We start from the raw sequence: 144,179 nt of genomic DNA, 5'->3' as shown, positions 1-144,179 counted from the left end.
GGAATGAAAGAAGGACAAAAATAGAGCTTTTTGATCTAAACTCCACTTGTTTGGAGGAAGAAGAAGGATGAGCGCAACCCCAGGAACACCATCCCAAATGTGAAGCATGGAGATGGAAACATAATTCTTTGGAGATCCTTCTCTGCAAAAGGGGAACTGCACTGTATTGAGGGGAGGATGGATGGGGCCGTGTATCGCAAGATCTTGGCAACCTCCTTCTCTCAGTAAGAGCCTTGAAGATGGGTCGTGGCTGAGTACTTCCAGCATGAAAACAACCCGAAAAACACAGCCAGGGCAATTCAGCAGTGGCTCTGTAAGAAGCATCTCAAGGTTCTGGAGTGGCCGAGCCAATCTCCCAACCTGAATCCAATAGAAAATATTTAGAGGGAGCTGAAAGTTCATATTGCCCAGCAACTGCCCTGAAACCTGAAATATCTGGAGAAGATCTCTATCAGGTTACCTTGTCTATACAAGACGTAGTCTACCTCCACTCTTATAAGTTACCCTATGTTCATGTCTTTTCTGGAAAAAAGTGTTCACTTCAGCCATTTCCATCCTTTTTGCAAGGTCTACCATCATATGTCCCTCTGCGTTCTTATCCTGGATATTAAATCTGCCCGACACTTCTTCATCACCTCTATCTCTTGCAACAACTTGTCCATTGAAGTCTGGGCCAATTACCACTCTCGCATCACTGGGGATATTCTGCATTACTTCATCTAGCTCATTCCATAACTTCTCCTTCTCCTCTAACTCACATCCCACCTGTGTGGCATAGCCATCACCAACATTGAGCATCACACCTTCAATTTCCAGTTTCAGACTTGTAAGTCTATTTGACATTCTTTTCACCTCCAGAACATTCCCAACAAACTCCTCCTTCAAGACTCCTACCCCATTTCTCTTCCTGCTAGTAACATGATAGTACAATTTAAAACCTGCTCCTAAGCTTTTAGCCTTACTACCTTTCCACCTGGTCTTTCCACCTTCCTTCTCTGCATCATGTCAACCAACTCTTTACCTTTTCTTGTCATAGTCCCAATATTCAAAGTCCCTTCTCTCAGTCCCATACTCTTGCCTCTCCTCTTGTCTCTGCTTCCGAACACCTCCTCTCCTTCATCGACCCATAGAAGCCCAATTTTCACTGGTACCCTGTAAGTCATCGTCACCAATAGAGGTTGTTGTTAACCCGGGTTAATGCGTTAACCGATCTAGTATGAGAGTCTCAGGTTTGATTTGTATATTTAGTTTTGGCACAAGTTTTAGGCTGGATGCCCTTCATGATGCAACCCTCTGCATTTATTCAGGCTTGGTACGGGCTCAGGGAGACAGTGGCCCGTACCCCCCTGAGGCTGGCTCAGGGAGAAACTGGCCTGTTCTGTCCTGAGGCTGCATTGTTTGCTTTCATCACATCAGTTTCAGATAATCATAGCAATATCATAGTTGTATGTGACACCAAAGCCCTTTTGTGAGTTAAAAACAAACAAACAAAAAAAAATCTCAGCTGGGAGAGCTATAAATGTTCTTATTCCAAACTATATGGAATTGGCCATTATGAGCAGAAATTACCATTAACACATTTTTGTTTACCAGCCATAGGGGTGCCATTGCTTAGGGCAGAGTAGCCATCCTTAGAACCAAACATTCCCGTTTTGATTTATGTGCTTATTTATTTTATTGAAGTTAAATGTAATGGTCAAATTTTACTGATATTGTGCTGTATGAATGACTTTCCATATCATCAGTAGCCAGAGTTTCTGTGCACAGGAAGTGCAAAAAGAAAAAAGTTTTTTCATGAACTGAATTTCAAGGAGATGGATGTGAAAATACATTGCCAAAACTCTAGGTGTTGTCTATTGTGTATTACTTTTAGAGTCCTTTAAGTTATTTACCACTCAGCTGTGATTCATAGGTAAATTTTTGAACTTGGAAATCGATAACAACTTGTGGTGGGAGGAGTTCCAGAATTATTGCGTAAACTGCTCTTCCTTGTGTCACAGATTCTTTTTTTTTTTTTTTTAATAACAGGGAAAAAGAGAATTAAACCATATTTTTGCTCTGGACTCTGCACTTGCTCTAGACCAGAGTATTTTACTTACAGAGATTATTCAACCCCCTCACTGTATACCATGCCAATATGGATACATTGGCACCTACTCAAATACACTCCATGTTCCCATTTTTGTTACACACCACTGTCCAGAATACATTAGTTTGATTAATTACACCAAGTCCACATTGAATTTGAACGACCTCCAAAAGAATGTACTGAGCTTTACTCATGTAACTTCCTGCACATTTCTATGTAGCATGATAATGAGGGTTATTGGCATACACATGAAGACAGAGGGTCCTCTAAAAAGGGGCATGGGTCCCCTATCCTTCATTCTGTAACTTTCTCGACAGTTTTAATTCCTCACATGAACCTGCAGCTTGAAAAGAGGATGGTGATAAATGCAAAAAGCTTTAGGCATAGAGGAGTGCACAAGGACAGCCATTAAGGGAAATTTAGTGTGACCAGTTATTTCATCATAAATGCTCTAGCACGCTAACACCATAATCTTTGAGGTAATTTGACCCCCATATACTGCCTAACATCCCCTTAATAAATGACTGACATATTTTTTGCCACATATTTGATGACTTTTTCTAATTTAACAAGACAACTGGGTAAACATATAATTAACGTGATGATATGTTTTCAGTGATCTACATTTTATACTCATTAGAGTTGTTTGCATTCACTTTGAACCCAGGCAATTAGAGGTGCATATAATGCTACAAAAACATTCAGTGATTTAAGCACATTCCTTGAGGTAGATACTAAGGTCATAATGGTTTGCAGCTTTAAAACCACCCGCCGGGCCTTGGCCGAACATAAAGAACCCTGTAGTAGCTTGACAACTGCTGACTGTTCACACAAGATGGGAGAGAAAACCATGACTTACTTGTGACTTTTTAAAGGTAATTTCTGTTTTATAGCACAGACAAACAAACAAATGAACAAGTCAGGGCAAGGCCACCACACAGCACAAAAGAATGAACAAGAATGACAGGTAGGTTTTGTTTTCATTCTTCCTGTAAAATTCAGAACCTCATATTTGTTGAGGAATGGCTGCATATCATGGATGTTTTATATTCCAGATAATGCATACTAACCTTAAAGGAATATGTGACATTTACTTCAAATAGACCTCTAATATGACAAGAATAACTTCCTGACAGCACCAATTGTTCATTTTTTCTGTATTAAATTAAAGCCATCAAAATCTCTCTCACCCATTTTGGACAAAGACTGACATCAATGGTAATTTGCAATTGTCTATAATCACGTATCATACATTTTGAATGTACTAGTAGAAGAAAAATTGGTAGAGAAAGAATTGTTGGAGTCTAGGTCTGGTTCTTGTTTGTGAGACAAGAAGTGTCTAATACTCATGCAAATATAAGGAGTCAACTGGAAGAGACATGGTTATTTATTACAGCAGGTATTACAGCAGATCGAACCGCAGGAAAAGATACTGGCGGAGCTTCTCCAGTGAAGTTCAATGTCTTTCTTAATCAGAATGGACGGTGGGTGTCATGAAAGCTGGAGCATCAACCATCTACCATTACTGCTTTGATCTCTACCTGCTATCTCAAGGAAATTTAAACCTTGTTTCCCCACAAAATCACTTTGAATTCAAGAATGAAGTTCAAATTGCTGTTCGCAAAAAATATTGAACACACTGAATATTTAGACTCATGATTAAAATTTCCTCTCTTACAAGAACATTATGGATGCAGTGTATTATATTGCTGTATTAATCAATATACAGAATGTAATGTTATGCTCTATTTTGCCAATATCTCTGCTGAGTATTCCCACAAATCCAGTATTGAGATATACTTACCTAGAAATGGTGGGTGGGGCATAAATTTGAATGACAACTAGTCATGCCTCTCAAGTTATTATATAACCAACTAATTTTATGCCCGCATTCACTGGCCAGCTCACTTTAATTAAAAGAGGTTATATCTCTTGAGTTATCAGATGTGCTCTCAGTGTTGCAAATATTATGTTACTATGAATGATGTCATGCTCAATTTGTTACTAATACTTGATTACAAATAAATCAGTATTTTTCTCTGTCAGCGGGTAGGTGAGGTTTGTGGAGTGACTAAAGACCACCTGGAGGCCTCTTCACAAATCAATAGCAGCCTCACGGTGGACGTTATCTCCTAAGGAGGGGAGTTAAGATTGATTGTCGTTAAGCACTTTACAGGATGGAGAGAGGATGAGAAAGGATCATAAAACGCCCACACACCACCTACCCATCCCTCTCAGCTGCAACAGAGTGCAGCCAATCGATAGAAGCAGGATCAGCAGAAATAAATAAATAAATAAAAGTGGTAATATCAAAGTAAACAAGTCTAAGTAGCAAAAAGAGAGAGAGTGGGAGATGCTGCCAAAAGAATGTTTGCAATCTATGATAGGGCGATGGGAAATAATGTACTTATGTTGTCAATTCTGCCATTTTTATTTTAATGGTTGAGGTCTGATTAGTTAGGACCGAGTTTTTCGTCGGGAGAAGAGGCGGTGATCAGTGATGTTGGAAGGAGAGGACTCAAGAGTACTTTATGAAAGACATAGAAAATGTACGAATAACATCCATTCATTCAGTACTTGTACCTATAAATACAGTACACCTATAAATATGCATATCTTGTACATGAAATTGGAGGGGGAATTGTTCCACCTCCAGTTGACATTTGGCAACAAGCAGAAGGCATTTGGAGGCAGTAGCTGTTGAAATGCACCACAATCCATTGCCTTATTTACACCCATGTACCTTTTAAGTCTGTGGAGGTTCTCAGCCATCCAGGTCATGGTGAATTCTTGTCGAAATCTTGTTGTCTTGGCAACTGGACTTGAGTTTCTCTACATGAAGATGTTTCACCCCTCCTCTAAAGCTTCTTCACTTCTAATGACCCATGGGGAGTTTCCAAATATAACTGCCAGGGTTTTGGGCAAGTCTAGGTCATGGTGGCTTGTTGTGTAATAGGAAGAGTTGATTTGCAGAAACTAGGTGTTAGGGGGTTATTGCTACGGGGGTGTCATTCGTTGGAACAAAAGAGCAACTTGTTGGGGTTACCTGGATTGGAGTGTAAATGGATAAAGCTAATCAAAGGAGTGAAACCTGTTGGATCACATGAACTGAGGCTCATGTGGATGTTATGGGGGCTGGTTCTGGTGGTGGGTCTTTCCTGGTTGTTTGGAGGGGGTAAATGGGCCTGGTCCGTGTGTGCAAATCTGTCTTGGTATTGATCCCAGTACGGCATGAAAGGTTGTGTCCAAGGCCCCCCACCTTTGTTCAGAGATGGTTTATCTATTTTGACAAAGATGGCTTCTTTGACTCCTCTCTCAAACCATGTGTCTTCTCTGGCCAGAAAACGAACATTGCTTTATTAAAAATAATGGCCCCTGTCCTTCAGGTGTAGATGGAGTTCAGACTCCTGTTCTAGAGTGGTGGCTCTCCTGTGTTGGGCCATCCATTCGTGCAGTGGTTGTTTGGTCCCTCCATTGCAGACATCATCACAATCCTCAGTGCAAGTGGCATCATACACCACATCTCTATCTCATGCTTTGGTATTTTGTCCTTGGGGTGCACCAGTTTTTGCCTCAGGGTGTTGTGGGGTTTGAAATGTACCGGTATATCATGTTTGTTGAACACCCGTCTGAGTTTCTCTGAAACACCAGCAAGATACAGTATGACGATATTCTTTCATACGTTATTGTCTTCCTCCCATTCTATGTTCCTGCGTCTGGTGGTCTCTGATTTAGCGAAGGCCTAATTAGGGTAGCCCCAGGATCTCAAGGCTTTCCTAATGTGTTGTACCTTGGTCTTACTTCGGCGGTTGATGGGATGGTTTTGGTCCCGTAGTGTAGAGTTCTGATTATCCCCAGTTTGTGCTCATGGGCTCAAGGAGATCCTTTTGTGCCATTAGATGACACTTGCGTCAAGATCAAGAGTTATGTAGTTGTCCATAGAGGACCTGGTGTGGGAGGTGATACCCAGCCATGCAAATACTGTGGCCAACCCAAAGTATATGTCTATTGGCCAGAGCTGCTTCCATGCTGATGGTGCTAGTTGCAGTCAAAATGTCAGTATTGGGCATTCGGTCTTCCCAGGTTAAGAATTTTTTGGAGACATCAAATGTGGAACATTTCCAAGTTGTTTATATGGCGTCCTTATGGAGTCCATGTTTCAGCCCCAGCCCCATACAAGTAGGGTGGAGACACAGTCTGTGTCGTAAACTGCCACGTTGGTGCTGATTTTCAAGTTGTTGTCAAAAACTTTTTTTCGGAAGTGTCCAAAAGCTGATGAGGCTTTGTTGATCTGGTGGTGTATTTCACTGTCAAGAGAACAGTCTGTGGAGAGTGTGGAGCCCAGGTAGATGAACTGGTGGACAAGATTAAGTGGATTCACATTGATATGGAAGCTTCTGTGTGAGGGGGATTTGATGCAGAGTTGAGCCATGCCCTCAGTTTTCTTGGTGTTGACTTGGAGACCGAAAGATTAGCATAGCGCTGAGATTGTGTCCAGAGCATGCTACATAGATTCTGGGCTGTGAGCCAGGACAGCACAGTCATCTGCATACTGGAGTTCATGAATCTGACAGATTGATGCCTTTGTGTGAGCCTGGAGCTGTTGATGTTGAAGAGGCTATTGTTGAGGTAGTTTTCCAGGTCTACGCCTTCTTTGCGCTGTAGGGAGCGGTGGAGCAGTCAGGTGATTGCTGTGAGGAGGAGGTTGACGAGCACTGGTACCAGGACACAACCATGTTTCACAACGTTGACTTCAAAAGGCTCTGACTGGAGCCCTCCCATGACAAATCTGTCTTGCATTCAAGTGTTGTTGAGAAAAAAAGAATATTTAAGTAGTTTTGGTAATTCTAGAAATGTCACCATTATATTCAATAACAGCTATTAACATCACAGATATAACCATGTATCTTCACATCCCTGAAGTCATCTGTTCTTCTCTTGCACCACAGCCCTCCTCCAAGCTGATACTACCCTTTACCCCGCCTTTGGGTCATCCATCTGACACTCCTTTTCCTGTGTGGAGTTTACATCTTTTCCCATGACCTCTGTTTTTTTTTAGTTTGTTTCTCAAGTCTAAAAATAATGCAGAGGGCTGATTGACAACTCTGTATGTGGATGATGATGTGAGAGTAAATTAATGTATGTCTATACGTAACGTTTTTGAACAACGAGGATGTAGGTTTCTTCTCACCAATGCAGGATGGGATTCGGTGTGTGAGTGGAGAAAATCAGTAGAAAATCATTGAACTGATGAGTAAAATCACTGCATCAAACTAACAAGGGTTGCCAAAGGGGGACACACTCTAAACTTGCTATTTTGGTTCACAAAGCTTCTTGATAAATTATCTGTAATTGTTTAGACATTACACATTCCATTAATTTGTGACAAAGGCTACATTACAATATCAATTAGAAATAACCTTCTTTGTTGTCAAACAAATGTAGATATATACATGTGACTCATGCTTTAATGCTGTACTTTGGGAAAGAGGGAACCAGTAAATATGTATTAAATTCCATAATTCTTTACCTTAAGTTAAGTCAAGTCAATTATATTTATATAGTGCCCAATAACAGTTGTCCTGTGACACTTTTACTTTTAAAGAAGGGCTGGGCAACATTCTCTTAAATTATTTTCAGAGGAAGGTCAAGAACAAAAAGATGTTTGTTTTGAATTTTAGGAGAGTCCTACTTTCAATGATTTATGGTGTTGAGGCAAGCCAACTGAATAAAACTCCAATTATCAAATTTATAGTGAATTACACTCTTAGATATCCATCTCTAAGTGGTGATATCAGTCAGAAAAAGGTATTATTTTCAGACGTATTTTGTCTTTATATGTTACAGTTATTCATACAATCTGATATTAAACTACAAGTTTCAAGGACAACAAATAAATGATGAAACATACTTTTACAGGTGTGCTATCATTAAAAAGACGTCAAAGGTCACTCTCATTCACTCACTCTTTTTAGTTTAATTTTTTCTTCAAATGATTAAGTAAAAAGCTGTAAACAATCAAGGCTACCCGAGAGACAAAAATCAAAGAGGATGACTAGTGCGGGGAAGCTTTTTGTGAATGTTTTTTAAACGGAGAAACAGTGAAGTAGCTTTGAAGAGTAAAACAAATATGTCGAAAAAACTGAATTCACAACAAGTCATTCAAGACAGTTTACAGTCAGACAGCCTTTATGCTGACACGAGTGACAAACAGTACAAATGTACAGAAATATACATATTACACAAACAGCCCCACACACGCGTATGTACACATTTACCTATAGAAATATATGTGTGCGTGTGTGTGTGTGTGAACCAGTGTACTCAGAGTGAATTCACACTGCGTAAAACAAACTGTGCTCCACATCTGTCTACATCTGTTCATGATATCGGTCAGGAAGGTGACAACTTTCTGCTCTGCAAGCCAGACGAGACTCACAGGTAATGTTTCAGGTATAAATGGTGCCATGCACTGTTGAAAGACCAAAGACTTGTTTGCACATTCCCCTCATCCATCATATTTGAGAGTGTATGTTAGTCTATGAGGGTAAGGAGTGAAGGAGGATGCTCTCTAGCTGAGCCCAGCAGATAACGTGAAAAGAGGATGACAGATGACAGATGAGGTGCCGTCATGGGTTCCTAAGAGCTCAGTAAGACCTGTCTTCTCATGGCATGTCTAAATTATTACTGGCTTTCCAGGCATTGTAGCACTGACACTAGTCTTGTATTTCCAGAGGAAGGCTGCAGACCTTTTTGTTTATATAAGTTCATGAATGTTATCATTTATCTTCTATGAGCAATATGACAATCTCCCATTAACTACTGCCCTAACTGCTTCAATTTTAAATATTATTCAAATAAATGCTGACCATAGCCATGGTAATTTTAGTTAAAATGAGTAGCTTAGATGGTCATGCTTTTCCCATCTACATTTACAACAGTGAGTTGCAATAAAATCACATGTCTATTTTTATTCTCAGTGCCTGGTCTTGCTGCAGAAAATATGTTAGGATGTGTTTTACAAATCAACATTTGTCACTGAAGAAATATTACTGTCGAAGTGTGCATGTTCTCATAACAGCTGGTTTGAAGAAATTATTTCTATGATATAATATTTGATAAAATCACAAAGTTTCAAGTTTAAATTAGAAATAATTAAGATATAAGAATAAATGAATAAAAATAGATGAAAAAATAAATAAATAAAAAAATTAAAATTAAATTATTTGTATGTGGTATGATTTGCTCCCTGCAAGTGACTATGGTGTTGTGAGCTACCATAACAAGCCCTCTGTTGAATCTAGCCCTGGAAAGCATAAGTGGCAGATAAGCCTATAGATATGTGAATGAGACACATGTCTCTGCCACATACTGTAGGCTGGAGCTGAGTGGGTGCTTCAGCATTCCAAGTTAGTGCGGAGGAAAGTAGGGCAAACAACGCAATCCAACATACAAAGTGGACAATTTTATTTGGAGCTGAAACAGCACAAGCATAAACTGTGTAAAAGATTTGCATACATTTGCAACAGAAATTAGGTCTTTTGCCTGAACAGATAAGAGGAATTTTTAGTGTGTATAAACAATACATTTTCAATATATTAATTAGATTAGATTATTATACATATATATATATATATATACAAAAATTATGTATTGTATATTACTTTTTAATAAATTTGTTAATTACTTTATTGTAATCTGAAAAAAAAGTTTCCTGAGAATTTTGTTTTTTTATTTTTGAAAATAATGAGTGTTTAAGCAAGTGCAGCTTTTCTTCTGTTCTACCATGTCTTTGTAGCTCTGCAAACCACAGATAACTGAAAGCAATTTTAAATTGCATTACAGACTAGCAAATTTCAGCCAGCATTTGTATTGTTTTATTCTGATTTTGTGGGCCTCTGTTGTAAGGGTAATGTGTCATAATTAACTACAAAATGTCCTTTTCAAGAAGAATGAGAAAGTACATTAAAGTCTTCTGGACAACTACAAATTAAATATATATGTATATGTATATATATATATGATGGTGCCAATTTTTAAGAATAAGGGGGATGTGCAGAATTGCGCCAACATCGTATGCCCTTTGTTTTGCCTTTGCTACCTCCATCTTTACCTTACGTTGTATCTTTCTGTACTATCCCACTTCTTCTTTGCTAACCGCTTTCTCTGTATATACTCCTGAACTTACTCGTTCAACCACCAAGTCTCCTTATATTTATAAAGTATATATACTTTCCTCTGAGGTGACACACAAAGAAAGAAACACCTGTGACACGTCTGAGGTCATTGTGGAAGATAGCGGCACAGCCTCCGGCCATCTAGTGGTTCGATCAACCATGGTGAGCAGGGTTAAACCCTGCGATGGAGGTAGAAGGACCACCATGTCAACAAGGACATGGTCAAAGCGCCTTGCCAGAATCAGAAAAGGTTCGAGGGGCGCCCTAAAGTGCTTGTTGATCTGGCAAGCTACATAACAGCTGCCCACTCCTTGACAGGAACTCAAAAGTCCAAATGGGGTCATCATTGCCATCTTGGCCCCGTCCTCCTCTTGCATGGGCACCTGGTGATAAACACATAACAGGTCCACCTTGGAAAAGATGGTAGTGCCCAACGGCCGTACTGAAAAGTCCTGGGGTATTGGTCATTAATAGTGACATTGCTCAAGAGGCAAAAGTTGGCATAAGGACACCTTGACCCATCGGCCTTTAGCACCATGTGGAGCAAGGAGGCCCACGGCTGTTGGACTGCCTCACAATCCCCCGATGTGCCATGGTGGCGAACTGCTCCTCCTGAGCCATTGCTAGCTTGCCCATGTCAAAGTCCAGAGCTCGCCAGAAACAGGTAGTCCCACTGTGGGAATTAAGTTCTCCACACTGTGTTTAGTAGAAGCGGTGGAAAATGTGGGTGCCATTAGCGAAGGAAAATCCACCAGCAGACGCTAGTACACATCCCCTGATGCAAAAAAATTAGTATGCTTTTGCGACCCCACTCCCCCTGTCTCACACAGATAGGTGGCAAAAGACAGTGCGTCAACAGCCTGGTTCATGAGATCCACAAGCAGGCCATTTGCGCACCAAAAGTCTGCGCTGATGATGAAGATGGTGATGGAGGTGATCACAAAATCTCACTCAAAATGGCAGCCGCAGAAAAAATCAGGCACAGACCTTGAGCTGAAAGTTGCAATATAGGATAGTTAACAACGCTCAGTGGCAAGCTGCTACCTGTGGCCCGAATGTTTACTTGCGACGGGGGTAGCTCATTAGTTACTTCCATAACTAATAGTAGCTCATCTACAAGCCAGAGTCCAGCAGAAACAGTAATCCATGCCTCGAGTCTCTGATAAACAGCAGCTGGGTGTGTCCACCGGCATCCACAGCTGCCACTTCAGCGCCAGCTCTGGATCTCTTTGGCATCTTGAAGGTCGCCCAACCACTGGTCGCGCGTCATCACCCCAGCCACCATGACTGAATCCACTTCCCCTGGCACCACCTGCGGGGGGCTCGGATACCATGCTCCGGATGGCTAGCCGCCTGGTAGCAAGCAGGACACGGTCAGCCTCCTCTGCCAGACCCTGGCAGTCAACGGCTGCAAGACACTGGGAGTTAGCCAAGGAGGCGGAAAGCACTGTAGGTGGGAGCTGGCACAGGAAGACATTTGGGAAAAGGAAACCACCTTTGTCCGGTTCACGCAACGTCCATAAGGTCCACAACCAAACCGTTGCCCAAACTGGACAGCTCCGCGGCAGACAGACTGTACTTCTGGAGCAGAACCTCTTTGTGGGGGTTTTTGCTATATTGCGGTGGGTTATGCAATGGCTGCAAAAGTTCCCCTTGTGGACCGTTGGTTCAGGGCAATTACAACAAGGCTGTACCTGGAGTTGTCCGAGACAATTCCACGCAGATGTAAAAGCGCCTCACCTTGCTGGAACCAGGAGGCCAGATCGCTCTGCCAGAACTCTGGGGGTGTCAATGCCGCTGCAAGACGGCCGGCTGTGGGATCCAGACATGTTCAGAGCGGGGTCAATAATGTGGTGTGAGAAGGAAGGATTGCATAGACAAAGGTGAGTTCTAACATTATTCCTTTAACAGCAACCTCAAACTGACAGTGAACCTTCACAATCCCACAATTCCCCTTGACCTTAACCACCCCCCCAGCTCCTAGTCCTGTGGGGTGAGAGGCCACGCCCCTTTGTGTCCACCAACGTATATCATTATATATGCTATTTCTGGATTATAATCACTGCTATTAATATTTGATTATAGGCTTTGATATTTCAGAATATTATATATATGTGTGTGTGTGTGTGTGTGTGTGTGTGTGTGTGTGTGTGTGTGTGTGTGTGTGTGTGTGTGTGTGTGTGTGTGTGAGTGTGTATTAAAAAGAAAAAAATCTTTGTACTCGAGCAGAGGGTGGACAGCTCTAAGCTAATTTTTTTCAAAGTGCATCCAAGTGGGAAAACAAGTGAACTGTTGCCCAGTTCATATACAGTTGTTACCCAAAATCTTCCTGTATCCTTATTGGAAGGGAAGATATGTAGCTGAGAGCCAGAATCTATTTTGTTACAAAATCTTCCATTATATTAAAAGGATCCAGCTGGAGGGGCACCAAAGCCAGGGTCAGTGAATGGTGAATATCTGTAGTAGTGCCTTGGAGTTATTCTTAGTAATAAGACTAAGAACAGGGACAGTTCACATAAGAGCTGGGGCTTATTTGATCTGTCTCTTTAACAAGGACAGCAGGGGATGCTGCCAATAATAAAAGAAGTGTTGTGGCCACATGCTAATCCTGTCAAACATATTGCTGTCATGTTCACTAGTTCAATGTTTCCCGGACACTTAAGCCTGAGTTCTAATCAGAATTGCAGTGCTGCATTTGTCAAAGGCTGTGAATGCAGAGGCAATCATAGTGGAGATTTTTGTGCAATTGCCTCTACCTTTTTCATCGGGAGAAAACAACATCCATCCTGCGGATGCCAAATTAACATTATTAGCCTTACTTTTATATAATGTGTGATACAACTACACTTGACGCACCTTTCATTTAACAGATATATGGAAGTAACTAATGAGCAAGCCTTCCAAAATTACACTGGATGTCTCTACTCATGTTATGTATGAAATGCGTGTTGGGAATGCACAGAATTGAACTATGACTGGGGCGAAATGCAGCAGCAGCTGCAAAGGCACTCTGCCTGCCTCTTGAAACAGGAACATGTGCCAAGAAGGAACTAAGTCCCTTGCAAATCCATTCACAGGGAATGGTTGTCATCCCTCCAATCCTTTCACATTTGATTTGACAAGAAGTATTTTGCATAACAGAACCTTGAACTCTAATTGGAGAAGGTAATGAGGAGGAGGAGAGTGATGCACTTTGCCTGGGAGGCCCAGGAAAAGGATTCCCAGTGTACATATGATATACTTAAACACATTTTATACTTCATTTAGAAGTGCCAGTTTATTAATCGTGGACTTGGCCAAAGAATTGAGTTCATTATTCACTGTGCAGTAAAAATGTAGGGTTTCTTTGTGTGGATTTTTTTTTTCTTCGTCTATGAGTGACTACACAGATACCTAATGATTGGCTGTGAATGGCTGCCCATGTGGTTGATATTTTTTTTTACTGCCTACTTGCCTGTCTTGCAGCAAATCTTTGTGCTAAAGGATAAGTTAGTCAAAAGTTTTGTCAAAGGTAATATGTCAAAGGTTGACACACTGCCAGTTTCGGTTATCAGTGCTGTGTTTGTACAAAGACAAAAACAGACAAACAAATAAAAAAAAGACCAAACAGTGCTCTCCTTTGTTAATTATTTCAATAGAACTAAGATAATAATATTATTGTTGATGCATACATTTTGTTTTTTTATAATCAGGGATGCTTAAAAGTGCACAAATGTATGAAATAATAATCAGAATAAAACCAAAATATATTCTTTTTGGGTAGCCTTCTCAAACCATATTAATGAAGTAATTAAGGGACTCACAATGAGTACTTTAAAGGATGGATTGCCTTGGCACAGTTATCATGTATTCAGCGGGAGGTTCCTGGACATGTCTGGATTTATCAGAAGCACATTAAAATATTCCAAATATTCTAGGCACTGAGCTTTAGATCATCTAAATAGGGCCAAATTTACCACTTTGTTAAAATGTAAATGCCAATGTTGTTAAAAGTATTCATTTTTATTGAACATTAATACTTTCTTTTCTGGCTCTCAGTGAAGGCAGACACTTCTCTCTCTCCCTCCCTGCCCTTTTCTGCCCTGCTTGCTGCCCTTTGTCTCGTGCTGTCTCTGTCTGAACTATCGGAAACTCTTTGCATTTTGTCCAAAACCCAAAATGGAATTGATCAACTGGTCTCAAAATGCAATTGACCAAATTTTCTTGAGAAGACAGGGTAAAGGTGAGCCCTCAAGCCCCGACAGAACGCTTATAGACGGATATTCAATGAACTTGTGGAGGAAGTGGAGGATCGTGTGCCTGTAGATCCTTTCTGTGGATGACGCAAAGACATCCTACATAATCGGAATAATGATAACAGATATGCTTCTGTTTGGAGCTAGTGGTTTCCTGATTTAATGCAAAATTTCAAGGGAATGCGCAGGGCTGTCAACACTCAGACTCAAATCATAGGTGAGCACTGTCGTTGACAGGATGGATGTTTTTCAAGGATAGATGCCAACTTGGAGAAGTTAACAGATCAACTTGATCGAAATTGGCCACCTAATTCGGACGATTGGATCCACTGGGAGAACAAAAAAGACTTAAGGCAGACAGAAAATTACAATGTCGGCCTAAACCCAAAACAGTTGTTATCTTCATTGGCTCCCCCCTGGATGTTGTGCAGACAAGATGCTCCCTTCCCCCATCCCCCTCCACCTGTGAACTTGGTCTCTGTATCAGAACTCTCTGAGGTTGTCTCCACAGCAACGGCCGTGTCTTCGTCATCACTATCAAGCGGCAAAGACAATTGGGAGGGACTGAATGGAGATTGAAGTACGCAGGCTCAGATATACACACACACAAAGACACATAACGCACACACCTTTAACTCAACACCTTCTAGGCTCCCATCCCCTTTCCTTCCCCTCCTCATAGAGCAGCATACAGGAGGCCAGTGTGAGCACCTCTGTTGGGCAGCATGCATGACCTCCAGTGTCTGTGTTGTGGCACTTGGCCATCCCCACCCCAACACCCTCCCCCGATCCCACATGTGCAAGTCCTGAGCACTGTTGTAATGTCAGATTGTAATGTCTTATGTTGCTTATGTGCTGGGGTGTTTTTTTCCGAATTCCACACCGTGCCCCCCTACAGAAGCCTAGTTTGGGAATAGCGTATTTCCCCCTCTCCTTCCCCCTTGTCCTCCCTCTTTCCTCACACAACATGGCGCTCTCCGTGGCAGGCCTGTTTACTACCTCCGCGGTTGCATGCCAGCCAAATGCATGACAGACAGCAAAGTAAGAATTTAATTGTAAATACATTTCCACACTGTACATAAGACAATAAATGCTTTGAATCTTTGAATATGGCACCTGTACTCATTAGTGCAGACTTCAGTGTGCATGTTGGTGCAGGCAATAGAGGGGATGATGAAGTGATGGGCAAATTTGGTAAACAGGATAGGAACGCAGAGGGACAGATGGTGGTAGGTTTTGCAAAAAGGATGGAAATGGCTGTAGTGAAAACTTTTTCCAGAAAAGACAAGAACATAGGATGACTTATAAGAGTGGAGGTATAAGCACGTAGGTAGACTACATCAAACTACAGCCAGTGTTATCAGGGAGACAGGTAAGAGAGTACTTGGTGTGTCATCTGGAAGGAAAGTAGATAAGGAGACTTGGTGGTGGAATGAGGAAGTGCAGGAGTATATATAGAGAAAGCGGTTAGCACAGAAGTGGGACACTGAGAGGACTGAAGAAAACAGACAGGAATACAGGGATATATAACGTAAGGTAAAGATGGAGGTAGCAAAGGCAAACCAAAGGGCGTGTGATGACTTGTATGCTCTATGGCGAAACAGAGAGATAAAGATGGAAAGGATGTACAACAGGTCTGCCAGATTATGGATAGAGAGGGAAATGTATTGATAGACACTAGAAAAGTGATGGGAAGATGGAAAGAGTACTTTGACAAGCTAATGAATGTGGAAAATGAAAGAGAGGCAAGGGTAAAATGTGAGTAGCTCTCGAGGATGACCAAAGAGAAGATTCATGGACGTAGTGAGAGAGGACATGAAGGTAGTTGGAGTGAGAGAGGAGGATACAGAGAATTAGGTTAGAGGAAGAAGAAGAAGAAGAAGAAGAAGATAGAAAATTCTACCTCACTTTCTTTTCAAAGTTGATGAATCACTCTTAATCCTTAAAGAGCAAGGATTATAACAAATGGCTGATTAAAACACTGTAAGACCTGATATAACTGCTTACTGAGCATGCTGATAAGTGCATCAGTGTTATAAGTTATCTAAATTATTGAGAATATTTTTTTTCTTCCTTAAATGTAAAATAAATTTAATAGAATGGCTATTAAGGTTGAAGAATGACCAACTGCTTTTTTGCAATGATTCTCCTCAAACAGACATTGAAACATTTTCACAATTTCTTTTCCAAACCCATTTTTATCCCACTTTACAAGGGGTAAATATCAGTTCCCAAATTTGTCATAATCACAGACACAAATTAAAAAAATATCATACAATTTGGGTAATTTTGGAAGGTAATTATATGAAATGGCATAATAGATAAATACGGGCACACAAAATAAAGACACACACACACACACACACACACACACACACACACACACACACACATACACAAACACTATGTAGGAGCAGCCAACACTAATGCAACAACCATAATCTTGCACAATTGAAATCTTACTTGACTTATGTGTTATGTGGGTTGATGGCAATAGACCATTAAGAAGAAGGCTACCTGAATTAATAAACTTTTAATTAGTGTAGACAGTTTATGTTATGACCTTATGTTGTTTTAGAAAAATAGCATATTATAAAAATGACTGTCTATATGCCCTGCAACATGGCCTTCTAAATAAAAAATAAATAAATAAAGACAACGAAAACAAACAAAAAAAAACCAAATGCATCCCATTAAAAGACATGTTAAATGTTTGTATATGTCATACGGACATTTTTGAGTACATTGTGAATACATTTACAGTGAATCTGAAGATATACACAATATGGTCAAAAGTATTCGCTTACCTGCCTCTCCCTTCATTTGAGCTTAAGTGACATCTCATTCCTAATCCATAGGGGTCAATACGACGTCGGTTCACCCTTTGCAGCTATAACATGTTCTGGGAAGGCTACAAGGTTCAAGAGTGTGTTTATAGGAATTTTTGAACATTCTTCCAGAAGTGCATTTGTGAGGTCACACAAGATGTTGATGTTAAAAAAGAAAGCCTGGCTCTCAGTCCCTGCTCTAATTCAGTCCAAAGGTTTTCTATCAGGTTGAGGTCAGGACTCTGCAGGCTAGTGTGGTTCATCCACACCAGACTCTGCCATTCATGTCTTTATGGACCTTGCTTTTGTGCACTGGTACAATACACAGTCATGTTGGAAAAGGAAGGGGAAAGCTCCAAACTCTTCCCGCAGCATGGAATTGTCCAAAGTGTCTTGGTATGCTGAAACTTTCAGAGTTCCTTTCACTTGAATTCAGGGGCCCAGCCCAGCTCCTGAATAAAACCCCACACCATGATACCCCCTCCACCAAACTTCATACTTGGCACAGTGCAGTTAGAAAAATACCGTTCTTCTGGCAACCACCAACCCCAGACTGGTCCATCAGATTGCCAGATGGAGAAGCACAATTCGTCACTCCAGGTAACGTGTCTCCACTGCTCTAGAGTCCAGCGGCGTCGTGCTTTACACCACTGCATCTGATGCTTTATATTGCATTTGTTTATGTGTGGCTTGGATGCAGCTGCTCGGTCGTGGAAACCCATTCTATGAAGCTCTCTGCGCACTGTTTTTGAGCTGATCTGAAGGCCACATGAACTTTGGAGGTCTGTAGCGATAGCCTCTGCAGAAAATTGGTGAGCTCTTCGCACTACAGCATTCGCTGACCTTGCTCTATCAACTTACGTGGCCTACCACTTCATGGCTGAGTTGCTGTCGTTCCCAAACACTTATAATACAGCTGACAGTTGACTTCGGAATATTTAGGAGCAAGCAAATTTCACAACCTGATTTCTTGCACAGGTGGGATCCTATTACAGTTTCACGCTGGAATTCACTAAGCTCCTGAGAGCAAGCCATTCTTTCACAAATGTTTGTAAAAACAGTCTGCGTGCCTAGGTGCTTGATTTTATACACCTGTGGTCATGGAAGTCATTGGAACATCTGATTCTGATTATTTGAACATATATATATATATATCATTCTCAGGTTTGAGATACATTTGACATAGCTGCTACAGAAGTTTTTCACCTCAAAAACATATGAAGGGTTTTCATAAGGCTTTCAATGAAGCTCTTAACAAAAATCCAAACTTTTAATGAGTGAAATGCCTTTCATTCACTCACTTATCTGCTTCAGGGTTGTTTTAGTTGGGTTACAAATAATTATTTTTGTGGCAAGAAAAATTCAGTACTGCATATTGCAGTACAGTTAACTTTAGCAAATGATTTAAGAACTATTCTGAATATATGCGTCATCTGTTTAATGCATCCATTCCTTCTCTAATGTTGTGGATGTTTCTTTAAATGTTAGAAATGTCTCATCTGTAATTAAAAGGCTAATATGGGCATATATTTGAACAAAAAGTATTCTCAATTCAGTATTTTGTAAATGTTCTTTGGTCTATCGATCCGTCTGAGGATCTCTTGAGAGCTCTTGCAGGAAAAGCCACAAAGAAGGGTATCAAAGCTAAAGTCAAAACTATATTCTCAAAGCTCAAAGTGGAAATAAATTCCACGGCCTCAGTTTTCCATCCAGTGCAAAATGATTAAAAGGAACAGCCCAGGTGCTAGTCTGTGAACAGATTGACTTTCTCAACTAGCTAGCCAAATAGTTTGTGAGGTGACAAACAGATTTGTGCCCATATGCCAGTTGAATTTAATTGTCTAAAGAAGGACAGCGTAGAGAGGCAAACCTATCTTGTTACACTGCACAGCTTTTCAGACACTGAATAACATAAGTTCAAAGGCAAAGCCACCATTTTCCTAGTATTTTTTCAAATATGAAAACATGTTGATGTAAATTATTGCTGTGCTAACTTCACACCACATTCACAACAGGGAACTTCAATGGTTTTGAAGGGCTGAAAAAAATGAACAAACAAATCTAATTCTTGTCATCATGTACAACAGACCAATTTGGTTTGGGGTAGAGAGCTTACTGAACTCTCTTGTGGTTCTAGGCCATTTAACAAACTAACAAAAATGTAATCAAATGTAACACACTAATTATGTAGATGGGGAAAAAAAGAAATAAATAAAAAAACAACAAAAAAATACATATTTCAAAAATACTCATGTATCTATTATACACTGCATGCACAATTACAAGGCAAGTTGTATTTTTGAGGATTCATTATGTTATGGTACGACTACAGTGCTCTTGGTCAATCCAAAATGTTAACAAACACTCAAACCTGAACATTTAAGCAGTAAAAATGAAGTTTTGGCTTTCTCTAGCGAATACCTATATGTGCAACATTATTAGGCATCTATTAGTGTTCAGAATTATAATGCAACTATTTACAACATTACATTTCATTACATTTCTGAAATAAAAAAAAAAACAAAAAAAACTAAAGTGCCCCATCACCAGATGCAGGGCCACCAATCTCCTATTGAAAACTCTGCACTGATGTTCACTGTCCCTGCAGTTTACGGCTAAAGAACACAAGAAGCTGCCAGGCATTTGCCACCCACTGTTCAACCATAGCCCTCTCTGCAACCTCAGACGCGTCAGTCGTCAACGCTATCGGCGCACCATACAATAATACCACATAAAGAACCGATAATAATAAAAATGGCAACAAAGAGACTGGAGACTTGGAAGGTGACTGCAAGTAGCACCGCAGCAGTGTATGTACTACTATCATCAATTTGACACTGACCGCAGTCCAGCAGCCTTAAGGGCTACAAGGGCACAGACATATGTTGGATCCCAGCCTCAGGAATATCAGGTTAAGGACGTGACTCACTTTAATTTGATTCAGAGCAGTAAATAAATATGTTAGCTAGAGCGCTGGACAAACTTGGCATTAAACTTGAAATAATCAGTGTTGTATCAAATACCCTCATTATTTCTGCAGCGGCATCATTCCTAACTTGGTCTTACAGAGAGAAAAAAAAAAACAAAAGGTATATGACTGTCTCTGAAAACCTCAACAATTTCTTTGAGAAAACCTGTGTAATCTGCAGGGTCCATAACTGTTCAGATCAGAGAATATGAGGCGGGATGGGGATCCAAATGTAGCAAGTAGGAAGTTAAGGAACTGAAGTTTGCAGGAGATGAAAGCAAAAAGTTTAAACTAAAATTGGAATAAACCGAGACAGAAATGGAACCAGGCAGCCACAGAGAACTGTTTTCAGATTCTAGGGAACAAAATGCATGAACCTGGAAAGGTAATAAGTAAATAAAGGTGGGAAAATATTCAAGAGAAAAACCAGAAAAGTGAAGTAAAAAACCATAACAACACATGAATTGACAAGTAAACTACGGATTTTAGAATAAATAGATAAAAAAGCAAGGGAGACAAACAAAAACAATAGACTAAAGAAGCAGGAGATGCTTTACAAAGTTAATCTGTATCATCCAAACACCTAAAATCATTCTCAATAGTTTTAGGAGTTTTAGGTTTTATGTGAAACTAAAATTGTATATAACACCAAATATCCAAATAGAATTATAATATTGGGTGTACACTTCCCAGAGAACAGCACGTACAGTGCAGATGTAACACCCCAAAATTTATGTTTCCAATATTTCTGAGGTGGCATTGATATCAACTCAATAGAATGTTCTTTGGTTAATAAAAACCTATCTGAAGGAGGAAAAACAATATGCTAAAAAGCAACCTGGGACAGCGGCATTTATGGCCTGGCAAAGACTCTCAATTTGCTGGACTATGATTAATTAATGAGTATGTGTTCCATTACTTTTGAGGTTATGGAAATGAGTGACTTTATTGAAATGGCTGTGGCTATTAAATGGTTAATGGAATACTCTGGGGTACTGCTTGAACTGCAAGGTTAAAGACTGAACAGTAACTGAATCTTTGTTGCTTCATTTAAAATCCATTGCGCAGGTATAGCGGTGACATGACAAATAAATGCGCAACAGTCTCATCGCTTATGTACCTACAGCATATACCACGAAGAAGGGTTTGGTGGTGTCATTTTATGAAAAACAATGTGAGAAGAGTGATTAAATAAAGGAATGATAAATAAACAAAGACTTAGATACAATCTGGCTTTTTTTGCAAGAGTTGCTTAGGAGTATATCTGACCTCGGCTTGTAAAAGAAAATGCCAGAAACTTTAGTTTATTTTCGGACATTTTAAAAGGAATAACACAAAACACTGTAGGTAGTTTTTACCAACCAAATGCATGCATATTGAGTTTGGAGAGATTATTGTATTTGGGCATGTAAATGGAGGTTCTCCGTGGAAATGGATAGAGGTTCTTTGCATCTCTATCAGCAAAGTCTGTGCAGGCAAGAAAACAAAGTGAGGTCTGGGTGAAAGGATTAAGAGAAGAAGCAAGCCCAGAGCAAAGGGCTGCTGCTGGTCTGATAAGCATGCTTAAGAGGCTGATTCACATTGGAATTTGCCAGATGTAAAACTAACACTGCTTGCATAGGACATAAGCAAAAATGAGAAGACATCTTTCTTTTTCTTCCCCAAAATGTAGCTTGAAATCTGTCGCACCCATGACTGTGGCGAGAACTACTTTGTTTGCATAACCACAATTTAGATCAACTGCAGTTACTTAAATCAATTTATATGGCTTATTAAACTTATTTTGCTTTCAATCTGGAATGGATTATTTGGCACGCTGCTCTTTAAATTGAACTTGATAGGTTTGCTCAGCACTGCCAACTTAAGCCAGCAGCAGTATTTTCCCCTTAGGTCCTCATTTGGCTTTGTTCAGTGGTAAACACAAAGGGTATTCTACAAAAATCCTCCCCAAAACATACTTCTTTGTTATTGTGTAATTGATTAGTAGTCAGTGAATGTATGCCCAATTAATTTGTACTTGGAGAATGTTTTCAATATATATGAATTTGTTTTAAGCAACATTGGATATGGCTTAACTCAGCCAATCAACAGTTTGTCTGAGAGTAAAAACTGCACATCGCTCTTTTAAGAAGCCAACAGGGCCAACAATAGAAAGTCACATCTAAATCCTCCTGTAATACTTGTTTTATGAAATTCATTTGTAGATTTTTACGATTACTAAAAAGGATTACACAGGCTAATGACATTTAAAACCTTCTCAACTCAAGTGACATTAGATTAAACATGGTTTACAATAAAAACACAAAAGCACCGTGATTATGTTAAACTGGTCAGGGGCACAGAGCAGTCTTCTAGCTTGGCTGTTTAAGAGTCAAGATTTTCAAGATTCAAGATTTTTATAGTCATATACGTTGTAAGAACATGTTGATTCGGGCAAAGCAATTAAATTTTTATCTTGTCAACTCCCTTCAAACAAGACGACAATAACACTAGACAATTCGACCACACACAGCAGTATGTGGGAGAGTTTACGGACATACTGAAAAAAAGTGCAAGCTGTAAGTTCCAATTAGATAGAAACATGATGAAACACTACTCAGGTACTGTGTAAAAACAGAACAATTGTCTTAAAAAGGAGTTAAAAACTAAATCTAATCAAGTCAAAGTTTATATTGTGAGACCTCATAGCAGGTGGATGGAATCTAATTCGATCACATCTAATGTAATTAAAATAAATAAACAAATAAAATTGAAATGAAGTAAAATAAAATCAGGCACTAGATATATCGTTATCCATGTAGAAGTTTATTTTCAAAACTTGACAGTTGCCCTTCAATCACATACTGTGGTTTCTAGCTGCCCCAGAACCACTTGTCACTGCCAAAAGGAAACTTTTTTTTTCTGTTCCTCTCCTGAATTACTTCTTTTAATCACTATAAAACAGTCAAATTCAGCAGTTTATATACATTAACCTCAATCTGGATCTTCTTCTCCTTTCAGCTTTTCCCTTCAGGGGTTGCCACAGCGAAGCGACCTTCCCAATATGACCCTATTCTCTGTATCCTCCTCTCTCACTACGTCCATAAATCTTCTCTTTGGTCTACTTCCCTGAATCCACTTTGTTATAATTTGATGATAATTACAGTAGTAACTAACTTTGCATCCTTTGCATGGTAACTCTTGATGTATATTCTTCATTTAAATATCATATTCTTCATTTAAATACCACCCATGTTGGTTTACTCTCTGTATCCGTTCTGTGACTCTCAGATTGAACTCTTTTATATAGGCAAACTGCCAGGAAGATACAATGTGTATCTGAGATATTCTGAGTCATTTGGTTGAGTGACTGTGTGCTGAGGGGCTGACAAGCATAAACTTACTGAACGAGTGTCTGAATGTCAATAATTTTAGAATATATCACCACTTGGACTGTCACAAGGCTTTTACTGAAGCTAAAAATCATAAACACATTTACACTTTAATCAATATCACGGGAAATATGGAGTAATGATCAGTGTTCCTTCTCTCTTGAGACTTTGCCGCCAAACACGTTAAAATAACTTGAAGAATAATTTATGGGTTGAGCGGCGCCACTATAATAGTTGAACTCAAATATACCCAACAGTCGATCGGAAAAGCTTAAAAATAACATTTTCTGTAGTTCTCACAAAAATAAGGTTGATAGTAAACACCATAACAGAGTGATAGGGGCTGTACTGATGAACAAGATCAGATAATACACTGTCTACTTCTAGACAGACCATTTTCTTCTTAACATATTGATTTTAAAATGCCCACTTTTCTCTTCAGTAAAATATTTTTGGAAACAAATGGCTATATGCCACAAGCATATCGGCAAATAGTTTTCTTCTTAATCTGCAAAACTGTACCTAAAAAGTATATAATTGAAAATAAATATTTCAACAAATGACTAAAACTATCAGCTTTAGTTTGTAACAACCACGGAAATCCAAAATAAAACGTTTTTTTTGAATAATTTTTGCATACAACGGTTTAAATTCAATCACTTTTTATTGATGGACTCAAAGGCAGGTAGTCACTGTCATCAATTTATATGCACAATAGGTTTAAGCCTGACATACATCCAGATCTTGATTCAATGCAGTCGAACCCGATTTGAACCTGGGATGTTGATTTGCTCACTAATGAGTTGCCCCACAGTGCTTTGTAGCCTGCCTCTCCGTGGTTCGGGGATCACAGACATTCAATCTCCTTCAGCTCTGAATCTGCTATTACCATCAAATTTGAAGCAGACCAGCGTGAAAGAACAATGATTACAATCTGCTGATAGGCTGATTGAACTCTACTGACCTCTCTGCAACAAGTGTGTCTTTGAAAAAAACACTGGACAGTGTCAAACTATTCCATTCTTCTCTGTTGGAGGAGCTGAAGGGTCCAGTCCACACTGCTTCATCTGGACAGCAATGTCGAACAGATAGTCATAGCATTCACACCTAAGATAAAGAAGCACATAACAAGATGCATGAAAATAATGAAAAAAGGGTCTTTTGTTGAAAGTACAGGAAGGTTATTGCTTACATTGTCTTGGCTTTTTCCCATGACTCGCCCCACACATAGACCCCGTGTCGTCGGACGAGAACAGCACAGGCGTCTGGGTATTCCTCCATGGCTCGAGCCATACGATCTTTCAAGTCCTTCTCTTGTGGAGTATTTTCAACAATAGGCACTACAAGGGTGTCATCATACCTGTGTTTGCAGCAAGATGAATCACAGATGTTCAGCAATCACTTAATAGTTTTAGACTGAGTTTCTATAAAAGAAAACAACACACATAGCACACTGATACCTGCATCAATATAGAAATGTATGTTCACCACATGAACTTGACTGACAAAAGTAAAGCCTGAAGTAAAGCCTTAGCTCTGCTGCGTTGAATAAAATGAGGATGTGGTGATGAATGACTAAATACTGGTTAAGATTTGAAAGAGCCGTATAGTGATTAAAGTAGTCCAACACTTCAGCATGCGTGGCAAACACGGACCCAAACTACTCAAATTTAACAAAATGTTTTATATAAAAAAAATAGCTATCTGTTGGAATATTGTTTTGACACTTGTTAACCAACAAGTGTATAACATTACCACTTGATTGGTTATTTTATAAGTCCTTATTCATGAGAAGAACAATTTCACATAATCTCTATCCTTTTAGATGGGTAATTGTTTTGGCTTGTTTGTTTTTTTCATCTTTTTTAGAAGGTAACTTCTTGCTCATTGCTCAATAACATTTTTATTGGTTTTACATATAAATTAACATTGTTCCATCTAAGTTTCTGCTAATCTTCAGGTTATTTCTCATCAATTTTTGTTTATTGATGTGATTTCCCATGATTTAAAAAAATAAATACATTTAATTTGTGGAAAAGAGAAATAAAAAATAAAATGTAAAAAATCATAAAGCCCTATTAATGGGAAATGACTTTTCGTTGAAGCCTGTATTAACATTTTGAAACATATGACTTGATGGACCCCTAGCTGCATTTCCTGATTGATAACATACAACTAAAAATGATGGACAGCAATCCTCATTATGAGGCATAATTAAATTAATCATCTATCAGGCACAGAGCTAGTGATGGATGGATGTAAGCACAGACTTCTTATCCAGATAACTGACAAGGCACTGGAGGACCAATGTGTTTCACAGGGCAAGGAAGCAGACAATTACTGCACAGCATATTATGTATCTGTCAGTTATTTATAATTAACTTGGATGGCAGCTTTATGATATTTTGTGCAAACATGACTGAACCTGTGAAAGTGTCTTGCAAACTTATTTGAACTCATCTGGCTAGAGGGTTATAGTTCAATCAACTAATGGATAACAAAGGTGGACATTTTAATTTTACCTTTACTATTTATGTATACACTATGTTGATGTTCTACACACACTGAATGCTGATTAAGTGGGTTTTTGTTGATACTGAAAAACCTCTCCATCAGATGGGCAATGGGTCAGGTTGTGACAAATCTCTGCCATCTCTCACTTATCAGTTGTGCTTGTCTTACAAAGAGGCACATTTTAAACAGTGGTCTGAGAACGTCAAAGAATAAGTAGACTGAAACTAATAAAAACATATATATTTTAAAAGCCATTCCTTCAAAAATGAATGTTAATGAATCACGTGACCTTGACAGAACAGGAAAGGCTTCCAAATAATAATAATAATAATAATAATCATAATTTATTCTTTATTAATCCCTCGTGGGGAAATTTGTTCTCTGCAATTAACCCATCATGGATGAACCATGAGCAGTAGGCTGCTGTCTACCAATGCCAGGGGAGCAATTAGGGGTTCAGTGTCATGGTCAACAACACTTCGACAAACTAGTATTCACACTGCACCTAACATACCCTGACAATTTAAAATTAAAGAGAGTAAAGAGTAAATTTGTAAATCATTAAAATAAATAACCCAATGGGTTAAATAAACCAATACATTCAAGACAACTAGGGCAAGTATCACTACATTATTATTTTGAAATATATGTGAACATTACACATACAACAGTTTAGACAACTGAGGTATAGAATATAACTGGGTGATCATTCTCCTCAAAAAATCCTCGGCTTATGAATCATCTGCTCGAGCATCAACTGGAGACGTCACATTTACGACAGCAAAAAATTACATCATACTGCAAAATTGTCTCATGGGATCCTGAGATATGTTGCAAAATATTAAAATAAAAACAATTATCTTCAGAACTAGACCTGAAATTAGAAATGGATGTAGTTGGAAAGTTTTCACCAATCCTGGCTACATTACATACTGAAAGTTGGTAGCTGAGGTGCCCTTACGAATCCCCTTGATCATTTCCTGGTGTGTTATCCTGAATTCTTTGCCAGGATACAGCAGTGTTGCCATGACAGCAGCCTTGGAGTGGGTGTGTATAACTGCTTGTGCGCCTGTATATTTGAAAAGGAAAAGCAGATTTAGATTTTTTTAGTGTTGTCTACTATCTTGCGCTTCCTCAAATTATAATTGCAGCAACTGGGAAGAGCAATTGCACCATTATTTGCAATAAATGATCAAAAACATGATGTACCACAGCAATGTAATTAAAGTGTTAGAATTAAATACAGACACAAAGCTCCACCGGTAAATTCTCCCTTCACCCTTTTGTAAGTTTTATAGATACAGACTTTACAAACCTATTTCTGAATAATTTCTGAAAGAGATTAGGGAATAGATGATGAGATCATTTATGGAATACAGCTACTCCTATAAATTCTTAAAATTCAATGACTAAACAAACTTTATGAAACCTACATTTTATTTTAACCAAGACATGTCAAATAGGAAACCATTTTGAGGAATGATGCCCCCGCACTGGTGCAATTGTACTTTATTTAAGTACACTCGATCTTGGAATTATTTGCCTAGCTTTTATATTTGTGTGCTTATTTTTATCCATTGATCCTAGAACAACATACAAGGGAGGCATCCTGACCCGATGCAGCGGCTCAACTCCAAGCTGTCTATATCCGTGATCTCATTGTTTTGGTTACTTCTCACAGCTCGTGACCATGGGTGAGGTGGGGAACAGTGATTAAGTGAAAAATCAAGGGCTTTTCCTCTTGTTTTAGCTCTTCCTTTACCACAACAGACTGGTCTGCCAGTCGATATCCCATTCCATTTTTCCACTCCTTAATCAGGACCACAAGGTACTTGAATTTTTTCACTTGGGGCGGGATATCATCCCTGACCAAGAGAGGGCACTCTCTATTTGCCAACAGAATACCAAGGGCTTGAACTTAGAGGTACTATTTCTCACCCAAGCTGCTTCTAATTTGGCCATGAATCACTTCAGTGAAAGCTGGAGATCATGGTTTGATGAAGCCAACAGTAGAACAACAACAAAAATAAAAAAAAAAAGCGGGCACCCCATCCTCCAGTCAAACAGCAGTTCCCTTCAATAAACTGGTTGCACCTAAACATTTTTTTCCATCAAGGTTATGAACAAACCACTGGTCGTACAGACACTGCCTCCTTATTGGAGGGCAATTAAATGGGATTGAGAAGATCTTAGAACCATTCCCTCCATCTACCCACAACATCCCAAGTCGAGGTAAGCAGCAATTCTCACCATACACAGTGTCGATGGTACACTGCTTCAACCCTCCTGAGCTGCTAGATGGTGGACCGGACTCAAAGCTGTCCTAGGTCACTCACTCTCAATGGCCTCACAAAGATCTTTCAGGCCTAAATTTTGCTTTGGCATAAACCTCACCCCACCCAAAGGTAGACAGAGGGTACCCTCACGTCCACCTGGTTAAATCCCATTATATAGGCACTGAGCCAGTAGGACATAAGTGTGCCCACACCTGCTCTGTGAGTCTTATGGGGGCAACTCCAGAGTGGAAAAAAGTCCAACCTCCTTCAAGGAGACTGGTTCCAAGCCGTGTGTTATAAGAAGCCCGATTGTATCTCCCAGATTATCTCTGCCTCACTCACCAGGCCAGGCTTCTTCCTTGCCAGAGAAGAGGAGTTTCACATCCCTTCAGCCATATCTCAGCCCTTCGACCTCTTGGCCCCTCCTGCAGCCAGTGAGCCAGTGTGAAGTGAGGGATCAAGGCCCAGGTACCATATGCTTGCCATCTAGCCACAATCCCGGGCCTGCCCGTAGGGGGGAGGGCGTGTGCTTATTCGTATTAAAACCTTCATGTGTTTCAAGTTAATTTCTTCTAAATTATGTGGCTATTGTTTGGGCTTTAAGTTTTGTTTTTTTCGGAGTGAAATGGAATGTGTACTGAGAAGCTCACCTCTCATAGTGTAGGCATTCATAAAGAGAGGGGTGCATTGACTTTTCTTTAGCTTCTTCCAGGCAGGTGGACTACAGATGTCCCTCTCTTCCACATCACACACAAACATGTCTTCTGGCTAGTTAACAGCAAAGTAATACAAAATTTAGACTTAGCATGGAAAAAAAATCTGAATGAGTTTGAAATGTAACAAAACAACCTACTCACCTGAATTCTCTCTTTCTGGACGCCCGACGGTGCAATGTAAATGTGGTCCCTGTAATTTACAAGACATAAAATAAAAAGATCTGTGTTAACCCTTGTGTGGTGTTCGGGTTCTGACTTGTTTTCACTTTTGTGTGTGTGTATGTGTGTGTGTGTGTATGTGTGTGCCCGCAGACCCGAACACCACACAGTGGTTAAGATTAAGCAAATAGCAAAAGTCCATTAATGAGACTGAAACGTGTATATGGAATTGGTGTTTGCGATATAAGGGAAACAACTTTTGCTTCATGATACTAAGAGTCACCAACCAGGGTTTTTTCATGTCAAAAAGATATATGGCATTCATAAACATGTAACAAATGATCTTACTGGTGTAAGAAACTGGAGCTTTATTTTGAAATAGAGAGAATCAATCAATAGAGAAGGTGACAAAACCAACAGGTATAGGGTTTTAACAGGGGTTTTAATAGATTTCCTCAATTGACCCTCTTAAAATTGTTAGAGGCTTCAACAAATCCCCAAAGACAATGCTGGGAATCTACTTTATCTGGAAGGAATGTCCATAAATGGAATAGCCTATTGATTTGAAGAATTGGTGAGGCTGCCTACATCTGTGAGTCACTTCTGAGTCAAAGCTACAGTGAGGGAATGTTTTAAAATTAAAATATCAACCCCCACATACAAACACAAATGCAGGCATGCAAAGCAAATGTGATGTAAAATATTAGATTTTTTTTGTTTTATATTCAGATCTTAGTTACTGACCTGCTCATTAATGCCAGTGACTACATCTGACGTATTCTGTTTGAGCAGACATTAAGCTGTCATTCAAAACAACAAAGTTCAAAGATTTTTGGAGTAACCTGTAACCTGTAGATGTTCATTTGTATCTTGTTGTGACTGTCATCAGCCTAGGATTTGAACCTTTCAATTCGTGGCATGAAAATGGGAAAACAGAACAGATAAATGTAATGTGACTCAGGCAACAAGTTTTTGAATGAAAGCTTTTCTCTGTTCTTACAATTTAGGTCTCTCACAATCACCTGAACATACATAAATAATACAAACCCTCTTCTCAAACTGATGCCTCCGCCCGTCCCTGTCACCCATCCCAGCTGGTAGAAGAGCCGACATAGTTCAGGAATAAGCACACGAGGATGCTCCTTGTCCTGGAACAAAAAAAATCACAATACTATAAGACCAACAAATGACATAGTTCAGGAATAAGCACACGAGGATGCTCCTTGTCCTGGAACAAAAAAAATCACAATACTATAAGACCAACAAATATAGCTCATGTTTACAGATAGCCAACCATTATTGAATGCATAGGAGTTTTAGTTAAGGGTTACTTGTGTGTGTACTCTACAAATTCAACATCCTCAATACACTATATTGCTGTGATATAACACAATTTGGGACAGTAACAGAAAACTCAAGTTATTGAGTAAATAGAAATAGTATGTTGTACTCAATTACTTTGCAGTCAGAGTTGGAAGGTTTAATTGAGAAACATGTACTGTTATTGCTCATCTTTGTGCCAACTTGTGGACAGAGTGAGAGAGGATATGAGGGTAGTTGGTGTGAGAGACGATACAGAGAATAGGGTTAGATGCAGGAGGTTGATTCGCTGTGGCAACCCCTGGAGGTAAAACCCAAAAGGAGAAAAAGAAGATGATGTATGCATACATACATTTATATAGTTGCTTTGTGACACAAAGTACAGCCAGTGTACCTCATCTCATATTCTTATGGCTATTAAAAAATAAAATTAACAAAAATACCTCAAAAAAATCATGCAACCATTCATTGAGCTCTTGAGTATTTTTCAGTACAATTTATGTAAATGCATATTAGGTGTGTTTCTTATGCTTAGGCTGCTTCGGGTAAAAGTTGCTTGTGGGAAGAAGAAAAGAAGCTGAAAACATTCACTGACAATTCATTTTGCAAAGAGACATGTTGTGAAAATGGCTGCTTCTACTTTGACATTGGATTCACAAGAGAGGCTTAATGTTCTTAAGTCAAAGCATTTCATCATTATTGCACATTACTTACTACAAGGTAGAGTCAGTTAGCACTGATTTATATTTCTCACAAATTTCCTTCCTACTCCTCCCACATGTTGGTTGGGGAGTAAAGTTTCTTAAAAGGTGGAGAGAGTGCAGTAGGAAAAAAGTCAGATTTCACTTGTGTTTTAACATTTTGATATGGTGGGTGTCATTCTAGTTCCGTGTAAGGTTAGGGACAGGTTCAGAGTTGTTTTCTGCCACACCCATTCAGAATCAAGATCCCTCTAATCCCCCAATATAGACGTGTTTCCGAGCCCATTGAACAAGAAACAGCCACTCCAGTTAGTTTTCCCATCTGCTCCTTTGCAAAACCAAACAAACAAGAAAAACACCCTAACCATTGGTAATTTTTCAGTGTTTTCCCAGAGTCATCTAGGCCAGACATAGCACCATTTTTTTTTTTTTGATGATTTTTCATGCTATTTCTTTAACAACTGTCCATCCAAGTTCATTTTCTTGAGTGTGAGGTTTTTCTTGCCTGAACTTGATTGGACTCATGACCTTCATCCTGGTCTCCATTGTTGGTTCCACAGAAAGATGACATGTTCTGTAAGATAAGCAGTGTCTATGGTTAATAAGTCGAAATGAAAAGATATGTTCCTTAAAACAGATTTTCTAGCTAAAACTCTTTTGTCAAATATTTTGCCCAAAAATATCTTCAATCATGCTGCACCAAATGTCAGACTACTTCACTTGGAAACATTTGGTGCCAAATATTGCACAATTATTACACTGAAAAACAGTGGCAGTCCATTATTTAACATAAAGACTGAAATCCTAATTATGCTGTGAGTTTAGTTTGAGGAAATGCAAACAGAAAATCTAGGTTATACTATTTCAAAATGACAAAGCCAGTTTTGATAAAAGGCATAAACCCTTAGGGACTAATGTGCCCCATTCAATTATAACACACCTTCAGATGACCTTCTGTAAGGTGGGCACACCTCAGCAGCGAAAAATATTTTGCGTCTATTTCTTCTAAAAAACATAAAATATTATACATTTTGGCCCCTTTGACATGTTTATGACGATGGATTTATTGATTTACCTGCCTGATGCCTGGTCTCGAAACCCCGGGGGTGTTATCAGACACTTGTGATTGATGTTAACCAGTTAAACAACTGACAGAAAGCTAAATGTATAGCTGAATTTGCCCTTTTTCTGGTATTATATATATGTTCTCTCTCCCTCTTTCTCTCTCTCTCTCTCTCTTTTTAGGAACAGAACAGGGTCTTTAGCTCTGAAAATTCCCATTAACGAACTTGTAGCATTTTTACTTCATCCACAATGTTTTAGAAGGTCTACAGGCATTATAAAGCATGATTTTCTCTTCACCTATTCAGATACCAAAGTATTTAAACATGAACTCTGCAGACCAAGAATCACTTTCAGACAAATAATTTCAACAAATTAATCATGGGTTTGGAAAAAGAGTCTATACTGAATTTATTTTCATATTGTTATTTTTCTCCAAGAAAAAAATCATCAAAATATTGAAAAAACATCTATTTCTAATCATGTCATGTTTTCACTTTATTTAGATTATTTTCTTTTTCTATAGCTTTCCAACTATTTGCCTTAAAAACAAAGAGGGTGTGGTGTGGGTGACCGAATAACTGAGCTGAAAAGTAGACAAATAAACCAATCAATTAATCATTAATTGACCTGAACCATCACAACCTTTGCCATTGACCAGTAGATTGTGATCACCGTAACAGGCACCCTTGAATAAGTAGACAATAGCATCACAATTCATCAGGAAAACTTTCTGCTGAAATATTCCGGAAAATTATGAAATTGCATGAAATCCCCTGCTATGCCCATTTCCTTATTTTGTTTTCAGGTAGAAACAGAATGAACAATGAGACTCAGAAACATTATTACTTCCTGGAGAGGACATGAAAAGAACATAAGACGCAGAGTACTTCAAGTCTAATACTCCAGTTATCACATGCTGTTCCTGTTTTCTTTCTCATTGAAGTGTTAGAAATGTGGGTAACTGCCTTTCTTGATGATTTATGTGATTGATGGCCCTCCAGTGATGTCAAACCTGGTCACCTGGATTAAACTGAAATAAATAAATATACAAAATTTACATATACATGTTATGAACACACAGTGTGCAGCGTTTCTGCATTGGATTTGGACTTGTTAGGCTTTTTATTCACTGTATTAAAAGACAAAACCACACTTCAGAATAATTCTTTCGGTTTCAAATTCATCATCTTAAACTGTAAAAATAATCAATGTGATTAACATTGTTCGAACGATAACACTTTCCTCATGGATTGTTTCGTTTTCTCCAGTGAATCACTGGTTCGCCATGGGAAACGGAGCACGAATGAATGAGGAAACGCGTGCAAAATTGGTGATTAATTTTTCTACCCGTGATCAAACATTATTTTATTGTATTCCCTTTATCATTAAAATGTATAATGACCTGATGGTCTTTTAGCCTCGTTGGTTTTTCACCTAGTTAGACGGCATTCGCGTTACACCTGAGGCTTTTCAAATAATACATTGAAAAAGGGTCAGAACTTGTTACCCCAGTTGCACGGTGGTATTGCTGTGCCAGTATCGTGATTTAAAATCCGGGGTCGGTCTCCCCTGACGTCAACAAAGTTATGGAACAAGGAGACTGTGATGACATCCAGGAAAGCCTTCACTGAGAAACAACGTGTCAAAAGTAAATAGGAATCCACACGCCTTGTGGTTTGGAAAGCGCATCTCTGACGTAATCAGAGCGCGACAGAGCATTCCCGACTGTCTGCTGAGTATGTTTTTTTTTCAATATTAAGTTGTTTATAATATAATATAATATAATATAATATAATATAATATAATATAATATAATATAATATAATATGAAAACGAGGAAACAGAATTCGAAATTATACACAGAGATTATGCTTATTGTAACTGTAATTTAATTTTTGAAAACCTGACTGTAGACCTTTGTATTTATCATAATGTACCTCATTTACCTAATCCGTGCACTGAATTATAAGGTAGAAATATACAGCTTACATCAATAATCAATCATGTTTTTATTTATTTATAGTTTGTCTTTAGTTGTTATTGGTTTATTGAATTATATGTGTTTATTCGTATTGTAGCGAGTCACGAATGTTGGGGTTTATGTTGATGAAAGTTTTCTGTTTGATTTTGGGGTTGCTGAGAATTATGTGGATGTGGTTTTGGGTGCAGTGAATTCTGTTTTTTTTTTTTTTCTTTTACCTGGAATTGAGAGGGAACAGTTAGCCATATTGCAGGCTCGTGCGGCCAACAACACCTATTTACACCGATTATCAGACATTTTACCATCACCCGGGTGTTTCCCTGCCTAAAACACTACAATATTTTCTTTTTTTTTTCTTTTTTTTTATACAACCTACCTCATTGTGTCTGGGCAGCAGCAGTGTTATTGCCCACCCACTATTGCACTAAGCTGATCAAACTCTTTTGCTCCAAACTTCTTCTGCATATAATATTCCGCTCTCTGGGAGAAATGTCGGTGTCATCAGTCTTTACTTTGATCCTCATCGCCAATGTAATATTTATGTGTTGTACTTATATGGTATGCTCAGAATGATGACATGAAGCTTTATGATATGCTGCTTTATTGCTGTGGGAAATTAATGAACTCCTCCTCAAGACATCACGTCTAGTACACACTGACACCAGTGTCATGACGCAAGCAGTACTTCCAAACATTAACATCACTTCAGACCTTTACTTTGGGGAAATGAGTCCAAATGGATCTTCGAGTGTTAAAGGTTGCCCGACCCCTTTACTAACACATTCAGCTGCCACTATGCCCAGCCTACTGTCAGAATCAGGGAAAAAAGGATGGTACCAAATCTAGTTGTACTGTAAATGCAGCCTCAGGGCGGCATGGGCCACTGTCTCCCTGAGCCAGCCTTGGGGAGTGCACAGGCCAGTGTCATCCTGAGCAGGTCCCAAGCCTTGATAAATGCAGAGAGTTACGTCAGGAAGGGCACCCGGCGTAAAACTTTTGCCAAAGCCAAACATGCGAATCAAACCTAATAACCAGATCATACCAGGCCCGGGTTAACAACGACCATTGGTAGTTGATGGCTAGTTGAATTGGGTTTGGCCATTCCGCAGTGCTGTGTGTTAAAAAAATAACAGGGTGACTTACCAATACTACTGCCTTGTGATTGCTAAAACCACAGCCTGCCATGATTTAATTTTTTGTGTAAATATATTGGCATGTTGCAATGCAGTTCACTAAAGGCACAATTTGAAACACTTAAAAACACCATTTAAATAATCATCATTCCCCCCTGACACAGTCACTTAATTCTCCTTGTGAAATGATCTAGGACTTAACACTGTGTAAACTGATAATTATACACTGAATATTGCAATGATATTGCAATAGTGAGTGCTCCATATGAAGTTTGTTTCCACATCTGCACTTTCCTTCCATACTGAACAGTCTGTTCACTCCCTTAGGATGATCCTTTGTATGCCACAAATGTAATTATAAATGTTGCACAAACATGAATTTTATAGCAATCTCTGCATCTGGCTTGGGCATGCTGTCTGATAGCTTTGGTGATCAATTGCCTGCAATTGGCCCATTTTACTCTTCCTCCTCACAGTTTGACTTTGTTTCCTTTTAATAAACTACAAGTCCCTCTTTATGTGAAAGAAATATTCGCACTTTGGCTCCGTCAGTCATCTGTTTGCTCTGATTGTGGACAATTTATTTCCACAAAAACACACTATAGGGCTTCAAAAATTGTTGTACAAATATGCCATAGATGTAGGGCATAATATACAAATGGAAAAGATAATGTTTTACCTAATTATGAATTATGTCATGTTTTTTCAAGTTTTTTTGACAGCTGACCTTTGTCTCACAGGGTTCATTTTTATTGCACCATCAGGTTACGAGTTGGGCATCATTAAAAATCTCATATAGCCGAAGTGAAATAACTGATGGGTTATAAAAACAAATACGGTACATATTGATATATAAGTTGATATCTGTTTTAGGACACATTGTAAGCAGAAACAGTACTTGTGCCAACAATATATTTCCTTCTAACGCTTGATACATTGGATAGCACTCCCCACCTCACAGCAAGAGGGTTCCTGGTTCAGTTCTAACTCAGACTTGTGTGGAGTTTCCATGTGGTAGCTGTGTCTGTATGGATTTATTTGGCATTCTCCACTTTCCTTCCACAATTTAAAGGTATACATTTGGCTAGAGTGCCACACACTAGAAAAGCCCAAACCCAAACCCTACCAACCCCTCAATTAATGATACTGTCATTCATAACCATTTGGATAGCATTCTCATGTGTGGCTGCAATTACTGATGCACTTCCGTGCTGAAAAGTTTTTCACTTTTTATGGAATATGCGGTGTTATAATGTTTTGGGCTTGTCAAATAACTAAGACATTTAATTTTTTATCAATAAAGTATTCTGATTTAGATTTTTTTGATCATATTGCAGAAATGTGTAAAATGAAACAGATCCGTGATCAATGAAATGAAATAACATTTTAAACAGTACCTCTTGATAATGTTTTGTTCAAACATATTTGCCACGCAGAGAGAAGTGCTCAGTGATGTTTCCATGACACATTCAGAAAATAAGCAGATGTGTTACAGTGGCCATTCATTTGCCTGAACCTGTTCTGCAGCACTGGCCATTAAGATCTCAAATTGTCTTGACTAGTATCTGTGTGCTCATATGATTTTACACACTCTTAGCTGGTGCCTTTTTGAATTTTTATACTTTTAAAGGGAAATTACTCAAAAAAATGAATTAAGTCGAGAAATAAATGTTAAATTTTTAAATTTTTAAATCTTTCTCAGCTGCTGTGTATTTATTCAGCAGTATTTGGGGCATTATTATCATCATCGTCATCATTATTATTATTAGCACTATTATCATCCTTATATTATCATTGTTATTGATGTTTCTACATTAAATGTAGAAAAATTATCACAGCATCATGTTTTTTTTTAAGTTGTATTTGTTTATTTACTTGTTTTTTAAGCAGGACTAAACAACTTCAGTTAAAAGAATACCTGTGGCAGCTCCATATTTCCAGTCTGTTAGATAAAAAGCTCACCTCAAACACAAAGAAGGGGTATCCATGGTTTTAGCCATAGACTAACAAATGATCAATAATGAGCTGATTGTGTGATGATTTGGGTTTATTTTAGGATTAAACATAATTATCAGTCCTTACAATTTCACCAGACTTGGTCAGTTTAAGAGAGTATATAGGCCACAAGCACAACAGCCGCTACAGTTTAAGAGGAAGAAGTTGTTTCTTGCTCACATGTTAAAATCAGCTTGTGGTTTGCCCATTCGAATCTACTTGTTCCCGTTCCCAAATCATACACTATTCACTGAACAATGCCAAACTAAACTGTTACTGACATTGAGCTTTTCTGGGTGTGGAGTACAAGATTGGACAAGTGCACACCCACACATGATGAGTAATTGATGACGAACTTCCCAAAATCAAAAGTGTGTCGGCTTGCCCAGGGCAACTCTTCTGACATTCCAACTTCCGTCAAATGCTACCGTGACAAAACGTTTAATTAACTGTATACTGTGTATGATGCCTCTGAGGAAATGTTTGTAAGCTAAATATTTAGCAAAAAAAAAATCTGCGGAAGTTTCGATGAGCACTGTAAAACACTGATTTGAAGAGATACAAGGAATTTACATTTGTAATTTTTTTTTCTTTAATTTGCTGTTTTATTTGTAGTTTGTAATCTGTAATGTATTTGTTTTATTGTTAATATGAAATTTTTTTACATATAAACTTGTTTACCTTTGTTGACTAGTTGCTTGATTTTCCTACCATTTCCATGGTTTACTTCTATAGGAGCATCTTGAAATGTATTGATATATCCCGTTTGATATGTGTGATATCATGAGTGCTTGAGTACTAAATGAAAATATTAAAACTCAGTGCTATTGAAACCATACCAATAAACCGGCTGTGTGTACCGGTCTGTTATTCAGTTTTACATTTAGTTGTCTTGGGTTAATTCTCATAGTTGTAAGCAATACAGCATACACATCAGACTTCACAGTAAACAGTACGTATCTCTTACGTGACAGAGAGTTATACCATGAATATGATTTAGTTTTACAATAAATTGGGGTTGAGTTTTTTTGGGAGTGGATGTTTCTTGTCAACTAAAAAAAAAGTTATAAAAATAAAAATGTGATTCATTATTTCTATTTCACTCCAAAAACAAGAAACCCTGCCATTGCTTCACGATGTTGAGCATTGAGATGGATTCAAGAAAAAGCGTTAAAAAGGCGTTAGGAGGAGGGTGTGTTCACAGATGTACCACACCTCCTGTGTGTGCTTGAATCTTGCCAGGCACAATTCACAAATACCTGCTGGAGAGTATAAAAGGCAAAGACGTGATTCATTGCTTTTACCTATCAGGTAAGATTAACTGCGAGTAGAAGTGACAGGAGCAAGTTTCACTTTATGGAATCATCGACATTTTCTGATATAAGGATGAAGCTCCTTCTTTTTGCCATTATTCTTGGGCATTTAAACACCATCCACACAACAGAAGTTTCAAGTAAGTCACTGTCCTTTTACCGTATTCAAATTAATATAACCTTCCCCCCATTATTCTGCCAGCTTTTGAAATTTGTCATGGGTGTTTTACCGTATAATTAAGATGTAAATCAATTTTTTTTCTTGTGTGTTTTCTGGCATCCTATAAGGTAAGCAATGAGCTTCAGTAGCAAAAAGAGGGCATTGTTCATCTTAAAATAAAGTTGTTCTTATTCTTATTCTTATTACCTGAGATACTAGTTGCATATTGTAAATGTGCTGAACAGACCTCTGTGATTTCAATGTTTCTCTTAGTGTCCTTTTTCTAACCCTGTGAGTCAGCACTTCTTATTCTGCCGCCTCAGATCTTCTTAATGTTTTATGTCCAGGTCTTCCTTTAAGAATAGTACTTCATTGTCAGTGTGTAGGTTTCACCTCTGGTCCCTGATTACACACAGAGGTCTTTGTAAAAATGTGCTGAGCTGCTATAGCAGGTGTATAAATGCAAATGCCTTGAATAAGGTGAAACCAAAGATCAGAAAGTAGCTGTTACACAAGTATGGGCAAATGGTAACTTTATATGGAGCTATGGAACCAAACGTGACTGGACAGAAATGGGAGAAGAGATTTGTTATTTGATTCTCAGGGTACTCTTTTTGACATTGTCCACTTACATTCTAATGGTCATTAATTTACAATGTAATTCTTCGAAATCATTAAGTGGAGCCAAGTAAATGCAAAAGATAGATTCTTGATTATTGGATGGAAAAATATTTGCCTTAATTCAACACATCCTCCCGGTTATCTTCCAAAGGTAACACCATATAATTCCCTCCCTGTAACCTGCTTGTGCTGTGTGCCAAAAGCATTGTATATAATTGCTTTGATCAGAATGCCTCTCTTTTGTAAACCCACTCACATGATTAGTCACTTGGGTTAATCATTGCTGTTTCTCACCACACCTGTTCAAAGACTCAAAGACTAAAACACAAGTTTATACAAGAAATTGGGGTGTTGCATGTAATTGTGTAATCTTACTTTAATCTGGGGCAAAAAAAAAGCACAAAAGAAACCTGTCTGGTTTGTAAACATTTGTGGTGACCTGGATTTTTCCACAACTTTTCCCATAGCTCTGCCCCAGATCTCCAGCCAGACTGAAAATGACATTCTCCAAGAGGTTGAGACGGATGGGTTCCTTGTTCAACAAATATTCCACTCTTTGCTCACGACTAAAACACCTGAAAAAACCACAACAGTTCAAGCTGCTGACAATCCCTCCCCTGACTTCAACCACTTTCTATCGGGAGACTTGACAGAGGGGAGTACGTCTGGTGACGTCGATGAAACGGACTCTCGAAAATTACATGGACATGATGCGTCCATACGGTCAAGCTTCACTGCAGTGTTGCAGACATATAACACTAACTCTACATCAGTTTCATCCGTTAACCTGATCCCTCAGCCTGAGTTGACCTCTACTTCAACAGCAAATGTATACAACAGAAGAATCTCCGCAGGTGATAATTCAGTCACCCAAAAAACTGACCACAAAAGCTTCATGTTTTCTGAGACGGGATCTCACAATACAGAGTCCTCAACTCAGAGCCAAACCACAGACACCAGTGGGGCTTCACAATCTATCAAAGAAACTCTAATTTCATCAGCAAATATGAACACCGCAGGCGCCATGGTGGATCCAAGTTCATCAAGAAATGGACACACCACACCAGGTTAGTTTGGAGAGATATATTTGATAATAAATTGGGTTTTTACATCATTTAAGTAACAGATTCATTTTCTAATTGTCTTATATCACCAGATTGGATCATCATCCTCGGCTTTATTGTTGGTGTAGCTGCTTTGATAATGCTCTGCGTTGCTATCGCTACCAGAGAAAAGTAAGACTTAAATATCATGGCAGAAAAATGCGAAACTTCATACATTATTAAAAGTATCGTTCTGACTTTTTTTTTTTTCTTACAGGTGGAATAGACCGAGGCAGGCACTCGAAAAACAGAAAAACACTGGTTCCACATACCAGCAGAGGGAGTTAGAGATGGAAACTCTCGTGCAACACCATTCACCCAAGGAAAATGGAAAGGCAGCAGAATACACAGTCATCTCCCTGGATGAGCTTCCAGACAAATACACACAGTGAAGTTCAGAAAGAAACTCTTGATATAATCTCATTATATTTTACATGTTTGATGAGAGGAACCTGATTTGGGCAAGAGTAGTGACAAGGGAGCATCAAAACAATTATCTGAGTTCTTTAGCTCAAGGATCGAGGACTTGTACAATATCCGTGTTCTCCAGCAATAATCCTTTTATTTATATCCATGATCGCTAATTTTGCCAGTAATGACATTTCTGCATCCATTCACCTCTAGTGCACAAGTGGCATTTCAATTGCAGTAAAAATGCTTTCCTGGCTTTTAATTGCATTTCCTATTTCTCATAGGTGGGTGAGGCTGGTTCTGATTAAACTCTCGTACATAATTTATTTGAAGCATCTGTGAAACTTGATTGATTTTGAATTTCATATCATAGTAACCCATTTGAAGTGTCTCTTAGATGCAGTTGAACTGTTGCAACCATCAACGGCTCATGCTGTGGCACTGTTTAATGTTGTTGATGGTGAAATTGGGATTTCAACCCAACAGCAAGTTTAAACAAAGATTGGAAAAATATTCTGATAGACTATTTATGCCAATGTTAGCTGATGACTTTGCGTTCTGCGTTTGCATTTTGCAAACATTAGTTTTTATATTCACCCATTGCTTGGCTTATGGTTGCTTCACAATTATAGTTGAATATTTATTTATTCAGTCTAAACATTTAAGCCATGCTGATAGACAATTTGAGCTAGCCAAAGTTTTGGTTTGATTACCATTAGACATTGCCAAACCCTGTATTACCCACACTATTAAACAGGGAAAAAAAAAACACAAAGATATCATTAAACAAATACACCAAGTACTTTGTACTTCAGAAATATGGGGTTTCCAATCAGATGCAAATGTTTATCTTATTGTAATGTCCATTTGTAGTGTAGTTTTTATAATGTTAGTAGCTACTATGTTTCTATTATTGATGGATGTGTTTTGTTGTGGATTGTAACTTAATATATTAAGGTGCAATGAGGATATTCCTGCCATGGCTATACAGCTCTAAAGACTGATTTCTTGGCTTTTCTTGATGCCCCTCATAGTGAACTTATTGTGTCTGTAGCCTGTATCACACACACCCTACTCTGAGAAATAAACACGGCAGCTCATCAATAAACATTTATTCATTTTCATTGATATTTACATATAAGTATTAAAACATTTATACAGTTTGAGCCCATTTTCCCAGCAAATATCTTTGGTTTTTAGTTGTTTATTTTGTATGACTGCATTTCTTATTGACAGATAGATAATGCCATTCATGATAATGACAGTCAGATGCAAGTGAAATTGGGAACATGGGACAAAAAAGAGACATACAAAATATAATTTTAATTGTCTAAAGATTGCACAGTATCACATCATGTTCTTTAAAAATGAAGAACAAAAGAAAAACAAAAACAAAAAACAAAAAAATCTAAGACCTTCAGTAACAAACTAAGAATACATTCTGATTAATGACCAATATCATGGGATATAATTCAATTGTGATGCAGTAAAGCTAGAGATCATGTGCCGTTAACTTTAGTTAGGTTATGATTATTACAGGAAGGCGGTGCGTGAACCAAACACTGGATGGCTTGCTTAGGTCTAACCACATGCAGACATACTGTAGCTGCCAACACCAATATTCTCATGCACACAAAACTGTATTAATGTGTTCATGACCCTTAAATATTACAACATTCATTCCTGAGTAAGAATTGAGATTTATCCCCGCAACAACCATTCTCCCCTCAGTAGTCTCTATGAAATCAGATTCATTATTTATTCAAGAAATAACACTAAATTCACATTCTGATAACTAGTGGTCAATTCATAGATAATCCACATTATCTAAAATTGGTCAATGTATATAGAAATTTTTAGCATAGTAAAAACATGTATGACAGTTTCACAAAAAATGTCAGCTCTATAAATATGTATATATGAGAATATGTACACAAAGTGCAAGGAGGCACTTTAAACATGAATATATAAATTGTTTATATCAAACAAGATAAATGATCACTTGAATTCTAAGCTAAGTTGGTTGAGAGTTGCTATGCAGATTTAAAATGAACATGTATGGATTCAAACAATGACTTTTTGTTAGTAATGCAAAATGAGTGAGTGCTTGCAGTGGAACTTTTTTTGCACTTGCTGAATTGACATGAAAATACTGATTTAAGACCATTTGCATTCTGAAGGTTGTTATTCACATTTAAATGTACGGTGCTCCAACTAATTCTATAAATCCAGTTACAGTTATGCGAGGAGGGCCCAGCCGTCCTCAGAGTAGAAAAGCTGGAGGTGGATGCAAATCATTCGTCCAAGTAAAAGTCCCAATGTTCAATCGCAATTAAACAACTTTTATCTAGAAAGGTGTTTGTAATCATGTTGACTGCACTCTGCAGTTGACATTATCAAGGCAAGGTTATCATAGAGCAAGGAAATAAACAGTTTGAAGCAAAACACAGAACAATGGAACGGGCTGTCTCTTCTTGTTTCCTCTGATTCACCCTTAAACTTTACTTTCTTGTTTATATTGCTCTCAAAAACATACATGAACATGCATAAAACCCAATATTCAGGCATGCATTTGACTGATGAATAAAGAATCTGTTTCACCCATATATAACTTGTACAAAATAGATGTCAATAAATTAATAAATAACTTGGAGAGAGCCTTTCACATGCAGTGATCTATACAATTCTGAACACATCTGCCTGTCTGCTGCCACATTTGGAAGCCACTCCCTCTCTCTTATGGTCTTAGTCCTAAGCTTGGCTACTTGGGCATGACTTTGTATATGTGTGAGTGACAGTGTTTAATCTCAAAAGTCAAAAAGTAATGCAGATATGGCATCCCACACAAACACTGATGCCTCCCCTAAATGCCTCTGTCCTATAAAGAAATTGGTTCAATACAAAAATGTGGGATGTTACAAAGGTTGGAAGAACCCCATCACTGACAAAACTGGAAGCTTGCAGCAGCACCAAATAAGGCCCTAAGTCTTGTCAACTAAGTGAAATATTCAGTGCAAAGTGCCTGAAACAGACAATGTCATTATGGTTATGTCTTGTGAGATTAAATATGCATTCTGGATGAGGTGAGTCGTATGCCGGCATACCCATGAGGTACCCAGATAGGTAACAAAGGTAACCAGCTGCAGTTGGTTTTTAGTGTTGTGCTAAAATATTTCTGTCCATCTGTCTGCCTCTCTCTCTCCTAAATGTTATTGTTTTGTTTTACAGTCTTGTCAGCAGGATAGTAAAACTCGTGGAACTCAGGGTAAGGCGCAGCAGCATCAGGATCTGCTTTACTTGCACTTCCATGGTTCCTCCTCAACAAGAGAGAAATCTGCAGTCTTGCCATTTTTGCCCATGGTGACCTGTAAGCAATTACCGACAATATCTATATGGGCTCAAGGCACAGTCCATGGTTGGGAGCAGAGAAGCCAATGCTTCTTTGTATTCAGGCCACTGACCCCAAGAGGAGGTTATTGTACCAATTCATAAACTCAAAATACATCTTTCATACACTGATAAAATGATACAGAGACGCTTGTACCATAGAACCAGAAACATTTTATAAGAATTTCAGATCTGGCCATGTATTTTATGGATTCTCTGCCCAACCGAATTACAATTGTAAATAGTTAACAAAATGATATCAGAATCCAAATGCAACTTTAAAATCAGATAAAGTTGCATTTTACAGGCATTAAAATAATACAAACAACAGCTTTTCCAGTTGAGGTTCATATGACAGAAATATCAGCTATTACTTTCTCGCCATTGAGGAAAATCTTTGATATCTATTCAATAGGATTGGATATTTTATGAATAATTTTGAATAAAACATTGTGAAACAGCAGTCTTTATGTATACCAAAAGCTTAAGTAACTGCTTAAAAAGCTTAAATAGTGCTCCTAAAATTGTAATTTGGTCAGGGCTCCCATAAATACATGTCCAATTAAAAGAATAATGTAAAAATAAATAAATAAAAAGAAGAAGAAGAAAAACACTTTCTCAATTAAAACCAAACATAACACATATCAGACATATGCAACTATGTACTGGATAATGCACAAGGACTGTTGCTGTCTGCAGAAAAAATCTTTCATTTTGGGGGAAAAAAAATCCAATAATTTTAGAAAACGAAAAGCAAAACAAAATGTTCTTTGGATTAGTCCGGTATCACAAAAACTGCTTTTTCATGAGTTCCAGGTGAATAAATTGATACAGAAATGTTTATTTAGCCACATTTCCATTCTGACATGAATCATTAACAAAGACACAAGTGCACAATTACTTAAAAAGACACTTAAAAAAGGAAAAGGAACACAGTCACTGAAAAGAAAGACAAACACAAACACGGTTGTGGGGGAAGGGTTCTCTACATACAGGTCTCTATATCTGTTAATGCAAAATGTACCTTGCAGTCGTCTATCAAGATTGAGTTGTGGTGTGCGTACACATTCTGGTTGGTGTTATTTTCAAAGAAGGATTGTGTTTTTGCCATTTCAAAGTCATCCAGCCTGGTCTGCTGGGCATCGAAGGAATCAAGCTCATCTTTGGACAGATGGTACACAATACCTGCTCCATAAGAGTCCCCAACCACATTGACGGAGGTACGGAAACGATCCCTGCATGGTGAAATGATGAGAAACACGAAGGCAAACTTTTAGATTTCATAAAAAGTAATATTACTAAACAACTTTAGCAGGGTCCCAATAAACCATATGTCACACATATTGCGATGTTAAATAAACCACTGGCCCTTGTATTGGAAGATACTGCTCAAGCTTGATTCAATCATGTGCTATAATTTTAGTAAGGTTAGCAAAAATCCATTCATTCATTGTTTATACCACTTTTTCTGCCTTCAGGGTCACTGTGTAGCTGAAGCCAGCCCAAGCTATCATTTGGCAGCCGGAGAGGTAAACCCTGGACTAGTCATCAGTAAACCACAGGGCCACAGACAGACAAATAAACTATTCTCTCTCATTCACATGTCTGGTTAAATAATAAGATATCAATAAGAGATGACATCATAATCAAACAAAAGCAGCAGTTCTTCTTAAGGAGTGTGAATAAACTAGAAAAAATGTATAAATAAGTCGGTAGACAATAACATTCATGATCAGCTCCTCTTTTCAAAAAATCTAAAAGTGATTATTTTATCAAAGGCTTCTGCATTTTTAGTTGTAATTAAATGGGGCCAGAGTAGAAACATTAAAATATATTTAACCACTGTAATATATAATGGAAATGAAGCTGAAGTATGATCAGCTACTTTAGAAAATAAATAAAATCAAATAGCTTGTTGAGCATCAAATAATTAAATAGACAAGGGACAATAGTCTAGAAGTCTGACATAAACTTGGATTATTGTCTAGTTCATTCAAGATATTTACAATATACACTATAGGGCCAAAAGTATTTGCTCACCCATCCAAGTAATCAGAATCAGGTGTTCCAATCACTTCCATGGCCACAGGTGTATAAAATCAAGCACCTGGGCACCCAGACTGTTTTTTTTTTTTTTTTTTCACAAACATTTGTGAAAGAATCGGTCGCTCTCAGGAGCTCAGTGAATTCTAGCGTGGACCTGTGATTGGATGCAACCCGTGCAACAAATCTAGTCATGAAATTTTCCTCAAACCTAAATATTTCACAGTCAACTGTATTATAAGATCATGGAAGTGTTTGGGAGCGACAGCCACACATCACCAAGTGGAATGCAAAGCGTCGGAAACAGTGGTGTAAAGCACGCTGCCACTGGACTCCGGAGCAGTGGAGATGCGTTCTCTGGCATGACGAATCATGCTTTTCCATCTGGCAATCTGATGGATGAGACTCAGTTGGGCGGTTTCCAGGAGAACGGTACTTGTCTGACTACATTGTCCCAAGTTTGAAGTTTGTTGGAGGGGGGATTATGGTGTGGGCTTGTTTTTCAGGAGCTGGACTTGGCCCCTAAGTTCCTGTGAAAGGAACTATGAAAGCTTTAGCATACCAAGATATTTTGGACAATTCCATCCTCCAAACTTTGTGGGAACACTTCGTACCAATGCACAAAGCAATGTCCATAAAGACATGGATGACAGAGTCTGGTGTAGATTAACTTGACTGGCCTGCACAGAGTCCTGACCTCAATCCGATAGAACACCTATGAGATGAATTAGATCGGCGACTGAGCCAGGCATTCTCATCCAACATCAGAGTGTGACCTCACAAATGCGCTTCTGGAAGAATGGTCAAATATTCCCATAAACATACTCCTGAACCTTGTACACAGTTTGATGGATCCAATTTCAAAAATTTGTTTAGATTTTGTGAATACATATGGTAGAGATAGATGCGGTCTATAACATGAATGCTGTTCTACACTGAAACCTGAAACCCTGCAGCAAAAACCTACACATTTCAATCAAAGTCAGGAGTCTCCCTTAAAGTGCAACTTCTCCCCCATGTTTCTGTTGTCCGTGACCTATTGCATAATTTTGAAAAAAAGGGCAGGGAGAGCCTGAGGAGTGGTGTGTGTGTGTGCGCACATGCGCTCATGCACGTATACAAGAGTTTATCGACCCTAGGTTAGTCAGACCGTAATGGAAAGTGACATGGAAGCACTGTTCACTAGTGGAGGACTTTCCATTCTAGCATCACATGAAGTAAATAATTCATGCTGATGATGTCCCTGGACCACATTTAGCCTTTCAGCCCTGCAAGGAAGATGTTTGACATGATGGCGAGAGCCACACAAAGCAGCAGTGACTTCTCTTGTCTTTCTGCATAGAGACACAATTCATTAGCAGCAACTCCCTTTGTATGTCTTGTGAAACTTTTATGGATCTCTTTGTCAGTTTAAAATATTTACATTAAGTTACTATTCGAAAGGAGAATGTCAATCATTATTCCACCTCTGGAAATTTGATAATGGTCATATAATTAAAACCAGCAAATTATGTCTTGATAAGAACACATTTGACACTTACTGCTTAAAGCGAGGTTGCCCACCTCTGATAGATTTCTTGAGAGATAGGTTTCTCATTTCAGAAACAATAAGGGGAATATTAGCAGTCTTTTAATAGGAAAGTGCTGGCATAGGAAGGAGATTCCCTTCATGGTTGAGTCATATTACATATATCGTATTATAAGTGTAACTAAGATGTGTTTTATTCTGTACTACCTTGCTTGTGTTGTTGCTTTGGCATTTGCAGAAGCTACAACATGGTGGTGGTGGTGGTGGTGGGGGGTGTTAAATTTTTGTCGTATTTATGGATTGGGTGATTAAAGACATCTCTAAAAACTGCAGAAACACTTTTGACAACACTTGGACAGCTTTGCATTACTTAAATATGAAAAAAGCTAAGGGATTTAAAGCATAGGTGTGGTTGTAATGATAATGTGGCACCTAATGAGGTACTGCATTGATTGAACTTCATGATACACAATATAGCCATTACCAAGGTAATGGCTATATTGTATAATAATGCATGTAGCTGTCAACGTAGACGATGAACTGCTGAAATATGTTGTGTGAACTTACAGTAGCCAGTCAACAGCCACCAGGAGGCTGATGTCTTGAGTGGGCAGCCCCACCGCTGTGAGGATTAGAAGCATGGTTACGAGTCCAGCACTAGGGATACTGGCAGCACCAACACTTGCAAGGGTGGCTGTCATACTACAAAAAAAAAATAGAGGAAAATGCACAAAATCAACTCTAGAAAACAAGACCAGTTATCACTTAGTGTTTTGTTAAATATGTTTCAGAATTTCAGGAATTACTGTTTATATTCTTTTGCCACATGCTCACCTGACTGTTATAATCTGGCCCCAGTCAAGTGATATTCCGTTCATCTGAGCGATGAAGATGGCAGCAACAGCCTCATAAAGAGCAGTGCCATCCATATTGATAGTGGCACCCACTGGGAGAACAAAACGCGTGACCCTCTTGTCAATGCCAAGGTTCTCCTCTAAGCACCGGAATGTGACTGGCAAGGTTCCAGCACTGTGATGAATTGATAAAATTTAAACAAGCTTTACTGTGACCGTCACATATACTCTTTAAATATAAAACAAGCAAAATAAAACATTTCTGAACAAATTATAGATTTTGCACAGTACAACTTTATGTACATAACAATTGTTTTAACAGTTTTTAAATTCATTCTGGTGTTTTTTTCCTGCTGAAATGCTTTGTTATTACTTGGTATATTACAGATGATGTATCATATTCCTCTTGTGGATTTGACATCATTAAAGAGTCAAGTGTTAATACTTTTTCGGGGGGCAGATCAAAGCATCAGTTTTGATCAGCAGCATTTATCCATATAATAAAAAGCACCTCACAGATGCTGGAGCAGAGAGAAAGCAAGGTATTAAAAGAACTGAGGACACATCAGTAATGGAAAGAGAGCTTCTCATGTTGTTTAAAAAGCTTGGTGAATTAAAGAGATTCCACATGGAGGAAATGTTACATTATGTTGCTAACAAGAATATGTCCTAGATAACCCTTGAAATAAAAAGAAAGATAACAGGGGGCACCAGAAAAGCATAGAACTTTTATCCTTTTTTGAGACAGAAAGCAAAGGCTGAAATACCTGGATGCTGTTCCAAGTGCTGTGACCCAAGCTTGAAATACTCCCATGAAGAATGTGAACGGGTTCTGTTTGACTATCACAAAGTATATTAGTGGAAGGAAGATGCCTCCATGGATGATAAGGCCAACTATCACGGTGATCATATACATCCCCAGCTGCCGGGCAACCACCTCCAAATCAGCAATGGATATGATCTTTCCACAGATGAGGGAGGCAATACCAACCGGTGAATACCTGAAGATAGAAGGAATGAGCTATATCTGGGATTTTTGAAACATTCAGATATGCATCAGATTTTGTAAGCAATAATTAATTTATTTTGTTTGATAGTAATAGCAACCTGAGATGTCCTTACAAAATATCAATGAAGATTGATAGGCCAAAGAGAAATAAATATATAAATAAATTATACATGCAGGCATATGGATATATGTATATAATATTTATTTGGGGGGGCAGAAAAGAGGACGACCTTCCCATTGTTTTAGAGCATGACTTAGCAAAATGTGGGATAACAAAAAAAAGAGTTCTTTGCTTTTATTGATACATATTATGTTGCTTTGCAGCATATTTGTTGTGTTGGCTATTGCTTTGGCTTTATGAAAAAGTTTTTTTTTTTAAATTTGCCCACATTTCTAAACCCAGATTGTTATCATCATTATGTCCTTTTTGTGAACCACTGAAGGCTATTGCATCTCATACTGTGAAAATGAAATTCCTAGAAAGATCTAAAGAAAAAGTATTTGAGCATGAAGAACTGTATGCAGAAGACTTACCACATAATTGCGCTCACAAGCCTCATAATAATCTCATTCAGGACATTGAAAAACTCCAACATCATCTTGGCCTTCTCCCCCATTTTCCCCATAATGACACCAAAAGCAACAAAGAAGCCGATCAAACCTGTAAAACAAAGTTACAAGAGTTAAATTGCTTTGGGTTCCTGGTAATTGTGCACTGAGAGATAGTCATTCTCGCTTTTGTTCTTTATCATTTGTGCCATTGCTGTGATCAGCTGTCTTTAAGACTTGCTAAATTACAAGTAACACAAGATAAAGCACCCAGCTTTGCTCTTCATACTGTTTGATGCAACGCAACTCACATGCGTAATCGACTGGCATGGATCAGTGTTGTGAGATGGCTAACTTAATTATATGTTTTCACAAAGTATCCCAAACTCAGATGGCAACAGTTCTATTTAACGAGATGTGCAACTGCTCAGACACTTATTGGCATTCTGATAGAGACTCTTGTGAAGCTAAAATCTCACACAATTTTTTTACATTGTTCATTTGAGATGTTGATGGTTTGTGTGTTTTTCTCACGACATTGCCCTTTAAACCTGTTTTTGGTCTAATTTAATGTAGTGATGTATGAGGCTGAGGAAGGAAATAATGATCCTTATTACTACAGCAATGATGGTTGGATTTCTTCATCTATTGATATTTGTGTGCGTGTGCGTGTGTGTGTGTGTGTGTGTGTGTGTGTGTGTGTGTGTGTGTGTGTGTGTGTGTGTGTGTGTGTGTGTGTGTGTGTGTGTGGTTTAACTGAGTACAAAAATTGTTTTTTTTGTGAAATGAGTCACAACTCAGGAAAATAATCGTTGCACACAATTGTTGGGGTTGTGCTATTATTTCCCCCAATTTTTTTTTTTTTTTGAGAAATTACCAGTTGTTAGTGTATTTGAATACATACATATATAATAAACATCAATAAATTGAAATCACTAACATCAAAAAACCTGTTAATATATGAGAAGTGTGAATTGGAAAAAAATGAATTCTTAAATTTCACAAAATGTCCTGAAAAACATCATGACAATATCTAAAAATGCTTATAAAGTTTCACATAAGCACACACAATTATAAATTTGACATAAAGTATGTATATATTTGTAAGTAAGAATCACATAACTGGCCAAACCACAGATAAGGTGAGAACTTTCCTAAAATATGCATACAATTGCCTAAAAATGAGCCTACACAACTAAATACAAATGAGAAATTAAAGGATCCCCCCCCTCACATGCACACACACACACACACACACACACACACACACACACACACACACATATCGTTGCCCACAAAGACCTGTGTCCAGCATGAGATGGTCCTCATGCTCCTGTTTTTGGCACAGTGGATGTACAGTCCAACGCTGATTTATTATCAATACATAGCTGGACCAACATCGTATACTCCTGCAACCCTGCTCTAAATCCTCCCTTCGTAAGGATTTTAATGCTCAATTTTTATTGATGTGTTTGAGAGCTGTTGATTTATATTGGTCATTGTACTGAACTGGGTGTTGTATGAGACATTTCACCTACCTAGGACATTCATTCCTCCCTTGAACTGAAGTGACTTCTTGATTGTGAACTGTGGATGTGCTTTGGTTCTGTTTGTGGGCACAGGAACCTTTGAGGAAACTGTTTGAATCTGGAAGAAAAGAATAGCAACTGTAGCTACTGAACAATAACCATATTACATTTAATGTTGATTGAAAATTCTCTGTGAGTCCCACCTGTTGGAAGCAGGCCTGCACTATGTTTTCCGGGAAAAGATTTCGTATAAGATCAAAGAAAGCATCCAAACTGGACACCTCGTCGTTCTTCTTTCCTTGTCCGAGATTAGCCCTGAGTTTAGGGTTCCCGGGATGGATAAGCAACACCAGGACCACTCCCAACACAGCCGCAATCACTGTAGTTGTCATATAATACACCATGGCTCTGGTGCCTAAGCGGCCACTCGATTTTGCATCCAAACCAGCCAGTCCTGTAAACATGCATTTTACATTTACATTACATTTATAAATAAATAGCTGAATAAATACATTCATAAATAAATGTTCATTCCATTGATTTTGAGTGCAAAGTCTCCACCAGCCTGGTCTTTGGCTGATTTAAAACTGTAGAAGTGGTTTCTCTAAACATTGCAGGATAGTAACTGGCCTCCCATCATTCTCTGACTATCAAGTATTAATGTGCCATGAGAGATAATGAAAAACTACCTATTAGAGGAAATTCCTTGCAGAATCACAATAAAAATTGTTTCAGAGAAAATAAACAACATACAAAACATGACAATGAAAGTATTGCTGGTAAGACTATAAATGATACATAACATAGGTCTGCTACACAGGCCTTATTGATTTTGCCTGACAGCTTCACAATGTATCATCGTGACAACATCCCTGTTCAAAAAATGTAACTAACCACAAAACTTGTTCTCTTTTTCCTGTCTTAAAAAAACATTTTAAACAGACGGCAGAACCAAGTAATGTTCCATCTCTGATGTGGCCAACGTGTTTCCTGATAGCGGTAAAGAAGACCTTCCTGGTAAATCTGTTGGTAAGTTTAGTCAATTGAGTTGAACCATAGCTTACCCACCTGTTACCAGACTTGAAACAACAAGTGGCAAAATTAGCATCTTCAGCATCCTCATTAGGATCTCGCCAGGGAAGCTTATGATCATAATAATATCTGGAGGGAGAGGTGATATGTGCCGCAACAGCATTCCAGCAATGGAACCCAGAAACACACCTGACGTGGAGAAAGATATAACATTAAAGATTAAGATAATTGTTCCACATAATTTAAATACTGATTATTTGTTATTATTCATAAAATATTCAATAGTAAATAATATTTCAATGTTTTTAAAAGTAAAATTTCAAGTATCAATACACCAAAGTACACCATATTGATAAGTATTACCCATGATAGTTTTCTTAATTTTTCTTTGCAGTTTGTGTGTGGACTGTTTCACTCACACTCACAATTTGGAAACTTTATTTCAGCCCATATGGTAGAGGACATTTACCCATTTAACCTCTGTACAACCTTAGACCAGTACATTACATGACATTGAACATACCAAGAATTGTGAGCGTGAGAACCATGTTCTTCATTATTTTATCACATAGGCTGCTACATAGACTCTCGCCCACAGCAGCATCCACAGTGGGCTCCAAATGGCTCTCATCCATTCTGACCTCTACTTGCTTCTGCATGTTATTGGCACTGCAACAGAAAACAGATGATCTTATATTATAGACTTACAAAACTGAGAGTACAAAAGTACAAAACTGAGAACTATACACACTTTGAGGGTACTGGTATATGCAATTGAATTAACAGCATGTTTGTGGGGTAAGTCGGTTCTTTTTATTAAATGGAGACTGTATTTACCGTGCTGTACGTATTTAGGAGAAAAAAAATGAACCTAGGACAATTGGTAATCGTTATAAACCTTATGGATATAATCCATCAACCTTATCGCAAATATGAAATGTCACACTGCCGCAAAATGTTCTATAGAACAAATTGAAGCATGAGTTTGGAAGAATTGTCTGGTTGCCAGGCTCTGCTCATTGCGCAGCGTCCTTTAAACAACTTAAACAACTACAAGCAGGACAAGGTGGGGCATATAAATTGATTCGCTACAATTAACAACTTGACTTGTATTTTGAGGGGAAGAGGGCTGAGTAAGGTCACTGGTAAAATCCCAGACAAATGTCAGCAGTGTCTAGGCCTGTGGTGAGCGAACTGTTAACTCTTTTTGTCCTTCATTATTACCATATGACATTGCCCAACTGTTGTCTCAGATCAGTTGCCACAGAATCAGTAATCAAGATGTGAGTAAACAAATCTCCCCAGTTTTACTTGTTGCATAAATGGATATCCTACCTGTGCACAATAGTTTCTGGTATACCATGACTATGTGTGATCAAAGAGAGAGGCAAGGAGCCCTCTATGTGAGCTTACAAATTATGCTTAACAATTATTGTTCAGTTATCCTTACAATTCGTACATATGTAATGCATACATACATGCAAACATACTCTTTTGTGGTCTGTGCTAGAATCAGATATTCAAGTGATATGAGGCGTTTTTGTTAGGAGAGTGTAATGTCAATCTTGGATCATCATCCTGTTCCAATATGAATTACCTATTTTTTATTTGTTTTCTTTTTCAAAGACATCGTCTCATCACTGAATCAACATGTATCCAAAGTTTGTTGTGGTGTGGTGTAAAGCCTCTTTGCTACAGATCAGCTCTCCCCTGTGCGGCCTTTAAATCCTATGTAGTGTACAGACGTGTGCATTTACGTAAGAATGGATGCCAATGTCACTGGGAAATTTGACCTTCGTGACTCAAACACCTGGAGTACCCCTGCAAGCAACAGCTATGGAAAAATATTGGTAGTTTTATTCAGCAAATGTAGCTGAGAACATTTTCAATAATAGTAATAAATAAATATATTTTTTTAACTTTCATCATGGGGATATACACAAAGCATAGAGGAGCTTGTAGCATAGAAATTGATGTCCTCTTTGCAAAATCAATCAGATATTTCGCCTCCTACTATTTCAGTTGAAAAATCTGCAACATGGAGAAAAGGGAACATTCAAGGTAAGAGACAAGAAACAGCCAAGTCCATCACACCTGTCTGATACACTGTTCTCAAGCACAAATGAGACTTAAGCCATTTAAAGAGGATAAAATTAGCACTTCTAGCACACAAGAGTTATGTAACAGAAAAGGGGCTTCCCAGGAAAAGTCAAGGTGTCACCATGACCTGCCTGAGTACCATTAAGCAAGAGATTACTACTTAGAAAAAAAAGAGATTTGCAAAAACTCAGCATTCCAATAATCATAAAATAAGCTTTTTACATTGTAACCATTGCAGAATGCATTTGATACAATATCAAGATCTTGTTGGAGCACGTGCAAACATGTTTTTCTAAGGGATAAAACAAAATGAATTACGTCATATATCATCAACTCATGAATCAGAAACACAATTAATGTAGGTGTAAGATGTAAGAGAGATAGTTTTCCCATTAGTCTAAACAGATCAGGAAGATTCATCCATCAGTGATGCTTTATTCAAAAACATAACCTGCCGAAATACACTTTTTCTGTAAAAATCTAGGTGAAAATATTTCAATGCCTAATCTCGCAAAGTTCTATCAAGCAATTGCTGCTGATTTTAATCTATCAATACTCACCAGTCGTTCCAAAAGTGCTTGGAAATACGAATTGTACACTTGGAGATCGACTACACAGCTATCTGAATCATTGGAGAAAATAAAGGCATGGCTCATGCATTGGTCAAATCCTGTAGAAAAATTAAGAAGATAAAAATATCCCCTCGGATAGGGCTCTTCAGTCTCTGGAAATCAAAATATCGCTTCTTGCTCTGCGTTCAAAGTATTTCCACAAACACAGGTGCCAGCTCATTCAACTTCAGACAGGTGAGCAAAAGGTAAACTGACTAACCTGGAGGTCTGACAGAAGCCACTCAGACAGGAAGGGTGGAGTCAATCTGCTAAGATTAGCAACCAACAAAATCCTGCTTGAAGTCCCACCCCCCCCAGCCCCTGTTCTATTCAGTTCTTTACAAATCCTGTAAATAATTTGTTCTTTGCAAAAAACAAATTATCTTAACATTTTATGCTTCCATGCAAGTGCTTCTATTTTCGGATAAAGGCATGATTATCATATGGTTTCTCTGCAAAAAGCTCCATTGGAGAGCACTTAGTCACATCAAATAAAAAAGAATAAATTAAAAACAGCAACACTTCAGGCTGTGAAAGCTGACTAAAACCAAGTAAGGATCAGGACCACAGGCATACCAGGTCATCCACTGAACTCAATTGAGGGGTATCAAATACCTATTCTATATACCCTGCTTTCTGTCGGAATTTTGGCAAACCCTGGACAATGCCTATCCATCCCCCTTCCTAAATCTATAAAAAAAATATTGTTTCAATTTCTAATCAATTTTCAACTCTTTATCTTGATATGCATGATTTTTATGTAATATATGTGTTTTTGTATTGATCTTAATTTTCTCACTGAAACATCAGTCATTCACATATTTTTTTCTAAATACAAATCAAATGTTCGATTGGTCTTCTGTTGTTGTTTGTGGCCTCTTTTTAACCATTTGTTTTCTGTCTTTCTGCCTGTCTATTCATTTTCTATTTAGTTTTGCTTTATTTTTTCTTCTTTTTCTCCTTAAATGCTATCACTGTATCCATTGCTGCAAAACCCAACCAAATATATATATTGATTTAGTTCCTCTATGAATAAATAATTAAAAATAAAACTTAAAAAAAATTGAGACAATTGAGAATGTTGACAATGTCCAATACACTTGCGGTGCAAAAGAGCAAATTATTTTAGCTCTATGGGCTATGCATATATTTTGTGACAACTTCAATATTGTTCTTAGGATTTATTTTGCTTAAGCCTTCCTCAACACAGGGGTTATGATCTGTGTACTGATGAAATGCACATCAGCTATTTTGTTTGTAATGACTTTACAGTACATTTGGTGTGTAAAATAATCTCATGTTTGAAAATTATTTGGACAGAGAAAAAAGTAAACCTACTTGAACACTTTTTACTCGCTTCTTTAAACCAATAATCCTTTTGTTTACATACTCTGATAAATGGGAATCATTCCTTGACTGGCAGTGTAATGCATTTTAAAACAATAATAACAAAAATGGTCTGCAAAACATTACTTTTTTGCTCTTACTGCCAAATACGCGAGGTGACAAGCCATGCTTTATTAATATGTAATCTAGTTAAAATTAAGGCTTGTGTATATATGCAATGACGGGTATGCATTTGACAACAGTAGTTTCCAAATTAATGCAAGTTCTCTGCACATTTTTAACATTACTTGTCATTTACTTATTAATTTATTTTCATTTGCCCTGCCTTGCAGAACATTCAATTATCGAAGAATGTTTTACAATGTGTGTTTTTCCTATTGCAGCCCATTCCATTTTTTTGTCATAGTAATGCGATGGGCGACTATTTATGTAGGCAAAAATACAGTTTTTTTTTCATTAAAACACCTCGATTTTATGAAAAGCTAAGAATTGTCCTTGAAAATATTTACATGAACTGATGAGTCAAATGTTCTTTTTTTTTTTTTTTTGCGGTTTGCAATTAACACACCAAGAAAGTGAATGTACCTACATGGGGTGTGCGTGTGATATGACCCATTAGTGAGGTGCTGTCAGGGCCAGGGCAGGGAGGAGAAGGACTTCCACAGAACACATGGCAAACCATTTGTCCGCGCAATTTCACACCTTGCTCCGCCTTTGCTGCCCCTCCACCCCAAACCCAACCTCATGCTGCAACACCTGACAACACACACCACGCTAAGACAGCAGGTGTCTATAATTAACTAATCTGTACTGATCCATCCTAATCCAGAACACATACACACAGCAATGGACCAGACACACTCAAAGAATAATTCCGAGTTGTCAATATCTTGAGGGATATTGCCTTCAATCATAAAACAAAGGTTGCTGTGACTGAAACTGAAGAATTTGTTTTCAATCAATGTTGTATTTAATTGTCGATTGCACTGAGAAACTGAAGGCTGCAATCAGTCCCAATGTGCATTTCATAAGACCCAGTGCATTTTAAATGTGTGTTTAGAAAGCTGTCCGCTTTGTTGCTTTTCGAATAGTTTAAGTATTTTAATTAATAGTAGTTTGGTTAATAGTTAATTAACTCAAAAATTGCAGAGCATACATGCAATCTTAACATGCCATCTCGATTTGTCTCTCATCTGACTTTATGACATGAAATAACTGGATCTTACTGGATCTCCTTGTTTCAATTGTCTATTTAGTGTATCAGCTCTTATTTAAAAAGGGAAAGCCTTCCTTTTAATGTTGAATCTGACTATAAGTTGGCATGTATACATATGTTGGCTTTATGTATTATAGCAAGTCACGAATGTTGGGGTTTATGTTGATGCTTGTTTTCTGTGTGATTTTAGGCTTGCTGGGAATTTTGTAGGTGAGGTTTGGGGTGTAAGGAATTCATTTTTTTTTTTTTTCTGGACTTGAGCGAGAACAGTTAGTTGTATTGCAGGCTTGTGTGGCGTGGCTGGGGCCAACAACAGCTATTGCTCATTAAATGGACGTTTTACCGTCAACCAGGTGTTTTCCCTGACTAAAACGCTTGTCTTTTCCACAAAGCATTTTAATGTGAAGTGTGATATAAATGAAACACATCTGAGTTCGAAATTTTGCTTCGAGTGTTTCATTGTCAAGTAATTAATTTCCTATGATTGATCATCCAGGGGTCTATTTACCCATATAAAAAGAGAATTTAATGATTTTTATGACCCAAAGCAATCCGTGCTGTACTGGATGAAAAATACATTATCATTGGCAATCGTACAAAGCAAAATCTATTAGAGATAAAAGAGACTGTTTTGCAGTAATGTAACTGCATCCTCCTGTTCCAAGAGGTGTGTCTTTATCTCTCGATTTCCGGGGAAATTTCCAAGTCAGCTGTGTGGACTGTTCGGACTATCAAAGTATCATATATGAAAGAGCCAATGAAAGATTAAGTGACGTTGACTTATATTGGCAAATTTCCAAAATGGATTAATAAAATAATGTTCAACACTAGACAGTGTCTAGATTTGTATAGGTAGTGATACAGAAGCAATCATTTTGGAGAGTATATTGGCCCAAAAATGTCTGATCTGCTGAAGGACAGAAGACTTATATGTGGAGTGACTGCCCAAAGATTTCAGATAAAATACAAGTATTGGTCTGTTGACTCCTAAGAAAAAATTAGTTGAGATTTCATATTTTCATATTTTTTTGAATGATTGAAAAGAAGGTATTACTTAAGTTTAACTTTAAAATGTCATGGTCTATGTAAAAAATCTATTCTAGCATCCTAATATTCTACGATTCTGTCCATCCAATTGGAAAATGGTGTCCCATTGGGCTGTACCTTGTCCAAAGAAGGCCAAAGGAAGGAAAATGTGTTGCCAGATCTTGCAAAAGTGTTTTGGAAAAAAAGAGACCTCAAGCTTATTACATCCTAGATAATTAAAAAAGTTAAGTCTCAAAAATTGTAAGAGGGAAAATTTTGGAAATGATGTAACCTTTAAAGGTTATTTACTCACTGTTTGGTTCAATCTGTACTTATATTCATGTTTTTAATATTGTGCAAGTTTAAGCATTTATTGTTTCTAATAAATAGGTATACATGAGGAAGGACCAGTTTAATAAATGCTGCGCTAAGGATGCAATGCAGTATGCTCTGGGCAACATGTAAACAGACCAATTATTAGCCTATTAAATATGTAAACTGTGACAAAAGTACATTTTTAGTGAGTTGGATTATTTTTTTAGGACAAAGCCTCAAGTATAAAAATGGGATTTAACCCTGTTTTTCCCAGAAGGACCAAGGCATGCGAACAGGTGAACCAAGGCTTATAAAAAAATAATAAATTCACAAAAAATAATAATAAAAACAAGAATAATAAAACAAGCTATATACAAACACGCACGCACGCACACACACACACACACACACACACACACACACAGACACACACAGACACACACAGACACACACACTGTACATATATACATACTGCTCAAAAAAATAAAGGGAACACTTGAACAACACTATGTAACTCCAAGGCAATCACACTTCTGTGAAATCATAGTGTCCACTCAGGAAGCAACACAGATTCATTTTGACTTGTTTTAAGGACATTACATCAAAGTTGGATCAGCCTGGAGTTTGTTTTTACACTTTAATTTTGAGTGTGATTCCTAATCTAGACCTCCATGGTTGATACAATTGATTTCCATTGATCATTTTTGTGTGATTTTGTTGTCAGCACATTCAACTTTGTAAAGAGCAAAGTATTTCATAAGAATATTTCATTCATTTAGATCTAGGATGTGTTTTTTAAGTGTTCCCTTTACTTTTTTGAGCAGTGTATATATATATATATATATATTTATATATGCATTCTTCTTCTGCTCCCTTCAGGGGTCGCCAGAGCGAATAAACCCCCTCCATCTAACTCTATTCTATGTATCCTCTCTCACACCAACTACCTTCATATCCTGTCTGACTACATTCATAAATCTTTTCTTTGGTATTCTTCTGGACCTTCTGGCACGCCACTCCTGGCTGCATCCGTCTATCAATATATTCACAATCCCTCCTCTGTACATGACCCAACCATCTTTGTCTCATTGCTGCCTTGGTTAGGCAAGTCAAATTTACAAACCCAGCGTGGCTCCAAACACCATGTTGATCAGTGGCAAATAGCAAGCACTCCCAGCAATAAAATTTGCAGTGTTCCTCAGAGCCTGTGAGCCAGGGGTACCGCTCATAGTTTGCAGACTGAAAGTTACAGACAAATCCTTTTCCTCACTGTCACAGCCCTGCTAGCTTTGGAACTACCAAACCTTTCTTTACGATGTCCGTCTTTTCTTGAAAAGTCCATCTTGAAAATGGCTTTGACAATAAATCTATGACCACATCAATTTCTTCTCGTCCTTCAGCCATCATGGGTGGACAAATAGCTATTATATCAACACAACAATATTTGTGTTTGTGCAGCCCACTACAGATGCAACCTGCTAGCTCTGACTAGTACACGCTCTGACTATCCAATCAAAAGGCGTGTGACAAGCTGACACTACCGTACCGTTCTGGAAGGCCTTGGTGTCACAACTCAAAGTCTGATTGGTTGAATCAACAGTTTCATTGACATTTATTTTTTGCTAGAGTGGGTGTGAAGCAGATTCTGAAGGCCTCCAGGCAGATTTCTTTGAGTCTGACCCTGCCTGGCAACATATAATGGCTGAAATGTGATTGGCTAATGCTTTAATATGAAAATACATGTCTGGAAGCAACACAGCCAGGGAAAAGGAAGCGGACAGACCATTTGGAATTATTTAATAAGTATTCATGGACAAAATATAATTATACTCAGTCTGTGATTCAGATATTTTTCAGGCCAGTAGAGAAAACCTTGCATGCCCTAATGGCCCACTACTTCTATATATATGTATCTACATACATAAGAAGGCATCAATAATAACAGTAATGACCTTCAAAATCTTTTCAGTTTTAGAAATTGTCATTTTAATAGCTTCACTCTTTGCACTACTGTTTTGGGGCCTCCAGCAATGCACTTCCCTGTTGAGGCTAATGTATATTCAGTACGTGTTGTTTATTCTTATTAGTAAACTTCTTATCAATTTCTGCCAACAATGGCAGAGCAGTCCCCCTAAATGAACTACTTGGGCGCAGAATTAAAGAAAACTGTATTATATCTTTAACATTTGATTATAATAAAAATAGGCTACTGACCAGTAAGGAAAAAAAGGATAAAATAATCTTCAAAAGGTGGTAATTTTTTCCCTCAAAAGCTAAAAGATGGAGAGGTGAAGGGGTGACTTAAAATCATGCAGACATACTTTTAAGGGTGCCAGATTGAAGGAGCAAGTCAAGATAAAATGAAATGACACAGAATGAGTCTTTTTAATTGGAAGATAATGTTAAGATTCCACTTCTGTACATTTTACCAGATCTAAGGAAACATGTATTGAATTCATAATGTTTTGTCTCTGTAATCTGTGAAAGGAAATTGACCTTCGATGCAGCATTTCGAAATAACAACAGGCCATGTTGAGGTCTCTCTTACTGAGAGCCAAGTGTCCGTTTGGAGGTTAATGATGTGCTTGTGGCTGCAATGAATGGACAATAAGGAATATGAGATAACTTATCCAGCATTTTAAAGGAATTGTTGATTTGCATTGGAAATCCAAGTGAGCCAGCGTTTACTGTTTGTAATGAATTTGATAAGGGCAAGAAATTCATGTGGTACTAATATTACCAGGGCTTTACTCTATGGCAACACATGGATGTATGGACATTATGTGAGAAAACATAGGCATGAATACACTCATAATATATTGGACTACTGTAAGTATGACAGTTGTTTTTTCATGACTTCGAATAACTCAAGTACTTTTTGTTACTTTAGCATATGCCAGGGATAATATATTACAGGGTCATATGTTACCGGATTCTGGACATTAACAGAACATCAGGAAAATGAATAGTACTTTGACACATAAGTCATTTTACAAGACAGCCTTTTTTAATTTAGAAAATGCATGTATCATAATATATCATATTAACCAATCCACACAGACTTGGCATTTAAATTAGAGTTTGTATAATAAATATAAAACACATCTACTGTCAAGTTATAAGCTTCGTGAACAAGATAACATTTCTATATGATCTTCAAATCTAAGCTCAATCTAATTTTATCTTAATCATTTATTTGATGATTTATTCAAAATTGTGTTAGATGTTGTGAGGAATTCCAGCAGCAATTCTGACATTAACTAAGCTATAGACTTTACACTGCCAGGCAAGAGCAAATCGTATGGAACAAACCAAATTGAATTAGTCATTCTAGTTTTATTTCTTTTCAGTGAAAATGTTTCAAAATTATGTTTGGACACATAAAGTTGACTTACTATTAAAGTCAGAGTGAATGTCTAGAATCATTCACTCGAAAATTATCCTCTGGTGTCATTATCTGGTTTTGAGTGTGATAACTGTCAAATTTATATATTGGCTGATGACTTACCCTTCTATAAAATGCTAGGCTGACTTCCTTTGCTCCGTTACATTTGCAGTTACTTGATGTTTGCAGGGTTTAGTCCAGAACCCAAGCCCCTCACAATGCTAGACATTTTGCCAGTTTCATGAATTGGCCTGCAATCAGTTCCTTACATAGGTGAAGGATAGGACGACAATCAAGTATAGCTGCCTGCACGCTAAATATTAAGCATTAGGTCATAACACTGACAACATAAACATTGGCTTCAAGACAGCCATGATCAACATTGTTATTAGAAATATATTTCAGTTCCGCTATGAGAAAATCAGTTTATTGATATCATTTTTGGACACAAAAGATTAAATTGAATGTGCTCACCTGTGGATGCCCTATCTTCTTCAAATATGGGGATATTTCTGTTTGAAATAAATTGAATTATTATAGTCAAATATTCCCTGAATGTCTGCCAAATCAAAATTTCATAAGCATATGCTGACTTTTGTTAAACATAAAATCATACAGGTGTAGCAGACGGTTCCTCTTCCTCTAAGATGAGTAGATATTCTTGCTCCTCCCCCCTGCAACCTGAACAAATACAGGAACTCTCCACGTGCAGTGTGTGCTCACTGATGTCCAGACAGAAGGGTGGAGACTGGAAACGTGAGGAAAGAACCTGGTGTTAGGTGTGGGAGGGGTGTTCCCTTGCTTTAAGAGTGGTAGATTAGGAGACTCTCACTCCATTTTAGCATTAGGACATCATGTAGTAGATGAAGAACTTTGCCAGTGGAAAACCTAATATACCCTGTCCATTAATGAACTTCACAATGCAATATATTTGCATATGATTACTAATACTCTTTCTTTTCCATACATTTGAATGAGTTAGTATGGTCATTAGTCTAACAGCAGAATGGCATTTAGTGCATTTTCTGGAGTTTAATTATTATCTTCAAAGAGTTTGTTGGATAAAAAACCATTATACCTTAAGTGGCAAATAAAATTATTGTATCTCTCATTTTGTTATTTGCAGTTATTGTCACACAAGTTTCTTATTGTGTAACTTCCCAGGTTGAAAGAGTATCCTCCACAAATCCTGCAAGGGAGAACTGGTGTCTGCATCTCAGGAGTAAGAGCTAAGCTTAGTAAATCCTCTCAGTGTGTTTGTCAATGACATGTTGGATAGTCTCAAGAGAATCTGACGAATGCTTAGTCGGAAATGGAAACTCCCTCCAGAAACACAAAAGCTACATATATGTACTACAGCAAATTAATATCCAAATGCTTTGATGATCCAAATGTACTGTATTATCATGCAAATGGAAGTGTATGACTTACATGCCAAACCTCACTTTGATATGTCCCATTGAGACGTCTGTCTGTGTGTGATAGATATGAATACATCATATTCATTTCTTTAAAATTGTTCATTTACAGCTCTGGACCTGCTTTGAGAATTACTCACATCCAGGAAGATCGGCAAATTAAGTGCCAAATATAGTGCAATGGGATGAACAGTCAACACTTGTGCACAGCCTTGTACTGATTGGACAGAACCTTAAACATTTATCATTTGTCATTATTTATCAAACTGTTGAGAGGAGGAGAACAGAAACTCACAGGGAAACAATAGAAAGTCAGAAAGTCAGTTCTCTGCATTGGTCAAACAAAGCCTGTACCTCAAGACGAAAGTTCCCAACTGATAGAATACATGAATATATTATGACAGGCTGGGATTTCGCAAAGCAACAATCGGCGTCCAGGGTAAATTGCTCTTTAGAAAATGGTTTTAATTTAACAGACCGCAAACAGCGGAAACCCAGGGGGTGTCTCTCTTAGCGTTAGCAGTTAGCCTGAGGTTGCACTCCCCCATTGTAACTGACGGTGCAGGTTAGTGTCACACATCGAATACAACATTTTACAGTCATTCAACCATTGAGTTTTTTAACATAGAACCAAGAGAAGCTCCCAACAGTCATCATCATCATCATTCGCAACAACATATTTCAATTGCTCATTCTGTGATACAAATCAAGCACTCATAATCAAGTTTCTTGTTTTGTATGTTTTATGTTTTTTTTTCTTTCTCTACACACCTGCAAAGTGTTATCCAGACACGATATGGGGTTGTTGCTTACTATGCTTATTGCTAGTAGTTTGAAGTTAATTTTGACTTTTTCAGTGTTGGAACACTAGCATATGAGGGACAATTAGGAGTCGCTACCTCTTGTGATATTTAAAAAACATAGTATGTGCTCATAGAAAAGAACCACTGAAATATTTTTGATCAAGTTGGAGATTGAGACTGAAGTCCCTAAATTGTTGAGACCACAGATATAGTGGTCCAATATCTACTTCATGTTGTCCTTTATCCAATTTTGAAAGTTGGCTATTTTTACCTGAACACTATGAGTCTTCTGGGGACAGTTTGTTTCCTTGTAGACAAAACTTTCCAAACCTAACAGCTGCCAGCCTGCTGTAGATGCCGGAAGAGTCTCCTCATGACCTGATGAGACACCACCAGTGGCAGGTTGTACAGCTAACACAGTTGTTATGCCTGGTATAAAACTGGAACAAAGGCCTTGTGGACTGGACATTTTACTAATGATGCACAGGCTGTTATCATTGATTGATGGGGTATGTGCTCCTTGTTTGGCAAATTGCCTTTCACAATGAGAAACATCACTCAACTCAACATTCTCCAGCGTGCTCAGGGGGATGTAGTCATCCATTTGCTTGTGATCATTTGATATCATCCACCGTGAAGTGTAAGCCTCTCGTGTGGTCACCTCTCCTCCTTGCAATTCTGGTAGACACACAGGCAGCACACGCTGACTTATTTTGGCCTTGTCCTTTAACTTCAACACAGCCACATTGAAGTCTGGAGCAGTAAAAAAGCTTGGGTGCACTAAAATGTTGGAAATCTTTTGAGAAAGACAGAGAAAAAAAGGGATTCATCTTTAATTGTATCTTTAAAAAAGAACTCCAAATGAGAAATTAATTTCTATCTGGTTATTACATAACCTTGACTTAAATTTTTTCCATGGATTTTCAAGTGTAAGGGGTTCTTTTTTTTCTCAGTCATTTATATATAGCACACCATATACAATGTGTCAAAGTACTATTTACGCCTTTTATAACAAATGAAGAATAGGTTGTACCCTGAGATGATGCTTTTTTTTTTGCCGGCCAACCACCACCCTCACATTGGCTGGGGGAATCAGCTCCTGCGTGTCCTTCTTCACCACACAGTGAGCTGCCAGCAGGACGCTACGCTGTGCGATTAGAGCTCCGCTGCAGGCGAGGTACCAGAATGTGGCCTCTTCTGAGGCCCCCTGTTGGTCAAACAAGGTCATTACAGGGGGCCTCGGGCTGCTGTCAGTGTGCACGGGAGGTGAACGGATATAGATGGCTGCGTGCCATGGCAACTGAGTGTATGTCAGGTTGAGTGTGCTGGATGTGTCGAGTTTTCCACACACTAGGGGGAAAAAAAAATGTATGTCAAAGAACAAAATCAGATAAAAAATGTACACGTGGTCAAATAATCTGCTTTTGCCAATTTTCAAATAATAGAGACTATTCTTAAACTGTAGAAATAGAAATATCTCAAATAAAAACAATTGGGATGCTTTGGACTATACTATAAATATATATAAGAAATATCATGGAAAATAGTTTCACTTCATGTATGTATGTATTTACTTATCTTAATTATGTATAAAATTGAGTGGTATGGTTTTTTGTTTATTTTTACATAGTACATGTTTTGCGAAGCTAAATTTATTCCTCAAAATGTGCTTGTACTATATATGAAACGTTTCATTGCTGAAGACATGGCATGCAAAATTGTTGCAATAGACTAGAAAAGTTAATGTTTTTCTTCACATGACCTGATTTTCTATCTGGCAGCTTTCAAATATTATATTGTAATTTTCATTCTTGCCAGCATTATCAGAAATGTAAAGAACCGTTCATGCTATTTGGACTTGCTGTGTTCTTCATACTTTGATTTTCAAAATTATACATTTTCTATTGAGAACAAGCTAAGAACAGTATCTGTAAATCATCTGCAGTTAGAATGAGTGAAAGTACTTTGAAACTCAGACCAATTTTGACTTTTCATGATTTTCTTACTTTCTACATTAACTTAACACTGTCTGACTACAACAGCAACACATTCTCTCCCAAGCCTGGGTCAGATACAGAATGGGTTCACAATGGAGTGCATTATAAACCATAATTAATTAGAAAATATTGGTAAAGCATGAATTTGCATTTGCATAAATATTGTCTGAACTTTAATTTCAGTAAATATCCATTTGTTGTTGCTCTCACCTGGTGAACAAGAGGCATGGCGCCCACTCCACCTGCCAGTTTTAAGACAGGTGCGTTGGGAGCTTCCGGTGTTGTGGTAGAGAGGCGAGCTACACTTGTATGTAATTCTTGTGAAGACTGAATGAAAGCCACGAGGAAGCTCTTCTAATGAAGCATCAACTGTATCTAACTTTCTATCTGTAGTTAGTGGAAAAAATCCCCCTGACAATATATCGTGTATGTCATATGTAGACGAGACAGGGAGTCTTGTGCCTGGATTCTCTCTGTGGAAAAAAAAAAAAAAACAGAAACAAGACTGATTTCTTGTGTGTGTCTATGCACCCAACAGCAGTTCAGACTCCCCACCCTTTTTGGGGTCCCTCGAGGAGGTACTTGAAAGCATCCCTGTCGGGGACTCCCTCCTCTTATCAAGGGTCTTATATGCTCAACTGGGCAGCGACAGTGACACAAGGAAAGGTGTGAGAGTGAGGAACGGTCCTTGACTTCTGTGCTTCTGTGTCATGGACTGTCCATAACAAACAGCCCGTTCAGACATACAGGTGTGCACATGTACACCTGGCACCAGAACCCTTTAAGCCGTAGTTCAATGATAGACTTTGTGGTTGTATCATCGGACTTAATGCTGCATGTTCCAAACACTGGGGTGAAGAGAGGGGCAGAGCTGTCAACTGATCACCAGCTGGTGGTGAGCAGGTTCTGATGGTGGGAAAGGACACCGGTCAGATCTGGCAGACCAAAACGCATTGTGAGGGTCTGTTGGGAATGTCTGGTAGAGTCCCCTGTCAGAAAGAATTTTAATTCCCACCTAAGGCAGAGCTTAAACCACATCCTGAGGAGCCAGGTGACATTAAGACTGAGTGGGCCATGTTCCGTGTCTCCATTGTCCCGGCGGCAGACCAGAGCTGTGGTTGGAAGGTGGTCGGTGCCTGTCGAGGGGGGGAGATGGAGAGCTGCTGACCTCCTCTCTGGACAATGTGGATCAGTGGCAGGAATACTTCCACTGATCTCCTCAATCCCGATGACACATCTTCCACCTACTGCTTCTGCAGTTTTGTGTGGAAGGTGGGAACTGTGCTGCTGGATTGGCCCTTAAAAAGGGGCATCGGAGGGTATGCGCCAACAACAGAAGATGGATGGATGGAATATATACTGTGCCAACAAAGGTTATCTTAAGGTAGCAAATTCACATATGACTGTATTGATTTCATACTGTGGTAGATTTCTTCAAGCTAAACTGCAATGAAACTACTTGGACTTAGACTGTGTCTTTCGGAGTGTTACTTTCACAAAAAAACAAATCTCTACACACTTACTTAGAAATGCACAAAGGCTATGTACACATACTATGAATAATGCAATGTTATACTTGATACCTTAAAAGATGGTGTGGCTTTATAACATGCTGTTGCACAAGGTCAGATACTTTGGGCACTCGGCAGGCTAAAAGAAGGAAAATAACAAGGAGAAAAATTAATGCTGTGAAATATTTCTCTAAACTTCATTGACTGAAACAGTACACTTGTAGAAACAGTATTAGCCGATAACCTTCTCATACAGTTATCTTGGTACTCTACTTTCATGGAAGGATATTTTGGAAACGTAGCATATAAAGAGTAGGAATTAACTTTGTACAGGTCTCACTTGCTGAAGTGAGTGAAACAGGCTTCTGTTTTTATAGATGTGTACAACAGCATGTGCTGAACTCTGGTGTATTTTTGAAAACAACTACCTCTCACACACTTGGGTGGCCTGCTACTCCATGTTCCATTAGAGATACAGGTGCTGTAGCGGTTTCCAGCGAGAATGTAGGAGTTTTTACAAAAAAACTCTACCATTTCTGCTCCTCCATCTGAGTGACTAGTGGTTCTGTAGAAGCCATTTAGAGGCTTGGGTGGGAGAGAACACTGGACTGTGCTCCCATGTGACGTGAGAGAAGAAATGAACAGCAGAAGACATGTAAAATGTAGTTTTTACACTCAAAAGCAAAAAGGTTAAAGTTATTGATGGAAACTACCTTTTACACATGTAGGTGTTTTGCCACTCCATGTACCATTGAATAGACAGGTTCTCTCCTGGGGGCCGATCAGTGTGAAATGTGGAAGGCACCGGTAGTTTACAGACACAAGCTTCTCCTCTAGGTCAAATAGAGGCAGCATATATCCATTAGCCAGCGTATCTGGTGGTGCACAGGTTGGATTCTTGGCTGAAAGTGTGGAGAAATGTTGGGGGCTGTGATATATGGAGTGCAAATATTCAGTCATTAAGAACAAATCTATATAAGAAACATTTCCAGTGTGGTGTTGTGACCTTCTGTTGAATTTTCAAAAATTAAAAACAATTAATGAAAGGGTTTGAAAACACACTATTTCAGCAGCTTTTTGAGACATCAAGTTCCTGTTGAAAGAAACTGCAGTTAAACATGCACCCTCCCCCCAAGTTCAGTAAAATCAGACAAAAAAAAAGCTGCATAATTCATAATTTTGCATCCCTGGTGGGATTTAACCAGTCATTTGATAAATAAGTATTGCATAATTTACGGATTACTGAATTGGGACCAACTTGCTTTGAATGCATAGGGAGTTTCTTCTGTAAAATATTAAATTGTGACCAAAAAAATACCAGATTGTAGATGTGCAAAGAGTTAATGTGTGTAACACCAATATGTAATCGTTTAATTGTTTAATTTCTAATTTTGAAAATGAAAATGATGCAGCTCAGCAAAATTGTTTTTAGTAGTTCCCATTGCACCACAGAATCACATTATCCTTGTATATGAAAGATTTATATAATGAAATGCAAGTAAAAAAAACAAAACAAAAAAACTTAAGTTGTTTTGATAAATAACAAATACATGAATTAATGAATACTTGGCCATCTATTTGCCTTGATCGACAACTGTGTCTTTCTGAAGATCTTTGGAATAATAGCCTATTTCATTATTTAATGCCCAAAAGGCAGCACTGTCTGCACCAAGACAGTTTTCTAGCTGGCATTAAAGGATGAATTCATAGAAGGAAGAATAATAGCCCTGGTATATTGAAATCTATGAGCACAGTATAGAAGGAGCTGAGTCCTTTTTAATTGCTACTGCACAAAATCCCATAGGTTTTTCTAACCTAATGGGGTTTTTATACGTGTTTTTTCATGACAGCATGAGCAGATTTATTAATTATTCCTAACAACATGATACAAGCAGGTATCTTTTATAATACTGCGGTTTCTGTTCTTAAACACAACTAAATAAATGAACAATAAGGACTTATCATTGAACATGTTTCACCTTTTGAAATCAAATTGTACATTTATTCTGCACACATGCACACAAATTGCCATAATACCTGCCTGGTCTCTCTTGAAACGTAAGAACAAAGCCATCGAAGTTGTTGTATCCATCTGAAGTGAACAGGATGTGAATACTGTTCCCGGAACTTTGAAGAGGTGGAGGTAGTTTGTCCCCACAAAAACGGCCAATGACAGGCGAGTTGAGATCACGGCCATCTCTCAATTCAATGTAGTCATAATGACACCTGTGGTCAAATTCCAGATTGAGCAATGAAAACCTGCAGCAAAACAAAAAAGTAAAGAGACCCAACAATTAGTTATAGTTGACACACAGCCAATCTTAGAGGACAATGTCCTTCCCTCCAACAATAATAAATAAATATTAAAAATTAAACGTAAATCATATTTTTCAAAAGTTTAAAGCAGACAGTATTTGTAGATTTTTTTATCCAGTTTTTTTTCACCCTCTGAGGTCTTAACTGTCTCTTGCTCTCATTCTAAATATGTTTCGTAAACTTTTGTACTGGTATAATTCTGTGTTTTTTGTTGATTGATGTTGTGTAAACTTGTTATTTTTGCTCATCTTGTCTAGGGCTATCCTGAAAGAGATTGCTAATCCCAGTCAGATTTTTCCGTGGTCCATAAAGGTGAAATATAAAAAAATATATCAAAAACATATATTATATAAATAAATAATTAAATACATCGACAAAAACTGTGTCATTGCTCTGATTTTACCAAACCCTAACTTAAACTAGTTTTAACACTGGTCCTTTCCATTTATTATACTTAAATAAAATATACATAAAAAAGTTATATGAAGTTTGATATTATAGCAAACTGTCACTTGAGACTAATTTTGTCTTTTTCGAGTGACACAGAAGAACAAGGTGATACAGCAGCAAGGCAAACAGAACAAAAACAAACCAAATCAGGTAAGCATGATTAAAGCAAAAATGATCAAAATAGTTAATTCATAAAATATGACGCTTCCCTGAGAAATGAGGGTATATAGTATGGAGGCCGAGGTATAGTTTGCTTTTTATTCCCTTTTGGTATTGAGAGAAGATGGAGCTGTTGACGCAATAGATAGGCTGTGGGATCATACATGAATTGAAGATCAGACGCAAAGGATATTACATGAGGTGAATTTTTGTAGTGAAACATTTACTATTACCATATTTTCAAACATGAAATAGAGGGGACCCACCTCAGTTCAATAATATTGCCCCTCTCCACTTGCACTCTCCATTCACAGCGGGCATTTGTTGGATAACTCTCCAGCGCTATGTGACCCTGAGTCCTCCGAATGATGCCTCCACAGACTAGACACACAAAATCTTTCACATTGCTATCACATTGTGGATTTGACACTTATATTGATTGTATGAGCATCATATGATCTGAACATATCAATGGTTGAGGGAGCGATTCATTCCTCAACATTTAAACATTGCTGATATTTGCCTGATGTGTGATAGCAACATACAACATTGTCCAATATTCAAGAGAGTTGAGAGGGTTCAGGGTTAAAGCTTTGGATTTAGTAGTGTCGGTTTTAAACATTTCAGACTTACCCATCATTCCAAAATTTTTGCATTCGTTGCAAATTAAACACCCAATTTAAATGCAGATGATCCAGAGAAGTTATGTGAGACAACAAAAGTGGGCCCCATTCCTGTCATTGTGTTTGTCAAACTGACAGTGCATGGCAGAATGACAACCAAGTAGCAATTTCCCTGGGGTCACGTCAAAAAAAAGATGGAAAAATACAAGAATTAATAAAATGATGGTAGGAGAGACCTATTTAATTGCTCTATTAATAAAATAATGTTTCATGAAGAGTCTCCCCATGCACATATTGGCCTAAAATTGATTAGTACTTGCACATTAGTACTTGCAAAAAACCCTGATTTCTATTGAAATGAGGCATCAACCTCAAAATTTCATTTTTTGAATTTCAATTACTGAGATGAAATTTAACAACAAAGCATTGTCACCACCAAGTGTCCTCCCAGTGTATTACATTGCTGACAACAATGGCATACATTGCCATGAATGATTCATACAAAGCCTTGCTTATTATAAAGTTTATTAACTAATAATAACTGAAATACCATTCAAATGACATAGCTTAAAGAATCTTTGTACATGTATAAAAATTACCTCCGGAATCAATAAAGTATTTTGGATTCCATGTTGATTAAATGTTAGATGTCATCCTTTCAAAGAGTCAGGTTTGAAAGTATTTGTCCGTTCCATAGATTTGTTGGAAACTACTATTTCACAGATCAAACTGCATGCATCAGCTTTAATCTTATTTTGTTGTATTGTTGTGCTGTGTCCTGCTTTTTAAGGCTGATTGTGTCAGTTTTTGACTCCAGTGAACCTGAGAGCTACTATCTCTAAATTCCGTTTCACTCTGTGTAATGTCAATAAAAGTCTTGAATCTTGAGGTAGCTGTGGTGACATACTGGTCCAATGTGAAGAAAGTGAAATTTCCTCAAAGTAGTTTCATTATTTTATTTTAGTAGTCTTTTTTAGCAATCAGCCTTCCCAGGACGAATAAACCTCCTCCAGCTAACCCAATTCTCTGTATCCACTTCTCTCTCACTAACTAACTGTGTCCTTTTTCCTTACATTCATTAATCTTCTGTTTTGTAATTTCCTCAAGGCCACCTGCCTGGCAGTTCCAACCCTAGCATTCTTCAACCAATTTATTCACTCTATGAAAAAGATGTTGAACTATCACTTGATTGATACCAATAAAGTGTCTCCAACCTGGCTGCCAAAACAACAAATTACAAATTCAGGCTGCGTATACTACTACTACTCCTAATCATCCTCATCATCATCATATTAATAATAAATGAGATATAATAATGATAAATGTAAATGAGAGGATCCCAGATGGAATGGTGAAGCTACAGGGAGTAGAGATGAAGTTGGAGGATTTCAAGTACTAAGGGTACAGTCCAGAGCAATGGAGAGTGTGGAAAAGAGGTGAAGAAACGTGTTCAAGCAGATTGGAACGGGTGGAGAAAAGTGTCAGGGGTGATGTGTGATAAAAGAGTATCAGCCAGAATGAAAGGAAAGGTGGGTAGGACAGTTGTGAGACCAGCGATACTGTATGGTTTGGAGTCAGTGGCACTGAAGTGAAGACAGGAAGCAGAGCTGGAGGTAGCAGAGATGAAAATGTTGCGGTTCTCTTGGAGAGTGACGAGGATGGATAGGATCAGGCTATGAGGGTATGTTTTGTATATGAGGTCAGAAAAACTGAACTGAGATGATTAGCTCATATATATATGAGGGATATTGAAGGATGCTGGTGTTTGAACTGCCAGACAGGAGGTCTAGAGTAAGAGCAAAGAGCAGATTTATGAATGTAGCAAAAGAGGATATGAAGTTAGTTGGTGTGAGAAGAGAGGTTACAGTGCCTTGGGTTAGCTGCAGAAAGTTGATTTACTGTGGCAACCTCTGAAGGGAAAAGCCAAAAGTAAAAGAAGACGACCCATTATCTACCACTTATTCTGCACTCAGGGTTGTGGGGATGCTGAAGCCTATCCCTGCTTTCATTGGGCGGGGGGCAGAGTACATCCTGGACCGGTTGCAACTCCATTACAAGGCCACTTATGGAGACAAACAACCATTCACTCTCTCATTTGCATATCTGGGCAATTTTTCCAGTTTATTTAGATTAACCCCATGCGTTTTTTTGGGCCGTGGGAGGAAACCAGGAGGAAACCCACCTAGACACAGGGAGTACATGCAAACTCCAGACAGAAAAGCCCCCCTGTGGAAATCGAACCAGGGTCCTTTGTGCTGTGAGGTGGAAGCGCTAACCAATCCACACTGGTCCCCTGTAATAACAATGGTAAAAACATTCCCAGTCACTCAATTAGTTTACTAGTTATACAACATAACTGCGATTTGCAAGTGAATTGTTTGCTCTACGTTAAAATAAATACAGTAAATAATGCTAAATTGCAACATCGTTGTTTTGTCTCTGTGTGGACCTGTGATTGACTGGTGACCAGTGTAGGGTGCACCCCACCTCTTGCTCACTGACAGCTGGGATAGGCTACAGCTTCCCCCCATCACCCTGAGTGTAGGATAAGAGGTAGATATAATGGATGGATGCAACATCTTTTTCTTAATATGGCGACCAAAAGATTTTGTAAGCATCTTGAACCAAGGGTAACAGAGCCTTTAACTTTCCCTCCCATTCTCTTCCCACTACTACCAGTACTACTATTCCTTTTACTTCATCATTTTGTTACTTTTGTTATAAAATGACTTTTCATTTCATCCAATTTTAATCTGCCATGAGAAAGGTTCTCGGTTACCCAGAACGCAACAGTGAGATAACTCACTTTTACAGTCGCCTCCACTCCAGCCTTGTCGACACTCTGTACAATACTTTCCATTTACAAAGAAGTCATCATTGGCTTTCCATGTTCCATTGTGGCAGGTTTTACAGTTCTCAAAGAGACTGCAGCCTGCCAAAAAGGGAAGATAAAAAAGAGGTGGATGAAACATGAAATAAATCCTTTGGAAAAGAAAAATACAAAAAAAACCTAATTGTTTGGGAGCTTTGGTATTTTGCGTACAGGAGATGCATTTCATGAGTTGTGATCTGTTTCGCAGACAGATATAAATTAATTTGTCAGACTGCAGCAGCTGCCCATTTGTTACAGTGTGAGACAGTTAACTTTTCAAGCATGGAAACTACAGACAATGCAGATAAAAAGAGATCAACAATAAGATGGTCCTACCTGGGTGAATGATACAGGGGTCACACTGATCCAAGGCATTCCGACAGCAAGGAACAGTGTAGCCCACTTTCGACCCTTTAGAGGGACACCGACACTGGATCAGATGGTACTCACAACAGGGACGGCACATGGTACTCCACTCAGAGCTTGGGCAGTTATCGGCCATAGGTGCTACTACAAAAAAAAAAAAAACAAAAAAAAAAAAAAGGATTTACCTGAACTTGACCTCTAAATTCTTACATTTGCATTGCTCAGCTTGAAAATGTTTTTGAAACTGGCAATTACCAATTGCCAATTGCTGTAACTGCCCCTTTTGGCCCCAATACAAACCCTAAGTATTACAGTTTTGTATTGGTGCAAAACAATGTAAAGTTAGCTTTTTAAATAGAATATTGTTCTAAGTTAGAACTTTGAGTTTATTGTGTTCAACACAAGATGATGTACCGGTACATTAACTTGTCAAAGTTGGGCAACATACTATTCCTTAAAAGAAACAGGTATGCTCATTCAAGATAGTGTAATTTATGTATACGAGTATATAAGTTCCAAAATTGTTCTAGTTTGCTATGTAAAGGTAGTAGCAATATACAAGTGGCATGGCAGCGCAGTGTTCAGCACTTTGGCCTCACAGCATGGAGTTTGCATATTCCCCCTGTGTCTGTGTGGATTTCCTCCGGGTTCTCCGGTTTTCTTCCAAAGTCAAAAAACATGTAGAGGGTTAACTGGAAAATTGCCTAGATGTGCGAATGAGAGAGTGAGTGGTTGTCTGTCTGTATATGTGGCTTTGTGATTGACAAGTGATCAGTCCAGGGTGCACCTTGCCTCTTGCCTGATGGCAGCTGGGATAGGCTCCAGCATTCCCCCTGACCCTCAGTGGGATAAGTGGTAGATAATGGATGGATGGATAGTAGCAATATACAATATAGATGTCGGTATAAAACCTCAATGCATTTGAATAGTTTTTGGAGGGAAATTTTTTTTTGGCCTTTGTTCTTTGTTTTATAGTTATACCTACTGACTTTTTATCTGCAGAAAAACTCAAGGAGGTATTCTATAAAATGTATACAAATTTTTGTGCAATAACGCTGCATTAAACAAAAAATGGTGTGGCTAATACATGATAACATGACAGCAGCTTTGTCTATGAAATCTTTTCCAGCTGTTGTTTTAGTTTAGAAATGACGCACACTTCAGAGAAAGAAAAAAAGCCCAGGGAAAATCTCCAAAGGCGAGACACTCAAAATATTAACCCTTAAAATTACTTCTCGGTTAATCCAAACAAAAATAAAGGCCATCTTACCATTGAACTATTACTCAGTATAAAACGTTATAATTGCTATAGAAAATATGATTTGAATGGATCCACTATACTTAACCTTTATTTTACATTAGCCAAAATTTATAGCCATCAAAAGTTTTAGTACAACTCAATTGGTATAAAGTACATTCCTCTTGTGGTGCTCACTTGTGAAAAAAAAATACAGCAGTGAGTCTTTCCAGAAATGGTCCAGTTGCTCAAACAGAGAGAAGTGACACTATCATACATTGCCACTTGATCCAAAAAGTTAGTTAAACATTATAAACCAAAATATAGATAGATTAAAAAAAAAAATACTGGGATGCCCAATGCATTTATTTCAATCCAGGTTATATCGGGATCATTGTAATTTGCTGGGTAAACAATGAGGTGTGACTACAGAATGAACAAAATAACAAAACAATAACTTGTTACAAAATAACTTCATCATTAGTCACATAGTCCACCGGCCCTTTAAAGGAGCACACAATCTGAATTTTCAGTCAGAAAATATCAACAAAGTTAAACAAACACTTTATACATACCATGAGGCAGAGATGTTGCACACAAGGGAAAAACGAGAAGGAAGAAGAAATGATTTGGGTTAGCCAGATGATAAGATCCCATGTTTGCATCCAAGACAGAGTCAAGGAGAACTAGCAAGTGTTGACTGCAGGTCTTCCTTGTTGGCTCAAGATGTGACGTAGCCAATGATTAATTTTCCCATCTCAGCCGAGAGCTGCTTAACTCTTTGTCTTCATAATGTTCAGAATGTTTTTCGTTTGTGAATCCTACCTTGACAATGTGCAAGTGCTGGATTAGTAAGAGAGAGAGAGAAAAAAATGTGTCTGTTGGCAACAGAAATGGATAGTGGATTTGAGGACAATAAATGCATACTAATGAGGAAAACAGTAAAAAAGGAGTGTGGAGGGGAAAATCTGTTACTTCATGTACAAGCAGTTTTAAAGGAAACTTAAAACAGTTGAGTTTTTCTCTTGAAGCAGCAGTGAAGTTTAAATTGAACTCCATCCTACAGTTTTATTGCAATGCGTGAATATTTATTGGCATAAAGCCAAACATTTGCTGATGTATCATCATACAAAAGTTGTCATGCTGAATATGACAGTCTAACAACCTTTTGAAAGAAAGATTACAGATGTCCTTTGTAATGACCCCATGAAATGTTTATGATTTCACTCAACAAAGATTTTTCCCCAAGGCAATGAGCCTGTCAATTCATTTCCATTTCATAGCCAAATCTTATTTTCCATTGCCCAAGCCTTTCCCATTGACATTCCTTCCATTTTCTTATCTGTTCTAATGTTCTCCATTACAGCCAGTTTGAAGGCAAGAGTTTAAGATTGATAATCCTTGAAGAATCGTAACAGCTGTTATTTTTATTGCATCTAATATCCAATAATATCAAATATACTGACAAAGATATGGAGATTCTTGAGCTCAATTAGGAATCCCAAATTAGCTTATAGAGCAGTGATTAAAGCAGAATTGTAATGTGGTTTACTAATTTTGAAAACACGCCTAGTAATTATCTTATGTAAAATCATGTACCTATCCAGTGGAAACCATCTATTCATATAGTCTAAGAATTCCATTTTTATGCAAATTTTAATTCGACATGTAGTAAGAAAGAAAAATAATAGATTCCAACAGCAAATGCAAAACGTTTCATTAACTTGTTTGATGTGCATTGATTTTTTTGTTGTAAATCTATGTTAAAATACTTTTAGAACTTTGGAGGGCAGTTGACCTGAGAATACTAGGATTTCAGGATTGTGATCCAGACCCATTCATTTGAACTGAGGGAATTGAATTAATGCCCTGACATCTTTTTCAAACATGTCACAATAAAGTTGACTTTTGGCCCTTCTGTTATCAAGTTTTATCATTTTTCCTTTAGGACAATGTGTGAAATTTGATTTCTGCAGTTACTGTTAAAACAAAGGTTTGGAGTTCAGTAGGCCTTGACCTTTACTCAATGATTAAAACAGATGTGTTTAACTTGATGTAATTAAATTTTCCTTAAGTCGTTCCAGAGATCATAACTGATGGTGGTGGAATGATGGAAAGGCTTTGGGGTCACAGTCATTTTAAAACTTTGAAACAGGGCTTTTTCTACATTAGCTGTGTGTTCCAACATCCTAAACAAAAAATTATTTAAAAAAAAAAGAACAATTTCTGCTACGTCAACATATATCTAAAAATGTATAAGTGACACAACATTGTCAATCTTCATAAGGTATTATGAATTAATGATGCAGTAATGGCTAACTGAGTCGATAAAAAATATCCTGCTTGTCTTACAGAAATTGCACTCGCTAAAAGTTCACAACATAATTGGTTCATTTGAATGAGTAATTAAAAAAATATTAAATACTGTCTTTATTTTGACATTCTGTGATGATGACCTTCATACAATTAAAGGCATATCTCAATAAAAAGGTATTAGACAGAAATATGAAAAAGGTTGTAAACCCTTAGGAGAGGGTTTTTTTTCTTTTCAGGGTGAAAAAGTAAAAGGCCAAGTAACTTACAACAATTGCAATGTTTCAAACATTGTGACTGATAATAGCCTTATAGCCTCTGAACTGTCATCAGTTCTGACGATATTGCCTTCCTGTCTATTACCTTTCTCAACCCGACATGAGAGATTTAAAAGTTTATGAATTATGATCTTTCTGACCGTATGACAGTTACAAAAATTTCATGCGGTCAGATTCATTGTTGATTTTTTTTTTTTTTTTTGACATCAGAGGCCAGTGCTGTTTGGCTTGCCTGATTACAGTGATCTTGTAGCTATATTTGGTCCTGAGTTGCTCAGAGCCATGTTCCATTTGGGGGTCAGTGACTGTCACTCGGCCCTACTGCAACATCAATTGGCCTCCTGAGTTTCCATCCAGTTCTGACATCAGAAGCCCCAAGGTCCCCTGTCTAATGGGAAGAGTGACACAAAGAAAGGGCAGGAGATTTCAGACCTTTCATATGGTCTTTGAGAATAAACTCTAGTAACTAGTATGTACATTAATAACAATTAACAGAGACTAAATTTTTGCCTTTTCTGCTTGAGCCAACAGTACTGAAATAATGTCAGAACTCAGCACCAATGTCTTTTTTAAATGTATTGCAGCAACAAGTCAGGTTCTATCATTAGAGCCGTGAATTACGAAGCAACATGGGTCCTTATGATGATAAAACAAAACCGGTAATCTGTACAGTTACAAAAATATATCAAAGCCAAATCCCGTGTCCCCTAATCCCCACAGCTATGTACCTAATCATATAACTTAATGTTATCTAAAATTGATTAAAACAAACACTTCAATTTACTACAGGAGTGCACAGCAACAGTAAAATGTTGTGAGCTGTTGCTTACAAAAGCTCATAACAGACACATAAATTATGTACGAGGTAATCAAACAACTTAATTTTAGCATGTGGTAGTGGTACACATCACTACAAATACAATACCTTACATACTTCTAATGCAATAAAAAGCAGAACAAAGGCAGGCTCTCAAACTGAATGATTACAAAAATTAAGCTCCATCCCTGGCATCCTTAATTAAGAGCACCATTTCCACATGAATTCTCTAAAGAATAGAATCATTGTGACTTTCTGAGCAAGAGTTACAAAAATATAACATTTGGCAAAAGGCACTGTCTCCAAGCCACATATAGACATTCACTCTCATTAACATCCACAGTCTGTTTAGTCTTCTAGTAAGTTGAGTTTTTTAAGTCTGAGGGGGAAAGCTAGAGAATCCAGATAAACCAACAGCCACAGGTGAACAAATGCACCACTCAGCCAAATACATCTTTTTTTCCCCACAAGAGTCCTAAAATGACCCGACAACATAATTAAAATAATTACATGACCAGTACGAAAGGGTTATCTCTTGTAGTTTTGGAAGTATGTGGAATATGGATCAAGGAAAATTATGTCAGAGATCCAATATTACTTCACTGCTGGATCTTTAATGACATGCATACAGTAAATTTTGGTGCAATATGTTTTAATATGAAAGTCTTACTAAAGGTAAAACATTCAAGGTGATGGAATTGACTAATATAAACGAGTTTGACCAAAATGCCATATCAAAGTTGCACTTAATACAAGATAGATAACATTTTCTGAAATGATTGAACCAGAAAATGAAAAATGATTTGAAAGTGTCTTAATTAGAATTCATGTTTAGTGTTATCTTCTCATTGTTTATGTTAACATCATTGCATCATTTGCTCTTTGCTTTCCTTACCTGGAAATGTTAGATAATTAAAGCTGTTGTGAAAAAAAAAAAAAAAACAATTGTATGAAGACCCACCACACGACCACCTCCACGCCTGTGGTTGTACTGTAAGCTGTAAATATACCACTGCATGGAAGTCTTATTTTCAAACATGTGAAATTTGATGCCTGGAGCAGAGTTCCCACAAAGCCTTCTCTCGGTTTCTCCCTATTGTATTTTTCTTTTAAAAAAAATGCCACTATCTTAAGAAAAGCCCTAACCCCCAACTGTCACAAAGTATCTTTCCCGTGGGTATATGTTTGACATTCACTGCATTGAATGTTTTTGATTCTTGGAAGTGTTTTTGCATCCAAAATTAGTCCTTTCTTCACAATATACTCATAAAAACTGCGATTTGAAGGGATAACCCAGCAAGTGAAGTATGAAACATTACAAAATTAAGAAGAAAATGATAGAAATTTAAAACTGTATAGGTACGCACAAACAATGGGGATGAACTGACATGTAAGATCACAAACTTGATTTTTTTTTTTTTACGTTATAGATTTTTAATGAAAGTTTGCTTCAAAACATAATAACCTGTAAAAAAATAGTTATTTGAATAGAGCATATTAAAAGACCTACCAGAACAAAAGTACTATATCCATTCATGAAAACAATAAATGTATCGCTCACCTTTTAAAGCTTCAAATGAAAAGTTCTTGTATCCCTATAAATAAAACTGTTTATTGGCAGACCCTTAAAGGCAGTTTGTCTTTTTAATACATTTTAAAAAGGTTCTAAATTAATTATAATAGTCACAAATAAAGGCATATCACTTCATAAATCCCGATGGACAGTACGCTGCAATTACTAACACCATGATTAAACATTATCAGCATCCAGTTGAAGAGGTTACACCCACCCCATGTTGCCTTTCTCCCCCTAGCAAAAGTCTTTCTTTAGCTGAATCCTGAGGGCCTCTTTTAGGAGTCTTCTTCATTTCTCTGCCCTTGACCCAAGTATAGGCTGAAGAGCCAAAAAGAACCAACATGTTACTAGTCCACCACAGCAGGCTTTTACTAGAGGAGTTATACATCACGGCAATGACAGTCTGAGCGCAGGCTTTTGCAGTTCCTGAGACATTGTGTGTCAGCGGACTTGTGTACTTGATCTGGAGGCCAGTGATGTAACCGATAGCAAAACCAAACAATCCACCGATTGTCATCATGCCCCAAAAGCCAAGGTCAGTGACGCGAGTGAAACTTGTGAGACGGCCCAGCTCTCCAAACACAAGAATCAGCGGGAGGAAGAGGACTGAGGCATTTATGTTATTGTAGTAGGAGAGCTTCCAGATATTTCCGTCCACTGCCGGCATAACCTTTTTGGTGTAGATGGCATTGAGTGACACACAGGCGCTGGCCAGCACCCCAAAGAAGACACCTGACCAGGAGAGGGACCCAGCCATGCCTTCCTGATCAACGCCAAGCCAGAATCCACCTGAGAATCAGCAACACATGGAGGATTTAATACAATATAAAGAACAATTAGATAGTAATTTCACTATTTTTAATGTGTTTTCCCCCCTCACCCAAACCAGAAAAGTTGAAATTAATTTGTTACTTCTTTTTAACCATAATAATGATAATAATATTAACAACAACAACAACAACAACAACAACAACTTTACTTTCAATATGTTTAATAACAATCTACTATTTTCAACCCATACCAAGTGACTCCCCTATAAAATTTGAAATCACTGGGCTAATGTATATAATATAAGTAGGTAGGTAAATACATACAATATTTTACTGCCATGGATCAATATTTATATTTGATATTAAACAAGTATTTCAAGATGCAACGGGTTCTGGTTTTCTGGTTTTTACTGCAAAACATAACATAACCTCGCAAATATCAAATGTGACTGGACAGCGACTATTATATCAATTGGAGGACTACCTACCTAGAATGACCCCACAACACAGCAAGGCTTGGAAAGATGTTGTCTGTCTCAGGATGACGAACGATAAGAGCACATTGAACACTGTGCTGAGGGAACGGCCGACTGTGTAAAAAGCCACCCCGACATGTTTAAGGCAGAGGTTGTTGAAAGTGATCATGCCAATGAAGACGATCGACAGTGGCAGGATCTCCCGGGAAGTCTTCAAATCAAATTTGACTGACGGGAAGTTGATCAATTTCGGGCACAATTTTGACAAAATCTGCATGCACCAGCAGAGCCCGACGGTCACCACGCACTGGTAAAAAGTGACAAACAACGGCGCGTCTAAGTCACGGTTATCCAGCAGGTGATTATTGAGGAACACCATTGTTATTGAAACGAACCAGTACATAGCAACAACAGCAGCTATTCTCATAGCCCGGAAGACGAAGGGCTCCCCGTGAGCGTCCGGGTCCATAATTTCCCACCCGGCCATCTTCAAGATACTTGACCGCATTGGTTGTGTTCTGTTCATGGTTTCAGAGAAGGAACCGCGACTGGTTGTAAATGTGGGGCATTTAAAATGCTCGAAAACTGAACTAAATCGGACAGACGTAAGAGGCTAACTCGGCCATCGCCACAGCGACAACAGTTCTAACGTTTCCGGATTAAATTCACAATAAAACCACCTATAACGCTTGTCTGATTCAATTATTTGCAAATTGTACTGGCTAACTGATCTAAAAAGGGGGTTAATAACTATATACAGACGTGATAGCATTTATAAACTGATTAATTTTTTTAACCGACATCAAATTTTTTTAACCAACATTGATAGCGATGCAATCGTTGATGTTGACGTAGTGATTTACTCGAAAGAAAACTATCATTTTGCAAACACGGGATGTATACCATGACTCTCCCGCCCCGCAAATATTCCCTTTTAATTCTATTAGTAAGACAACATCAACAATTTCCTTCAGGATAAATAAAGTTGTTCTTATTCTTAAAAAAAAAAAAAACATCCAATATGTCACACTTATGTTGAAGGTTCACAGACGCTCGAACCGGAAGTTCTCCGAACGTAAGTCATGTGCCGCCTTTCAGTACAACAGTGGTTCTTAACCTGCGGGGGTTCGGCGAAAATCAAGACACAAACTCGATTCATGTAATTCGTGATGACAAATAAAATAAACAAATAAATAAATAAATAAATAAAAATTTAAACGCCGCGCTTGGCCATCACTGGCTGCAGGTGACCACGCTACATAGCTTGGCCCATCTGTGCTGCAGGGATTTTGGTGCGTTCTGTAGTCAACTTGGGACTGTCGTGATGATACGGTGTGTGATCTCTTTCTTAATGTTTTAATCCCTTCATACTAATTATGTTGAGCAAAAATAAAAAGTGGTCGGACGAATATGTACAATAGGGATTCACATTTATAACAGAATGTGATAGCAGTCTGCTACCTAACTGGTTTTGTTGTGTTAAAATCATGCGTTGCTGGTTTTGTTCTTTGAACACAGTGATATTGATTCACAGTTCATTTTGTGCACCAATAAAACATGTATCTATGTCTTGAATTTCTATAAAAATAAATAAATAAAAAAAACATTTTATTTTTCCAATAAAGAAGGGTTCGGTGAATGCGCATTTGAAACCGTTGGGCTTCAGCACCTCCAACAAGGTTAAGAACCACTGCACTATACTGATGATTGTTTTTATTATGCGGTTTTATGTGCTTATATTAACTGGCCATGCATTAAATTGTATGGTTTTCGCTGTCCAGACATTTCTCTACAGCACGTGTCTTCTATGAGGAAAACGCAGTGAAGAGTCTGCCCTTCACTCGTGTTTGCACCACTTGACGTACTTTTTATCTCAAATTTCACTTTTTAGGGTTTGGAATGCCTTCTCAATCAATTAGAAATTTTCCATTTAATACCCTGATACTGTTCTATTTTGCGTAAACAGAAGGGGGCAGCAGATGATCAATGATGGCTACCAGCAGGACCATCAATTGTGGCACATTGTACTGCCGTAAAGCATTCATTGCACAGCAATAAAGGTAATTTCATCCTATAATGGGCTTGACTCTTTACTGGATGCATTCAATCGACATGCTCAACCTCTCTCACACACACAATCATACATGTTTCTATTTGATCTTTATTCAATTTCTTTCAGTAATTACAGCATACTTTTTTAAACTCCTTATATGTGAAGCACTTAACATTTTGTGCAATTGCCTCTGACACTTTTATACCAAAGTAGTTAATGTTTCTCTGTAGTTTAAGTTTTGTGAATGTGATGATACATCGGGACCTTTGACAGGAGAGGTAGGTGGGTACACATTTAATTTAAATCTGTGACATTAGTGTCAAATTACACCCAACTTTAGACCCAACTTAAACTAATTATTCAATTTTTTATGATTTCCCAAGTGAGCTTTACAGTGCTAGAGAATGGCTTGCACAAGGTCTTGTTTTCCTCCTCCCTTTTACTTGTGATGCTTCTCACACTAAATAGGAGACTGCCCCAATATCAGCAGACATTTGGTCGTGCTGCAGGTGGATGATCAAGAGTATTAAGTTCACCTAAGCATTTCGCATCATAAAGCCGCTCAATGTGCTCTCACTGTTTCGCAGAGTCATCTGTTTCCCTTTGCAAATGCACTTGCATAGAAAGAAAATTTTCCTAATTGGGTTGCAGATGACAAGTCTGACTGTCCCATGCTTTTGTTTGGAAGTACTGACTTTATTCTTTAATATATCAAATCTGAAACCTGGCCCTGTTTTAGACTTCCTTACTATGAACACATTTGTGGTACAACTTTCTGCTTCAGTATATTATATATATATATATATATATATATATATATATATATATATATCATCAGCAAAATCTGTTTCTAGCATCAAAAAGTCTAAAACCCAGTGGCATGGACTCAAGTATATTACCTTGAAATTGTTGGGCAGAAGTCCAAAAATGTAAACTTCATAAAAATCTGATTCCTTGACAGTAAAAAAAAATCAAGTGACAAATCAATAACAGAAACAGCCTAATTTATTTATTTATTTATTGAAATAAATATTTATTAATTTTCTAGATAACAATTTTACAGAGTCATTATCATTTGAAAGACCAGATTAGGAGTTTTCCCACAACCCAGGCCTGTCCTGATGATTAATTTGACATTTGTCATGTTTGACTCAGGGGCTCAAATGTAAAGATGAAACACCATAACTGTGTATGAATGTTATTTGAACAAACATTTTCAGTTTGATGTATGTGCTCTGTCTTCTGTCTTTTTTTTTTTACTTCATACATCACTAGTACAGCATTCAGGGCAGGAACTTGTCTGTTAAGTTTGTGTCCCCCTGCCAATTGTGCCATTCTGCTTGTATTTCGCAGTTGCAAACTTGTTCTCATTTACTGAAACATTGGTCCAAGTAAACTTTGATTGGCAATGTCATATTTTATACTAAAGTATAGTGACTTCAGCAGTGTACAGAATGTTTGCAGCAGATATGGCGAGCTATTCCCGTGGATTCATTTAAGCTCACAGCAGGGATGAAAATTCTGTCCCCCTTCGAGAAAACAGAAGCAATTTTTGTGCAACCTCAGTGCCTGTTTTCAACAGGGAGTGCATAACTGCTCAGTTTGCTCCCTTTGCCGAGGCTGTGGAAAGAAGTAGCATTGGGCTGAGACAGTTTCATATTCACATGATGATCTGTCTGTGTTTCTGACCTATGCCAGCTGGAATGATTTTCACAATTTTGTATGTACAATATTGATGGCAGCAAGGTGCAAATAGTACCTTGACCTGATTTGCATATTACTCTCTATACAACCCTGTTGACCAAAGCAATAGTTTCAGAAAGAATTCAGTTGTCTTTATTCAGCCTCAAACGTGTATTGTTTTACAATATTTGATTTAGATTAAATATAATACAAGAACAGACAATGTACTAAGGGATGCCTCATTAAGCCTCATTAAAATTACAAAACCGTAAAAGGGATTTATCATTGATATCTAGAGAGTACATTTTTTACATAAGTTTCCTATAAGTGCTGTTTATTATTCAGAACAGTAAAATTTTTCTGTAATTGTGAGCGATTACATTAGCTAAATGCTAAAAGCTTAAAGATGAACCTTCAATAATGTTATGTAATATGGACACTCTACTTTGGTGTCTTCTTTCAAAGCAGAACACCCTTTCACTGATAACTGGGACAGCGTGGCTCAAGTAGAGTGGTCATCCTTGGAACTGAACAATCCTGGTTCAATTTCCATGCGCCTCCCAGCCAGTCGGAGTGTTGTTGGGTAAGATAATAAACTGCTAGCTGCTTTTTGTAGCAGTTGGAGGGTACCAGGAATCAAGCACCTGAACAGATCAGACTGGTGACCTTAGGTCATGTGAAACTGCTTTTCTTATTATTTATTTAAAGAAATTATAGGTAATGCCAATCAGACAAATCAGGAAATATTGTTACAGTGGTTGACAGACCCAGTGCTCAAAGGAGGGAAAAGTAATTTGAATAAAGTATTTATGTCGTTCGGTTATTTGGCGGGTTGCAGGGTCGGGAGAACTACAGTGGTATGTGAACAACTGGGCAGTGTGTTGGGACGTCGGCTGGACTTTGACTTCCATCAGGATTCCAGTGACTGGCGAACCCCCTGACATCGGGTCTTGGTGTCATAGGAACAGTGGCATCCAAAGCTTGTCGGGGGAGAAGATGCAGGAGTCACTGGCACACATCGAGGGAAAGGCTGGTCCGGTCACGGACAGCCAGGCGCTGGCATACAGCAGCGATAAAAAGCCTGGTCAGGTCATGAATGGCCAGACGGAAGGCGCTGCCATACACTGATGAGGCAAAGCTGGGCCAGGTCATGAGCGGCTAGATGGAAGGTGCTAACATACAACGAAAAGAGAAATCCCAGCTGGGTCATGGGCAACTAGGCAGAGGGTGCATAGACCGACAATGGAATAGATCAGGATGGTCGGAGATAGGTGGCCAGGCAAGAGGTGCTGGCATTTACTGACAAGGGAAAGTAACAAATGGGGAGGAATGGTGTTTGAGAAAGAAAAAAAAGTAAATGGTGAGAGATGGCGCAGGGAAATTAGCGTATAACTAGTACCGGCTTTTAAGCCCTCACTGATTGTGTGTAACTAGGACCAGCCGTGCACTCTCAGCAATCTGTGGGAGATGTGCTCTCGCCAAGTGCATGCCTGTCTTGAGTTCAACCCAAATAATCATGTTGATAATGCTTACCTCAGATGAACTTCTGATTAAAGTAAACATTCAACTACATAAAAAGCAATGATGTATATGTATTTTGATATAAGTCTATTAAATAAATAACCATCATACCATCCTTTTGTTGCTCCACATTGGTCAGCGTTGCCCAAGTAGATTATGCTATCTTCCTTGTGCAAAGATGACACATAAAGGCACAAAGAACTCCCAAACCATTAAAATAAACAAAAATGTTTATTTTTTAACTGTTGACATCAATGTATTATTTGATACTGATCCAAGGTTGTAAATGTTGGAGGGGTGGTAGTCTATCTTTTTAGGGCATTCATTCGTTTTAGGCCCAGAGACTTTGTTTGATTATTCTGATTTTGGAGAAGATCATGCTAATAGGTAAGCAACACACCAAGAACTGACTTATTCGGTCAAAGCCTCTGGCAGATATTTATGTATGTGTGAGTGAGTGAGTTTGAAAATTAGCATTCCTTTAGGGTAGTGCTTCTCAATTATTTTCTGTTATACTCCTCCCTACCCCCGTAGGAAGAAACCCCCCCACCACCCCCACCCCCGCCGCAACCATAGTATCATTTGTCTATAAAATTGTTATTTGTACACCTCTGCACAACATTGTATCCTTATTAACATTCAAGAAAAGAAAAAAAGAAAGACATGTAGATGAACTTTCAACAAAGTATAACTTTATTGAGATTTATTAACACAACAGTGCTCACAGGTTTACTGAAGTGTCTTTCACAAAGCGGCATGGTTGTTGGCAATATTCGGCACCTTGTCGCTGAAAAAAGCGGCTTATCAGCGTAATAGGGGTGTGATAGCTTCATGTGACACCTAAATTTATTTGGCTTCTTGCTGTCTGCTGCCAACATTTTTAGACACAGTAAATGCACCAATCTTTCCTCGTGTCCCACTCCAGTCACAACGAAGCTAAGTGCTACATACGCCTTATCGTATTTCCTCGTCTTAGCTTTCAGGTGACTTTCATTTGTCTCATTATCTCCATCTCTCACTGCCTTTCTTATCATTCCTGTAAAATATTTTCCATGGTGTCTCTTGAGGGTTTGTTCCCCTTACTTCATATCTCTTGACCTGTGCTGTGTTTGCACATGCGTGGTGCATAAAAAACCTACACCGTCGGGTTAATACTACACCATAAGCATGTTCCCTGGGGTCACACACATGGCCCCTGGCATTGCACCGGTGAAGTTGTGTTTATTTCACTTGTTTAATGTACTTGACCATTTTGCTTGGGGTTGTTTTGTTTTTGCTTAACTCCCAAGAGAGTATCTTGGCCTTTAGCTGCAAACTGAATAGAATAGTAAAAACATGATTTCAAGTTTTTTTTTTCTTCAATGAAAAAACTAAGCAAAATGAAAATGAACCAAACATGTAAGGGTATAGTCAGGTACAGCTAAATAGCAAGCTGAAACCTGCTCTAAGTAATAAACCAATTCAAAATGCAATCTACTGATTATACTCTCCACGTTCATGATTAAAAGTGGCCCTTTCATAGTACCCATGTTATCTTTTGAGGCAACACCAAAAACAAAATTGATTGAAGAGGCTTTCAATGAAGAAAGAATTATTGTTTGAGTGTGCTCTAGCAGCAACCACTCATGGAGACTTCCTCATCATACAACCCATCCCATCATTTTACCTGCTGTCACCTATTTAGATTGGTTCTATATCAGGCATTTATTATCTTAATCTTGGCACTGATGCAGAATATCCCCAGAGGTGAGAGATTGGTAATTGGTGCAGAATTCAATGACCATATTGGTGCAGGCAATAGAGAAGAAATGATGGGAAGATTTGGTATACAGGATAGGAATGCATAGGGACATACGGTGGTAGACTTTGCAAAAGGATGGAAATGGCTGTAGTGTACACTTTTTTCCTGAAAAGACAGGAACATAGGGTAACTTATAAGATAGAAACTGCTGTCGAACTGGAAATAGGTGGTCTATGGAGAAGTCCAGTAGGGTGCAGATGTGATCCATGGTGAGTTTTGTTACGATTAGTAAAGTGTTATCCTTAATGAGGTATTCTCTCACTGCTGTGATGGCATCCAATGTGGGGATACATGTGAACAGTGACGTTACATTGTGCAACACCATGGTTTAATCCAGGTCCAGGCTGATTTGCTTGACCTTACTGGCAAAGTCCTGTGACTTTTGGATATAGTGTGTGGGGTTGCCAGCCAAATGTGACAAGATCTGCCACATGTCATCTACGCTTCAACCTACGATGTAGACAACAGAACATCACCACAAACAGCCTACGCCTACTTTCCTCCGTTAAGGGACACAGAGCACAAAGCATCCCTCAGAGAACCCAACAACAACTTCTAAATGAAAGGTGCGACAGACGCACTTCATGATAGACACCTTGGAAAGATCATCATCACTTCTTCCTGGTTTGGTCATGGATGAATTTAGTCTATTCACTAATGGCACCGTCACGGGCGGCAGCCTGCCAGATTGCTGACGTGCATTCTTATACTTTTTCCTGTCTAGTCTTGATTTTCATTGTTTTTTGCTCTTGCTCTTCTCCTTAAAGTAGTAACTACAACTATTAACTTCAGGATGACGTTGTCTTCATGGGAGGCGACACAGTTGTGGGTGAACTGGGGGTAGAGGATAAGGCTGAGGACACATTCCTGAGGAGTGCCCATGTTCATGATGATGCTGGCTGAGGTCCTGCTACCTATTCAGACAGACTGGGGTCTGCCAGCCAGAAAGTCCCGGAGCAGGTTTGAGTGATTAAAGATAGAGAGGTGATGGAGAGCTGTTGAATGAGGAAATGACAGAGAGGGATGGGTAGAAGGGGTGACTATTATGGACCACAAAGTGGCAGAGATTAGTGAAGGTGAAGTGAAGAGGTCACTGAAGAGTGGAAAGGCAGTTGGTCTTGATGATATACCTGTAGAGGTATTGAAGTGTCTTGGATAGACAACAATACCGTTTCTGGTTATATTATCTTAGGGAGTGAGAAGATGCCTGAGGAATGGAGAAGAAGCGTAATGGTACCCATGCTTAAGAATAAGGGACATGAAGTTGATGAGCCATACAATAAAGTTATGGGAAAGACTGGTGGAAATTAGAGTGAGAGCAGAAGTCAGCATTTATGAACAGCAGTATTGTTTCATGCCCAGAAAGAGTACTACAGAGGCCATATTTGCTTTAAGAGTGCTGGTAGAGAAGTACAGAGAAGGCCAGAGGTAGCTGCATTCTGTTTTTGTAGACCTAAAAAAAGCTTACGACAGGATGCTGAGAGATGAACTATGGTGTTGTTTCAGGAATACTGTCACAGGGAAGAATATTAGACTGTTGCAGAACATGGAAGCGAGATGTATGACAGTGGTGAGATGTGTTGTAGGTATGACAGAGAAATTCAGGGTGGAGATAGGGACTCCATCAGGAATCAGCTGAGACCCTTCCTTTTCACAGTGGTGATGGACAAAATGATAGATTGAGGTTAGACAGGAATCTCCATTGACCATGTTGTTTTCAGAAGACATTGTGATCTGTAGTGACAGCAAGTAACAGGAGGAGGAAAAAACTAGAGAGTTGGTGCTCTGGAAAGGACAAGGGTGAAGGTTAGTCACAGCAAGACAGAATATATGTGTATGAATAGGAGGGATGCAAGTGGAACGGTGAGGCTACAATAATACAGAGCAATGGAGAATGTGAAAAAGAGGGGGAAAGTGTCAGGGGTAATATGTGATAAAAGAATATCACCCAGAATGAAAGGAAAGGTGTCTAAGACTGTTGTGTGACCAGTGAGGCTTTATGGTTTGGAGACAGTGATAATGAAGAAAAGACAGAAGGCAAATGGAGGTGGCAGAGATGAGATCTTAAGGTTCTGTTTGGGAGTGACAGGGATGGATAGGACCAATATTTATCATGTACAGAGGAGGGATAGTGAATATGTCGGAAGGATGCTTGGGTTGGAATTGCCAGGCCGAAGGTCTAGAGGAAGACCAAAGAGAAGATTTGTGAAAGATGACATGAAGTTAGTTGGTGTCAGAGATGAGGATACAGAGAATAGGGTTACATGGAGGAGGTTGATTCACTGTGGCGACCCCTGTAGGGAGCAGCCAAAAGTAAAAGTAGAATTACTCTAATCTTGGCCTGGATATAATTTCAGTAGTACTTCAGTATTCTGGACTCCAGAATCAGAGAGCATCCTGCAGGACTGTTTTGCTCTGACCAACTGCGATGTGTTCAAGACTGCAACCACACTGGAGGACACTTCTCTCAGTATCCAGTATTACAATGAGAATGTGAGCAGGTACATTAGCACTTGTGGTGACAATATTCTGCCCGCCATACGGGTCAGGAAGATCCCCAACCAGAGGCCCAGTCATGTGGGGCACATGTTACATGCCCACTGTCTTGCATTTAGGTCTGACAATGAAATAGAGTGCAAAGCTGCAAAGTACGGACTGAAGAAAAACATCACTACAGCCCAGAGGCATTACAGAGACAAGCTTAATTCCCTCTACTCTACTGCTGACCCTGGGCAGATATGGCAAGGCCTGCAGCAGATCAAGGACAACAAGTTCCCCATCAGCATCAGCAGCCTAGCAGACAGTCCGCTGGATGATCTCAACACCAGCCTCGATGGCTCCAAAAACAATACAGAAGTGAGACACACACACTTGGACCGGCCCCCCTGTCCCTCCCCTCTGCCAACAGTATAATCAGACCTGCACCGAGCAATGAGAGGGCTCAACCCCCAAGGCAGCAGGCCCAGACTACATCTCTGGGTGGACCCTCAGAGCATGTACAAACGAGCTGGCTGATGTTCTCACCTCCATCTCACCTCCACCAACATAACCATTGTCCCCCTTTCCAACAAGACCCTATCTATCCCCCTTAATTATTATATTATTACAAACCAGTAGTACTCACTCCAAACATTACGAAGTGTTTTGAGAGAGGGGTGTGTGCCCACATTCAGAGCAACATCTGGGATCCCCTGGTGTCCTTGCAGTTTGCATAACGGCCCAACAGGTCCACCTCAGACACCATAGCAACTATCCTCCACATGGAAAACAAAGACTTCTACATCAGGATGCTCTCTGTGAACTACAGCTCAGCCCTCAACATGGTCCTCCTTCCACAAAATCACCATTGGCTTGCAACCTATCCTCTATGGCTGGCCCCTAGGCTTTCTGAATGGCAGCCTCATGGGCACTCCTCAGGGATGTGTAGTGTTTACTCCCTATTCACCCATGACTGTGTTCCCTCCTACATTAACCACATCATGCTGAAATTTACACATGACATGTTGCATACGTCCTACAGGATGGAGGTGGCCAGTCTGTTGTCATGGTGTGAGAACAACCTCTCCTACTATATGGACAAGACAAAGGAGATTATAGTGGACATGAGCAAGGAGAGGTGGTCATCTTAAGGTTACATGGGCAGATTTGTTTGCAAATAAGAGGCCCTGGTGCCTGTCATGGGTAGTGTACCTCTCGGGGCGAGTTGTAGGTTGCAGGTACTGTGTTGCTCTGTCTTGGGCTGGATCTTGGCACAGAATATTCCGAGGGAAAAAAGTTGTATAGAAGGCCCCTTCCAGTATTCAGTGAAAGTCTCTCTAATCTAAAAGTGATGGCTTCTTTGGCATATCTCAAACCTTCTATCTTCTCTGGCCAGAATGCATACATTGTTGTCTTCAAAAGAGCAGTCTTTGTCCTTGAGGTGTAAGTGGTGAGGGTAGCCTCAAGATTTCAAGGCTTGCTGAATGTGTTGAATCTGAATCTGTTTTCCTTTTTCTTCAATAGTTGTGAGGATGTTCTCTGACGGATGGCAGGGAGTTCTGGATACAGGTGATAATAGACTGGAATGTCTACTACCACATCCTTTTCAAGTTGTTGTAAACAACTGACTTCTTCCTTCCGTGTGGTTATCATTGGGTTCCCATTTCAGAGTTTTTTATGCAGTTTTTACTTCACTTTTTCACTTTCAGTGCGTGTCTCCATCGATAAAAAAAAAGTGATTTTGAAATTATTTTATTCCCACTTTGTCCAGAGAGATCATCCAATTATATTGTTATCTCATCCCCTTACATGTCTGACAGTTGAACAAGGTTGACAACGGGCATGTGAGTGCACTGTGGAGGTCACCAGCAGGCTACGACACCGTGAGCCACTGGATAAAACATTGGTGCAGAAACCCAAGTAGTGTTGTACTGCAACACAGTTTCCACTTCTGTGCTCTGCTGCTCACAGCTTGGTTAATTATGTCCTTTATTTGAAATTGTTCTCACACCAGCTTTGAATATGTTGTTAGTAGGCTAAACAAGGATTTTGGGCCTAATCGATGATATTGCATTGCTGGGCAGTAATAAAAAAAAGAAAAAAAAAGAGAGATAAAGTCACCTTATCTGTTCTTTGCTTATTCAGTCATCAATTTCTTTGCTATTAAATTATAGTTTGCTCTCCTGTTTTTTTAATTGGTACATTCCTGCTAGAACATTATCGGCTGCATAATCAGAATCCGAATCAGAATCAGAATGCTTTATTGATCCCCCCAGGGTGAAATTGCTTTTTGTTGAAAACAGCTCCTTCTACAGAGTCAAATGAGTAAGAATCAAAATAGGACTCTATATAAAAATAAGGAATAAAATACCGAATAACAAAAATAGAGTAAAATGAACAGTGGATATCAAAATAAATTAATACAAATAAAGTTAAAGGTATGCAAAAATATATGTAACAGATATACATGTGTATTTACTAGTACATGTATGTGATTACATGCAGAAATTATGTAATTACACTAATATGTAATTCTTAATACATCTCTATGTCTCCCAAAACAAAGTTAAAATGAACCGTGGGGTTGTGCTCGAAATCACAATATTATCATAATGATCACTGTAGGATATCACATATATCGGGTGCTTTTAGGCAATCATTAGTTTGACCAATTTACATATGACATGATCATTAATTCTATTTTGATGGATTATGCATATGCCACCTGTATGGACAGCATTTAACCTCTTCAGATTTTTGTTTTCAGACACAATGTATTTCCAGCTATTATATTAAATTTAATATTAACTCACATTGCAGCTTATTACGCCATAAGTGTTATCACATATGTTCTTGCACATTAAGCTTAAACCCCATACCAAAGTCACCATTTTTGTAACGAAATTGTAAGACTTTTTGACGCTCACGGTCACCAAGGCTTAGTGTGCAGCTCCCTTCACCAGTGAGCCTGATTGAGCAAGTGAATTAGTCCAGCTGGGGTGCCAGCACACCTGCGGCTCATCATCATCAAACGCAGGATAAGTAGAGCCTGCTGCCAGCCCTTTAGTGCCAGATTGTTGGTTGTTCCTCACTTGTTCTGCATCCTTGTATTCTTTCGCTTGCCTTTCCTCAACAGTTCCTAGTCCCAGGAGTTGACGCCCTTCCTTGCCAGCTTCTAGTTCCTGTGATCCCCCCGCCCCTCTGAAACAACCTGACCCCACCACATCGGTCTACGTTCATATTCCTCATCAAATAAACCCCTTAAGACTATTTGCCTCCTGAGTGTCCTCGTGTTTGGGTCAGACACACCTTCCCTAAACATGACTGAACAATCTGGCCATTTTGCTGAACAGAGTTCTCTTGTCCACTCTCACACTGTTAGCTCCCTCAGCCTACAACAAGAGAACACGAGGCAGCATTTGGATCAGTTGACTCAGATACTCCTGAGTCTTCAGCCTAGTCCAGCTCCTCTTCCTACAGAGGTCCCCATTCCTACAGAGGTCCCCACTGCTCAACCAGTCTCCCAGGCCGTCATTAGCTCACCCGTGCAAGAGAAATACTTGGAAGAGGTAGGCTGTTGTGGGGCGATTTCTTTTAACAGTGAACCATGGCCTTCAATTTTTCACCAAATTGCTTCCCCCATGATGACACCAAAATTTCATGCTTCTTTCCAGCAAGGCCCCAAGATGGACTGGGGCCTGATTCCAGGACAGCTTTGGTTGCACCTTCAAGGAATTCTTTTGGGAATTCCAGTTAATCTTTGGACAGGATCCTGACCACACCACCTGATCCCGGTATCTAGGGATGCTTAAACAAGGTCAGAGAACTTTCTGACTTCGCCATTGAATATAAAACATTTGCTGCTGTGTCTGGGTGGAACTCTCTTGTGCTGAAGAGTGCCCTTTTTCACGCCCAAATAAACCCCTTAAGATGTCCTGAGTGTCCTTGCGTTTGAGTCAGGCATACCCCCCCCTAAACTTGACAAACCCTCTACCGCTAAAGTGCCATTGTAAGATGTTTGAGTTCCCACTCATCTGAGAGTTTATTCCTTAAAGATAATTAACAAACTAACTAAAACTCTCCCATCAGTGATGTCTTGACAATCTTTTATTTTTTCTTCACTTGAACTTTTCCTAAGTATTTGAGTCGTTCTATAGTCTTACAACCCCACAGCAGTGATATTTTTTTACCATCAACAGAAAATCAAAGATTGCCTCCAGCTGGAAGGTCAAACTCTCAACCTTGTAATTAAATTAACACAGTGTGACATCAGCTGCTCATTATCTAGTTTGAATAAAACCAATACAATAGAATATGGAATGCGGGTGGCATGGTGGGGCAGTGGTTAGCACTTCGGCCTCACAGCATGAAGGATCCTGGTTCGATTCCGTTAATGGGACCTTTCTGTGTGTTGATTGACTGGTCACCACTCGATGACAGCATCCCTCGTGACCCTGAGTGCGGGACAAGCGTCAGATGATGGATGGATGTAAATAAAATGAAGCCTTGTTTGAGGTATCAGTGATTAATTCTACCAGTTTTCAGCTTTTGTTTGTTGATTGTTTTTTAATTGTCAGATAGTTCCCAGGATTAAATCTTCAAAAACATCCAGATTAAATCTTCAATATAGTTTTCATTTTCAAGCTGTTAATGTACCAGTCTTTCAGGGCATTTGATCTTTTCTGATGCACATCAGTTTGTTGGTTCTCTAGAAATTAACTGCCAAGGGAAAGTAACGCATCACTGTGACATATATATGATTAAAACGGTGGTATGGGTGTGTGTGCATTCACATACTGTGCTCATGTGAGCAGTGCAATGGATTGGGGCAGTGTGGACTGCTAGAAATGAGTTGTACTCTCAATTCTCCTGATGCTCAGATACTCTTTCTGCTGACAAGGTGAAAAATTGATGTGGAACAAATTCCTGTCTAATTAGAGTGGCTGAATTAATTGGGATGCATTTAATTAGCAGAGTTTTCTTTCCAGAAAGGGGAGATTTCCATCTGAGCCATATGGCCGGTCCCTTGGATGTGCCATCCTGCACACGTTTCTAAATATGAACTACATTTGTTGGATGACTTAATGAAGTGACCTTTTTTCAAGACAGAGGGTAGAATAAGGCCATATGTACTACTTGTGATGCGATAATGCAACCTGTTCCATATAGTACAGCTATGTAAAGGTGTATTAGTGAGAGAACACAGGATAATTTCAAAGGAGCAAGACCCAGTTAAAACAGAACCAAATAATTCTAGTGGTGAATTACGTGCACTTAATTATTTATTCCTTTAATGTCAAATACAAAATCAATTATTTTTGTTCCATGATAAATAAGAGCGGCGGACCCACTGTGTGACTGACATTATTTTCATTGAACAATTATTTCTCATGAACAAGATTGCATTTAAGACAAGTTTGGTCTTATGTCTTTTGGGGTCTTTTGGACTTAACTCTTCACTTGAAGACATTTCACCTCATCTGAGTAGCATCTTCTGTTCTGAAGTTCTTGAAGATGTTTCACCCCTCAACTGAGAAGCTTCTTCTGTTCTGAAGAAGATTAATGAAGGATAAATTATTATTGTCTTCAAGTGAAGAAAATCAAGTCCAGTTGCCAGGATGAGAAGATTTTGACAAGAGTTTCGTCTTTATGGTCATCATGTGCCATTTCTCCAAATGCCATAAATGGGAACTTTGTCAAAAGTTATGAGTGCATAACACATCACCATGGTTACCAGCAACCAAATAGTACGAGGGCACTAATTTCTACTCCAGTGGGAGAAAAGGATCATTTTTGCTGTATTAAATAAATACATTTTTACGAATTTCAAATGCAGCTCCAAGGCGGTATGGGCCGGTGTCTCCCTGAGCCAGTGTATCCCTGAGCTGGTCCCAAGCCCGGATAAACGCAGAGGGTTGTGTCAGAAAGGGCATCCAGCATAACATTTCTGCCAAAGCCAAACATGCAAATCAAACATAATAACCAGATCATTCCGGATCGGCTGAGGACTGGGTTAACAACAACGGCCATTGGTACCGATGACCAACCGGGAACCAATGGAAACTGGGCTACTGTTGGTCAAAGAAGGAGAGGAGGAAGGCGTGTTCAGAAGCAGAGAGAGATAAGGAAAGGCAAGAGTCTGGGATTGAGAGTAGGAACTTTGAATATTGGGACTATGACAGGAAAAGTAGTGAAGTGTCTGGGAGAGACAGCGGTAGAGTTTCTGAATAGATTGTTCAACAGGATCTTTGAGAGTGAAAAGATGCTTGAAGAATGGAGATGAAGTGCGGTGGTGCCCATTCTTAAGAATAAGGGGGGTGTGCAGAATTGCAGCAACTATAGGGGGATAAAGTTGATAAGCCATTCAATTAAGTTATGGATAAGAGTAGAGGAAAGTAGACTGAGAGCAGAAGTCAACATTTGTGAACAGCAGTATAGCTTAATGACTAGAGAGAGTACTACAGATGCAGTATTTGCTTTGAGAGTGCTAATAGAGAAGTACAGAGGAGGCCAGAGGGAGCAGCATTGCATTTTTGTAGACCTAGAAAAAGCATATGACAGGGTGCCAAGAGAGGAACTCTGGTATTGTATGAGGAAATCTGAGGTGACCGAGAAGTATGTTAGACTGGTGCAGGACATGTATGCTAGCTGTGAGACAGGGGTCCGGTGTCCTGTAGGGGTAACAGAGAAGTTCAAGGTGGAAGTGGGAGTCCATCAGGGATCAGCTCTGAGCCCTCTCTTGTTTTCAGTGGTGATGGACAGGCTGACAGATGAGTTTAGACAGGAATCTCCATGGACCATGATGTTTGTAGATGACTTTGTGATCTGTGGTGAGAGCAGAGAACAGTTTGAGGAAAATCTGGAGAGTTTGAGGTATGTGCTGGAAAGGAGAGGAATGAAAATTAGTCGCAGCAGGATAGAGTATATCGGTGTGAATGAGAGGAACTCAGGTGGAACCATGAGGCTACAGGGAGTGGAGATCAAGAAGTTGGAGGATTTCAGGTTCTTGGAGTCAAGAGTACAGAGCAACAGAGAGTGTGGAAAAGAGGTGAAGAGAAAGGTTCAAGCAGGTTGGAATGGGGGGAGAAAAGTGTCAGGGGTACAATGCGATAGAAGACTATCAGCCAGAATGAAAGGAAAGGTGTACTAGACAGTGGTGAGACCAGCAATGCTGTATCGCTGATAAACAGTTACAATGACAAAAAGACAGGAGGAAGAGATAGAGGTTTCGGAGAAGATGATGCTAAGGTTCTCTTTGGGAGTGACCAAGATTGATAGGATCAGGAATGATATCTGTGAACAGCATGTTAGATGTTTTGGAGAGAAGGTCAGAGAAGCAAGACTGAGATGGCTTGGTCATGTACAGAGGAGGGATACGGAATATATTGGTAGACAGATGCTGGAATTGGAGCTGCCAGGCAGGAAGTCTCAAGGAAGACCAAAGAGAAGATTTATGGACATAGTGAGAGGGGATATGGAGATAGTTGGTGTCAGAGAGGAGGATACAGAGAATAGGGTTAGATGGAGAGGTTGATTCGCTGAAGGCGAACCTTGCAGGGAAAAGCCGAATCGAGAAGAAGAGGAAGACATTTTGATGGATTTCAATATTTCTGTTGCCCCATTAACCTGCTTGTAAATGTTTTATGGTGCCTTAATTGAAACAGACCAAGTGTTTGTTTATTGCCATGCTTTTTATTTATATCCCTCAAGCCAGAAAAGTCTGACCACAATATAGAATGATCCCAGCAGCAATATTTCTAGAACAGGAAGAACATGCAAACATAGTGAGAGGTCCACAACTAAAATTGAACCGTTTAATGTGGAAATAAATTGTATCATAAAAAGCAGAAAACAGGTCTAAACTGTTTTGACGTTTCCCGATGAGCTCAAATGTTCTTATCTTGTGTGTTTTTGAGAAGGTGAAGGGACACAGGACTTATCTCCTGAGGCAAGTCATTCAACCAATTAGAGGGTGGTTTGCTCTGTGATGGCATTTGTTTAACGCTTGGGAAATAGTGATGAATATTACTGTTTACACACAAACAAACTAGAGGACAAATGCATTGTATCATTTAAGCCGCTGCATCAGAACAAACAAAACAAACTGTGTATGTAGGAGAAGAGACAGATTCATTGTACAAATAAGAGTGAATGGAATTTAGAGCAGAGCTATACAAATCTGACTGACACAATATGCCAGGCCATTATCTTCTATGATAGTGGTCTGACCGTGAACATTATTTTCCATTAACATCATCCAAATATATGAGTTTTCAATGATACACCATGTGTGTAATGGAGGTTAAGAGGATGTGACTGACGAGTCTGCCCATAATATAATCTGCCCATGTCGTCAGCTCATCACTGATTAGTTGGATGAAAGAAATTAAGATGGCAGCCATTGTTGCAGTGCATGATTTTAGAATTTAACATGGCAGAAGATAAAGATGTGAATAATTGTTGCAGAGTATAAAAGAAATAAGTAAAACTCAGTTACTGCGTTTCACCTTTGAGTGTAATCAAATGTTGATTACATCTTGATTACACACACATAGTGAAAATTCTAAATTCTACACACACACACACACACATATATATATATATATATGATCAGTTATGTTGCATGTAAATTGTAATTTGTAGTAAGAGGTTTCAGATAAAATTATTATTTGACATTTACCAATGTGGTCCTGGATGATATGGTCATCCTCAGAGCATCGAAGAACTATTATATCTAAATCTATAAATACTAAGATAACAACAACAACAATTATACCATGACTGTTACTACTGTTACTACTTGTACAACAAATAATAATAATGATAATATTTATAATAATGATACACAGTTGCCAGCAGTTTCATCTTGCAGCAAGATGACCCTAGGCTTGATTCTTACTGGGGGCCTTTCTGTGAGAATTTGCATGTTCTTCTACCTCTTGCATGTGTTTCCTCTTGGTTCTCAAATTTTCTTCCACAACATGTCAAGGAGAGAGTGAATGGTTGTAAGTCTGTGTGTGCCCCTCGAATTGACAGGCAACTAGTCTGTTGTGAACCCCACCTCTCACCTGAACACCCGCACAACCCCGAGTGCAGAATAAGAATACAGAATGAATGAATGAATGAATAAATCAACAACAAAAACAACAATACTTCCACCTCACAGCATGAACGACCCTGGATCGATTATCACAGGAGGTCTTTCTGTGTTGAAATTGCATGTTCTCCCCATGTCTGCATAGATTTTCTCCAAAGGTGTCCAGGGTTTACCCTACATCTTGCCTAATGGCAACTGGGATAGGCTCCAGCACACTTCTATTTCTTTCAGGTGCTCCCTTCAGGGTTTGCCAGAGGAAATCACCTTCCTTCACCTGACCCTAGTCTATGTTTCCTCTTCTCTTAAACAAAAAAGAGCGATGATAATAATACTGAAGCAAAAAGGAGATATACAGTAGATAAAGAAAAAGAGTGAGAGAGATGTTTTGTGTTGAAGGAAATGATACAGGATTGATGCAAAATTAGATTATGTAGCTGTCTAAGAAGCCATCAAGTAGGTATCTGCTACATTTGTACAGCAGCTTCCAGCTGATTATAAGACACGGCATAATTATTCTGATCTCTGATTTCATTTAAGGGAAACAACAGGCAGAAATATATCAGTAAATGAAAATAAATATTAAATAAATATACTCTTATCACACTGTGTGAATGAACAGAGTTGCAAAGCCACAATATATATGCAAGCGCTGCTACCTGTTTTGATAACAACTGGGGAGGGGAGAGTTATCACAGCTGCTCAGCTTGCAAGGCAAACATTGCAGTGTTTGTTTGTCTTTTGGATTAGCTTGTTTACATTGGCAGTTTGCAACTGCAGAAGTTCAAAAATGGAAGTGGATGTCCGTTTTAGAAAAGTTGCCATAGTTTTTTTTTTTTCTTTGAATCTGTCCTAGATAAGGATGACAATGATTTAGATAAAGAAGGTTCTGAGATGACCCCCCCCCCCCAAAAAAAAGTGTAGATAATAATCAAACATTCAATGAATACAGTAAAGAACATTTACACGCTAATTTAATTGGACTCTTTCAACACAACACTTAGCATTTACTTGAAAATAATATAAATGAAAAATGTGTAAAAAATATAAATGAAAAATGTCTAATATTATTATTCTTGGTATTAAATATTTGATGATATGTCAGCATTGCCAAACAGCACACACACACACACACACACACACACACACACACACACACACACACACACACACACACACACACACAAACACACATACACTAAAAGAAACAAAAACTAATCCAAGGTAACATTACGGGTTTATTTCAGATTTTGATTTAAAGAATCAAAAACAGTTTATCTAAGGATGATAGTTGAAACACAGTACTAGAGGTGTTCAGTGTGATGTAAACAGAGTATGTCTGTTTCAGTATCAACCCAGGCGTAAAGACCAACAGGAGTTAAGAAGAAAACATGCCGCTCAGCCATATGGCTCATTAAAAATGGTTTGCCATGGTCTGTTATTATCAATGAGCACAGAGAGGTGAAGTAGCCTCTCAAGTCAGCAGACAAGGTTCTACTTTTTGAAAAGTGATGTGATAACAATGACTGAACAAGAAAACTCATATTTCCTCTTTTCTGATATTTTTCTCTACATTTAAAATCCAGGGATCACCAGAGGGAAAGGATTATTTGAAAATCTCCTGTCTCTACACTTTTTTAACTTAATGCTCAAAATCTCAGAATAAATGCGGGGGGAATTTTTATTTTAGACTTGATGTGTGATATACGGAAAGATGTAGTTCACAGTTAACTTTGTTATGCAATTTTTCACACTGTTTTCAAAATTAATTTTATGTTTACATTTTTCAAATCACATATTACATTACAGTAATTTGGCAGACGATTTTAACCCAAAGCGACTGACAAGAAGTGCAAGTCAGTCACCGATGATCCGAAGTACCAGTAGTCAGAAGTCAGAACTTAACCCACTCAGCCAAATAGCCATCTGAGAACCATGTACATACATAACGATGTATATACATATATATACATCGCTAAGGGTGATTAGTAGGGTAATGCTTGGTGAAGAGGTATGTTTTCAATAAATCTTTTTTTGTGTTTTTTTTATTTTATTTAAATGTTATAATTGAATCTCAGCAAGATAGGCAATGTTTCTCAAACCCTAATGTGACTGCTGTTGTAATAGGAATTAGTAAATTATGTTGAAATATCATTTTCCCTTTAGTAGTATTAATAAAAGTATGCCAAAGCAAGCTTCCCATGGCCGTCAAAAATTTCAGTACTGCAAACTATTAAGAAATAAATTGAGTACATAGGAAGAGCAGAGAGACAAAGGGGTCAAACATCAGAAAGGGCATTTGGTAATGTTTTGCTATGCCTTAAAATTCTGTCTCAGTGCTTCCTTACCTTCATTGTCATCATCCTTATCCTGACTATAGGCATCATCATCCAGCCGAACATCTTCTTGATCTTGGGGCATCCAGGAGCATCCAGGAGAAGCGCACACCAGTTATGATGTTCTGGCCACATGTTGGATGGTGGCTAAGGTTAGACCTGTGCTTTATCAAATCAATGATGATGCACCTGTTTGATGACACAGTCCTACCCTTGAATAATCACCTTATATTGTATTTATTAAAAAACTGGCGGTATCGTGGGGAGCGATTGGGTATGATGCAGCAGAAAACTTTAAGTGCTGTTTTCATTAATTTCCTGCTAGTCACTATATACACCTGTCCATCGGCAATTCTTTATCAAACACAAACAAACAGCAACTGAGCTATACAGTATATTTCTGACTCAACAAAAAATATTGTGGTTGAGCAAACCCTCATTATGTTATTCTTGTCTCACATTTACCTATTATCAAATTTGTTTTCCAGTAAATATTTCTCTGTCCTTTCATCTTTTCAATATCTTTGTATTTGTTGACTTTCCACTTTTTTACATTTCATGTCCCTTCCTGTGTTGTACATGCACTTATTTAAACTCAAAGCACCTAAATGGAGTTTATAGCAGTTTGAAAATATTAATTTATCCTTCCTTCGCAAATTAATAGAATGAACATAAAAGTAAGAAGTGTTTTGCTTGCTTTAGCCATTAAGGCTTATTTAATTGTATTTTAAGTAAGTGTAATTAATCTGGATGATGCATCTAGTCTGAAATCAGGATATAATTTCAGTGTTGGTTAGAATGTGTTGTTGCAATGAAGAAAGGAGCACGAGCAAATCTTCCTCTCATCCTATCCTCCCCTAAGAGGTGCAAGGGCTGTACACTGCAGCAGTAAATAGCCATTAATACCTTTTTGAAGTGGGAAGCGGGATGATGCCATCCATTTTATTGGAGTTTCTTAAATGGCCTCTATCCTGCCCAGTGTTAATGAGAAAGTAAAGACTCAGAAATCAATTCAGAGTCTGATACTGGTGTAGATAATTTCACAGAAGAGGCTCTTTCTTGGACATACAAAAGAGAAATGGTGAACAGTGATTTAATCCACAGGGCTGCTGAGAGATCATATATTTCTGGACCAGAATGGAACCTGTCACAGGTTTATTAATGGGGTCTTGACTGAGTGCATTGGAGGTGGGGATTCAGGCCTCGGAGACTCATTTCAGTTTAAATATGCAGTTTGTGTTCTTCTTTGAAAATCAACCATCAGCACTGTCATATATACTATGTGGCAATTGTGTTACATTGTGCCAACATTTATAACAACATTACTTCTAGAGCACAAAATGAAAAATGGTAGTACCTGTTTTCAGCTCAACAATATTGATGCATTAAATGAATGATGTAATATGTTTAAAATTACAGTTCATACTACTAGATAATACATAGCTGTGAGAATTGACATTTTATCTGGGCAGAGTAATGTAGGATAATATCCTTAACTGTTCACTAATTATCTAATTAAGTTGATTCAAGTTAAATCAATTCATATCTTTGTGACTGTTATTTTTGTAAATAGGGACATTTTTAATGGACCAGCATTTTAAGGGTCATAAAAAGGCAGCTGTTTTAAAACAACCTGTGGCAACAAAGTTAAATGATATCACCGTATTTTCAGCACTATAAGGGGAACCTAAATCCCTTTAATTTTCTCAAAAACCAATAGTGCGCCTTATAATCTGATGCGCCTTTTATATGGATCGATATTGGTTAATTATGGCTTCCGTAGTCAGGGGGCGTCGCCGAAGTAGCAGCGGTAAAATCGATAAAGGTGAAGTCCGGTCCCACACCACTTGTGTGTGTATAAAGACCCCAAAATGGCACCTTTCAAGAGACACACCTACGACCCAGTATTCAAACTCTAGGAGATCTGTCATGCAGTAGAACCCGAGAATAGAGCAGCAGCGAGGGAATTCAACATTAATGAATTGATGGTACGGAAATGGAGGAAGCAACAAGATGTTGCCGAATAAAGAAGACTAAACACAGTGTCCAAGGAAACAAAGCAAGATGGCCAACAAAGGCAGCACTAATACCGGTACGGGCTACCGGTACGAACGGTACTGTATTGTGAATGCACTAACTTGATTTGGGAGTGAACGGAGTTGTCAGAACGTTGGTTTGTATTCTATTAATAAAGTTTGACTTATCTGACTGTTTTGTTACATTCCCTGTAGCAACCCCAGCAACTAAAAGTCCATCAAAGTCCATAAAAGTTATGAACAGAATCGGTGACAAAGGGCAGTCCTGGTGGAGTCCAACTCTCTCTGGAAATGGGTTCGACCTACAACTGGCAATGCAGACTAAGCTCCGACACTAATCATAAGATTGTATAATGGGGTCTGGTACCCCGTACTCCTGCAGCACCTCCCACACGATTGCTCGTGGGACACAGTCAAATGCCTTCTCCAGATCCACAAAACACATCTAGGACCCTGCTGAGTGTATAGAGCTGGTCCACTGGTCAACGGCCAGGATGAAAGCCATACTGCTCCTCCTGGATCCGAAGTTCAATGCTGCAGCGGACCATCTCCTCCAGCAACACTGACTACACCTTACCAGGGGGGCTGTAGAGTGTGATCCCCCTGTAGTAGGAACACACCCTCCGATCCCCCCTTTTTAAAAAGGGGGATCACTATCCCAGTCTGCAAGTGACTGCCAGCGGCACTGTCCCCTACATCCACGCAATGCGGCAGAGGCGTGTCAGTCAGGATAGCCCTACAGCATCCAGAGCCTTGAGGAACGTGGGGCAAACCTCATCCACCCCTGGGGCCCCGCTACTTAAGAGCTTTTTGACTGCGTCCAGCCACCGATCTACCCTCTCTGGAATCGGACTCTCCCTTAGAGATAGGGTGAGAAGTTCAGCCATCTGGGAGGAGCTCGGAGTAGACTTGCTGCTCCTCTGCATACAGAAGAGTCAGATGAGGTTGCTTGGGCATCGAGTCAGGATGCGTCCTAGACGCCTCCCGGGGGAGGTATTCCGGGCATTTCCATCTGGGAGGAGACCACGGGGAACACACAGGACATGCTGGAAAGACCAGGCTGGCCTGGGAACACCTTGGGGTCACCCCAGAGGAGCTGAACCATGTGGTGGGGGAGAGGGAGGTCTGGGCCTCACTGCTCTGGCTGCCGCCCTCGCGTCCCGACTCCGGATAAGCGGGTGAATATGGATGGAAGGTGTAATGCAAGTGTTGAATATCTTAAGTACTTACATCTTTGTGTTTATTAATATTGTATTGTACATTTAATATTCTACATATACTACTTCCACATTAAAAAATATCAATATGTAATTATCATAGTTTGAACGTTATATAATATATCTTCTTTCGGCTTTTTCCTTCAGGTGTCGCCACAGCGAATCAACCAACTACCTTCAACTACCTTAGAATATATATATATATATATATATATATATATATATAATATATCAATCAGTTCATAGTTTATATATATGTATATATATATATATATGCAGTTTCAAGTACTTTGTACTTCTTGAATCACTAAATTGACAGCTTTGACAGCTGCAATTTATTACTTGTAACAGTCTGGCATTGAAGCCTGTTTATTAGGCTGTCAGTAACCAAGTGTAGAAAGTGGGTGCTACACGAGTAGCATACGTGTCTTTTTGTACCATATTCAAATTGTGAGAATGCCAAAAACTAAAACCCTTCCATGAATATTTTCATGACACACTCTTGGCAAGATAAGGTACAAATAGTGTCAAAATATGGCTTGAACCCAATGCTGATGTTCCTGGAGAAATTCCAGCATGTCAGAACCAATCTACTGCCAGCTGCAGCTGATCCATAGTTTAATACCAAGGGTTTATTCCAGTGAACAACTTTAACAACCTTAAAATCTGATTCTGACTCATCACAAGACTGAAAGAATTCTTGATTCCACTGCAGCAGAATTACACCAATGAGCCATGAGTTTCTGAATTTTCATACAGTTATCAATCATCATATCTAGTAGAAAGAATTTTATCTAGGTACGGGTACAATTTAAAATTGAAATCATTTAAATTTGATTGTGTGTGTGTGTGTGTGTGTGTGTGTGAGTGAGTGTAATTGTGTGTGTGATTGATTGTGAGTGAGAGAAAGTTTGTGGTCAAAATACCCTCGGATGACTTATTACTTCTATAAGTTTATATCTTTGCCATGGTAAGGGAAGGGTTTTGATTTAGAGGTTCACTAAAACGGCCAGTCCATTCAGAGCGGCAAAGACCACACATTTGATGTTTCGTTGACACAAACCAGGTCACAGAATGAACTTCTGACCACTGAAGCTCAAAATTAAAGCACATGGTGGAACAGTTTGGGAGAAGCTTATTTCATGGGCTAGCAGTAGTCAGGCCCTCCTGACTGGAGGAGATCCTACTATGCGTGCATGTGCCTGCATGTGTGTGTGAGCCGGGGGTGGCAAGCTGTTACAGCACTTTTTCATTGGTCACACTATGCTCAGTTGCCATGGAAAACTATTTATCATTCAACAACAGTTAGAGGATTCAATTGTTATCAAGTTCACACCTGTCCAACAATATCTTTTAAGTGTAAACATACCGTGGCCTTACAACAGAGATCGTCTCAGTAAACTGGTTTCATTGCTGTTCTCTTGTATTGTTTATTTTATTTTTTTCAGATGTTACTTGGTTCCTTGACTTTTGTCAGAATAGCCAAGCAAACCGACGTTTGACTGTGTAATGTTACGCAAACCGCTTTATTAAATCCCCCTTACTATTTCAGCCAATGAAAAAAATCAAATAATCCACAAGAAAGCTAACTTTGCTAGATGTCGAATTCATGTTTCTGTCAAAATGCTTAATTCTTTCAACTCTCATAGCCTTGCACTGGTTGACCTTGCACTGGGCAAGCAGCCCTTATTCCACACTTTTCACTTTCACTTTATGGTTTAATAAACAGGCTATGATGATTTCGTCTCACTTCTTGGTTCTACCAGAAATACTCAAGGGAACATCAAGTGGAAACTTACTAAGGTCTTGACTGTTGTTAATAAATAATGCAGATGCAAATCATTCAAATGCAAAATTACCCTTTGGTCCACTTTTTAGCCTTGTTATTCAGACTGCAATGTGTTACAATTTTAATTCTGAATGGTCGGCATTATTTTTTTTTATTATTTATGCAAAGACTGCACTTAAAGAGGGAGGTCTGAGGGAGTATAAGAGACGGAAGGCATTCTGACAAAATCAAAACCAAACAGAAAAATCCTGTCCAAGGTTTTTCATTGGTATTGCTTCTGGGCAACATCCAACAGCCAAACTGCGATATTAATTCATTATTCTTATCCCTTGTCATTTTGAGATTTTGAACATAGCTATAGCACAAGGCTAGTAGGTTGATAAGATCATGCATCGTAGGGACATTTGTCGTATATCATTCACTAGTGTCACACAATTACCCAAATGTTCTGTAAAACTGATATAATGCACACAAATCATGATCCTCACCGACTCGTTGACGATAGCATGAAAATTTAACTTGAATTTTTCATCTACCAAATGAGCTTTAATTATTGACAGTGAGAAATCTTTTTTCATGCAGGCTAAAAGCTTGTCATTTTTCTTCAGCTTCTTCCAGTGGTTTTCTCCTCTTCGTTATGCACTTATCTCTCCCCACCGCAGTGGCAGAGAAATTAAACGACTTATCTCCAGCTTCATTAATTCTCTTATCTTTCTCAAGACACATATCAAAAGAATTTCTCTTGAACATCTCCCGTGTTCCGAGCCTTTTCATGGTTTAGATATTTCAGCAAGAAATGTCAGAACTCTGTGTGTTAGATGTAGACTGGTATAGTACAAAATGAAATCTTTAATTTGCTTGTAATGCTCAACATGTCCTGCTTTCAAGTCATTTAGTATGAATAAAGCTCTCTATATGTGCCTTGGCCTTCGAGATCTATATAAGGAAAATCATTTAAATTGAACGAACCACATTTTTGCGGAAAATAATTGGTATAGCCCCAACAAATTCTCATTTTGATTACATGGCTTGTGTGCTATATTAGAACAAAACCAGTAAAACCGAGAGTTCTTTCTTGAAGTGAAAGCTTGAAATCCAGGGAATGCCAATGATCAGGGTTCAGAATTATAGCAAAGTCAGAATTTCTGAAATGATTCCAATGAGGAATTACTTTCATGTTAACCATAATGTCATTATTTATTTTCTACACAATTACCTTTTTTTGTTACCTTATACAGAGGCATGCAGGCAGGCGGACAAGCAAGCTGATGATAGGTCGTCAGCTCAAAAAGATAGATAGATAGATACATAGATAAGTCACATTGGCTAAACACACTAGATTATTATCCATGCACACTGTTTGGCTAAGCCAAAAAAAAATCATATGTATATATAGAATTTTTTTTTCCTCATTTGCTCAGCAGAATAATAAGCAGTAATAAGCAGAGGATAACATGTTGAGGGTCATTACTGCATACTTTGACAAAAAATTCAGCAATATTACAACGCGTTCTTTTGATAAGTGAACTAATTTGTCCTCCAAAAGATTTAGACCTTTACAAGTGAGTGATCTGTGATCTTTCTGTGAGATTGTATTCATTTAAATCTCCTGGAGCTGACTTTTACCCTATCAGTATATTGAATATATTAGTTGTTTTTTATAATACTTGACATTCAAAAAATGAAATAATATCTAATGGTTAAAAAAAGAGCGCTGCTGCAATTATTTGATTTTACAGTAAAACTGATAGAGTTGAGGTTTAGCATATCAAATCGGGGGAAATTGTTTGATGTGTTTAAGAAGCTACTGGTTTAAGACGTAATCTCAGAAACATAAGATATTCTATACATAAGATGTAATTTCATTTATAATTTTCAGACATATTTATAATGATGTTTTGCCCTCGTTAATATGTTGATGAAAGGTGCTTTTTTTAATTCATTAGTTACAAAAGGAATACATATTTAAAACATTAGAATTTGAGCTGGTCAGCCCTTCAGAACAGCAAATGGAAAAAAGAAACTGTCTGAAAACAGATGCCCAACCATTTCAGCATGATCGTTAAAAAAATCAATTAATATAAATATTTATCTATAAAACGCCAATTTCAAAAGTTGGGAGAATGTTAAATCTATCAGATTGAGATATTGAGATGTTGAAACTGAGGAATCTGTTCACAAGGTCAAAGCCCAAAGGTTAAAGGCCGTCAGGTGGCAGTGGGTTATAAGCAGGCATCGTGCTGGATGCACTGGATTCAGGAACCATTCCAGTAATCCCAGTAATCAATGAAAAGAGTTTGCTGTAGAATCCACAAATGCAACTGAAAACTGTATCATGCAAAAACATTTATGAACATCATCCAGAAATATCTGTCTTCTCAGAGCCAGAACTCATTAAAGATGTTCTAAACTAAAATTGAAAACGGTTCTGTGGTCAGATTAATCAAAATGGGAAATTCTTAATTAAATCACGGATGCTGTGTCCTGCAAGCTAAAAAGAACAGGAACCGTCCAGCTCTTTATCAACGGATAGTTCAAAAGCCTCATCATACAGATATAATTTACTCAAAACGTCATAGATTTCGGACCAAATACATGTGGCATGTGTATCTATTCCCCCTGAGTTCTGTGCAAGCAAGAAATCTTCAAATTCAAGAGATCCTTTGAATTTTCAAACACTTTCTTTAATAGTACATGTTACCATGCCTTTCATGGATGACATAGTTTTAATTATTCACTTCTGTTGCTCTCTTTTATTCTTATTCATCTAACCCACCCTTCTTCTTCTTCACGCAACTAGTTCAGTGCATACTACTACAGTGATTCCCATTCCCAGTTTCTAATAGCAAATTAGTTCCTGACCTGTGAAAAACCAGTTTGGTTATTCAACTGTTCTTTGTTGTGAAGGTTCATTTCCCTATTTCTCTTCCACACATTAATTCTCATTATGGGCAAGTTGTTTTCACCTTCCACTTTAGAAGGATTTTCAGAGTCAGACTCTCTGTTGGTGCTGCCTCCTGTGATAAAATGTGGAGAGGAGCCAACATTCCTCACTGCCAAGGGGGCGGCAGATTAATCAAATGACAAATGCAGTGCCAAACATCTGCAAAAACACTGCCAGGTTAGCACTAACTCATGGAAACATTGGCTTAGCTCAAAATACTGCATACACAACTCTGTGTGTGACAGCATTCTATTTGAGTGGTTTCAGAAGATACACACTCATATTGAATATATATTAACAAATTAGTTATTGGATTAAAATATTCATGTAATAATATATCCAATTTCCCTCACAACCCCAGTTGTTCCAAAAGTGAGTGCTGAGACCCTCAAGAATGTTCAAGACAGAAGATGATTAGTAGGATTCGAAGAAGATTTTTTTCGAAAACAAATGAGATCAAATCATTGTCTCCAATAAATTTGGGCCCTGGGGCAAATTTTAGCAACGGGGTATATTTAAAGTCTCCAGTTAACTCTGGTCGCTGTTGTCATTATGGTAGCATAAAAATGGCATTTAAGACATTGAAAATCACATAAACGTCATGTTCAACACACCCAACATAGCAGAACCCTTGGAAAGATTTAGTGTTTTCTCTCAGATGATTCTCTTAACATCATCATAATAAAATTCCCACTAACCAGGCACAGATAGACAGGCATTTTGCAGCTAAGATGGGGCACAGCAGCAACAGTTTTACTAGATTGTACTTTGTTCCACCATCTTGTGGCTCTTGGGAAAGGTAATAAAATTCTTTCCAATCATCAGTTGAATTGGCTACATATCTTGGCCTTCCAGAGCAGGTACAAAAAGCAGGTCCAGTTTTTTTTTTTTTTGATTTACCTAGTTGGAAAATGTTGTTCGTTTTAATTGTAATTATTAAAATGCATTCACTCTTACATTATTGTCAATGAAAAATCCCATTTGTAAAACATGTTCATTGCAAGCTTTTAAAACTGTGCAAGTATAAATGCATCAGTGCATCAGTGTTTTATCTTGTTTTTTTTAATAACTGATAAATGCAATGTTAAAATGGCATGCATTTATGCTTGCATAGTTTTACACTGATGCACGTTGACATCGGTTTGGAAAACCATTAGTTGAAGTGAATTAAAATGTTTCTCAGCATTTCATAATCCGAATGAGACAGAAAGTCAATTCCCATGTCCGCTATTGTGCGATAGAAGCTATCACAAATTAAGTGATTGTGAAAGGATAAATGGAAAGTCAATTGATATTTTAAACTTGATTGCACTAGGAATAATGAAAGTAAAACTTATCTTTCAGAGTAATTCCAGACGGAGGCTAATAAATACTTGCAGCACTAAATAATATCCTAAATGCTTCTTTGATGTTTAGAGTTTTGAATATTATTGTTGTTCATAGTGTTTGCTCAGTACATTTTTGCAATAAGGAGAAAATGTTACTTTGTAGAATCTATTTTGGGAAGATATCAAAAAAAGAAAAGCTCAAATGATTTTGATGATGTCACTAGACTATACCAACTATTTCAACAGACTTATCATGTTTTGGAACACCAACATCATCATTTATATAAGTATATAAACTTCATCCAGCCCTCAGTAGCTCTTTTGATGTTACATATGAAGTATGTTGATTAAAAACTGCCTACTAATAACATATCCTTAGCTTTAGACTAATCTGTTTACTCTGTGGAAGGAATCATAAGTTATTACAGGCACACTGTAATTCACACTGAACTGAACACCCATTAAGAGAGATGACATGGTAACATCATCATTCTCACCTCAGAATTCCCCTGGGAAGAGAAGCCGACAAGGAAGAGACGACTCATTTTTAATAGGGTGACATATCAGCAAAGTACAAATAAATAGGTTGCCTTTTCTTAATATTTTGAGAAAAACACAATTAAAAGTAAACACTCTTGGGATTTTGCTCTGTTCAGTTTCAAAATGCATTCAAGTCATGCAATTCAAGGGACATACTATCACACACACACACACACACACACACACACACACACACACACACACACACACACACACACACACACACACACACACACACACACTCACACACACACACACACACACACTCATAGTTAAGAAACAATAATAAAAAAAACCTAAAAAAACAACACACATTTTATTGCACTGCAGGTAAGTGGTGATTGTCTATGAGCATAACTGAACCCGGTAATTCATGTAAAATACGTTTACTTAGTAAATGATAAAAAAAAAACCTGTTATTTCTATGGAATGCAGCATTCCATTCTTGCTAGGATCTTCATCTTTAAACAATGCATACTATCTCTTCAATGTTTCTATGGCAAAGTAAATGAAAATGGGCTGATAGTGGCAGTTTGTTTTTGTGGAGGCTTATTTGTATAGTTATATCCTGGGTGGTACAGTGGTGCAGTGATTTGCATTACCGCCTCACAGCTCAAAGGGCCCTGGTTTGATTCCCTGAATCTGGAGTAACAGGTTCTCCCTGTGTCTGCACATCCAAAAAACATGCAGGAGGTTGATTGGAATAAAATAGAAAAATAGCCCAGACAAGTGAATGACAGTATGAATGGTTGTCTGTCTCTATACGTGGCCTTGTATTGACTGGTTCATGGTGTACCCTGCTTCTCGTCCAATTACACCTGGGACAGGCTCCAATATCTCCACGACCCAAGTGCAGGAAAGACGCGGCGGATGGATGGTTGTTCGTTTGCAGTTCTTTCTGGCCACCAATGTTGGTTTTATTATTTAGTGAACTGAATAACACATAGCACAATGCAAACTTACTAAAGGTCAGATCTAAATCAATTAATTGATGTGAGGCTTCCAATTCAATCAAGATAACCTAAATCTTCCCTTGACTTATAAGTGCCCCTGAGTGTGTATGTGCAAGCATTTGCGCAAGTGCTTGTCAAGTATCTTATCTGTGAATTACTTCTTTGTACTTTTAACTGCTGGAGTGTATTTCCAATTTACCCAAGAGTCTATTAGCTCTCACTTTCAATTACTGCCTCTGTAATGGATGTTGACATTGAATCTACTCCACTTGCAAATTCAAGAATCCCGCCCCTGCAGATGAGCAGGGATGTCTTGGCAATTGTAGCGGATGCTTCTGAGATTCAGGGTGACAGGGTAAAATCAGATGGCCTGTGGAATCTGACCCACATCTTAGTGAGTTAGAGGAGACGGTTAGAGGCCTGAAGTCGTGACAGAACTCACAAACACCCATTCACATTCTCAGCAGACTCACACACAGGACTAACCTTATCGTGTTTAGAATTACCTGCCTGTGGATACTAGAAGTTAAAAAGGACACTTAGTTCTAGATTGGGTGGTACAATTAACTTAAATTGTCCAATATTATTGAAAAACTTCAACGTTTGGCAACAGTCTTAGTATGTGTAATGTATTCTATGACAATACATAATACATAGGATGATGTACACCACATTCCCAAGCTTGTGATGAACAAGCTTCTGTGACAGTGTAGTACTAGGCTTGCATTGTGCAAGATAATGTTGAAGTTTTACCTGAAATTGGTAATATGGCAATGTTTTTCGTCATGTTTTTCCTTCCCTTTTTTCTGTTTCTTTGTGTCCTTTGGTCTTTTTAAGTTCTGATAAAAGTCCAATGAGAAAAACTGCAGTATGTGTATGCTTGTGTATGCTTGTGTGTGTGTATGTGTGTGTGTATGTGTGTGTGTGTGTGTGTGTGTGTGCATGTGTATTTGCAGTGGTTGACGTCCCTCTCCAGGATGGAGAACGGTGTCACTGTGTGTGGGGTGGGAGGTGGGAGATGAGGCTCAGCAGGAGTGGAGAGTCTGCAGTGGGGGATGGGAGACTCCTGGGCTGGAGGTGGTGGAGAGTGTCACACGGGATGTTGTGATAAAAACAGAACTGGGAGCACAAGGTAAAGCTCTGGGAGAACTGTGAGAATCAGCATATCATTTTGTCTTCATGCTACCGAAGATATGAAAGTCTTTGTAAACATTTCTCTTAAAACAGGTCACCTTCAATATTTGGACTGTCAAAGATTCCACAACAAAATGTCATGTGTTATGGTTTTTTTTTGTTTGTTTGATTGTGTTTGGCATTTGGGTACATTTTATCTTGTATGCAGTTGTAAAATGGCTCCTGTGAAATCAAGATTTTATGTTGTAAACAGTTTTACCTTGCCATCTTTCAGCTTACTGTGGCAATGCCATCTTTAGTATGAGCTGCGACATGCTGCCTGTCTCCCTAAGGTGTAGGCACTCAACACCTGCAGAAATGAGAAAATAAACTCCTTAGAATCCCATGTCCACATAAACTGCACATTCCAGTGAAATGGACTGGTAGTAGCACAGGCACATTTCCAGCAACAATTATTGCAAGTGAGTTGACAGATAATATTCATAATGAGCTGCGTTTGAGGTTTCATCATTTGTATACTTTACAGACCAATGATGCCACAGCTGTCTATTATGCTGTCATCCAATACACAACTAAATAAGTACAAATTATACAAATATGTCTTGGATCCTTTGTTTGCTCTGTATATATATACTCTTTCTTTCTTTCTTTCTTTCTTTCTTTCTTTCTTTCTTTCTTTCTTTCTTTCTTTCTTTCGCTATCTCTCTCTCGCTTTCTCTCTTTATATATGTATATACATATACTGCTCAAAAAAAATAAAGACAATTGATTTCCATTGATCATTTTTGTGTGATTTTGTTTTCAGCACATTCAACTGTGTAAAGAGCAAAGTATTTCATAAGAATATTTCATTCATTTAGATCTAGGATGAGTTTTTTAAGTGTTCCCTTTATTTTTTTGAGCAGTGTATATGTCATATACACAAACACAGATATATATAGATATATATTCCTCCTTCATTGAGGAAGCTATAGTAGGAAAAATAGCATATGTCATAAATGTTTTACATATTCATATATGTTTCATGGGTTGTTGATCATACATGATCAACTTCTACTCTGTCAAGATGACCTGAATGATGCCTCATGTGACTGATTAGTGCATTTAGCATATATCAATCCTTTTCCTGCCAAAATATAAACACACCCAAATGCTTTTCAAGCAGATAGTTGTTATTGTATTTATAAGAGAGGTAAATTCTTATGTCATTACCAAGACGTTTGTTTCTCTAAAGCTTACAAAGAGTTGAATTAGTAGTACAGAATGCCATTCATGCAAATATCCAATATATTGGCTGGAAGTACATAACATAATTTGTTTAAAATGTTGAAACAACCCAGAAAGAGCAGCACCACTTCTTCTGTGGTGTGGGTATATTGTAATAAGAATTTAATGAATCATTCAAAAGTGGTGATTCTGCGGGAAATGTGTGGGTTTTCTCTTAAAACTACGAAAACGAGATGAGGTTTGGAATCTTTCAATGTTCTACAAAAGTATATGCATGCTGTAAATGTGCAAATTTAAAGTCTGCTTCCAAAGGAGCTGGGAAAGAGCACATTGAATGACCCCATTTTCAGTGTACTGATTCGAGACACACAGGGTTTGGTTGACTTTAGGCAACAAGGAATTTCATTTATTTTAGAAACATTTGACAAGAAGGGGACATATTCACTTTTCTTTCCTTTTTTACTCTCACTTTAGCAATTACTGGAAATAGTCTTCAAGGCATTATCTTAATTACATGGTTTTCCATTATTGCCTGTAATAGCTATGTGCCCATGGCTGAAAATCCTCCAATGTCTGATTTTTCAGTTTTGTCGATTTTCAAATATGTGTTGTACCGGAATAAAATGTTCGAATCCACTAAATGTTTGAATATATGTTTGGAGTGGAGGGAGTTAGCGGGCGCTGCAGAGAGTGTGTGCACAGAATCGGAAGATGAGTGAAGCTGCCAGTTGCTTAAAAGAGAAAATAAAGATAAAGTTTGTTAACCGCCAAATCGTCATTGTTGAGCATGTCCATGCAGACATTACATTGGTGTCAGAAGTAACACGCCAGAGTTTAACCGACTGAACTTCTCAAGCACGGTGAACCCGCACTGGCTAGCTCCTCTTCAGCTGGAAGTATGGCGCTGCAGTGAGAAATGATTGATGCTCCTCTGTCAGTCAAGGAGGAGGCGATGGACGACATTTGTGCAGGTATGTGGGGGCGTGAGGCGAAATCTGATTGTGCTGCAAAGCATTATGCTCGCCTGAGACAAGCGATAAAGAAGCTAGCGGCTGATGCTGGGTTTGGTTCACCAAGTGGAGCGGGCAGCGGCGCCAGGAAAATGGCCGCTATGGGTGACACGGGTCCAGATGAATGAAAACAATTGAATAAATTAAGGAATGAAGAGAGATAGATGCAGACTATTTATTAAAAGCAAAAGAAAAACAAAAAAAAAATCCTGTTAGTTGGGGTCATAACCTTATTCCTGTTCATTAGGTAATTGATGAGTTGACGAAAAAAGATCTCTTTTTGGAAGATTCAATATACTAATTATCATGTAGTAAATTGTCAAATAAAATAAAACACAATCAGTTGGATTCTTGCCATGATCAATCAACAATATTACACAAAAATGTGAACAAATATCCAGTGAGTAATTGGATTTCAGGGAGCTGACAAAAGAAGATCAAATGTGTATGTGTGTATGTGTGTGTGCTAGATTGGAATATACATGATGAATAATTAAACAATGCCAATTACACTGTCTTACTGTGTGATATCTGAAGTGCTTCAAGCAAATTAAATATAACATACATAACAATAATTTAGCCATGACACCAATTTAATTTCAAAATTAGTTGACTGCGATCATGACTATCCATCCACTTGCCAAAGTGGCTTGTAAATGGGTAAGTAAGTTTTAAATAATGTGTTTTTCGGTTGATTTACGAAATCCATGTGCTATGAGAACATCACTTCACCTAACTTACCATATTGTTCCCCAAGTCCTCATCTTCTTTCCATCTGTCAAAAACAGGATATTGGCATATGCCTTTGAATAAAAATTATCAACCAATTAATTAATTAATTGAATAGATGCAAATATATTGCATTTTATTTTTACTCTGTTTATCAGCAATATTTCTCTACCCCAGCCATGACTGTAATGGATAGGGGAAATCACTGTGTTGACAAATTAGGTTCAAAGATCATCACCGGGAGAATCAATTCATCTGCATCTCCATCACTGTAACCAAGCTAATTAGATACAGACTAATTAGATATGGCTTGGAAAATATGTTGAGATCAACTCCCTGGAACATCTAATGTGTACTAGAAAATGTTTAACGCTTTGATAAATTACAGAACAGTAAATCATTCAAAGGCAGTCCATTCTTCCACTCCCTCAGGATAAATGTCAAGCTATGGGCCTTCTTTTCCTTCTAGCTGTTCTCTTATAGGGTCGCTGCAGCAAACGATTTGCCTCCAACTATCCCTCTCCTTTGCATCCTCTTCCCTCACACCAATTAACTTCATGTCCTCTTTCACTCGATCCAGAAATCTCTTCTTGGATCCTTCTCCATGCCTCTTGCCGAGCAGTTCCAATTTCAGCATCCTTCTATCAACATGTATTTGCAATCCCTTCCCTGTCCAACCAATCTGGCCACTCTGACTTTATCCTCAAAACATCTGCGTGCTATCCTGCCAATGAACTAATTCTCAATCCTATCTTTCCTTGTTAATCCCAAGAGAGATTCAACATTTAGTCCTCATCTACCTGCAGCTCTGCTTCTTCTCTTATCCTGAATGCTATTGTCTCTAAACCATACAAATTTCTGGTCACACTACAGTCTTGAATAGTATTGGTGACCCCCTTCAGGGGACCCACACTTAAGTGGTCACCACTGCAAATCAACCTCCTCCATATAATCCTATTCCCTGTATCTTCTTCTCTCACACTAACGTCATGTCCTCTTTTGCTACATCCATAAATCTTCTCTTAGGTATTCATCCAGACCTCCTGCCTAGCAGTTGCGACCCCAGCAGCCTCCTACCAATATATTCACTATCCCTGCTTTGTACATGGTGGAACCAGCTCAGGAAAAGAAGTTGTATTCATTCTGTTGTGGCCTCCGGTCCCGGTCACGGGGATGATAACCTTCAGATGATAACCTTCGGACTACAACTGCCGCCATTTCTGTAGTTCTGGATTCAGACTGCCATTTTGTAGTTTTGTGAGGCTGCTGCCATTTTTGTAGTCCTTCAACAAATACACACACACACACACACACACACACACACACACACACACTGATATCTCAGATTGTCAAATAAAGTTTATTATATTTCTAAAGGGGAGTTTCTTGGTATTGTGTGTGTGAATATTGTAACAAGACTGTTTGACAGAGTCAGTGGTTGGACCTACGCCTTATTAATCTAAAATATCATTATTGTTAAATATTGACATTTTAGGTAAATACCTATTTCTTCAGACTGTGTTCCACTCATCAGTTATTATTTTCCAGCTTTGCTGGTGAGGCTCCGAATCATTCTTGAGTTGATGATATTCCTAGAACGTTGATTGATAACTAATAATCAACACTAATGATTGATAGTTATTATTAATAACTAATTCTAGCCACGCTCACCACTCCACAAATGGTGCCTCTTGTGAGGATAGAGTAGAATAGTGGACAACATTTAACATCTGCTGTCCCTCTGATAGACTCATCCCTAATTCTACCCATCCTTGTCACTCCCAAAGAGAACCTCAACATTTTCATCTCTGCTACCTCCAGCTCTGGTTTTTGTCTTTACTTCAGTGCCACTGTCTCCGACCCATACTGCATTGATGGTCTCGCAACTGTCGTGCACACCTCTCCCTTAATCCTGTGTGATACTCTTTCATCACACCTCGCACTCTTCTCCACCTGTACCAACCTGCCTGCACATGATTCTTCATCTCTTTTCCACAACTAAAATCCCCACCATCTTTACTGTATATCTACCGCCTGTTGCCTCGGTGTTCTACTTGATTCCCTCACAATCGTACACATGTACCCTGACTTGCTACAGCTGACCTTAATTCCACTTCTTTCCAGGGCATTCATCCACCTCTTAAAGATATTCGTCCACCCGCTCCCTGTTCTCATGACCGACTGCAATGTCTCCTCCAACATCGTCGTGAATGGAGATTCCTGTCTAACCTCATCTGTCAGCCTGTCCGTCACCACTGCAAACAAGAAGGGGATCAGAGTTGATCCCTCATGCAGTCTCATCTCCTCCTTGAACTCTTTTGTCACATCTATAGCAAATCTTATTACTGTCTTACAGTTATCATGCATGTCCTGCACCACTCTGTAATACTTCTCTGCCATCCCAGACTCCCTCCTACAGTGCCATAGTTCCTCTCTAGGCACCCTGTCATGTGCTTTTACTAGACCTACAAATGCACAGTGGAGCTTCCTCTGACCTTCTTTGTACTAATTGGTTTTGGCTCAGGTGGTTAGAGCATTTATCTTGGACGTGATTCTTCCTGTGCTCTTCCTTGTTAAATGCAGTGGTCAAATTTCACTGAAGTTGTGTTTTCTTTCTCTGTTCTATCAACACTGTCATAGTAAATGCTGCATCTGTAGTGGTCTTTTGTATAGCTGCTGAACTAAACGCTACAACCGACTGGAAGGGTTACCTTTTTTCACTGTCAGTCTCATAGTCCTGCTTGTTTCCTTGAAACCAAGACAATTTCAAAAATAGCGTTGAAAAAGAAATTGATGACTAATAATATACGGCTTTCTTTTTTGAATCTTGGAGATCAAAAAACCCTAAATAAATAGATAATATAGGAAAATAGCAAAGCATTGCTGGCATTAACTTTTCTTTCAAACACCGCTCAACAGGTTTATGAACATCAATCAGCAAAAAATATCATGAAAAGTGAACTATTTGGTACAGGTGTATCACAGACAGGTCTCATAACATAGTGAAGTACAGTGTCTTGCACAATATTTTTTGCTCACGTCATGCTCGAATGGCAATGGTCACCTGAAAGCCAGATTGAGACACTAAAAAAAAGAGGATGAGGTAATAAAGGCAGTACAATTTAGGTAGTCTATAATGATTATCATACAAAGTCAGAACATTTATTCTTTCTGCGCCACCCTAATTAAGGGTCTTTTGTTTCCATCGTGACCTGTCCGATGTACCTTTCCCTGTCACACCCACTTCCTGCATTTCGTCCTTCATTGAAGCCACGCACCTTCTCTTTAGTCTTCCTCTTTGGCTCCAACATCCCTCTACCAGTATATTCCCTCTGTTATAGATTTGGAGGTAAGTCCCACATGCAGACACAGCACTCTGTACCAAAAACAAATAGGCTTCGAAACAACAAGTTTACTTAAACAAGGTGAAAAGCGATGCAGGACAGATACAGGCAGACTGGGCAGGAGGATGCAGGGCAGGAACAGGCAACTAGGTGGAAGGCGCCAGCATTCACTGATGAGAGAGAGGCCTGTTCAGGTCACCGGTGGCTCGGTGGAAGACGCAGGCGTACTCCGATGAAGGAAGAAACCTGGTATGAACAGACAGCGGAATCCTTGGCAGGAATAAACAGAGGAACACTGGGTAGGAACAGTCAGAGGAAGTATCTATGTTAGAGTATAACAAAGAATAGTCATTGGAGATCAGCATCATAACACTGGTGGCCTGTGACAACTATAAATAGTCAAGATTGTATTATACGCCTTGTGTTTCTTTTATGATCTTTACAAGATGTTGCCACCCTAAAACAATAATAAATAAATAATACAATTGGAACATAAATGATTTTGCACATTAATGAGTGCCAAGTCATAAATGATTTATGCTGTCCTCCGAAGGAATCTAATTTGTTGCTGTTGTTCTGTGAGGCAGTCTGTACCGGAAATTCATTGATGAGGCAAGAACAAAGGATTGCTGGGAAAAAAAGACTAAATAGAAAAGCACTTTTGGTGGAAAATTGAATAAAATTTGTGTGAATTAAATTTTGCTGATTATTTTGTTTTTCAAAAATAATTAAAGAGGAATTGGATTTCAACATCTCATAGTTCACACATTTAAGTAAAAAATGGACACAATTTCCAAAGAGTAAAAGAGGTAAATCAGAAAAGAACAAATATGTCCTAATTGTCTCTACAGTCATAAAGTTTCTATGATATGATGCCTTTTTTCTTTTGCAAGTATTTTGCAAATTTTTTGATAAGCAATGATAAATCCAATCAACATTTCCACAAATAGCCCATATCCATTGCACTAGTTAATAGTAGATGGGAAGTGGTTGATCAGGAATAAAAAAAAAAAAAAATGAACATGTGCAAGTGTGCTTCAGGTTTATTCTATTAGTACCTTCCTTGCTCTCCTCTTTTAACAGAGGATTGTGTAAAAAACGGCTTTCACCCATCATTTAGTGGTCCAATCAAATCAAAAGGATTTGCTTCAAATCCCCCTTGTAATTCCTTATGACTCTCATACTCTGTGTCAATGTGGAATATGTCTATATACAGAGGCAGAATACCCTCTATTGCAATCACAGGAATTGACTTTCTGACTATATTTCTCTCCACTCTTGAGCTTTCCAGGCACACAGTTTGACAGAAGTACTGGTCTCAAATACTTTGTAAGTCCAAACCACCCACGCACAGCTGCACGCTCCAAACTAACAAAGCCATTTTGTGGTCTTCCAGTTTTTTATAAAACAGAGACAATGCAAGATCAATTCATCAGCCTGTTTGCGTGTTTCTTGCAGATAATTTTTTTTTTTTTTTGCGACGACACCATCTATTGTCACTTACCAGACAGACTAGACATGTGCTGTCCAACCATGTTGAAAATACTACTTCAAATTTTTGATACATTTACAAATACAAAGGACAGAGGAAGACTATGCTCAAAACTGCCCTCTTAAATTTCCCCCATAGTGAAGATAGATTTCAGTTTTGCCTGATTGTGCATCAATTCTCAGTGAAAGTATGAGTATGTAGTAGTTCAGTACTTGGTTCTGGTTCCACGCAATTTTAATATCTGCGTTTTTCAAATAAAATTTAAAATTAGAATAAAAAGAAACTGGATTACATTAGAAAGTTCATCTGGATATTGATCACTCATGGGACTGATAAAGAAAGTCACTATTTTAATAAATTTGAGTCAATTCTTCACTGGCACCCTAATAGCTAAATTCACAGGGCTGGATGTAAAAAAATAGTGTAGGAGTAGGCTGCTCTGCTTCATGAGACCTCCGGGCCTGAAAAAAGACCCGAAGCCTGTGAAATGATACTCCGATATGTCAATGTCACTGCAAAGGAGATTGCCCTACATAGTCAATCTCCATAAAGAACTGCTCACTTAGTATGTGCCTGTGTGCGTGTTGTATGAGTGTGTTTACTTGCATGCATGTCTGCACATTTCAAAAGTGACAGTGTGGTAATGAGGGTGGATGTCAGAGTGGGGCTTCGTTCTGATACACTGTCACTCTGATTCTTTTCAAGGTCTCATAAGCCTCCTCAATCCTCTTCCGGCCAAGTGTGCAGACCTTGAAGGACAACATGCCACACAGAAAGGGTTTTTCCAGTTATTTTTGTTATTCAGTTTGTATACTTGAAATCCTGGCAATTCATATCATCTATTCTCCCACAGAAAGAAACCTCTTGGTAGAGAGCACGCTAAATTAAACAATGTATTATTTTTTTTTGCAGTCAGTCACATGACAGTAATAGAGCTGAGTAAGGATATAGAGTGAGGTGCCCTGTTTTTTTTTCCTTTTGTACCCTGTCTCACTCTGTTATATATATGCTATTTTAGAAGCTGCTTTTCTAATCTATCAAAACAGAAAAGATTAATCTTTACTTGAATTCATTAATGAAGGTAACACTACGCAATTGACTATGATACATATACCTTATCATAACAAAAAGAAATAATAGTCCATGGTAAAGTTGAATATATCATAAAATCAAACAAACAACCTTTTTTTTTTTTTGTATAGATGAACAAAGTAAGTCACACAAATTCATCCTCATTGCTTATATTTTAGATGGGACCCTGCTCATTAAATCCATAAGAATGAAAAAAGGGAATCGTGCCGTGCCAATCGACTTTTTCACATCAATGTCTGCATATCAATTTGCCCAATATGTCTCAGTAGTAGTATTAAAAAAAAGTCAACAAGTCAGACACTCTCAGAACACTCTGATACCAAGCGCAACAACGGTTTTGTGGCACACTGCCATCTAACCTCTTCTCACCTCAAGGTAATCTCTTCCATTTTTAAACCCCTTTAATTAATTGATGTTATAGCTAGGTACCTCGGAAAAAATAACCCTCAAAATCTCCCTCAAGCAGCAAAAATATAAACAACAATATGGGAAACCCAAAGCAGGCCTGTAAAATATATTCAATGCTGGAGGCTGTAATAACAGTTCTAACATTCTCAATTAAAAAAGTAAAAATAAATAAATCCATACATAGTTAAAATCAGCCAAACGAACAAAAGAAGTGAACAAAAGACAAAAATATGGGTTATGAAGGTAGAGCGGTGATGGGTTGTTTTGATTTGGCTTCACTTTGCTCTTTTTTATATTTATCTTTTTATTTATATATTTGCTTATCTTTACTCTTAACACAATGACATCAATGACAGTCATTGAAGTAAAGGGAGGAATTGGGTCAATTTCTGGTCCAATTTGAATATACACCATGAGTCTTTTTCAAGACCAACAAATGTAAAGGTGTCCTGTTAAAAGGTAAATTCTTTTCAACACTGTCTGGTGGTCAGGGCTACACAAACCTGTTCGATTGTGTTTTACATTACATCCTGTAGTAGAGATTGGAGTGAAGTCAAGAATGGTACTAATATATTTTTTAAAGTGTCTGAGACTGCAGAAGATATGAAGTCTGCTGAAGTTTCCATTGAATATGTGTTGTGCATTTTCTGATTTCCTGACATATTAATAAAAAACGCAAACATTGTCTCATAGCTTATAAAATGAATCTTGCAGGAAATAAAGATTATTCAAAATGTAATTATTTAAGTAATTAAAAAGTTTCAGAATGTTGTAATTTATTATTTAGCTTTATTAACTTTAATGGTTTAGTACACTAAGTGCCAGAAAAGATAATTAACTGTCATTTTCAGTTTGCTTATTCTCTTGGTAAACAGGCAAGCATAACTGCACAGACAGAACTCCATTTGGATTAGCACAAAACACTTCTTTCTCCCTTTGAAAGCTGATGAAATTAGAATCTCTGTTTTTGAGCTGGTACTTACCTACACAAATGAACTACTACAACTTTACAATTGGCAAAGTGAAGTAGTAGTTTTAATGAGACGGATAAGGATGAGTGCTTTATCATTAATCTCATCCAAGTTGAAAGTAAGCCTTTCAATGAAACCAATTACTGCAGTACTTGAGAACAAAACTGTCCTGTGGTTCTATGGTGAAGTTCAGCTCCATGTAACAAAACAGATGACATACATTGACATACATTTTGATACACACACACACACACACACACACACACACACACACACACACACACACACACACACACACACACACACACACACACACACACACACAACTAGCAATAAAAACAACTTGAAAACTTGCTTCCATTTTAAGGGCTCAGCTGGCCCCTTAAAATGATGGAGATGACATGAAAAAAAATGAATTGCAAATAGAATTCCTCCATTCTACCAAGTCAGATCTTCTCAAGAAAATGATCTGTAATGCCTGAATAGCAGTTTTGACGGATTACAAATATAATGTAAATACAACGTTTTTTGAGCAAGTTTTCTTAAATTGGTAAATTGAGGCTCTTCAGTAGGTTGTTTATAAATTTGACCAAATTACTTGGGGATACTTGGCTACAACTGACTACAAATGTCTATTAAAGAAAATTTTCTTTTTCCTTGTTAGGGAAGAGAGACAGGCATTGGTACTCTTGTATATTTGTTATTCATACATTAAAGCATTTGATGCAGTTGATTATTTTTTTCAGGCATCATGTAAGACATTGAAACAAGTAATTCTGATGCAGCTAACATATGAACTTTTTTACATGGCTGTAATAACATTCCAGAAAGAAAAATGTAAAATCACTAGAGACGTACGTTGACAAGGCTTTTTCCTATTTCTTGTCATTCTTGTCTTATATTGCATTATCACATTACATTTAACAGGCAAGATGTTAAATGTTATGGGAGTGAGGTGACTCCATCCAAGCCGGGCTGCAAGCCAACTCAACCAGCTGGCTGACAGCCCTCTTCAATCTCTGCCCTGACATGCAGAGCATGCCCTCACTTTGGAGAGTGCCATGCATTATCACAGTGACCAAGAGGATGTGCATCAGTGCTCTCACTGATGCCAGGCCTGTTACATTCACCTCTAACATATAATGACCTTTGAAAGCCTAGTCCCAAAGCACGTGATGTTATCAATGATAGAATATATGGACTCCTCAAGACACAAAACTTCCTCTACTCTGGAACCCTTTGAGAATCATACTATACTGACAATGGCAATGAATTCCATACTATTCAGAGAGCTTCGTTCTGAGAGAATCCTTGCAAGTGTTTTTTTTTCACTGCCACGGCAGTACTTCTGGCTCTTGAACAAAATTTCACCGTTCCAGCTCACCAATCCATCCATCTCTCTATATAACAAACACAAAAGCAACAGCAATATACAGCAAACAGCAACACCAAAAACAAGAATAATAATTGTCCACTCAGAACATTGTTAAAGTGAACAATGGTTCAATAAATGGCTGTTTAATTAAACAGAATACATTTAAAATCAGAAACCAGACATTGACAGACACATGTCTTTCAAATGTAAGCAAACATCTCAGTTGTATTTGGTCTGGCTGGATTATCTCACATAAAACCCATCTCTTGAAGTTCTGACCTAATTCTTTTTGAGTAGCTATTACAAACATCAACTTTCATAAGTATTGCTGACATTAACCAACTCCAGAGAAACACAGTGGTACATTAAGGTCAGCCATGTCACTTGTACTTATACATTTTTTAGAGCCTTAATCCTTCCAGGTCTCCTCTGAACCATACATGACCCTTTCTCTTTAATATAGCAACATGAGACTAAGAGTTATATATGAGCACTAAAAGCAGGAAAAAAAAGGTTGTCATTGTCCATCTTTTGAGTCTTTGTAGACTATCTATGTAAAAATAAAAGGCCTCTGTATTTACCCAGGCTTGGGAACAGATCAAAAAGACACTGGCTTGTGCCCCCCAAAACTGCATTGACAAAATATTAAATACATCAATATACAAGTTTAATTTTTTCAATGCAACCTCAGGGGGGCACATAGAGTATATATATATATATATATATATATATATATATATATATATACACATATATAAATGTGTGTGTGTGTGTGTGTGTATGTGTGTGTGTGTATATATATATATATACACTGCTCAAAAAAATAAAGGGAACACTTAAAAAACACATCCTAGATCTAAATGAATAAAATATTCTTATGAAATACTTTGCTCTTTACACAGTTGAATGTGCTGACAACAAAATCACACAAAAATGATTTAACCCATGGAGGTCTGGATTAGGAATCACACTCAAAATTAAAGTGTAAAAACACACTCCAGGCTGATCCAACTTTGATGTAATGTCCTTAAAACAAGTCAAAATGAATCTGTGTTGATTCCTGAGTGGACACTATGATTTCACAGAAGTGTGATTGACTTGGAGTTACATTGTGTTGTTCAAGTGTTCCCTTTATTTTTTTGGGCAGTATGTATATACTCTGCATATTGAGTATATACAACATATTGCTGACAATTAAAACACAAGTACACAAGGCTGAACAGCACAGGGCATAGTATCTAATGCAAATTAAATTTAGATAGAAACTATTAAAAAATACTTATGTAATATCAAATTATTCTATATTTACAAAGAGAGATATGCAATTTATTTGAAGAAAAAGAAGATGAAGAAAGCCCTTCCTTTTGTTAGACACAGTAATACATACAGTACACACCACGGCTAAATTTGACCACTACATTATATCGATCATGGATGTACTATAAGCAGCTCTGAGGGAGCATTAGAAGTCCAGTGTATCATCAACAACACTTCGAAAAGCTTGAAAGAGTTTGGAAATCAAATTATAATGTTTGTTTCTGAGACAACCACTCTAAACATATGATCCAAACTGCCCCTTACCGCCCATTTGTATTTCCACTCTATAAAAGATCTGCGTATTTACCTTACATACCACAATTTGTCAGGGGCCTTGCAAGAAGAGATATACATACAAATGTACACTATAGGAAAGGAAGTGCTTATGGACATCGAGCATAAAATACAAAACTTATTGAGACATGCATACCGGCAATGTGTTTTCCCAAATATGTTGTATGTGATGGAGAGTTTTATTCAGTGCTGTTATAGTGGCAGGGTAAAGCACAAAAAATGTCTTGGCAACTTGTAGCTATTAAACAGGCCACACTGACCATTTAAAGAGACAAATTTACAGAGATAATAGTTAGGTCAACTGGTAAGGCAAAGTGATTCCCAATTTTTTCATATTTCAACATTATTTCACTGGTTTGAATACAGAAGCAACTTTTGTGTTGTGTGATGGTCGTACATTGTATGCATGTCTTGGTGTTCAAACCACCCGATGCTTTTTTGGTTCATTAATTTGTGGCAGAAAGGCTGATACTCTTAATTTCATGGTTATTAAATTAATTGATTTCATTTTAACAATTCATTTATAGTGTATTTTCTGTTCATCTTTTCAATTTAGGGTAACATTCTTGTCTTCACCCCAAGATGATGAAATATGTGCCATCTGAGTATCACCCATCATCATTCAAGAACTTTACAGCCATGAAGACCATTAAATCATTTCATTAAAGTGTCACCTTGTCACTTTACTTGAAATGATGGTCGACTGTATTGACTCTGCAATGTTCAACTCAGCACGGTCCTGCCCAAAGAAGGGATGTTTACAAGTGCTAGTATCCAAAACTTGAGGCTGTAAGAACATTTTCTCATTGGGTAATCTGCCTTTGGTGTCTTGGTCCTGAGGGGTTTCTGATAAATGGCTTTGTCGGCATACACATTGAAACCAAAGATCAGTATGAGGACTTTACTTGACAAGGTCGTTCTTGGTCTTCAGGCTGTTAAGATTGTCAGAAATAACTGCCTGGAGTGTCATTTGTTTTTTAATTATAGATTAGAGGAGGATCAAATGTTCCTAAAGCCTCCAAAAGAAAACAAAATTGCCACAGTATGATTCTAACCACTTTCACGCACCAGCATTGTTGCATTATTTGATTTTGGGTTCACAACTGACATTTCAGCCCTTCAAACACAAGGAAGTGTTTTAATTTTAGATAAAATAAATTATTCACGATACAAAGGAAGAACAGGCCCAAATAAACAACATACAAATGTTTTTTTTTGTATATTTTCATTTAGTTCGTGGTTTTCAATATGAAGGAAGGAGCATTAAAAGAAATATGCTGGAAGTGAAAGTATCAGAAAATGCAGATGCCAAGCCCGTCCCTGGAATATACAGTTAGGCCCACAAATATTTGGACAGTGACACGAGCGTTGGTATTTTAGCTGTTTACGAAACATATTCAGGATACAATTATATCATCAATATGGGCTTAAAGTGCAGTCTCTCAACTGTAATTTGAGAGTATTCACATCCAAATTGGAGCAAGGATTTAGCAGATAAGCCTCTTTAATACATAGTCGACTCTTTTTTAAGGGACTATAAGTAATTTGACAATTTGCTTCGAAGGCTGCAAAATAAAAAAAAAAAAATAACAAGGCTGCATGGACTCTTCCCTCGGTAACCTGTCAGCAATTAAGGAATTAAAAGGTCTGGAGTTGATTCCAGGTGTGGCGTTTGCATTTGGAAGGTGTTGCTGTGAACACAGCATGCAGTTAAAGGAGCTCTCAATGGAGGTGAAACAGACCATCCTGACCCTGAAAAAAAAGAAGAAATCTATCAAAGAGCTAGCAGAAATATTAGGAGTGGCCACATCAACAGTTTGGTTCATTCTGAGAAAGAAAAGTGCACTGGTGAGCTTGGGAACTCAAAAAGGCCTGGACATCCATGGAAGACAACAGTGGCGGATGATTGCAGAGTCCTTTCCATGATGAAGAAAAAAACCCTTCACAACAGCCACTCAAGTGAAGAACACTCTTCAGGAAGTAGGTGTAACAGTATCTAAGTCTACCATAAAAAGAAGACTTAATGAGAGTAAATACAAAGGATTCACCACAAGGTGTAAACCATTAATCAGCCTCAAAAATAGAAAGGCCAGAATTGACTTTGCCAAAAAACACCTGAAGAAGCCACTCATTTTGGTAACAGCATTTTTTGGAGACTAAGATCAACATGCACCAGAATGATGGGAAGAAGAAAGTTTGGAGAAGAATTGGAACAGCTCATGCAAAACATAGCGGAGGTAATATGATGGCATGGGTATGCATGGTTTCCAATGGCACTTGGTCACTTGTGTTTATTGACTATGTGACAAAAGACAGAAGCAGTTGGATGAATTCTGAGGTGTATGGGGACATACTTTCTGCTCAGATTCAGCCAAATGCAGCTAAGCTGATTGGATGGCGCTTCACATCACAGATGGACAATGATCCAAAACATACTGCAAAAGAAACCCAGGATTTTTTTTAAAGCAAAGAAGTGGAATATTCTGCAATGGCCGAGTCAATCACCAGGTCTAAACCCAATCGAGCATGCATCTCTCTTGCTCAAGACAAGACTTAAGGCAGAAAGACCCACAAACAAGCAACAACTGAAGACAGCTGCAGTAAAGGCCTGGCAAAGCATCACAAAGGAGGAAACCCAGCATTCGGTGACGTCCATGGGTTCCAGACTTCAGGCAGTCATTGCCTGCAAAGGATTCTCAACAAAATATTGAAAGGTAACATTTAAGTTAGGGTTGTGTTTATTTGTCCAATTACTTTTGAGCCCCTGAAATGAGTGTTAGTATAAAAATAGCTGCAATTTCTACATGTTTAAGGTTTAATTCAAGGAGTTGAACAAAATATGATTAAAGTCTGTACTTCAATTCTGTTGGGGTTTATTTTCAAATCCAATATGGTGGCATGCAGAGCCCAAATATTTCTTGGCCTAACTCTAAGCCAGCCTAACTCCAATCATCCAGTCAGTTGTCCCATGTACTAGTTTTTGTTGGTGTTTCTCTTTGGTAACCCTTTACCTGAACCTGTATTATGTTACCAGTTAGGCTTTGCAGTTTTGCCTGCTGTTTTCATCTATTTGTCTTCATTTTCCTTTTCAGTTTGTCTCCAAAAAGTCCCTAATCTTGATTTAATCTCTAATTTTTCCTTTACGAACTGTTCCCAAGTATGTTTTTTCATAAATTTGGCTCCTTTCATTCCTTTCTGCTTCTCTACATGCATCAAGTTTCCTCTGACACTTGTGAGACGTGCTGTGAGAATGATGTCATTAAATTTAGTGAACGTAGAAAATAGAAGTGATCCGCTCGCTCCTCTACATCACCTGTCAGTGCTTGGGCATGTACTCTAGCATTTCACAAGTTCAAAAAGCAGTAAATGCCTCTGAATAATAGAACACCAGTATAACTTATACTCTGTTGCATGTTTAGATCTGTGGAGATATTCTTCTTAGACAAAATGGAATGGATGCTGGTTTTTATTTATCTATCTATTTCTTATTTAACTATTTGAAAATATTTTTAGAATCAGGTTGTAAACATGATTAGCAACCTGTGAGGTTTTTATTTCTTTAACTGTGCAAGTATTTGATCTGAAATTATTTTTGGTTTGCTAGGTCTGTTGGTAGAGCTGATTCAAGTCTTGTTATTGTTTCATTCTGAGCATGGCACTATTCTTAGATCCTCAAATCTGGAACATATTTAGTTTAAAAGCAAATAGATGGTATAGTTATTAGATGCTAAAATGCTGTTATCCATGAGTAAACTCTAATGCCTCCTCTGTCCCATTTCAAAACCATTTCTCACTCTCACTTGATTGTCATCCATCACTTTCCAATTGTTTTTCAACTTTACAGGAAGCAGTTGCTCTCACTGCTTATCCCACTTCATCTATCCCTCTCCTGCACATGGCAACACTTGAGCACAACATGGTTGCACTCCCTTGGTCCCAGAACATGGCATGTCCTGCTGTCACCCTCTCTAATTGCCTTTCACATGTAGTGAGAAGCTCCCTCTGATCCAGGTGCAGCCACGATTATTAAGGGACCCTGCGGCTCAGACGTCTGTCTGTGATCATTTCCAATTAGGTCTCAATTTTGCTCCACACGTTGCTCAGAACCCACCAGAGACAGTGTTTCATACTGCAAAATCATCGAAGTGAGGAGAGAGATATTAAGATGAGCGTTTGTATGGTGGCATCATCGCCCGTGAAAGAAAGTGATTGCATTTCTGAGGTAATGAAGTCAGACTGACTAATTAAAATGAGCTTTTGGCAGTGGGACTTGTGTTGATTTTTTTTGACAACTGGAACACTGGAGTGTGGATTTGAATGACTCATCATGATATAATCTTCTCTCAGTTGAATGCTGGTTAGAAATCAATGAAAAAAAAGTGGTTTCACAGTCTCACCTAATGACACTCCTTTTAATGATCTTTATTGATAATCCCATATAAGGGCCAAGTTTTAATTTGCTTTTTTCCCTTATTTTCTCAGTCTGGAGCTGATGATAACTGATGCTTTGTTGCTACACAGAAGATGATGATTATGACAGTTTTATTGACATTTGTCTAGGTTCGGCCAGATGGAAAAATTTGACACCTCCATTTCTAGAATGCAATATCCTCCTAATAGTAGCAGAGTTGCTGAATAAGACACTGCCCCTCTTCTTTTCAGCTGTGTGTTTTTATTTTGAAAGGGGTGAAATGGTAATGCAGTGGTGAATGCAAACACAATCCAAAATTAGCCGTAGGTTAATTTGAAACCCCTAATTTCTAGACGTATGAATGAGAGGGTGAATGGTCGACTGATGATAGGTCCAAGGCATATCCAGAATGTCACCCAATGACTGTTAGGATTAGCTTCAGCCCCACGGCATTCATAATGAATGTAGTATGAAGCATTGTGAAATATATCTACCAGTACTCAGCAAACGTTTGACTGACTGAGCAATATACTGTCAAAACAATAGTTGCACAAATTTATGTGACAGAAATGCCAGCGACTCACTGTGGCTCATATGATTCATTGGAAAGCTTCCTGAAAACCACATGAAGAGCCTACTGAGGGACAGATGGGAACCCAGTCTTTTGGAATCTCTTTCCATTTTAATGTAATACAGACACTGCAAATCTCACAAAACTCAATATGATATGTATGTTATGATGGAGTATGTCAAAAGGGGACATCATTTTTCTACAACAAGGTTATCAGCACTTACGGCTGGTAAGGTCAAACATTAGATCTGTAAATCAAGAAAAAAAAAACAGTTTATAATGATCCACCTAAAATCTTTAGGACACAATTATTAGAAATTATTCAAAGGGGCACAATAAAATTTGATACACATTTCAACAGAATCTGAGTTATTTGGCTTGCACAACTTCACAATGATATTATGACATGGAAATATCTAGTTTTGATGATTGTTTTGCTGAAAGATGTTATTCCAAATCAGTGCTTTTCCAAAGTTCTGAGGATATCAACTACTATCAATTAGATCAGGTTCATTGACATTTATATGTATGTTTTCAGTGACTGGTTTCAGTGGTGAATATTCATAAGTAAAAAATGAACATAAGTTTTGTTGGTTCTCTAATAGATATTTAGGTTTTGGTGAACACCAAACAGATGTGGGTAGCCGTGTGATTAATATAAAGATTAGACCCTCAAAATGTCTTATAGGTTTTTGATGGGAATATACTGGCAGAGATGCAAATACTAAAAGTTGAACTGGCATTGATGAGGAATGTATGGGGCATAAGAGATCCAGAAGAAAAAATAAATGCCAATCAAGTCAGTGATGCTCTGAATAGGCAGAGGAAAATTTGCTACTACCTCCCAACAAATATAACAGTAGATAATATTTGATCAATGGAAGGCATTGCTTAACAATGGAAACCATTTTTTTTTCCTTGAAGAAATTATATTTTAAATCAACCATAAACCTAACCTAACAATATATTGGATTTTACCAAATTCACATATTCCACATAGTAGCCTGTTTGGTATTTTTAGTCTTTGATATGACTAATGACCACCTATAAGTAATATACAATAATGTTATCCATTTCAGTTTTTGGTATTGTCTTCATCTCACAGTCAAAGCACTGCAGAGGGAGAAGGATGCCACCGCTGCTTATACAACTGGTTCATCCTCCCACAGTTTTATTTTATTGTGGCACCTTGAGAACAGTCACTTATCTCATTGGCAGAAAGAGAGAAGATGCAGCGAGGCAGCATGGTCTATTTGCAGGTTGAGAATCGAAAGCTCACTGTAGGAAGCATAGTGGGTTCACCGGATATGATTTGTGGTAAAATCAGTGACATTTTACAGAGACAATAATAACATAGAAATGTCAAACCTTTTTAAAAGCTATTAAATATACATGTATACTGTGTATGTGTGTGTATATATTTCTATACAGTATACATGTGTGTGTTGGACATGGGTTTTGTTATTTCTGATACATCCCAGCCAGATTTGCTTCAGTGCATTGGCATAGACCATCTGTGTATAAATACAATATAAATGTAATCCATGTGGGAACAAACAGACTTGGAAGGTAAAGCCTCCTTATTGCAAATATAAACCGTGTAGGAACCGACAGAAATTGAGCAGTCTTCAGCAACCTTTACAAGTTCCCCACGATACAAGGCCTCGAAGTGAAACATTGTAAATGAGTGTTGGTTACTGCATGAATGAATAGCAATTCACTTGACTCTCCAGTCCAGGGAAGGAAATTCTCAAAGTAGTGCAGTAGTGACATGACTGGCAATTTGTGTGATAACTATTATGTCTGTTTAGGTAACAAACAGCCTGACTTCACACCAAAACCAGCCAAACGTGAAATGAAAGTCCAACTATCTGTGCCCTGCAGTATGGTGTAGCAATGTCTTTTCCTGAATGTTTTCTCTTGAAAAAGAGTAATCCTCATTTTAAAGATGAAGAACAAAAGTGTCTGTGGTCAGAAAGTCAGGAAAGCGTCAGTTCTGTGTTTTTCTTGAGAAAAGCGTTCTTGTAAATCTGACTGTAACAAGATTATTCAGGTTGCGAAAAAAATCTGTTAAAATTATGTTATCAGATGGGCAGGATTCATGGAACCCTCTTTTTTTTTCCAAGCTACTAAGCAACTAACTATTTCAATTTTGTTGCTTGCTTTCATGAATTTAGCCTTAAACAGTAGTTGCATTGTAGCCTGTATCATGATCTTAAAAAATATCAAATGTGACCAAAATTAAAAGAGCCTCTATCATATCCTATCATAATATGTATAAGACTTTCACATATACATCTATGGTTGCATTACTCTGTGTACCCTGCTGTCGAAGGATTTCAAACATGATTTCATGTTTGTTTGTTTTGTTTCATTTTTTTATTTTTCTTAAACTGGGGTAGTGATATATACAGTATTTCCCATATGGAAATTGACCATAGTCATATAATTTTTCCCTGAAACGGCTAAGTTAAAATTAGACTAAAAAAATGCTACATAACAGTGAAACATTATAAATGAATGTTGGCCTCTAAATGAATGCTAAGCAATTAACAAAAAAAAAAAAACGGTTATTTATAGACGCTTCTTTGGACATGTTAATTTTATTGTGAGAAGTAGTAGTAATAAATTAGACCTCACCAAAATAATAATTCAGTACAATTGAATTCCATTTTTTATATTCAGTATTGCCATGTCCCCAGAGGTATATCAGTTTCAGTCATCATTTCCTGCTCAAGCTGATTTGGCTCGCATGTTACTCAAATCCATGTCCATATGGAATTATCTTATTTTAGTTATATTAGAAGTGATTTTATTTTAATCGTATGGTTGTTTTTGATCTTTTATCTTGTAAGTCTCTGGCCCTGCCACGAGTCAGGGGGCTATCAAATTGTTTGCCTAAAATAATTAAAAGTGTCTTTTGCTAGATTAGTGAGTATCTTCTAGATTAGTAAGTAATGGATTAACAGGCCCATGTGGTTTCATCTTAAAAGACTACTTCCTGGTTGTAGGAACCACATAACATCAATCGGGTAAGGTTACATATAACAATATTCGTAAGTCTGAGGTCATTCATTGTAGCTGCATTTTGATTTATTGATTTTTTTTTTTTTGTTTGTTTTAGGTAGTTTTTTTGAAACAGATGTGAAGAAGGGTCAAATTTGGAAAAAGGCTACGCAACTAATTTATTTTAGTAACTGCAACTTCATTTAAGTTGTAAAATCATATGCAGCCAAATCGGGATTTAATGAATTACAAAGGTAATCTTCCGTCATGTGTGCTCTGTGGGATTAGAATGGATTATATTGGATTATGTCCATTGACCTGATTTACTGACCGACTGCCTCTTGTTATCCAAATCAGATTTATAAATCTGACCTTGAGCAGTTGGATTTAGAGCTTCAGAGAAACTATGACAAGCTCTGTCCTTGCCCTCACAGATTATGCTATTGAATGTGTATATATATAATCTATATTTCAATTTCTGTTGTCCCTTCATATAATTACAGCATAATTGGAAATCCCTGTCCAAAGCACATAACATAACATCAAAGTAGTTTCTCAAAAACCCTGAGATTAATCAAATATATCTTCTAAGATGTAGGTCACAGTGAAAAGTGCCAAAAACAGGAGGTCAGAGCCTCTCCTGATCTTCAGTGACATAACCAGAGCAATAATTAAAATTAGAAATAAGAATTAAAATGGTTCTGATCTCACAACTTTAAAATAATATATTTTTTGACAAAAAGGATGGGTCTATGGAAAGATCCAACACATTTGTAAGTTTATAGTCCAGTCGCAGATTCATTAGATCAATAAAGAGATTCATTTACTATTTGGCATGTCTGCTGGAAAAGGTACAATATATTCAGTATCTGTTTTCTGTTCATTTATTTTAGCAATCATTAAACAGTATCTTGAACTTTAACCCCAGTCAGCTTTTTTATTATGAGTTTGACACATAATGCTCCCTTTTAATCAAAGATGCAGCTTCCCACTAATTAACTTCATGTAGATTAATTCCAGTATTCATCAAACTTTATTGACACAAGAAAAATGCCAAAAAAATGAACAATTCTACTCTGATTTTGCAAAGATGGTATTTGTGATAGATTTAAGATTGTTTGTTGTTTCAAGTGTGAGCTGTGGATGATTGCTGTCATATCAAGCTGATGATGCAAACTAATTGATGTTACCTATTGCAACACCACAGGTCATACTTGCAATTCAATTTTGACCAATATTCATTTATGTCATTCAAGCCTTATAGTAGAGATTTTACCTGATCCCTGTATGCCAAATTAATCTTTTCTAAATGTTGAATGTCTATCCCTTTGCCCCAACCATCCTTTACACACACACACACACACACAACTCACTTTAAAATGCAGGATGCTCATCCACTCATAGCCTCTAACCCACCTCATTTTAATTACTCAGCAGCTTTATCATAATATTTAGAGGTTACAGCTAACAAAATGGCCAATTAATCTCGGATACTAATCAGGCAGTTGTGAAGCATGACAGAGGCGGCAATAACTGTTGGCTGATCTACAATGGAAGGGCAGTATAATTGACACAGGCCTAAATTAGATCCCATAATTTAAATCGGATGGACACTGCTTTCTGAAAAAAAAAAAAAAAAAAAGAAAAAACAAAGAAATAATACAAAGATCAGAATAATGTCAAGTGAATCAGCTCATCCTCTTGGATAATGCACTTGACTGGCATTTCACCTTAAATGAATTGTATAAAGCTAATATGAATAAAAATCAAACCAAAAATTGATATTGCTATTTTTAATTGAATTAATAATGGATTTTATAAAGTATTGGCTTTCCATACATTTGTATATGTTCCCACCATAGGCTTGCAAGTACTGTAGATTAGGTAAAGACAAACGTAACACAGCTTGAAACAAAGAATCAAACAAAATATTTGAATGCATTTAACTGAACAAAGTACTTTTATCTAATTAGAAGCACAGATTGAGAGACAAATGGTCAGATCTGCATGTCTGGAGGGAGAAGTCACTGCTTCTTGAACACTCCTGGAAATAATATAAAGCTGTGCAAAAACCTTGCAGGTGAGAAGCCAGCATTGGTCTCTACTGCATCATCTCCAAAGAACACTGAACGTACAACAAGTGAATCATAATCTGTGAGACCAGATTCCTCTTTATTCCTTCTTCAGTTTTATGCTGAATGTGATAAACCTGTTGCAAGTCATACAGCTGAATCCTTTATTGACCGGCAAAAATGTATCTGTATTAATTTCCATATAGTATTAGCTATCAAAAGAAAAAAAAAAATGTATACAAAACATTTTCACAGAAGATAGCAAAACCAAGACTGACTGATATTTTAGAAATTATTTTAAATTAGAAAAAAATATATTATAAGATGTGGAAATCACACACTGCTTCCTCTTGTGTTTTCCTCCTTATGCTTTGAAAAAAATGTGTTTCTAGGAGGTGGGAAATTTCCGGCCTGTCAACCTAAGAAATTTCCCCTCTGACAAACAGATGTGCCCTTTCCCCTTAGTTTCAATACGGAATACATAATAAGTCCCTCTTTGCGTGTCTCCTTCATTTTTCTTACTGTCCCTATGAATGCTTGCGTATAGCCACCAAGAGCACAGATTAGTACTCCATTTTCCTGTGGTTCAGCAAAATATAATTCCAACAAAGTGTAGTGTGTTTATACAAACCCTGCAATGTTTCTAGTGCACATGGCAAGGTAAGTGCACCCAAAATGGGCACAAATACAATTAGCACATCTGCCCGTAAGTCCCCCGGTGCCAATAGAGATTGTATGGAGGATTTGAAGGAGAAAAGCTGTGAAGCAGAAGGAAAAATCAGGACAAGAGGAGATATGAGGAAAGTAGTGAGGGCAGAGGCGAAAGTATAAGAGTTCGGGGGTAGAAGTGTGACAAGGAGTCAGGAGGAGAGTGGTAGAGAATTAATGTGAACGACTGGATGGTAGAGGTGGGTGCTTGAACTTGTGGAATTAGGGAGGGAGAAAAATTCAAGGGGGTTATGATAAAGAGGAAAAGACCGAAGCAGAGAATAGGAAATGAGATGTGAAAATTTGTGGAGAAACCAGGTGAAGAGGAAGGAAAACAAGATAAAATGTGCTGAAAAGAAAACAGTGAAGAACAAAGAAAGAGCAGAGCAGATGGAAGTGAGGAAGAGGCTCTCAAAATTATGGTCAGATTTTGAAATTCTTTTTGTCTTAGATTCTCTTTTCTTTCAGTTGAGACAATGTGAGATTCATGATTTCATTTGGAAAAAGAAAAAAATTGCATATGATGTGGCTGATACTGTCACCAAAATACCTTTTATGTCTATGTAATTTCTCATAAATATTCCTGTTTTCATGTCTGCTTACGTAGTTATAGATACAGTATATACAAATGATTTTTTCAGATACTGATAATTATGAGAAGACCAAGTTCTTGCTGATTTTGACAGCTCAACATTTATTCCATGAACCTTCACCACGGCATAAAAAAATGATGTAATAATAATAATGATGATGATGATACTACTAGTACTTCTGCTACTACTACTACTACTACTACTACTACTACCGCTACTTCTAATAATTATCATCTTGGTAATAATAATAACAACAACAACAACAATAATGATATATGGGATAAATAACTACTTGAAAAAAATATACTTTCTTGATGTCCAATAATGTTCATGCAAAGTGCTTTTTTTGCAATACAAATCCTCAGCTAATTTGAACTTATTACAATCTGTGAGAAGCAGACAGGCAATTTGTTCCTCAAATATTGAAATGAATATGCATGCTAGATGCAGGTTCCCTCTAAAATAGAATTCTATTTATAAAGACTTGAGGGTATTACTTAAAAGATTTAGAAAACCAATTCCATCTGGCCACTGACTTTACATAACACTGGTTGAGTTAAAAAAAGATTTGTGGAATATGGGATGCTGAGAGTTAGAAATACTGTGATTTTTCTCCTGTTGAAAACGATTCAATAAAGGTAAGAAATAAGTGCTCAGTCATATTAATGTTTTATCTGTGAGTTTTACTCATACTGCTACCTTGTCTTTGTGGTGTATATCAAATAATTGACCACAATTTCTGTTGCTTTACACTGGAGTCACAGATTGATCTGAAACTTGAGTCAGATATTTTGAAAAGGATTATACAAGCATTTGATATTTGAATTCAGGTCATTCCAAAGGGGAATTAGGTCTAAAGCTTGAATGCTATTGCACTTTTTTATGAAAGTGACACAAGATCAAAGTAAACGATTAGAATAAACTCTTGTTAAAGTAGTTTACTGCATCTGTTTTACAATGACTCGGCCAATGTAAAGCTTTTAGTTTTTGTCAATAAGAAACCAGCAATTTAAGAAATAAAGAGCAAACCAGTCTCTATATATTCCTTCACTGACTTTGGTTCGGAAAGGAATTGCATTATTCTTCCACTCAGTAAGTTGATTACTATAATTAGCACACATTTTGCTAATGACTACCTATTCACTATATGAATGGGAAACAGATTTTACAAAATTTGCCCTGCCTCACTTGAATGAGCCTTACTGAAGTGAGGAATATAATATTTTATTCACACCTCATCTTAATTATTGCTGGTATGAAGGAGATGCCAAACTGATATTCAATAAATGACAATATTCTATTCTATTATATTCTCTAAACAGTTCTTCTAAGATATAAATTTCAGCATGTGGCAATACTGTTCTATCTCAAATCTATTAAAAGTAATTAATGAACATAATTAATTTAGTAGTAGAGAGTCCGGAAGTCATCTGAAGTACAGAGGACCTCCTCTTTTGTCGTTGGAGCTTGACTTCCTTCCCTGTGCTCCCTGTACTTTTGCGAGGGATAGAGGAAGAAGACAATGATAGGAGCAGGGAATGTTGCATTATTCATGTAAATTAGTTGGTGCAAATGAGTATCCTGCCATAGGAAATGCAGAAAGACAGGAGATATGAGGTGCAATGTCCACCCCTGTCACTGAGCCACATCATGTGTCACTGCATAGCCCATTGATGGTTCCCCAAACATGAAGCATGTGTGAGATTGTATCTGTTTGCCTCTGATGAGCTGCCAAAATTCAGGGTTAAGGGGACAGTAAGGTAGCCATTCAGTGCCCCCATTCTGCCCTCCTTCTCTGCCAAATCTACCAAACAGCCACAGATGGGAGTAGCAATTTCCTGTCAAAAATAATTACAGTAAAAATACCTATGCACATTCACTCACAGTAACTGTAGTGGTAGCTATGAATAAAACATGAGATTGCACAATGCGTAAGAGAGCATTTTATTTTCGGATTTCATTATTTATTTATTTATTTTCACATTCAGAGGTTTTTATTGGCTAGTGTGTGAGTGTGTGTTTGTGAGTACGTGTGTGTGTGTGTGTGGGGGGGGGGGGGGCTGTCCATCATATACTAGACAAAGGATTTTGGTATGAGAACAATTTCAATCACCTCAACTACATCATCAGCTGATGGTATCTCTCCAGATGACAATATTTTGGTGTTCTGGAAATATCTATGAACTGAGAACCTGTTTTTTTTTTTTTTTTTTCATCAACTCCCTTTTTTTTCCTTTCCCCACACATTCTGTTGGGTTGAAGCTGGTGCTGCCGATGGCTGTTTAAGTTGAGGTTGTTGTTTCCTGGTTGTGAAACTGTAACAATTACCTTTTTAAAGGTATTTCTTCAAACAGGTAGGGCGTTTTATCATAAAATTAGGTTAGATAGATGTAGTAGTATAGTCTATCAATTGAATCGGCCCAATTGACAATGATCTCATACAGGTAATGTAGCAGCAGATGCCAATGTCTGTTCATGAGGGTCATATAAAGATGATTGCAAGTGCTTGCTCACATTAGATGACCGATTAGGGCTATGACCTCCTGTTTACTTTGTCAGTTGCCATGGCATTGAAGAAACAATACATGTTCATATGGTTAAAAGTGTGTATGTGTGTGTGTGTGTGTGTGTGTGTGTGTGTGTGTGTGTGTGTGTGTGTGTGTGTGTGTGTGTGTGTGTGTGTGTGTGTGTGTGTGTGTGTGTGTGTGTGTGTGTGTGTGTGTGTGTGTGTGTGTGTGTGTGTTTGGGGTTCCAAACTGATTTTGATTGTGAAAATCGCCACAACTCTATACTTCCCCATGCTGATTGTATATAATACAATGCTTGGGGGCTGTTATAATATAGTTTAATTTAATAAGCCATTTTACCTCCATCATAATGATGAAGACTGCTCTAGCAAAAAAATAATGTATTCAAACAAAATTGGAAAGCCAAGCTTTCTAATATGATATTTCATTTCAGTTCATTTCAGTATTGTAATGATACAGTTTTAAATCCCCCAAAAACTTAAAAAAGGATGATTCTGTCGATTGCCTTTTTTCCCTGAGTTTGCCCAACTATGCCTTATCCTCAGACAAATGCATGTAATCATATCAATTCGGTGACAGAGAGCCCAGTCAAAAACACAATTACTCTTTTGGGGTGGTAGGTTTCAATCACAAATGTCAATTTTCTTGGCTATTCATACTGGGAGGAAAAAGAGTCCATTTTTGTCTTCATATGTACAGCCTAAGCTACAGTACTTTGGATATAGAGTAAGATAGAACAAGGGCACATGTGCAGGATATAACAAAATGTTTTTACTTGATTACTTGATAAAATCTAAAATGATCTGTTCAGATGTCTAGACTCCAGACTTGGGACAAAGTTAAAAAACTATCACTTCTGAAGCAAACAAGAAGACAGCCTGGCAACCAGATGAATCTGTGATGCTCAAACTTCATTGTGTTTTGCAAGTCTGTCTGGTTCTGCTTCCATTCTTTCCCATATTCCAAGAACCAGAAGCAGTCACAGGCAGCTTTGCAAGCAGGATGGGCTTAATGTAAGGACTGGCATGTTGCTGCTGAGGAGTTGAATGCCCTTGGCCACAAAAGACATTTTGAA

The 144,179-nt window shown here is 38.1% G+C and overlaps 5 protein-coding genes across 11 annotated transcripts; 1 reads left to right on the top strand and 4 right to left on the bottom strand.

The window, feature by feature from the left end:
• Positions 1-24,313: 24,313 nt before the first annotated feature.
• Positions 24,314-34,112, bottom strand: apip (APAF1 interacting protein). Its single transcript, XM_086144002.1, has 8 exons — positions 33,927-34,112; positions 31,860-31,928; positions 30,381-30,481; positions 29,316-29,364; positions 29,109-29,226; positions 27,116-27,251; positions 24,861-25,028; positions 24,314-24,775 (listed from the first exon to the last, which is right to left on the bottom strand). The coding sequence occupies exons 2-8, from the start codon at positions 31,923-31,925 to the stop codon at positions 24,676-24,678; spliced, it is 738 nt and encodes a 245-aa protein (XP_086000128.1). The 5' UTR covers positions 31,926-31,928; positions 33,927-34,112; the 3' UTR covers positions 24,314-24,675.
• A 4,670-nt stretch (positions 34,113-38,782) lies between these two features.
• On the top strand, positions 38,783-42,241 carry LOC147235789 (uncharacterized). The gene is made up of 4 exons (XM_086144001.1): positions 38,783-38,981; positions 40,090-40,689; positions 40,779-40,857; positions 40,943-42,241. The coding sequence occupies exons 1-4, from the start codon at positions 38,885-38,887 to the stop codon at positions 41,115-41,117; spliced, it is 951 nt and encodes a 316-aa protein (XP_086000127.1). The 5' UTR covers positions 38,783-38,884; the 3' UTR covers positions 41,118-42,241.
• Positions 42,242-44,362: 2,121 nt separating this feature from the next.
• slc1a2a (solute carrier family 1 member 2a) lies at positions 44,363-55,968 on the bottom strand. The gene is made up of 11 exons (XM_086144000.1): positions 55,728-55,968; positions 53,591-53,736; positions 53,104-53,256; positions 52,239-52,489; positions 52,045-52,153; positions 50,492-50,618; positions 49,716-49,949; positions 48,929-49,123; positions 48,662-48,796; positions 45,548-45,758; positions 44,363-44,501 (listed from the first exon to the last, which is right to left on the bottom strand). The coding sequence occupies exons 2-11, from the start codon at positions 53,724-53,726 to the stop codon at positions 44,430-44,432; spliced, it is 1,623 nt and encodes a 540-aa protein (XP_086000126.1). The 5' UTR covers positions 53,727-53,736; positions 55,728-55,968; the 3' UTR covers positions 44,363-44,429.
• Positions 55,969-62,070: 6,102 nt separating this feature from the next.
• LOC147235787 (inactive serine protease PAMR1-like) lies at positions 62,071-81,697 on the bottom strand. Of its 7 annotated transcripts, none has more exons than XM_086144008.1 (13): positions 77,395-81,697; positions 75,553-75,726; positions 75,151-75,276; positions 71,988-72,117; positions 70,838-71,055; positions 69,510-69,698; positions 69,225-69,404; positions 68,869-68,935; positions 67,496-67,758; positions 66,322-66,638; positions 63,684-66,084; positions 63,542-63,579; positions 62,073-63,331 (listed from the first exon to the last, which is right to left on the bottom strand). In XM_086144008.1, exons 1-11 carry the CDS (start codon positions 77,474-77,476, stop codon positions 65,512-65,514), a joined length of 2,319 nt encoding a protein of 772 aa, XP_086000134.1. In that variant the 5' UTR covers positions 77,477-81,697; the 3' UTR covers positions 62,073-63,331; positions 63,542-63,579; positions 63,684-65,511. The 7 variants fall into 7 exon arrangements, with proteins under 7 accessions (XP_086000132.1, XP_086000130.1, XP_086000137.1 ...); XM_086144009.1 differs by having other exon boundaries at positions 62,073-63,318; XM_086144007.1 differs by having other exon boundaries at positions 62,077-62,273; positions 63,191-63,579.
• A 125-nt stretch (positions 81,698-81,822) lies between these two features.
• On the bottom strand, positions 81,823-83,679 carry slc35c1 (solute carrier family 35 member C1). The gene is made up of 2 exons (XM_086144012.1): positions 83,062-83,679; positions 81,823-82,592 (listed from the first exon to the last, which is right to left on the bottom strand). Exons 1-2 carry the CDS (start codon positions 83,573-83,575, stop codon positions 81,988-81,990), a joined length of 1,119 nt encoding a protein of 372 aa, XP_086000138.1. The 5' UTR covers positions 83,576-83,679; the 3' UTR covers positions 81,823-81,987.
• Positions 83,680-144,179: the final 60,500 nt, after the last annotated feature.

Source organism: Fistularia commersonii, chromosome 3, assembly GCF_037954325.1.
Source record: "Fistularia commersonii isolate RoL2024-O1a breed Wild chromosome 3, RoL_Fcom_v1.0, whole genome shotgun sequence".
In the NCBI taxonomy this organism is placed as follows: domain Eukaryota; kingdom Metazoa; phylum Chordata; class Actinopteri; order Syngnathiformes; family Fistulariidae; genus Fistularia; species Fistularia commersonii.
This window is presented reverse-complemented; position numbering and strand designations above follow the sequence as displayed.

Coding starts and splice junctions, on each gene's coding strand:
- slc1a2a (XM_086144000.1), bottom strand. CDS start 53,726: ATGCAGAAGCAAGTAGAGGTCAGAATGGATGAGAGCCATTTGGAGCCC. Junction 52,490..53,103: donor TGTTTCAAGTCTGGTAACAG/GTGGGTAAGCTA, acceptor GCATGTTTACAG/GACTGGCTGGTTTGGATGCA. Junction 52,154..52,238: donor TGCAGGCCTGCTTCCAACAG/GTGGGACTCACA, acceptor CTTTTCTTCCAG/ATTCAAACAGTTTCCTCAAA.
- LOC147235787 (XM_086144006.1), bottom strand. CDS start 77,476: ATGGGATCTTATCATCTGGCTAACCCAAATCATTTCTTCTTCCTTCTC. Junction 69,699..70,837: donor TACGTTTCAAGAGAGACCAG/GCAGGTATTATG, acceptor CCACACTTTCAG/CCAAGAATCCAACCTGTGCA. Junction 68,936..69,224: donor GCCACCCAAGTGTGTGAGAG/GTAGTTGTTTTC, acceptor TCCTTCTTTTAG/CCTGCCGAGTGCCCAAAGTA.
- slc35c1 (XM_086144012.1), bottom strand. CDS start 83,575: ATGAACAGAACACAACCAATGCGGTCAAGTATCTTGAAGATGGCCGGG. Junction 82,593..83,061: donor GTGTTGTGGGGTCATTCTAG/GTAGGTAGTCCT, acceptor GCTGATTCTCAG/GTGGATTCTGGCTTGGCGTT.
- LOC147235789 (XM_086144001.1), top strand. CDS start 38,885: ATGGAATCATCGACATTTTCTGATATAAGGATGAAGCTCCTTCTTTTT. Junction 38,982..40,089: donor CCACACAACAGAAGTTTCAA/GTAAGTCACTGT, acceptor CTTTTCCCATAG/CTCTGCCCCAGATCTCCAGC. Junction 40,690..40,778: donor AAATGGACACACCACACCAG/GTTAGTTTGGAG, acceptor TTATATCACCAG/ATTGGATCATCATCCTCGGC.
- apip (XM_086144002.1), bottom strand. CDS start 31,925: ATGTCATCTTTCTGTGGAACCAACAATGGAGACCAGGATGAAGGTCAT. Junction 30,482..31,859: donor ATGAGTCCAATCAAGTTCAG/GCAAGAAAAACC, acceptor TTTTTGTTCCAG/GACAAGGAGCATCCTCGTGT. Junction 25,029..27,115: donor ACCTCAGCTACCAACTTTCA/GTATGTAATGTA, acceptor CTGCAAACACAG/GTATGATGACACCCTTGTAG.